The sequence below is a fragment of the Dromiciops gliroides genome, chromosome 3, assembly GCF_019393635.1.
Source record: "Dromiciops gliroides isolate mDroGli1 chromosome 3, mDroGli1.pri, whole genome shotgun sequence".
NCBI lineage: Eukaryota > Metazoa > Chordata > Mammalia > Microbiotheria > Microbiotheriidae > Dromiciops > Dromiciops gliroides.
The window spans coordinates 430,879,853-431,024,031 of record NC_057863.1 but is presented as its reverse complement, the minus strand read 5'-3'; the positions used below and the strand labels follow the sequence as shown (position 1 = coordinate 431,024,031).

The 144,179-nt window shown below is 37.7% G+C and overlaps 2 protein-coding genes across 7 annotated transcripts; both read left to right on the top strand.

The window, feature by feature from the left end:
- Nucleotides 1–39,182: 39,182 nt before the first annotated feature.
- UBE2E3 (ubiquitin conjugating enzyme E2 E3) lies at nt 39,183–140,764 on the top strand. Of its 6 annotated transcripts, none has more exons than XM_043994283.1 (7): nt 39,231–39,324; nt 40,386–40,417; nt 41,645–41,863; nt 43,789–43,839; nt 135,313–135,445; nt 138,841–138,988; nt 140,121–140,764. In XM_043994283.1, the coding sequence occupies exons 3-7, from the start codon at nt 41,670–41,672 to the stop codon at nt 140,216–140,218; spliced, it is 624 nt and encodes a 207-aa protein (XP_043850218.1). In that variant the 5' UTR covers nt 39,231–39,324; nt 40,386–40,417; nt 41,645–41,669; the 3' UTR covers nt 140,219–140,764. The 6 variants fall into 6 exon arrangements, with proteins under 6 accessions (XP_043850221.1, XP_043850218.1, XP_043850220.1 ...); XM_043994282.1 differs by lacking the exon at nt 39,231–39,324 and adding an exon at nt 39,775–39,891; XM_043994286.1 differs by lacking the exon at nt 40,386–40,417 and having other exon boundaries at nt 39,183–39,324.
- On the top strand, nt 81,474–81,810 carry LOC122748582 (NADH dehydrogenase [ubiquinone] 1 alpha subcomplex subunit 3-like). Its single transcript, XM_043994287.1, has one exon. The coding sequence runs from the start codon at nt 81,474–81,476 to the stop codon at nt 81,684–81,686; it is 213 nt and encodes a 70-aa protein (XP_043850222.1). The 3' UTR covers nt 81,687–81,810.
- Nucleotides 140,765–144,179: the final 3,415 nt, after the last annotated feature.

The following is a 144,179-nucleotide window of genomic DNA, read 5'->3' as shown; positions in this document are numbered from 1 at the left end:
GATTGTGAATTGTTTGGGAGGAATAGGAATTCTGCATAGAATCTGTGTATAAACATTCTTCTCAAATGCCTCCATGCTTCCCGAAATGTAATGTACACTACATAATTCCTAATGTCCTCGGTATAAGAAATATGGAGTTCATATCAATATATCATCTTGAAACTCATGGTACTGTAACTGCTCTGAATACTACCATTTTACAGCCTTACTCTTAATTAATGATTTTGCTGGTTTTTACACTTAAGTTTGCATCCAGTTCTCCATAGTCTTTTCAGTTGTATATTGTCACTATTTATGAATGTGAACATAATGGCAAACATTACAGTAAGTAGATAATGGGCAGATCAGTTTTCTTTCCTTCCTGGAGTCACTGTACTATCTAGCCATTGACACAAAGTTTTAGCGGCTATGAGAAAAAAGCTGCTTTCTATGTAGTCTTCTGGGAGAATCTATTTACTCTTACTATACTTCAGAGATGGATCCTGTCCTCAGCCTTAGTAGCCTCTGATGCCCCCTTGTGCTGGATGTGATGTGGGTAAATTTGTATCTCTTGGGAGGCTGGTAAAATTTCTGTTCATTCTCAAGATCCTACCATTTAAAAAGATGTTACAAAAATGTGTTTTATGATTCTGACTAGGATGATGAACCATGTTACTAATCCCCAAAGTGAGGTGTGTTTTTTTTTTTAACCAAATGCTGCCCTATGAACTTCCCATAAATTTGAAAATGCCATATAATTTGTCCTTTGACCATAATTGTTGGTTTTTATGCTTAACAGTGAAATGCTTTTTGAGGTAAATTTTCAAAGCTTCTACAACTGGACAATTTTAGTTAAAGAATCCTTATTGATTTAGCACTTTGGTATAGGACTACTGGGAGAGGAGTTGCTTAATATTTGGCGCATTTATATTATTTATTAGATGTGACTCATACAAGAAAGAAGATCTTGGGGGGCAGCTAGATGGTGCAGTGGTTAAAAGCACCGGCCCTGGATTCAGGAGTACCTGAGTTCAAATCTGGCCTCAGACACTTGACACTTACTAGCTGTGTGACCCTGGGCAAGTCACTTAACCCCCTATTGCCTGCAAAAAAAGAAGAAAAAAAAAGAAAGATCTTTCTTATCAAGTTATTCAGGGCTGAAGACATATGGATTCCAGACCCAATTCTGTCGCTGAATGGCTACATTGCCTTGGGAAAGTAAATTAAACACATTGGGCCTCAGTTTCTTCATTTATACAATGTTCATGAACTCTCTAAGGCTTCTGTTTACATTAAAATGCTATTATAGTCCTGTGGCAAGTTCAATTCTCTAAGCATATAAATCCTTTTTCCCAAAGACCTTTCTTTGAAAGAATGAGGTATTAGGGGATTTATTCTGCTAATTTTTATTAATGTAATCATAAGAGTCAAGTTTTATATGTTGCAAATATCTGACAGAGATAGATATAGGTGCAGAATAGGATTGAAGTGAGACTCCAGAACAAGTTAATGCAATTAGAAAATAATGAGGGGCAGCTAGGGTGGTGCAGTGGATAAAGCACTGGCCCTGGAGTCAGGAGTTCCCGAGTTCAAATCCGGCCTCAGACACTTGACACTTACTAGCTGTGTGACCCTGGGCAAATCACTTGACCCCCATTGCCCCGCAAAAAACAAAACAAAACAAAACAAAAAGAAAATAATGGTTGAGTTGGAGACTTAACCAGTGATTTAATTGGTATAGGGAATTCCCTCTACCACTCTACCAATTCAGGTTGTCATTGTGGGGGCAAATGCTATTATTATCCATATTTTGAAGATAAAGAAACTAAGGGTGAGAGAAGTTAAGGGACTACCTAGGGTCATAAATCTGATAAGCAACTGAGTCTGAACTCATGTCTTTTTGATAAACTATTTTTTTTTTTTTGCAGGGCAATGAGGGTTAAGTGACTTGCCCAGGGTCACACAGCTAGTTATGTGTCAAGTGTCTGAGGTCGGATTTGAACTCAGGGAGTCCTAAATCCAGGGCCAGTGCTTTATCCACTGCGCCACCTAGCTGCCCCCAGAACTCATGTCTTTTTAATTCCAACTTCAGCACTCTATCCACTATGCCATCTAGCTGAAAGAAGGCTTTCTGGAACAATTGGCAACTGATGGGGACCTTGAAGGAAGAAAAGGATTTCAACAGGCAGAAATAAGGAAAGACTAGATCCCAGAGGTCAAAAGATCATAGCACCATAAATTTAGAGCAAGGCAAGACATTAGAGGCCAGCTAGTTCAACTCCCTAATTTTACAAATAACTAAAATGAAGATTAGAAATGTTGACTGGCTTATCCACAGTCACCTAAGGACTAAGAAACAGACAGGATTAGAACCTAAGGCCTTTGACTCCAAATCAACTGCTTTTTCCATTATATTCTGCTGCTTGAAAGAACATACCATGAGGGGAGACAGCAGGATGAGATTAAGAAGCAGAAAACTGGAATTTAGCATGAGAGAGATATGTTCAATAAAGATTTACAAAAAGATTGTTAGTCTTCTTTTCAAATGCAGATGTATTTCACATATAAATGTTTCCGTAGCCTCTAAATTGGAGTACTGCAAGGTACTCCTTTTAAGACCACTGTAAACTTCATTTGAGGAAGAATTGTTGCCTGGGCGTATTAACCTTGAGAAATTATAGAATTTTGAAACGTGTATCACTTATAAATGTATTCCTAGGTTTAAAATTTAGTTAGGCTCTAGGTAAATAAGCCCTTTAGAAAATGGTCTGTTTCTATAAATCATTTTAAGTTTGAAATCAGATATCCTACAGCTGATACTGATGTCCAGATTTATAGCTCAGGGCATCTTCCACCACCAACAATACCAGCACCAACAGGGGGAAAATTTTCAGAATGGATAGGTGAGCCAGCCTAGGAGGGCATTCTGAGGAAGAGATAGGAGGTAGCATGACCAAATGGGTCAAACCACCATAATCTCTATCTCCCCTCAAATTCTAATGGAGACAGCCCAGGATTCTGAACCCAAGAGTCCTAGGGATGACAACTTAAGCTCTGCTTCCAGATTGTCCCTGTAGCATGAGGGAAGCAACCCTTGTGAGAAGTTAAGACATTCCTGATACCACCAACACCAACAATGGGCCAGCAGCTACTTTTGAATACATAAGCCCAAGTGCCCTGGGAACAGCAGACCATCTGCTCTTCTTCCAGTCTGACCCCCATAGCCACAGTCCAGGGAAGCAATCCTTGTGGAAATGAGACCTGACGACTTCCTCTCCAAGTGCTGCAGCTCCCATGCCCTTAGCAGACACAGCTACTGAAGGAAAGAAGTTCCCAACACAAAAGTCATTCACACATGTTTTAATGCCAGAAATTTATATGGTTTTATGAATAGAAATAACATTAAATGAGATGCATTACTTTCTGTTTTGCCACTGTTCCTTAAGGTTGATGAAGCCTTTTGACCTCACTTGCAGCTTAAACCTCTTTGTCTCCTCTATTAGAATGTGAACTATGTGATAGGAGTGAGTGCTCTATTTGTATCCAAACTCTTAGCACCAAGCTTTCCGTGTGGTAAATGCTTAATAAATGCATTTCATTCATTCATTTAATAGAAGAACATGCCTTTCTGAACTCCCTGCCAACTCATCCCAGAGTCATTTTAATTACCATATTCCTAGAAGATAGTGGTCCCGGAGGTCCTTTCTCTGCCTATATCTTCTCATGTAGTGGAGAGAAGGCTAGCCTTAAAGTCAGGAAAACCTATGTGTTAGTGATGCTTCTGATACATACCAGATATGTGGCTGACCAACTTTCTAAGACTATAAGTTTCAGATGAGTTGCAAATCTGAAAGATGAAGGAAGATTGCACACCAGAAACTGATAAGCCCAGTGTTTTCACATCATTATTTAATTTGTCCTTCCTTCCTACTCGGTGAAAAGGGTAGCATATATATTATTATTCCCATAAATTGAAGAAATGTAGGCAATATTGCAATATACTTTTTTGTTTTGTTTTGTTTTGTTTTGTTTTGCAGGGCAATTGGGGTTAAGTGACTTGCCCAGGGTCACACAGCCAGTAAGTGTTAAGTGTCTGAGGCCGGATTTGAACTCAGGTACTCCTGAATCCAAGGCCAGTGCTCTATCCACTGCGCCACCTAGCTGCCCCGCAATATACTTTTAAAATACATTTATAATAAACTTAACAATTATTAATTTAAAAATCATCAGATAAACCTGCAAAACATTGGGAGTAAAATTTTAACCCCAAAGCCCTATTAGCTCTTAACAAGGCATGACCAAACAAATGAACGAATTGCAAACAAGACAATGTTTTTGTTCTGTATCCCCTTCCAAAATTTTGCTCTTTGTCTTTTTCTCCCCATCTTACACAGTTCTGTTTCCTCTAATTTGGTTCTTCTCACTTCATATAAGCCTTCTCCCATTTCTTCATGGACTCCAAATTTATTGTTTTATGGCATTATAATACTCCATTACATTAATATTTATACAGCTATCTTCTAACTGTTGCACATATAGGTGCTAATGGTGTTTTAATTGTATTTTCTTTATTGTACTAACATATATATTTGTGTTTTGAGACTTCCTAGCTTAGGGAGCAGTTTTAAAATTATCATATGGAAACAGATGGGAAAATAGTGCTTTTGACACATAATTCATTCAGGAGAGAAAAATTTTAAAGTACATTTCTTTATTTTCAGCAGATTTATCAGATTGTCTTACCATGGAGACAGTTACACTTCAGTGTTCTCCAGGGAAAGACAATTAGAGACTGTCCTTGTGAAACTTTATGGAGCTACAAAGGAGGATTTTTCTAGAAATAATAAATACACATTTAAGCTAGGTAATATCTGATTGTCCAATATATTCAATGCAAGTTCAAGTAAAGTTTGTGGGGGATATCTACAAGTACTCAGTAATAATTCGAATTTAGTAATTTTCTATAATTGATAGGCAAGCACTAACTAGGATAACCAATCAGTTGTAGTTGTGCTAAAATGATATTATATATATGATGAAATCACACTCTCCTCGCACTATCTAAACAAATATATAGATATATACATATGTGTATATATCTATTCCACAGAAGATATGTATTTATTATATATGTGAAAATATTATTTCATCATATATGTAATATCATCTTAGTACAATTACAACTGATTGGTTATCCTCATCAGTAATAGCAATTGTGTGTATATATGCAATATGTATATTATATACATATGTGTATTGTGTTGTATATACAGACACACATGTGCACACACAAACACATAATTGTTATGAATCAGCCCCATCACCTACCCTGATGAAATTGAACTCAACCAAACTGGTGGGAAGAGACTGTTTTCAGCAGTGTAGACAGCTCAACTGATGAAGATTAGCAATTCTTCTTTAATACATAATCTTAGGGAATTGCCTTGGACACAAAGCAATTTGGCCCCTTGCACATGACCACACAGCTGGTCTATATGAAATGTAGGATTTAAACCCAGGTTTTCTTGACACCAAGGCTGGCCTTCTCTCTACTATACCAGGCTGCTTCTCATTATATTATCTAAAATATATCTTTCTAAAAATTACCAGCCAAACTATAACATAAAAATAAAGTTTTCTCTTGGTAAATTAAGGCAACTTAAAATAATTTAGAATTTGTAGAGCAGGGGTGTTTTTTCTTTTTAAAAAAGATTTCTTTTTTAAAAAGAAATTTTATAAATATAAATACATTTTGTTTTGTTTTGGTTTTGTGGGGCAATGGGGATTAAGTGATTTACCCAGGGTCACACAGCTAGTAAGTATCAAGTGTCTGAGGTCGGATTTGAACTCAGGTCCTCATGAAATCCAGGGCCGGTGCTTTATCCACTGCGCCACCTAGCTGCCCCAATATGAATACATTTTTTAGGTATGGGTAAGTAGCTTACAACTCCATTTTCATATCTAATGACTCATATAAGTTAATTTTATTTTTTAATGTAACATATTTTTAAACTATATGCAATGATTTAAATTTTTTATATTGTTTAAAAATAAAACAACACAGGTATCCTCTACTAAATATAAACTATCCTGATTTTTATAAACTAGGAAATGTCATATTTTATCAGTTACAATTTGTATAGATACAAACTATTAACAAAATAATTTGTATAATGTTGAATTACACAATGAATTATAAAAATGTATACACTAGTGGTCCCATCATTGAGTCTATAGCTAAAAAAGATTATTCAAAAGAAGAAAGATCCTATCTGCATAGGAAAAATTCCTGATGATACTATTTCTCATAGCAAAAAACTGGAAACAAACTAGGGAGACATTAATAGGACAATAGCTGAATGAATGTTAGTACATTAATGAAATGCAATAATATTGTAACATAAGAAACAATGATAATGAAAAATTTTTAAATATATGGAAATAAAAAGAAATTTAATTGGGGTCTAGGTAAAAATAGCTTAGCCAAAGGGGTCCCTTAGTTAAAGGGGCATGTGGAGGAGACCAACCTCGATATTGGCCCCCTCCTTGAAGCCTAACTTGCCACTGCACAGGTACTCTATATCTAGAAAGATCTAACATTTATATAATGCTATGTGTTAAGCACAACAACCCTGTAAGGTAGATGCTATTGTTATCCCTATTTTACAGATGAAGAAATTGAGGCAAATAGAAATTAAGTGACTTGCCCAGGATCACACAGCTAATAAGTTTCTGAGGTTGAATTTGAACTTAGTTCTTTTTGACTCCATGCAGGGCACTCGATCCACTTCAGCACCTAGCTACCTGATATTTCCTATTTGACTTTATGGTGAAGGAAAGATTTGTGACTAGTTGATTAGCTGGGACTAGGTATGAATACAAAATACATTCACTGGCCAAAATGAGCTGTCTCCAATCCTTCTTCATTTAATAAAAAGAAAGAATAAAGACAACAGTGACAAAAGCAACAGCAAGATTATATGTTCATGAGCTACATATAGACACAGGGAGATTAGACCACTGGCTCTACCTTTCTCCCCACCAGGAGTCTTACAGCAATCTTTGCCTCAATTGTTCCCAAGAAAAATCAAACAGAATATGACTGGTTAATGCCTTTTGTCTAGCCCCTGAGCCAAACAAAAGATTTTCTTTCCATTCAGGAAGTCAGGAAATGATCACAGATAACCTATCCATACTATAACATAGAAAGCTGAGTCATTCCATTCTGCAACATCACACTTCCAGAAGTAGGTTTACCAAACATCTATGTGTGTCTCTTCTGCCTGCCCCAGGATCAGGCCCTTATTGGCTAGTTCTCCCTTACACACAAACAATTTGTACACATTGACTATAGCCATAGGGATAAAGATAAAAAGAGCAAAGAATTTGTGTTATAAACAGCCAAGGAGGTCAAAAGAGTAAGCAAAGCAATGTAACTGTGGGTACTGATATGTAAAACACAATAGGCATCTTTCGTGGTGGGGGTTAATGATAAATACAACGTAGTCATTTATAATTTTTTTGTTTGTTTTGGCTGCTATATCTACTTATTATCTTTCCTTGTGCGTGTGCATACCTGTATTTTCAATGGAAATTAACTAAAATTTATATTTTTAAAAATTGTCATTTTCTTAAGTGCACAGGGGAGTCACTACCTTACTCTGCCCATCATCACAATTCATCCATGTTCATAGCAACCACAATTAGCTTTTGCTATGGGGTCAAACAGGAATTCTTGACCTTTTGCGTCATGGAGCCTTTAAGAGTATGGTGAAGTCTATGGGGTCCTTCTCTGAATAAAACTTTTAAATGTGTAAAATTAAATACATAAGATTACAAAGGAAATTAATTCTCTTGAAATACAGTTATCAGGGGCAGCCAGGTGGCACAGTGGATAAAGCACTGGCCATGGATTCAAGAGGACCCGAGTTCAAATCCCACCTCTGACACTTGACACTTACTAGCTGTGTGACCCTGGGCAAGTCACTTAACCCTCATTGCCCCAGGGGAAAAAAAGAAATACCGTTATCCAAAAAAATTTGTTTTTAAGTTCACAGACCCTAGATTGAGAACCCTTAATGTAGAAGTATTGTTTACTTTTGTTTTTGTTTTAAGATTGAAAGATGAAGAGGAAAGAGTGAGAGGGATGGAAGGAAGGAAGCTGAGGAAAAAGAGAGATGAAGAAAGAAAGGGCAGAGAGGGAAAGAAGGTTAAGAGGGAGAATAAAGTGGAAAGTGGAATAAGAAAAGGAACGGAAATAAGGCAAAAGAGAGGAGAAAGAAATAGCTTTATTGAGATGTCCCAAATTTAAAAGCTGATTAGAACTATAAAAAGCACTAACTAGAGTTAGAGAACTTAGGGGACCTGGGTTTGGAGCTCCATTCAAATACAGATTACCTGTTACCTGTGTAACATTGAGTAAGTCACTTAACTTACCTAAAATTTCCTCATCTGTGGAATGACAAAGCTGGATGGGACAATTCCTAAAGTTTTCCCCAACTCTAAATCCTATAAACCTGAGACAATATTTTTGTATGGATGATACAGCTAAAATATTCAATATCCAATTTCAACAATCTATTTGGGGACTTTCTCACAGAAAGGCTATTTAAGGAATTTTTCTAGAAAATCATAATAGTTCTAGAGGAGGTAGGATTTACTAGTTGTGTGACCCTAAGTGGAGGGAGTACCCAGGAAGTAAAAATCATGATTCCTTTAATTCAACAAACGTTTATTAAGCACTTGCTCTGTTCCAGAAACTGTGAAAAGTGTTGAGGATACCAAGAAGGTCAAAAACATGTTATCTGATTTCAAGGAGCTTATACTTTAATGAGGACTGTTAATATAATGTAATGGGGTGATACAATTCAATATGGATAGCATGGGTAGCTTTGCTTTACTGACTTTTCAGGAATACTCATCTTAGCTGCATTGTGCATATATCTGCAGGGAGATAACAGGGAGGGAAAGGAATCTGAAATTTACAAAGATCATTTCCTTGCTTAAACTATTCCAAAAATATACCCCAAGGGGATTGAGGATATAAAGCTTGTATATATACCAATATATTTGCAGCAGTACCTTTAAGATACTAAAAATCTAAATGAAGAGGGGTCTTCATCATTTGAAAAATGGCTAAACAAATTGTGGTCTATGACTATCCTGTCTGCCATTAGAAATGACAAATGAGGAATTCAGAGAAAGATGGGAAAACTGAAACAAAAAAATGTAAGCTACATGAAATCAGGTACTTCATATTTCAGGTCCTTAGCACAATGCCTTAGTATATAGGAGGTATTTAATAAATACTTACTGAGTCACTGGGGGGGGGGTGGAGACAGCTAGGTGGCGAGGTAGAGTACTGGCCTTGAAGTTGGGAGGACCTGAGTTCAAGTTTGACCTCAGACACTTACTAGCTGTGTGACCTTGGGCAAGTCACTTAACTCCAATTTCCTTAAACATCCAGAGCCATCCCCAGTCTTCTTGACCTTTGTTTGGCCACTGAACCCAGATGGCTCTGGAGGAGAGAGTGAGACTAGTAACTTTGCGTATCCCTGCCTCACTTAAATCTAATTCACTTCAAGTCATGACATAACCTCCTGATGTCATAGTCCATTTTGAAAATGAAGGACAAACAACAACTAAATCGCTAAAAATAAGCAGAAGCAGGAAAAAATATGTCCAATGATTAAAATTAGATATTATAAATAAAAACAATTCTAAAACGAACCCAGATTCTGACTAATTGCAAGATGTATGTATATATGTGTGTATGTGTGTGTATGTATATATATACATATACATGTGTATATACATACATACATATATATATATATATATAAAATGTTTCAGAGGACAAATGATGAAAAATCTATTCCTTCTCTCAGTAGAGAACCTAGGAGTACTCCTGAAATGGATTGTTACAGATGTGGTCATTTGATTTTGTTTTCTTTGTTTTTATTTTGTTACAAGAGAGGATTCAGTGGGAACAAGGGTGAGAAACGATTGAAAATAAGTGTGGTGTGAAAATTCACCCTAAATGTGGGGTTTAGGTTTGTTTTTTGTTTTTTTAAGTGAGGCAATTGGGGTTAAGTGACTTGCCCAGGGTCACACAGCTAGTAAGTGTTAAGTGTCTGATGCCAGACTTGAACTCAGGTCCTCCTGACTCAAGGGCCGGTGCTCTATCCACTAGGGTTTAGGTTTTTATAGACCTATAAATAGGTTTACATGTGCCAGATCAAAATGATACCTATACAATTTAGAGCAGGCCAAATTTAATTAATTATTAATTAATTATTGTTAATATGATTGTGATCACACATGGAATAGAATTAATTATTGTATATGGGTATGGGCCACCACTCAAGCCCTACACAAAGCCTCTAGGATCAGCCTAGCTTATCATCAAGTGGTGAATATTCTTGACCACAGCTATTCACAAAGATTCAGTAAAAAGTTGTGGACAGACTCTGATGAGTACTGATGGAGAGCAAACACCAACATTAATAAAATCATTGATTCTTTATAATATGGAAGCAGAGGCATTTCAAGAAACATTTCCTTAAAAAGTTTATTTCATCTAGGTGTAATCTGCCTTGTGGTATTCAAAATATTGTTAAAAATTCCAAATAAAACTCTAATAGAAAAAAAGGAAATAATTGTGGTGTAAAAAATAAAAGAAATTATAAAACATTTTAGAAAAATGAAAAACCATTATGGCATATAGCTAGGTATTTAACCATTATATTATCAACTAGCATTTACTGAGTCATATGCTCCCTAGTGCCCAAATCAGTCCCTGATGGTAAGTTTCGTGCTTTTGAAAGAACAGTAACTGTTCCATAGGTACCTAGGGTGTCATCTACAGAAGTAATTGATTAACTATCATCCCTCAGGATTTTGTTCCCCTCCTTGACTTCCCCCCAAAACGAGTGTTCCTGCAATGGAGAAACATCTATTCAATAATAATAATAATAATAACAATAATAGCTAGAATTTATATAACACTTTATCCTTTCAACAACCCTGTAGAGTAGGTGCTATTATTATCCCCATTTTGCAGATGAAGCCACTGGGTCTGAGACAGTTTAAGTGACCTGCCCATGGTCATATAGTGTAACGATTGGAATGACTGCACCTGTTGGAGACTTACTGTAGAAGAGTTCCGCCCATGAAGCGAAGGTCTTTGAGGGCAAGACCAGGAGTCTTTTCTTTGGCATCAGGAAGTGACGCGGGCTAGTGGGAGGAGGAAGGAAGAGACTGGTGCAAGGTCTCACGCTCTTTACTGGGGACTCTGGCAGAGAAGGGAGCTAAAAATGTGCTTTCCCTTTAATAGATAGGAATCTAGGCCTTTCTCTCTCTCTTTATCAAATTCTTACTCTCCTTAATAAACGCTTAAAAGTCTAACTCTTGCTAAAGCTTATAATTTATTGGCGACCACTCATTAGATATTTTAGACAGACTAGCTAGAATTTTAGCCCTTAACAATAGCTAGACAGGATTCAAACTCTGGTATTCCTCACTCCAAGTCTAGCACTCTAGCCACCTCATAAGAAGCAAGACAACCCCACAAGCTTCCCTTAAATCATATCTGTGTCAGGAATAAGCTTCTGGAAAGAGAAGTAGAGTCAAACTGTTAGGAAACCTTCTAGGGGCTCTAATGTTATTCTGTGCTAACAATTTGGGGCTTTTTTTCCCACGAGAACTTGATAAATTGAATGTAAAAGTCATAGGTAACATATTTTGTTTTGTTTTTCCCCATGAAGAAGAGTAAAGGAGAATGATTCTTAGAAGAGCATTCTGCAAAAGTGACAGACTAACATTTTTATCATCAAAAGCATTGAATTTAAGTTCATGTGGTGTTGTCCTTGGTGAAGTGATAAGCATAGTACAGAGTGATCTTTGTACTATGTAGATCTGTTCTTTGCCCTCTAGGAGGATGACTCCCAGCTTAGAGCTTGTGCACCCCTCTTAAAAAGTATATAAGAATCCTCAGAAGAACAAATTATTTTTAAATTTTAAGACAGGTGTCTTCATTTTCCTCAAGGAGCACATCTAGTCTAGTGCTGTCAGAATCCAAAGCAGTGGCTTCTTGAGGAAAAACAAGATGGGCAAAAGCACTTAGACTAAGCCCAGGAATATACAGAAGAGTTCTGTACTGGAGGTGATACATTTGAAAGCACTGGGGAATCAATCCTCAAGGTATCTGAAAGAAGGCAAGATACCAAAGCTTCAAAAACAAACAAAAACCCCTCTGATATTATTACCAAAGGAAGTCACTGAGAAAACATCACTTACTACCAATTCTTATGCTAACTTTTCCATCCACATGCTTTTGTTTCTGTGTGAGAGAGAATGAGTTACACATCCATTGAGAGCCAATCCTCATTTGGAAGGGAACGAGCTTTTTGCACATGATACCTCAGATCAGGCCAGATCTTTGCCATCACAAATTGACTGAAAGATGAAGAGAATACAAGATCCCACCATGCTTATTGTTTGTTAACTATTTTTTAGTTTATGCTTATTGTTTGTTAACTATTTTTTTAGATTTAATAGAGCAAAACAGCCTCAAAATTTCTCCTCAGAGATGTACCTCAGATGAATATGTAAAAGCTATATAAGATTCAGTGCATTGTTGGTGGAGTTGTGAAATGATCCAACCATTCTGGAGAGCAATTTGGAACTATGCCCAAAGGGCTATGGGACTGTTCATACCCATTGACCCAGTAATACCACCACTATCCCAAAGAAATCATAGAAGAGGGGAAAGCACCAGCATGTACAAAAATACTTATAGCAGTTCTCTTTGTGGTTGCAAAAATTGGAAATGGAGGGAATGCCCATCAATTGGGGAATGGCTAAACAAGTTGTGGTATGTTAATATAACAGAATACTATTGTGCTGTAAGAAATGATGAGCAGTAGGATTTCAGAGAAACCTGGAAGGACTTACATGAACTGATGCTGAGTGAAAGGAGGAGAACTAGGAGAACATTGTACACAGTAACAGCAACATTGTGTGATGAACAATGGGGAAAGACTTGGCTCTTCTCAGCAGTACAATGATCCAAAACAATTTCAAAGAACTCATGATAGAAAATGTTCTCTACATCTAGAAAAAAGAACTGTGGATTCTGAATGCAGATTGAACCATACTGTTTCTACTTTTGGGCTGTTTTTATTTTTCTTTCTTTTTTGAGGTTTTTCCCTTGTGCTCTGATTCTTCTTTCACAATGTGACTAATGCAGAAATACATTTAATGTGATTGTACACTTATAACCTATATCAGATTGCTTTCTGTATTAGGGACGAGGGAAGGAAGGGAGGGTGGGAGAAAAATTTGGAACTAAAGATTCTATGAAAACAAATGTTGAAAACTATCCTTACATGTAACTGGAAAATAATAAAATACTTTTATAAAAAAATGTTATATGATTCTTTAAAAGAGGTAAGGAGATAATCTTGTTTGATGAGATTAGCATCAATTGAGGCATAAAACAGGGAGATGCAGCCTCCCCATGGGTGTTTGCCACTGTCATAGAGGATATAACAGAGAATGCAAGTCAAAGAGGAAATTTCCTATTGATTTTAGATACTAGATACTACTGTTTGTGGGTGACATTGTACAGATTGCCTTAAGTCCTGGAACACTGTAAAGCCTCCCAAATGAGATTCATAATTACTCAAAAGAGTTTGGCCTATTTATTCACACATGAAAAATTTAGTGGACAAAGAAAGCTTATTGTCTAGACTATGATGTTGAGAGAATAACTTATAGAATTTATTTATACACATACCCCCTATGAATATATGTACATATGTAGATGTATGTATTATGTATGTATGTATGAGGGTGTGTCCTGAATGGGCATTGCAAATAAACATCAAGGTGAGCCCAGAATTCAATATGGAGAAAGCAAACTAACTTGCCTTTGTGAAACTGCAAAGTTCTCTTAATGGCCTGAAGCTTCGCTTTGAAACAAAGGTCAATCATCTCTTTTAATAACAATATTCTTTTGGTGATGATGTCATACAACATAAGTCTTTGAAAAACTGAAGTTAAGAATAACATAAAGGACAATGAAGAAGAGCAAAGTGGGCATATGATAAGGTGGTAACAAATTATGAACAAGGAATTACATGAACTAAGTAAAGTAAATGATGTCATTAAAGAAAAGTATGATAAAAAAATATGAATTAGTGATATAGCAAAAATGAGGGATAATTGGAAACCCCATGGAGATAATTCTCCCTTGGCTATCTCAGGCCCATGGGTTCAATTATCATCTCTTTGCATATGATTATCAAATCTATAAATCTAGTCCTAATCTCTCTCTTGGACCCCAGTGGCATATTCCCTTGTTTCCAGGTGTCTGCTAGACATCTGAATGCCCGTCAGGCTTTTCAAACTCAACATGTCCAAAATAGAACTCATTTCCCCCAAAATGTATTCTTCCCCCAATCTTCCCCATTTCTGTTGATGGCAACTCTTGATTCAGTCACCTAGGTTTGCAAAATGGGAATCATCCTTGACTCTTCATTCTCCTCAACCTTCATATTCAGACAGTTACAAAGTTTTATCTATTCTACTTCCAAAATCTCCTACATTTACCCCCTTCTCTCTACTCTGACAACTACTAGCATAGTTCAGGTCCTTGTTGCCTCTTCTGTGGGCGATGGCAATAGCTTTCTAATTGTTCTCTTTCCCGCTAGTCTATCCCCTGTCCTATTCATCCTTTACCCAGTCACCAAATAGATATTCCTAAAAACAGATCTGATCATGTCATTGTTCCTGCCTCCTTCTCAAAAAATTTCAATAGTTTCCTATGGTCTCTAGGATAAATTACAGGCCCTTTAGCCTGGTATTTAAAGCCCATCCCCCTTGCCACCCCCCAGTCTAGTTCCCACCTACAATTTCATACCTCTGTGCCTTTGTACATAGTGTTCCTCATGTCCAGAATATACACTGTCCTCACTCTAATTCCTAGACTGACTAAGCTTCCTTACAGGCATAGCTAAGGTGCTACTTCCTGCTTGAGGCATTTCTGGATTCCAAGCATCCCTGTCTCCCATTCCAGTTATTCGCAATGTCTTCCTCTTGAAATTTCTTTGCATTAGATCAGTGCATATATAAAGTGGTGAGTAACACCTGGGTTCCAGTTCCACTTACTTAACACACTATAAAACCCTGGACAAGCCATTCAATCTTTCAATCTCTCAGGGCCCTCAAGCAAAGCTCTAAGATTATAATTTGTAGAATAGATGCCTGTGTTCTTAGATGGAGCTTCCTCTATGCAGGTTTTTTATATTCAAAACCAAACCAAACAAAAACGAGTACTGTATCTGCATTCTTTTATATACAAGTTGAACCTAAGCTCAAAGACAGGGATTGTTTGACCCTATCTTTGAATCTCCAGCATCTAGCACAGTGCACTATACATAGTCTTTGCTGAATAAATGTTGGCTGAATTGATCTGACAGCTCCCTATGCCCCACTGCTATTCTCATGATGTCCAAAGAATGTGAGGAAGACCCCCGATGAGCTGGGTGGGCTCCCAGTGGTAAACTTCCCAGGATGCGTCAAAAAATCAGATGGGACTGTGATTTGTATCTTGACATTAAAGAGAACACAGATGTATCACTGGCAGTATTGGATTCTTCATTTTAGGAATTAGCCCTTGCAATTCACTTTTTCAATCTCCCATTACATTTGACATATGTGAGTGGGATTCAGAGAGTAGCAGGAAGGGAAGGTGTCAAAAAAAAAATCACACAAGAAATAATAGAGTGTTATAACTCCAAAAGGCTTGGGAATTACTGCTCTCTTAGCTTACTCTTAACCCCTTTCAATGCAAAGTACATCATTACAAGTCATAAAATGTACCAATTCATACTCTCAATTCTGTAAATAAGGTAAAATGACCTCTCTAATTGACAAGCTATAGAGAGTGGTACAGTCCTGGCAGAGAAAGTAGATTATGACTGGTGTCTAGTGTCAGTGTCAATGAAATACGGTGTCATACTGATGCATGGCAAATAGTCACCTTCGGGGAGGATAGCAACAACCTTCAGTGCCTTGAGTCAGGAGTTTTTAGGACAACACAATGAGCAGTACAACCGAACATGAGATGTGCACTGTAAGGGCTAATTCCTCCTATAAAGACACCTGATAACTGTACCAATAATGCTACCACCTGTGGAGAAATGTCTGGACTTAAGATCACTTAAATGATGACTGAAACTGCATAATTCCTATCCTTAAACAAGGCTTTGCTTTCAGAATTAATACTTTTGGTTTTAATGAGGAGAAAATGAAATATTTTCAAGTAATCAGTAACAAAAAAATTCTTCAATATATACTTGTTTACTACACTTTTTAAAATGAAGTTTTAATTTAAGATATCTGGCTTTCTTGCCCTTTCACATTCACATGTACTATAAGTCTTGTTCATATAAAGATTAAAAGGGGGGTTGTGGATTCTTGTATCAATAGTGTACAGATTAAATGATCATGTCATACTAACTCTCAATCCTTTTATTCCCAGATTACAATCTTTTTTTTTTTTTGGTGAGGCAACTGGGGTTAAGTGACTTGCCTAGGGTCACACAGCTAGTACGTGTTAAGTGTCTCGGGCCGGACTTGAACTCAGGTCCTCCTGACTCCAGGGCCGGTTAGATTACAATCTTTAATTTCCAGAATTAGTATAAATTAAAAGATCTATTGATTTTGAAAGTCTAAGTGTTTAATGATAGCATATACTATGCTGTTACCAAGTATACTTTCTTTTAAAACTTGCTTCATATACCATTCACCATCCAAATGAAATGATCTCCTGTTGATACAGCTTAAGACACCAAAAAGCACATACTAATGGTTATATAAATTAAATCAGATCTTTAGAAGGATTTCTTTGCCTCTGGCACAACTTATACCACAATGCTTATTCATAAAAATAAATAAATAAATACTATGAAACAATCCAAAATATCTATTTGAAGCTTTTTTTCCTCCCTAAGGCCCAAACTGTCTAAACTTTTCTTCCAAAGGACATTTTCCCAAACTCTTGCCATTTGAAAGTTACCCATTCTGAATGATAGCCACACCTTTATCTATGGGTATTATCACATCCTGAAACACTATACTAAATCTTTTGTAATGATCAATTCAAAGCATGAATTTTTTTTTTTTAGTGAGGCAATTGGGGTTAAGTGACTTGCCCAGGGTCACACAGCTAGTAAGTGTCAAGTGTCTGAGGCCGGATTTGAACTCAGGTACTCTTGAATCCAGGGCCGGTGCTCTATCCACTGCACTACCTAGCTGCCCCCAAAGTATGAATTTTTAAAAATTCTCTTTAAAAAAATCCCACCCAATCAAAAGTAATCTGTGTTAAAATGATATTGTGATTGGGGATTAAGTATATCACTATGCAATAAATGAAACCAAAGTGATAGTTGAAATAGCAAGTATTTAAAAGGGACACTTTATACACACACACACACACACACACATATGTATGTATGTATGTATTTTTTTTGCTTCCTCCTTCCTACTCTTCTCTCATTTTGCTGCCTTTTGGCATCCCCACCAGAGGGTGAGTAGGAAGAGAGAATGGGAAAAATTCAAAGCAGTGAGTTTGATGGATGCTGAAACAAATGGCTGAACACTAAGATTTTTGGATTAGCTACAGATTCCAATGTATATGTCATTTCTGCCTTGTTACTCATCCTCACCCCAATACCATAGAAAATCAAGACATGGCTATGTTGTTATATGATAATTCTCCTGACTCATTATGGAGCATGACCTGTAATCAGATTACTGTCCCATTGTAGCAATGCTCATAATATTATCTTGCTTGCTTCTGGAGCTCTGTAACAAAGTGCATTTGGAGTCACCACACTAGAAACAATTTCAGTGATTCTACCTTTGAGAATAAATTTAGTGTGGGGAATGTGTCTACTTTTGTTCTAAAGATGAGGTTTACAATTTATAATATTGGACAGTAATCCCAGCCAAGTTGCTTCAAAGACAATCTGACCTGCTGATAACACTCCTGCCAAAATAACTTTCTGCATATTCAAAGTAACTTTAGGTAGGCTGTGTAATCCAAAGAGAATGAATTTATGAAAAAGATAACTGCAACAGGCTATCTCCTTCTGATACTGCTGTATTTCTGTGAAAATAGATCTGGAGGAGAGCAGGATTCAGTAAACTAAATGATAGAAATGGAAACAGTTCCCACACCAGGGCAGCATAATACAGTGAGAAGCATCCTCAATTCAGAATCAGAGAACCAGTGTTCAAATTCTGTATCTTTCATTTACTGCCCGAGTATCCTTAGGCTAATCACTTAACTACTCTGTAAATCACTTAACCTCATCTGTAAAATGAAGGGGATGGACTCGATTCTTAGCTTCCTTCATCTCTAAATCAATGATCCTATGATTCTTTCATCTGGGTCCTCTAGGAATCTGGTCAACACATTTCTTAAAAAATGTTCTCTCAAATAAATATTTTTAAGACAAAAGCAATGTGGTAATGAGGTCATTGAAAAGAAAATACATAATTGGCTAATGAACAGCTATTAAGATACTCTCAAGAAGGATAAATTATGTCTCTATAATAGTTATATCTAGTGTTCTTGATGTTTCTAATTAGCATTTTTACCTTCTGTTCAGACTCTATGTCATTATATATCAATACTTTATATATCTCTTTTATGTCATATCTTTGAAACACACAATTGGCAGAGCAATAAAATACAATATATAAGAGAAAAACATGACCTCTTATGAGGAACGTGTCATCTATTGGGACTTCAGGTTAATGAAAGGATATTCATTTAAACAAACATCTGTTGCAAGGGCAAATTCCTGAATTAAGTTTGCTTTAAGAAGATACTGAGAGAGCTGAATATCATCTTATCTTTCACCCTAAAACTCTTTTAAACACATATATTTTTTGGTTTGGATTTCACATCAGAATTGTCACACAGATATCAAAGAATAGATATTGAGTTTGGACACCAAAGTTCTTATGAATGTATTCCTTCCTGGCCTGTTCAGATTTTTACTGATCTTTTTATTCCTGCCTATTCAAAATATCTGTTATATGTTATTTATAATTTTTGAAAGATACTGCATGTCTAATCTTCATTTTTTAAAAGTCTTCACACTAATGAGAACAGACACACTGAGACCTGGGAAAAACCTTAGCTTAAAAAATGCAATTGCCAGTCTTCTTGACCTATGTCTTGCCACTGGATTCCAATGACTCTGGAGGAGAGTGAGGCTGAGGACTTTGCTCATCCCTGCCTCACTTAAATCCAATTCACTTTCAAGTCAAGACATCACCCTCCTGGTGTCATTGGTCCTCTTCAAGAATGAAGGACAAACAACTAACCACACTAATAAGCATTATTTTCTATGTTTTAGGGAAATGGTTTACTTGTACAATGAAGAGTGATTATTCTAAAATTTCCTTGTTTTTTTGTTTGTTTTGTTTTGGTTTTTTATGAATTAGAAGTGGACTCAAATAACTCTATTGATTATTTATACTAAGCAGATTGGCCTCAAATGGTAGGAATTGGTCTCAGACTGCTTTTGAAAATAGCTCTCTAGTGTCTTTACTTTCTATGTGGCTTGACTCATAGGGTACTTTCAATACAGTTATCTAAGCCAGGGCTTCTTAAACTTTTCCCACTAGGGATCCCTTTTCATCTGAGAAATTTTTACATGACCTTGTGTATATAGGTAGATAAAATAGGTATACATAACCTTTTATTGTTGCCAAATTTTTTTACACCATATGGGGTTGAGACCCACAGTTTATTATTTTAATTTGATTTGATTTGATTTGATTTTTTTTTCCAATTTCATGTAAAGATTTTTTTTGAGTTCCAGATTTTTCTCCCCGCCCTTCCTTCTCTCCCCTTTCCTAAAGCCAGCAAGCAATTTGATATAGGTTATACATTACTATTATGTTAAACATGTTTCCACATTAGTCATGTTGTAAAAGAAGAATCAGAACAAAAAGAAAAAAGATGCAAGAAAAAATAAACAACCAAAAAGCAACAACAAAAGCAAAAATAGTATGCTTCAATCTGCATTCATACTCCATAGTTTGCTTTCTGAATATGGAGAGCATTTTCCACCCTAAGTCTTTTGGCATTGTCTTGTGTCATTGTATTGCTGAGAAGAGTCAAGTCTATCATAGTTGATCATCACACAATGTTGTTGATACTGTGTATAATGTTCTCTTGGTTCTGCTCATTTCACTCAGCATCAATTCATGTAAGTCTTTCCAGGTTTTTCTTGAATCTATCTGCTTATCATTTCTTACAGCACAATATTATTCTATTACATTCATATACCACAACTTGTTTAGCCATTCCTCAACTGATGAGCATCTCCTCAATTTCCAATTCTTTGCCACCACAAAAAGAACAGCTATAAATATTTTTTACATGTGGGCCCTTTTACCTTTTGGAGATTCAGAGTTTAAGAAGCTTTCATTAAGTATAACCCTCCTCCCATTCTCTGAGTGACATTGTGATACTGCTCCCTCCTAGAACTTCTATCTACCGGAACAATGCTTGCCAAGCTCTTTGGTTGGATCATCATCCATCACCTACCCTACCCAGACAGTGTGGATGTTTCTCAGGGTTCTGTCTTGAGTCTTATTCTCTCTAAATACTATCTTAGCAATGTCATCAGCTCTTATGGATTCATATATTATCTCTATGCAGATGATTGCAAAAGCTATCCAAACCTAAACTCTCTTCTAAACCTGTTTTTCATCATTAATTGGCTTTCAAAAAATCTGTTTCTATATATGCTTTAGGATATCTCAAACTCAACAGGGCCAGAATGGATATATTTTTCCCCTTACCCGACCCAACTCCCAATCTTCTATTTCTGTGGACAGTACCACCACCCTCCCAGTTACAATTACCTAGTTTTGCAACCTCAAAGACATCCTTTACTTTTCCTTTCTATTGTTGTTCCCATATCCAATCAAAATTTAATTGATTGTATCTCCAAAAAAAGTTCATCTATCCCCTTTCCACCATTCATCCAGATACCATTCTAATTCAAGCTGGCTCTCAATCACCTTTCACTTGGACTATAAGAACCCCTTAATTGGTCTCCCCACTTCCAGTCTCTGTACTTTATAATACATAACTGCCCAAATAATTTTACCGAGACACAAATATGATCATATCATTCCTAAGCTAAAAAATCTCAAGTGGTTCCCCATTACCTATAGGGTAAAATAGGATTTCCTCAGTCTGGAACTTAAGGTCCTCTACAATCAAGTTCCCACCTACCCTTTCAGACTTTTGTCATAATATTCCCCTTGACTCAGTGTACTTTCCAGCCAAATTGGACTGCTTGAATAACTATTCCTCAAATTCTGTATTCCATATCTTTATGTATCGTCACAAGCCATTTACATGTCCAGAATGTGGTGCTTCCATACCCTTCTTTTTGAGAATCCTTGTTTTCTTTTTATTCTCCATTTAAGTACCACCTCCCTTATGAAGACTTCCTTTATTTTTTTTAAAAGTCACTCTCCTCAATTTTCTGTGTATTCTACTTATTTATTTTTGTGCATTTTGTGAACCCCTCTTCTCTCTCTTAAACTTCCAGATTTCTAGCCTATTATAAAGTAAGCTCCTTCAGAGCAGAGGCTATTTTTCATCTTTGCTTTTTATCCCCAGCATCCAGCATCATACCATATGTAATTACTTAAATGAAGATGATTCCTACAAAGAACTCTATATTTGATTCTGGAGGTAACTGGGAACCAGTGGAGTTTTTTGAGTAGAGGGTGGCAGGGAGTTGATGTGGTCAGACCTGGTTTTAGAAGAATCATTTTGGCAGCTGAATGGAGGATGGATTGGAGTGGGGAGATACTTGGCATTTAAAAATCTTCTCAACCCCAATCCCCACATGCCTTTCCAATCTTAAATACTACTCCCTCCAACTATTACAATCCATATATATTGGCCTGCTTGCTGTTCCTGGCACATGATACTTCATTTCCCAACCTCCAACTTTAGAATCCCTGGTTTACTTTAAGATTCAACTCAAGGACCATTTCCTGCTCCCTTCCCAGCAACCCGTGCCAACCTTTCTAAGGTTACCTTCCATCTACTTTGCATTTATCTTGTATGTTCTCATTTAATTTCTTGCCCTCCCCACTAGAAATAAGCTTCTTGAACACTATACACAGTAATAGGAACACCATTTGATGATCAACTATGATTTACTTAGTCTTCTCAACAATACAATGATCCAAAACAATTTCAAAGGACTCATGATGGAAAATGCTCTCCAAATCCAAAGAACTAATGGAGTCTGAATACAGATGGAAGCATGCTATTTTCATTTTAATTTTTTTGTGTGTTTTTTTTTCCTTTTGAAAACTGTAATTATTTTGCAAACTGTTTCTTCTTTCACAACATGACTACTATGGAAATAGGTTTTACATGATTGCACATATAATCTATATCAAATTGCTTACAGTCTTAGGAAGAGGGAGAGTAAAGAGAGAAAATTTGGAATTAAAAATTTTATTTAAAATTAATGTTAAAATTATCTTTATATGTAATTTGAAAAAAAATACTATTTTTAAAAGAAAGATAAATAAATGGAAACTATTTCACAATGGAAAAACAAGAATTAAGTTTCTTGAGAATTAGGATTGTCTTTCTACTTCTATTTGTATTTCTACACTTAGCACCATGCCTGGTACATAATAAATACTTAATAAAATTGTTGACTTGACTACTGTGCCACCTAGGTTCCTCAAAAAAAGTATAATTACTACCAAATGTTTTAAAATGTTAAGACAGTAATTTTTAATAAATAATTTAAATGCAAGAATTTATTAACTCTCTCCAAAATATTTTAGTGGTATTCTCAAGATTTATACTTATGTAAATCTTTAAAGCACCTCTGGGTGGAGGTGCCTTTTAAAGGCTACCAAGTTACAAGAAAATAAAATTAAAGGCCACACTCAAGTGAAAATCAGTTGATGTATTTTAAGAAAGCTTCACACAGGGGCAGCTGGGTGGTGCAGTGGATAGAGTACCAGCCCTGGATTCAGGAGGACCTGAGTTCATATCCAGCTTCAGACACTTAACACTTACTAGCTGTGTGACCCTGGGCAAGTCACTTAACCCCAGTTGCCTCACCAAAAAAAAGAAAGAAAGGAAGCCTCACACTAGATGACTTAACCCTTTCACTTCTGAAAGTTTTCCTTTTGTAATGTTTGGTGAGTGTCTCAACTGACTCACTAGAAACTCCCACCCATCTTTCACTTTACTCCAACACATACCATTTTAGAAGACCCCTCCCCATCCAGTATCAGAAGCATAATCAAATAAATTCTGCCATTGCTTCTGGAAAGAGACGGCAAACTACTTACCACTCTCCTTTACTCAATTTTTCAATTTTAGAATATAGGCTCTTTAAAGACTGGGATTACCTTAGCTAAAATCAACAAACACTGATTTAACACATACTAAGTACTAGATACTGTGTTAAATGCTTTTTCATTAGCTTTTTTATTTATATCCCTTTGGCTTAACACACTGTACATATTGTAAACACAATAAAAGCTTTTTTTCTTTTTTTTTTTTTTTAGTGAGGCAATTGGGGTTAAGTGACTTGCCCAGGGTCACACAGCTAATAAGTGTTAAGTGTCTGAGGTCGGATTTGAACTCAGGTAGTCCTGAATCCAGGGCCGGTGCTCTATCCACTGTGCCACCTAGCTGCCCCAATAAAGGTTTTTTTCATTCATTCTTCTTTTAAAATTCAGGAAAGGTAATATTTTTTAAAAACTTATTTTGGGGTCAGCTAGGCGGTGCAGTGGATAAAGCACTGGCCCTGGATTCAGGAGGGCCTGAGTTCAAATCCAGCCTCAAACACTTGACACTTGACACTTACTAGCTGTGTGACCCAGGGCAAGTCACTTAACCCTCACTATCCAGCAAAAAAAAGAAAAATAAAGAAAAAATTAACAATAAAAACTTGTTTCAAAAAATATAACAAACAATTTTCTGTATATCAAGTTCATATTATAGCCAGGTAAGCCCCAATAACAAAGAAAAAAAAAAGAAAAAGGGACAGAAAAAGAATGGGAAGTGCACAAGGAGCTGAAGTAGAGATAGAGGGATACTGAGCAACATTTTCCAACTCCTCCTTCCTCTCCCCAATTCTCACTTCCTCCCAAGTAATGTCTAGCCAATATGAAACCTTCTGAAACTTACTATTAGTATTGCAGTCCTCACCTATCCCTTCAACTCTTCCACTGGAAGTAGAATTCCTCAGGGACACCCAGTTCTTGCTTTCTACTAAACTACATTCCTGTTATACCTCCCTCCTACACTGACCAAAATCTCAGTCTTGGGAGGCCTGTGCTCAGCTAGGATGGGTTTTGAATCCACACCCATTTTCAGAGTCTTTCCCCCAACCTCAGGCAGGTTGAGCACAATTACCACCAGTTTCAATTGGTTTTAGAGCTGACATTTCCCTCTCTGCAACCTTCCTAGTAATACAGTAATGATGTTAATATTTCCCCCAAAATTTTTGTACCAGTAATACTATATGGCAAATTTGATTTGATAGACTGATATATTTACTTTATGTATGAAGAGCTCCTACAAGGAGGCAGAACTATCTTAACTCTATTTTTTGCAGGGCAATGAGGGTTAAGTGACTTGCCCAGGGTCACACAGCTAGTAAGTGTCAAGTGTCTGAGGCCTGATTTGAACTCAGGTCCTCCTGAATCCAAGGCCAGTGCTCTATCTACCACGCTACCTAGCTGCCCCATCTTAACTCTTAAAGTTGAGAGTTGTGGGTATTTTCAGGTCTGAAACAAAAGGATTGTTATATTTTTGTTTTGCTTTGTTTTGTTGTACCATGTAATCAGACTTCTTTCCCCTCCTTCCAAACAATGTCCTTTCCACTGAGCTAGCCCCTCTTTTATGGGGGGATGCCATCTAAGATGGACTTGGAGTCAGAAAAAAACAAATCCTGTCTCAGGGGACTTACTATGCATTCCTGGGCAAGAGTCTTTTTATAATAACAAATAAATAACAAAATAATTTATTTTAAACTTTAAAAACTTTTTTTGAGTTCTGAGTTCTTGTTTTCCTTCCCTCCCACTTCTTTCCTACCCATTCAGTAGACAAGAAATGTTATATCAATTATACATGTGAAATCATGCAAAACATTTCCATATTAGCTAAGTAGCAAAGAAAAAAATGGTGAAAAATATGACGCTTCTGTCTGTACTCTGATTCCATTGGTTCACTCACTGGAAGTAGATAGAATTTTTCATAAGTCCTTTGGAATTGTCTTGGATCACTGAATTGTTCAGAACAGCCATATCACCCACGAGTGATCTTCATACTATAATACTGCTGTTACTATGTTTTTCTCCAGGTTCTGCTTACCTCATTATGCATAAGTTCATATAAGTCTCCCCGGGTTTTTCCGAAACCATTCTTCTCTACAATACATGGATACAATAGTATTCCATCAAAATCATATACCACAATTTGTTCTGCCATTCCCCAGATGATGGACATCCCCTCAATTTCTAATTCTTTGCCACAACATTTTTGTACATGTAGGTCCTTTTCCTTTTTCTTTGATCCCTTTGGAATAGAGACCTAGTAGTGGTATTGCTGGGTCAAAGGGAATATACAGTTTTATAGTCCTTTGGTCATAGTACAAAATTGCTCTCCAGAATGGTTGGACTAGTTCACAACTCCACCAACAGTGCATTAGTATCCCAGATTTTACACATCCCCTCTATCATTTGTCATTTTCCTTTTGTCATCTTAGCCAATTTGATAAGTGAGATGTGATATCTCAGAGTTCTTTTAATTTGCATTTCTCTAATCAATGGTAATTTAGAGCATTTTTATATGTCTATTGATAGCTTTAATCTCTTCTGAAAACTGCCTGGGCAAGTCTTAACCTCTCAGTTTCTTTAACTTGAAAATTGAGATATACAAAGCACTTACTTTACAGGGTTGTGGTAAGAATCAAATAAGAGAATATATTAAAAACACTTTATAAACCTTAAAGAGTTATAAAATGTTAGCTATTATACTACTATAATTTTTATTATTTCACCTGTGAGGAGCCCCTGCTTTGGTCCACATTAACTTCTTCCTCAAAAGCAGAGGACTACAACTCTTATAGAGAGTATGAATGTTCTTTCTCCTTAATTAATACAAATAGCAAACATTTACAAACTAGCACTTTTAAGTTTGCTAAGAATTTTACATATAATATCTCATTTGATGCTCAGTACATTCTGAAATAGGTACAAATAGTAATATCCTAACTTTACAAATGAGGAAAATGAGTCTTAGACATTTAGTAACTGTAGTACCTAGGGCAAGTCACTTAACCTCATCTTTAAAATGGGCATAATAATGAGCACCCATATCCCACGGCTATTGTGAGAATAAAATAATATAATATTTGTAAGTATTTTGCAAACCTTAAAGAGCTATATAAATTCTAGTTAGTTATGGAAGTTAAGTGACTTGTCCATGATTACTTAACAGTCTCAGTGGTAGAATCTGAAACCTAAGTCTTCCTCACTGCAAGTGTAGCACTCCATTACCCCATATTTGATTCACAATTTAATTCAATTCAATTTATTAAGGAATCACTGACTGTAATGTGAAAAAAAATGATACTAGGTGATGGAAATACAAAGGAAAAATGTCCCCAAAATCCTTATGTTCAAGATATTGCTGTGAAATACAAACTAGAGTTGAGAAATCAAGAAGCATTTGCTAATGTTACTATGCACTAGACACTGTGCTAAAAGCCTAGGAAAACAGATCCAAGCAGAAAGTCCTTGCCTTCAAGGAGCTTTCATTCTAATAGGGGAAGACAACACATAAAAGGAAGTTTTAAAAAAGAGGCAGGGTGGGGGAAAAGGGTGGGGAGAAATGAAGTTACCTAGCAATGGATATTAATCTATGGTACCTAAGGGAAATTAAAGAATTCTAAGAGACCATGGTGAAGAGGATTTGTTCTCATGCCACTGGATGCTGGCCACCAGAAGCAAGAGCTCTTTGGGGCTCATCTCCCCACTTCATCAGGTAGGAGGAAATAAATGATAAGATAGAGGAGAAAAAAAGTGAAGATGTAAACATTGATAAGACACACAATAGAATACTCTAATTTACTAACTCTTTTCTATTACACTATAAGCTCCTAAGAAGAAAGTACAATATTTCAATTCAATGTATTTAATAGTCACTATGTATTTAATTGGGCAGCTGGTGGCACAGTGGATAGAATGCTGGGCCAGAAGTCTGGAAGTTTCATTTTCCTGAGTTCAAATCTAGCCTCAGACATTTCTTAGCTGTTTGGCCCTGAACAAGTCACTTAGTCCTATTTGCCTCAGTTTCCTCATCTGTAAAATGAAATGGGGAAGAATATGCCAAACCACTTCAGTATCTCTGCCAAGAAAGCCCCAAATGGGGTCATTATATACTATAGAAAAGTAGAACATAACTGAAAACAACTCAATGACATGTATTAAATGAATGATTCTTAGTGATAACTATTATTTATATACCACTAAAATTTTTGAAAGACTTTATACATGTTATTTCATTTGATCCTCCCAACAACCCTGGGACGTAGGTGCTTATCCCTATTTTTAAAATGGGGAAACTGAAGCTGAGAGGTTAACTGACCTGCCCGGGGTTATACAGTTGATAAATGTTTAGGGTCAAGGACAGGTTGTGGTCCCATTAGTTTACTGATAGAACTTCCCAGTGAGGAAGCTACCTCTTACTCACTTGGTCTGGCTCCTTCTCCACAACTTAAAGCCTTAGAAAGTTGCCTAGAACACTGAGAGAGGGAATAACCTATGAGCCCAAGGTCACCCAGCCAGAATGTTTCAGAGGAGGGACTCCAGTTATCTTGGAGGCTGCTCTCCATCCACTACTTTAGGATGTCTCCTTTCTTAGTCATATGGTAATGTTAATATTTCCCCCAAAATTTCTGTATCAGTAATACCATAGTGCAAACTTGATTATATATACTGATATAATCTGCTTTATTCTATTACACACATAATTGATGTAAAGGACCAATATCACGCCAAAGGCTTTGGAGCAGACCCATGTTTAGGTTGACAAAGACAAAAAGGAACCGGGCTTAAAGTGATGACATTTGTGGGGAGAACTTTTGAAAGGAATTCTGTGTAGAAGAGAAAGGGATGGAGAACAATGAACTGAGGAGCAAAAATAGCTGTAGTGATGCACTGCTGTAAGCTTTTCATTAGCCTGCTAGAAGGGGTGTGGCAATAATGTGCTGGAAAATGTATAACAACCAGCTCTCCAGAGCCTCAGGACTCACTCTTACGTTTAATCTGCATTATTAGCATTTTCCACTATCATTTTCTTAAAGCTACACAATCAACAAAACAATGAATCAAGCCCGGATTTGAAGCATTTGCAGATTTCCAAGGTATAAATGTGCACACTAAAAAGTTAACAGTTATCAGCAGGGAGACAGTACTAAGATGATTCCAGAGTATTCTTGACATCCCAGGTTCCTGAAGCCGACCTCGGCAGAAAGTCCACTTGTTCCAGCTGTCCTGTTTGAGATACTAATGAGAGTCTGAATTTCCTAAAATTCCTTTCAAGGAATGCTGAAACTACAAGCCCACTCAAGGCTTTAATGGAAAAGCAGGACCTTAGGCAGATCTCACCCCACCTGAGAGCTGTGACCAGATTTCCTTTGGTGATTGGCAAGTTGTTTTCCCAATGTTTAAAGCTTCCTTAAATTGACCTCGGGACTGGGGCTGAGAACAGGATGGACTTAGAATCTTCCATGTTTGGCATGGGGAAAGAGATAAGGTTGTTAACTTGGGGAAAGAGGAGTAGAGAGTGCCAGCTGAAGATGTGCTTTCTTGGTAACACTCCTTTAATGCTGATGTGCAGGCTAAGTGATTTATTCACAATAGCTGGATCAAAAAAGGATAAGGAGTTGCCTGTGAGTGGGAGCTGACAAGAAAGTGAGAATTATCTAAAGCTCAAGAAGGAAAAAGGGAAAGCAGATCTTTTTGAAAGGGACTCTGACACTGCTCCTTTCTCCTACCCTTACATTGATACAGCTGAAACCATTATATACTATAGTTGTTTTCTTTTCAGCTAGTACCTATAAACTTACTCTGCCTGGAGTTTTGGGGGTTTCCGTTGATTGAGGTTGGTTAATTTTAAATCAGGTAGCCTCAGAGCACTTGCTTTCACAGAAGATGAGAATTAGCCACGGTTTGACTTAGCCTGTTAATAGCTAGAATTGCATTGATTGTTGTTGTTGAGTGAAAAGCCCATTTGGGATTTTCTTGGTAAAGATATTGGAGTGGTTTGTCATTTCCTTCTCCAAATTATTGTATAGACAAGAAAAGAGGGTTAAGTGACTTGCCCAGGGTCACACAGCTAGTAAGTGTCAGACCAGATTTGAACTCAGATCTGGGCAGCTAAGTGGTATAGTGGGTAGAGTGCCAGCTCTGGAGTTAGGAGGGCCTAAGTTCAAATCCAGCCTCAGACACTTGACATTTACTAGCTGTGTGACCCTGGGCAAGTCACTTAATCCTGTTTGCCTCAGCTATGTCATGAACAGTTGGACACAACTAAATAGTCAATTTCCTGATTATAGACCACCTGCTCTATCTGCCACCTAGCTTCCAAACTAGCATTTACTGGCAAAATTTATGAACTAGCATTTATAACACGATAACTAATATTCTGGTTCTGGGTCAGTTTGCCTTACTTCTTTCCTCAAATTGGAGTTCTCTTTTTTCTGTCAAGACACAGGTCGGGGGTCTGGATAGATGTAGGTTGGGAACCTGTTGCCTTGTCTTAATTCTCATTATCCCCATGTTCCCTAGAGGTAGGTTAGCAGTAAGGGTCAACCTGAAATCCTCCAGGAATCACACCCAATGGCCCAAAACATAATCTCGAAATGCCCAGGGTTTGTACTAGACCTCCCATTCACTTACTCATAACATGCTCTATTTTCTTATACCCTCTACCTCATACCCCTCTTTTTAGCAGTATCTCATCCAACCAAACCAAACCAAACCAAAAATAATGAACACCAAATCTTCATGTTCTGCATGCTCAAACTCTATTTTACATTTTATCACAGACTACCAGGGTCAAGTTTCCTGACATGACTACTCCACTGATTGCTAGCATCAGGAGAATATCTTGATGCTTTTTTTATAGCAAGGTGGGGAGCTGTGGTAATTAATGTTTGAGGACAGCTGTGTGAATTGTAGACAATATCGTTCTTGCCTAGCTAATCTTCCCTCCCCTAGGGTTCTTAACCCTAACTCTCTTTCATTTGACTTTACCAATTTATAACATGATCATTTTTAATGTAGACTTTAAAAAATAACCATATGAAGAAATGTCTCTTTTCCTAAAGTTACAACTTTTAGTATAAATAAGAAACATTAGGAAGGAAACAAGTGTTTATTAAACACCTACTATGTGCCAGGCACTGTGTACTTTATAAATATTACCTCATTTGATCCTCACAACAACCCTGAGAGATAGGTGCTATATTATTCCCATTTTGCAATTGAGAAATCTGAGACTGTAAGAGGTGGTTTGCCTAGGGTAACATGCCTACTCAGTGTCTGAGGTCAAATTTGAGCTCAGGTCTTTCTAACTCCTGGCCTAGAACTCTATCCACTGTGCCCCCTAGCTACCCATAAGAAATGACAACCTAGATCAGACCAAAATTGTATCAGTTCGATATGCTCTGACAGTGAGCTACTCAAAGATGTTGTGGAAGAGATTAGCTATCCTCTAAGACTCATTCTTTAAGGTATGTTATTTTGTTACTGTAGATACTTTCACCACTGTCTCTGACTGTAACTTGTCTATTACTTAGTAAATACTCTTTTTTTCTATTATAAGCTTAGATCATAAATCAGAACTGATATGTAACTTTGTGTGTGTGTTTCTGAGGCAATTGGGGTTAAGTGACTTGCCCAGGGTCACACAGCTAGTAAGTGTTAAGTGTCCGAGGTCAGATTTGAACTCAGATCTTCCTGACTCCAGGGCCGGTGCTCTATCCACTGCGCCACCTAGCTGCCTGGTAAATACTCTTAAGGCATGCTTTGGCTAAAAAATAAATCACTGATAATGAGTCTCTTTGAACTTAGATTGGTCCTTAGACAACAGACATAGACTCCATCCCTGGCCTAATATCTCAAGCTCTTCCAGTTTGGTTAAGTGCTTCCTTGGCAGAGAGTTCAGAGACCCAGGATTACCTTCAGAACAGGAGGCAATGGAGGAGGTCTTTAGCAATGGCTCCTTCAACGACATTAACTCAAAAAGATGAAGAAAGTCAGGATTCCAACACCATCCATTTCACTTAGGTATACAGGTGTTATAGGTCTATCATCTGGGATTTTGCTTACACACTTAATCTATTTTAACTTTCATTATCTTATGATACTATACCACTTCTTAGGACACTTGGAGAGATTTGCTGTCTAGTGTGTAAAGTGTCACAAAACTACCTTCTTCAAGCTTCAAGGGGCTGATGCTAGCAGGAGCATTTCAAGTGCTCAGTGAACAAATTATGTTTATCCTTTACATTGGAGAGTCCTAAATATTTTAGTCTACACTTAACCATAATTCCATCTACCCCCAGATCATTTTAGTTGCCCTTAAGTTCATCTTAAATTGTAACCACTGAAGTGCTTGAAGCACTCCAGGTAAGAATGCACTATACTTTCACACAAGAATGAGCATGTTTTCCTTTTTGTTTCCAAGAATTTTCTGATGATACCCAGCATTTTGTTAGTCATATTGATACTATAGCCTAATCTGAAATCTACACAGAACAAGTACAAGGGCTAGGAGGCAGTGTAGTATAATGGAAAGAACAAGGTCCTGGAAATCAGGGGGTGTGGGTTCTGGATTATGGTACCAAGGTATATGACCTTGGTTGAATCACTTATGTCTTCTAAGGTTTCAGCCTCCTTATCTCCATGTATGGCATATGTTTCTAGGCATTATTGTCCTAGCTACTCTTGGCTACTTACTGATGTGGTTAGTTCTGGAATTGAAGAGATTCCCCATTTAAGGTGCAAACATCCACATTAATACTATAGAGGGAAAAAAAAGAAATTTAGTTTAAAAAATACTATAGAGGATGATTGATTAAGTCAGGGTTAGTCATGCTGCTGAGCTATACTTTTTGACTTGTCATTCAATAAGAAAGGTAAATAATAATAATAGCTCACATTCATATAGTCTTTGCAATTTGAAAAGTGCTTTACACATGTTAACTTATCAAAACCTTTGGAGGTAAGTGCTACTATCATCTTTGTTTCCCATATGAGGAAACTAAGGCACAGATTGGTTAAGGTACTTGCCCAGGGAAGGAGGAAGGGAAGGAGAGGGACAGAGAGAGAGAAAGAGAGACAGAGACAGAGACAGAGACACAGAGAGACAGAGAAAACAGAAACAGAGAGAGAAGACAGTGAGAGAGACAGACAAACAGATGGAGACAGAGAGAAAGAGAAAGAAGTGGAGAGATACCCAGGTTATGAAGGGTTTTGAATGTCAGACTGAGGATTTTTATTTGATTTTAGAGGGTGATAGGGGAGCCACTGGAGGTTACAGAGAAACTCGTAGACAACACTGACTTTTTACACCAAACAGAGGAGTTCTGGATTATGTAGGAGTTGGAGCTAAGAAGCAAATGGAATAGACTGACTAGTCCAAAAGTACAAACCCAGATTTTGTCCATTGCTAGTACTATAAATTGTATGGGCTATGAAGGTCTTGGAGACTTTCTATTGACCTTGAATTCTTTCCTCCTTTGGGGTAAGCCCCAAACAGGTTAAGTTTGAAGAACTGGATAGATCCCTAGAAAGGTGTGTTTATGTTGGTGGGGGAAGGACTCAATGGAAGGAAGCATAAAAAAGTATTTGACATTCAAAGCCCTTTATAACCTGTTCTGTCCCCAATTTTCTTGGTCTCTCTTAGAAACAGTTGGTGGCAGTGTAGATAGAGTATGGAACTTGAAAGTAGGAAAACTTGAGTTTGAATCCTACCTCAGATATTTACTAACTTTGTAACCTTGGGCAAATCACTTAACCATTCTGTGCCTCAGTTTCCTCATTTGGAAAATGGAGGTTATAATAGCACTCTAGCAATCCTTCATGCTTTCCCCTACTGGGGGGAGTGGAACTTCATTATAGGGAAACTACAGTTACTGAGGAAGGTGAAACTTACTAGAGAGAGTTTGATTTTATAGTCCACTAAGTGCTTTTTATTCTTATTTTTTCCTGGAAGATCCCACTCAGAGGAATAATACAAGTTTGTAGGACTAGTTAGAGCCCTAGAAAGGTAAAAGATTCACTGGAGAGGGAAGGAGAGTTTTTATGACTGTTCATGGACTTGGGTGGATTTTCCATTAAGTAAAATAAAGCCTGTCCTACATTCAAGGTATTGTTAGCCTGAGTCCTTGCAGGGAAGCTGAAAACCTTTTAATTTCTCTGTAGAGACTTAGACAGGAGCCATGTTCTTATATTTTCAGGGAAACTCTTGGTTGGGGGCATGAGCCCAAGAGAAATTCCTGGGGAAGTCTCCAAGATTCAACCCAGTCCATGTAAACCCAAGGCTGGGATTCTGAGCTATAAATTATTGGTCCCATGCAACAAAGTGAAAAGAAGACACATATGACTTTTAAGAATCTTTTTCTAGATCGTAAATGTTTAAACAAATAAAGTTTACATTTATATAACACTTTAAAATACTTAATGTATATATTTTTATCCACAGATAAGAAAACTATGGCTCAGATTAGTTTAGTTGTCTTAAATTATACAGCTGTAGTTACTGGCTAAGCTGGAAAGTTAAATTCAGTTCTGAATTTAAGTTACACCACACAGCCACAAGGCTATCACTTAAATGCAGGTTAGATTTATTTTTCTGTATACATTTACCTACAATGAAGCTCATTTGCCATTTTTCCACTGTCTTGCATAGGTTGGTGATCTCTTTACTTTATCCCAGTACACCTGGGATTTTACTACCTGGAAGGGCTAATATAATTTGTACTTTGAAATTTTACTGTATCTGCCCTCTTCTAGAATACTTATGAAAAGGTTAAAAAAGACTGTTCCTAGTGGGGATCCCTTAAGGACCCACATTTAACACTTGTCTATCCAAGAAGGATCTATTTATTTTTAACCTTTGTTTTCTATCAGCTAGTTTTTTAGCCATAATAAAAACTCTCCAACCCATCTTGTGGTAACTCGGTTTCTTTCTTTTTATTTAATGTTTCCAGTCTGTAATCTTTTCCATAAGACTGAATGCTAATCACATTAATTCAAAACTCTGAATGCACATCTATTATTTCTTATTGGGTAGCCTCAATTTAGGCAAATTGTGAAGGAATCTAGAAGAAAAAAATAATAATGTCCAAAACGTATATGTGCACAGCTATTTGGTTGGTAAAAGTCTCACTTTTCTTGTATGTTTGCGGGGAAAGCTGTAAGTGCAATCCTCTGGAGAATTTTGTTCCTTTGTTATTCTTTTTTTTTCTTTCTTTCTTTTTTTTCCCCTGGCCTCAAACAGAGGACTGCTTGGGAGGGCCAGCAACTGAATAAGAATGCAACTGTTTGTCTTTTTGATGTGGAAAATGCAGATCTTTACTACTCAAACAAATGTTATATCTAGGCTACATAATTGAATCTACCAGTACTCAAGTAAGTTAGGGGTTGGGTGGTGGAAGGAGGGGACGAGAGAGAGAGAGAGAGAGAGAGAGAGAACAACGTGGTTCCGTTTTCAAGTAGAAAAAGACAAATGTCATGTGTACCGGGGTTGGAATCTTTATCAGGGAACAGTTGGTATTCTCAACTGTTTTATATTATCTCTCCCTTCATTGAAAACCAGTTTACAGAATTACAGTTTCAGAGTTGGAAGGGACTCTAATGGATGTCTATACCTGAAAAAAAGATTCCTCAACATAACACACCTGATAATCCAAAGCAGCCCATTCTTTTGTACAGCTCTGATGGTTAATTTTTCCCCCCTCCCATCAAGATTAAATTGACCTCCTTGCAACTTCCATCCAGTGCTCTAGATTCTGCCTCTAGGGCCAAAGAGAAAGTCTAGTCCCCTTTCATATATTTGAAGTCAGCAACTGTGTTTCTTTACCAATCCCACCTGAACTCTGAGGGTTCTGTTTTCTAGGCTGAACATCCCCAGTTCCTTCAACTGTTCCTCATATGACATGAATTTTAGGTCCTTTGCCATTCTGATTGATATTAGAAAATACCATAAACAACAGCACAGATGAGAAGAGCAGGGTATGTTTTCAGGAAATGGTGAATAATCACATTAAGCTGGAGGAGAAATATGTGAAGAACTAATGTGAGACAAACTTGGAGGGGTAGGTTAGAGCCAGATTATGGAAGACTAAGTGCCAAGAAGACTGTATTCAGTTGGCAGCGACATGATCAAAATTGCGTATTAAAATGTTTAATCTGGAACTATACCTCCAACAACTTCAATAAAACTGTTTATTAGCACCACTGGAGAAAGAAAAAAAGGAAAGGGACTTCATTTTTGTATCAAAATCCTCTAAGACAGAAGGCATGCCAGGACCTAGAAGGAGGGAAATAGAGACTTTGTCTACTTCATCCACTCATTTTCAAAACTATCTTAGAAAAGGAGAGGAAAAATATCCTTAAGTTCCTTGTTTTGGGGAAAAACTGAAATGAGGGGTTCACTACTTTGAGTAAAAATGATTTTTTTAAAAATCTGAAGCAGAACCCCAAAAAAATGCCTTCCTAGTGAACCAGTCCAATTCTAACGATGGATGAAATTTCTCTATTTCCAAATTTTACTGGTAAAGCCTTGATGGCATAGAGAAGGGTAGTTATAGGTAAATGGATACCTACATCACGATATTTTGGAGCTGACAAGGACTTTAGTTAATTAGTCAGTCCAATGTTCTTATTCTGCAAACAAGAAAATTGAGGCCCAGAGAAATGAAGTAACTTGTCCAAGATCACACAGTCCCAGCTTTGCTACTAACCAGATTTCAGGTAACCTAATTTCTAGTCTAGTAGTTTTTGTACTGTATGATATAGTACCTGTATAAACAGGCAGGAACCAAGGAAGGAAGAAGGGAGGAAGGGAGGAAGGGAGGAAGGAAGGAAGGAAGGAAGGAAGGAAGGAAGGAAGGAAGGAAGGAAGGAAGGAAGGAAGGAAGGAAGGAAGGAAGGAAGGAAGGAAGGAAGGAAGGAAGGAAGAAAGGAAGGAAGGAAGGAAGGAAGGAAGGAAGGAAGGAAGGAAGGAAGGAAGGAAGGAAGGAAGGAAGGAAGGAAGGAAGGAAGGAAGGAAGGAAGGAAAGGGAGGAAAGGGAGGAAAGGGAGGAAAGGGAGGAAAGGGAGGAAAGGAAGGAGGGAGGGAGAAAGGAAGGAAGGGAAGTACAGAGGGGGGAAGGGGAGAATAAAGGAAGGAAAGGGAGGGAATTAAGAAGTAAGAAAGAAGGGAGGTAGAAAGGAAAGACAGGGGGAAAGAGAAAGAAAGAGCAAGCAAGGAGTTGAAGGAACACTGAGAGAGCTCAAGGGGGCACCAGAAAAGAAAGAAAACAGCTCCACTAAACAAAAGAGATCAATCAACAAAAATTTATTCGGCACTATGCTAACCCTTCTTGGGGATATCAAGCATAATAAGATCCTTGCTCTCCAAAAGTTAACAGTCTGGTTGGGGATATAAGGTACAGATATTTGAAATGTTAGAAGGCCAGCAGGGGAGTGGGGGTGGGGAACAGTTCCACATTAAAAAATATAACAAAAAAACCATCAAAAGGCACTACATGACTAATTTCTGGATGAACCGGATAGGGATTAAGTGCTCTAGGGATTCAGAGAAGAACATCAGGGATCTGTTTTGTTTCTTTTAAAAGAAGGGATTTTGACAGGGTCTTGAAGAATGAGTGAAATCTGAAAAAAGGATCACATTTCATGCTACAGGCAGAGTAGAAACAAAAAGTATGACTAGAGACTTTCACTTATTAAATGTCTGCTACATTCAAGGCCTTGGTAGATTAGGGATAGGGACTGGATATGTGAATTCATTGATAAAGGTGGCTACAAAGATAAAAATAAAAGTCCCTGCCCTCAAGGAGCTTGCATTCTAAGGGAAGAGAAGAAAGTTCAAGACTTAACCTATTTTGGGTACACAACACAGACACAAAGTTTAGAGTTGAATCATAGATTTAGAGCTGGAAGTGACTTTAGATGTCAGTCCAACCCTTTGATTTTACAGACCAAGAAAGCTGAGACTCTGGAAGAATGATTTGCTTGTCATTTACTTTTATTTAGTTAGTGGCAAAGAGATCGAGGACAAGAATTTGGGTCACCTAACTTAGTGGTTTACTGTTCTTTTCACTTTATCATTGGCTAGAATTTTGGGTCCAAATCTGTAGAATGAGGGAGATGATAATCATACCACCTTATAGTATGTTGTATATTGATTTAGAATTTATAAAGTGTTTTCATATTCATAAACTAATTCTCATAACTCTTTTAAGGTAAACAGAACAGGAATTATTGATTTAAAGTGCATTCATATTTAAGTGAATTCACAGATAGAGAAGAAAACGAAGGCTCACAAGTTAAATGACTTGCCTAAGGTCACAGAGCTAGTGCAGTAAATGGCAAAATTGGCTGGGCCTTGAGTCCAAATCTTAATAGCTCTAAATTATGTCCTTTCCAGACCTCTAATTCTCTTTGTGCTATAAAATTCTGTCTCCATGAATTTATCTTTTCCCCTCAAACCAAGTCCTTTACCTAATTGCCTTATTTCTAACTCTCAGGTACAAACCCAGCATCATCCTTCATTCTTCTCTTTCCCTAATCCTCCCTATAACAACCAGTCACCAAGTCCTATTGAATCTTCACAACTTTCTGAATCTTTCCATTTTGACTACTACCACCTAACTCCAGGGCCTTAACAATTCACAGCCCAATAACCCCCAACTGATCTCCTTGCCAGTGGTTTTTCCCCCACTCGGTCTCCCATTCGTCTTGTTAAAAAGTGTGTGCTTTAGCACACTTTGATCACCCCATTCCCTTGCACAAAAACCTTCCATGGCTCCCCACTGCTGACAGAACGAAGTCCAAACTCCTAGCTAGGGTCAAATTCTATTTTCCCAGCAATACCTTTTTTCCTCAATTCGTGCCCTTGAGTAAATATATGAATGCTATTTACTGATGGGAGCGGCAACCTTTCACAAAAAAACCTTTCTTTCTGGGGAGAAAAATCAGCCCAGTGTGGGGGCTCATTTCCCTTTTTCATGTTCTTTCTGTTGAACTTCCCATACTGCCAGTACTCTGATCTCTCATTTTTTTCTTTTGCCAACATCTGTATGAGTGGAATCCACAAATTCCTCTTGGGCTCCATCACTGGAACCAGGGCTGCTCAGTAGCAGGGGAAGGTCTGGGCTGTAAACAGGAAGTTTTTGTATTTCTGGCCACCTTGTGATTGGCCTGGGGCCGACTGCCAGGAGACCAAAAATGAACAGTTAATCAAAACTAGGTGGGGGGGGGGGGGAGAAGGAAGAGAAAAGAGTTTATCTTAAGTTTGGACAATATACCTAAACTAATGCTGCTAGCAAGGTGTATCTGTCCAGGGCTAGGGTCTTATATGCATGTCAGGAGCGCACTGCAGAAAATGTGCTATGGTCGCGCCCCTTTCCAGCGTGAGCGGGACATTTAAAAATTTTTATTCCCCCTTTTAAGTTTCCAAGGCATCCGAAATCCCATCCCGGGGGGGGGGGGAAGCGATGTTAAGGGGGACGGCAGAAAAGGCAATGAGGTCACCAAACCCCCTTGAATCCTTTCTCGACCCCAGTTCCCAGGACCCTTTTTCCCAATCCCCCACCCCCCTCATCCCCTCCTGCTCGGATTGCAGAGAAGAGAAGATGGCTCTTCCAGTCCCTGGACTCTTCAGTAAATATCAATCAATCTTCCCGAGTAGGAGGGAGGCGGCGGGGTGGCTTCCGACAGCAACTAAAGGTCTGGGGTGGCAGGGCCGAGATCCTGGGCCCTGAGGATCCACCCTCCCCCAATACCCAACCCTTTAGTATCCAGAGCCACTGCCGCCGCCTCCTGCACTGGGGGAAGGGTGCCAGGCGAGGGGAGGAGAGCCTTTGGGGGTGACCCTCCCTGCCGGCACTGCCGAGGTGCACCAGTCGTGGAGCTCTCTCCTCCTCCTCCTCCCCCGCGGAGACCCGAGGGGTGGGTAGTCCAGTGGGTAGCTCAAGGAAGGGAGGGGGGGAACGGGGGGGGGGTAAGGAGAGTTGAATGGTGCAGGCCGGAAACCACCCTGCTGCAAAATCGGCCTTCTGGCCCCTCGGGCTGGTGCCCCCGCCCTCCCCGGGGCTGGCTGGCTGGCCTGCCCGGCGCATTCCTTCGGGCCAGTCCGCCCCTGTCCCCGGCGGGCGGCGCACTCTTTGTCCTTGGCCGGCCCAGGCGGGCGGACGCGTGCGCCCCCCGGGTGAAGGGAAGCGTGGGGGGGCGGGGAGAGAGAGCGAGCAAGAGAAAGAGAGAGAGAGCGAACGAGAGAGACAGCGACAGCGACAGCGAGAGAGAGAGAGAGATAGAGAGAGAGAGAGAGAGAGAGAGAGCGAGAAAGAGAGAGAGCGAGAGAGAGAGAGAGCGAGAGAGCGAGAGCGAGAGCGAGAGCGAGAGCGAGAGAGAGAGAGAGAGAGAGAGAGAGAGAGAGAGAGAGAGAGAGAGAGAGAGAGAGAGAGCAAACGACAAGAGGGAGCCAGCCCGGGCCGCCGGCGCGCGCCCCACATCCAGGCAAGCGAGCACGCGCGCCACCTCCTCCTCCCCCTCCCCCTCCCCTTCCCTCTCGCACCCCTCCCCTTCCCTCCCAGCTCGCAGGGAACTTGCTGACTGCACCGATCGGGAGGCGAGCGGGGACAGGGGAGGCCGTAGAACTCTCGGATCTCCCCCTTTCCATCTGGGCTCCCGGGGAGCTCGCGCCCTCGCTCAGCAGCGGCGCCTCCTCCTCCCCCTCTTCCCCCCCTTCGCCCCCCACCCCCACCCCCACCCCCGTTTGCTTTTCTCTCCCTCTCTCTTTTTTTTTTTTTGCAAAGGCGCTGGGCGGCGCCACCCTCCGGCCAGAGAGCCGCACTACACAACCCCCTCCGACTTTCAATGTTCCACACTCCCCGGCCAGAGCCTCCTCTGCTTCTTTTTTTTCCTCCCCCCCCCCTTCCCCCCTCCCGGCTGCTTCCATTTCCTTAAGGAAGGGTTTTTTTTTTTTTCTCTCTCCCTCCCCCACATCTTAGCTGCGTGTAAGCGGGACAGGACGGCGGTGAAGGTAAAGCTGGAAGGGTTTTGGGGGGGGGGGAGCGGTGAGAGATGGGGGGGGGGTTTGCAGCAGCGGCGGCGGCGGCGGCGGCGGCGGCAGGAGCAGCAGCAGCAGCAGCGGCAGCAGCAGCCGCCGCCGGGGCGAGCTGGGGTTGGTTGGTAGGGGTAGGAGGGGGGAGGGGGGGGCAGAGGGAGCTTTGTTCTTGTTTTCAGCGCTCGCCCTGTCGGTCTCCGGGAGCCCGAGGAGCCAGGACTGACTTCACGCATCACTTGGTGCACACACCATGCTGATATTGGAGAGCTGCCTCCTACCATAACAAACCCTCTCCCTGTCCCTCCCCACAAAGGGGGCTGCAAAGCTGCATTTCCACCGCCGCCGCCGCTGCTGTTGCTGCTGCTGCTGCAATTTCCTATCTAAAGCTTTTCTTTTTTTCTCTTTTGCAAATTCTGTTCAGACTTCTTTGGGGGCGGGGGGCTTTGTTCCTTTTTTTTTTTTTTGGCCAAAATGTCGGTCTGTAATATAAAAACTGAGCAAGGAACGGTGGCATTGGGAGCTTTGCAGAAGGTGCAGTTTGAATTTTGCTTTTCACTGTGGAGCAGCCCTGTGGTGGCCAAATGAATCCTTTGCTGCTGGCCCTGTAAACGAAGGAAGCTGCTTATTAGTGTTTTTTTTTTCCCTCCCCCCCCCTTTTTTCCTTGGGGAGGAGGGGGGAGGTATAGTGCTTAAAGGCTTAAATGCAAAGAGAAAGGGGTTGTTGCCACGTTAAGGAAGCATATGGGTGATTAACAGGACATGTTTTTCCTTCAGAGAGGGAATTTGGTAGCTCTGACCAACGTAAATGTGTAAATATTTAGACGTTATTAGTGACTTTTTAACATTTTTCAGCGAGGTCTGTTATTTACAATGTGTCATATGTTATTAATGTTCATTGCCTAAGTTCCCTGGCAAATCTGTTTCGTGCCTTCTGAGAAAGTAGACAATTGATAGATTGTCCAAGGGAGGAAAAAAAATTGTGAGTGGGTTTTCCAAGTTGAGTTCTGTAAATCTTTAAATATTGGCATTCTGGTATATACATCACCTCCCTCTGTAACCTTGCAGTAACAATGAGATAAGTGTATAGACACTTTTCAAGGCTTTTCTTTTAAAAGACAGATTTTAGGAAACATTTTTGCAGAAGGGAATGATGTGGACTGTGTTTTTAAGGTTTCACCCCTTTTTTCTTTTTTCTTTTAAAAGTTTTCAGAGAAATAACTTGACCAAGATGTCCAGTGATAGGCAAAGGTCAGATGATGAAAGTCCAAGTACCAGCAGTGGTAGTTCAGATGCAGACCAGAGGGATCCAGCAGCACCAGAACCTGAGGAACAAGAAGAAAGAAAACCATCTGCCACCCAGCAGAAGAAAAACACCAAACTCTCTAGCAAAACCACTGCTAAGTTATCCACTAGTGCTAAAAGGTAATACCTATGAGAGGTGATTTTTTTTAAGCATAGTCTGTAAACTGCATTTTAAGTGGCTTAGGATTTCAGTTATATTATTTCTTAAGATAGAAACCAAAGTACTAAACTACAAACTTTTTTTTGTTTAAATGAAAAGTTGTCGTTCCCTAGGTTGTATATAAGATACCTTTTAAAAATGACACCTTAAAACAAACTTTGCTAATGTATGTGTTGGCTAGAGTAAAAGAGTCTTTATGTAGAGATGTAATGTCACAAACTCTGACCTATGTTGTTATTTTAATAAATAGTTCATGAAGGAAAACTAAGTATTCTCAAATTAGATGATGCTTTGGGGTGCCTTTCCCCCTGTACACTGCCTTCTCATATATATGTGTGTGTGTGTACATATATATACATAATAGACTCAGGTTCGAAGTAACTCTTAAGTTTTAGAACTCTTGGAATTTTGTGTTCTGTTGTGTTCTGTTTGGTACGTAGAATATAGTAGTTTGCTCCAAAAAACTGTAAAGTCCTAAAAAATATTAGGCATCATTATAGCTAATCTAGTCATCACCTTCAGCCTTGAAAAAGATAGTCTTTAAAATGCTTTGTAGTTCTTTTTTGCATTTAAGTAGAATCAAGCTGCAAGTTGTTATGCAAGAGCAAATATATCTGGAAAGAGTTTTCCAGCTAAGAAGGCAGTCTTATTTCAGAACTTATATTGCCCTTTTGCCTGTTCAGTAGGAAAGTTGTGGGTACACTTGTCCACATTCACGTGGATCAGCAGTAGGAAAAAAAAATCCCTATTTTCACATGTTGGGTGGAAAAAATCATTTCTGCAGATTTAGATACACTTTCATGGGCATGAAAAACAGAGTCTACCAATGGAAATCCATCAATGTTGGTGATGAAGTTGTAGAAGAGAGTCATTAATCCATATGATTATTCCTTGTCTCTGAAGACTTACACAGTCATATCATTAAGCAAAATTAGAGTTATTTGTGGGCAGTGCTTTTTAAATCTTTATAAAAGTTTGTAAAAAAAATGGAAAAAATAATTATTCAACTTGACCAGTTTTACAGAGCTTTAGGGATGTTGTCTATATAGTTTCACACTTTGGTTTGGAGATCACTCTCGTTAAACGTGTGCCATGCTTGAAATGGTTAAATTTGTTGACATAAATGATTCATTTTGTTGTAGCCCATTGTCAGAGAACTTATCAAACAAGTCTAAATTCATCAAAGCATCTAAAATTTTTAAAAGACAAAGATGGAAAACAAAAGTCAAGTTTCTGAAGTTGACAGAAACTGCAACACATGCTTAGTTTGTAAGCTGAAAATAAATACACTTTTCAATTTGAGTACTGTATTTAGGATGTGGAAGAAATTCAGTCAAATGCTAAAAGTAAAAATCCTTCAGTGTTCTTGTGATAATGTTTGTAAATTTCCACCAATTGATTTGTAAACGTTTTTTAGGTACAAAGAAACAGATAAAATATTGTCAAAACTATTTGTGTGCTCCCTGCTGTAGCTTGTTAATTCTGCCTCAGTAAAACTCGTTTAAAGTCATTGTCAAATATTCTAGTGCATTCCCTCCTCCCTTCTTGTCTCATTTGCATATAAGCTTGAAAAGAGAATCTCTTAAGTAAAAAGTGTTCTAAAATGGATTTTATTCACTTTACTTAGTGCTAGTGGAAGATTACTACCTAAATCAGGTGCCGATGGCTCATTTATTTATAGTAGTAAGTAAGAAAAAAGCTGCAAAGTTTCTGTTATGGGATTTGGGTTATGCCTCTGAGAACAAAGAGGAAGCAGCCATGTTAGCATTACTGAAGGCAAAGCCAGTCTTGCATTTAACTGCATGTTGGTAGAGGGCAGTGTAATTCCCTGATTATTCTATAGACTATCTCCAATGCTTTGTGTCTGTTCTCATTTCACCAACAGAATTCAGAAAGAGCTAGCTGAGATAACCCTTGATCCACCTCCGAACTGCAGGTATGTAACCGGGATTTTTGTTTGTTTGTTTTTTAAATTAAGAACAATGTGGAGAAATTAATAAATATGCCTGAATATTTGTTGAGCAAAATAGGCAAGCCATTTCTTTTTTTGGCTTTTGCATGTGGATTACTATAAAATAAAGATTGTCTAAGGCAAATTAAATAACTGAGAAAAAAAATGTTTGATGGAGGGTCATGCAGTTTTGATTTGTGAATACATTGATTTTATGCTTCTTAAGGGAGATCATTATGAATGGTACTATTTTTTATGGTGGTATTTGTGCTGTTGAGTGTGTCAAATTCAAAAGTATATTGTGAAAACTTCAAAAAAAAATTTCTAAGCTTTAAAGTTTACTGCTTTTGTGAAATCTTAACCTACTTGACCTAAGTGCAGAAAATGTGACTATAAAGTTTGGAAAATGTGAAGTACAGAGTGTAGCTGTTCCTATTTGATTTATTCAGGGAAATGGGCTTGAAGGACACATTTTATGTGCTAGAATAATGAGTTTAGTTGTTACTAGAGCTTGTATTGTTTGGTTTATTCACATTTTAGCCAATGTCTCCATTACTTGGGAGAATTCTTGGTGATCTAGGTTATTTAAATATGTGGATTAAAAATAAATGACTGGAATGGGAAGAATTACTTTTTGTGCAACTGAATTGAAGCAAATTAGCAGAATAAGTTAAAAAAAATAAAATTGGCTAATATTTTCCATTTTACTTCATAATACTTCAGAGTATTATGTTTGGTTTTTAGAATGTGAGTGATTTCCAACTGATCAAACTTCAGTTTGTATTTAAGAAAGAGATGATGGCTTGCTGGGGAGAAATTTTTATAGTTTTGACATCATGATGTTGGTGTTTTTAGCTGTATCTTTGCTACATCTAAAGATTTCTAGTATTAAAGATGAAACACTTTTTTGAAATCTGTGGATCATACTCTTCAGAGCAGTACGGTTACTTTTGTATTTTATGTGTTAACTGGATCTTAAGATCATTGTGATCTGATCCCAGCTTATCTGGTGATGACTTTGTATGTATTATCTATTTTCAGCACATAAGCTTTACATTTCAGGTGAACTAAAATGAAAAGAAAAGGCTTTTTGGGGGGGTGGGGAGCAAAGTAAGTACACAGACTAATTTTGAATAGGCAGCCTTATGTCCAAATTCAAAATGTGAATTTATAGTACAAATTGTAGCCATGGTATTGACATTTTTACCTAACCGTCTATGGTATCTGTAGATGATTTGTTAGAAGAGTTATAATTTCTAGAACTGTTTTTTTCTTTTTTTTTCTTTTTATTAAGAAAAAAAGATATTCTCTCTCTCCTCCCCCCCTCCTCCCCCAATATAAAGAAAGATCTATTGGTTCAAATCATTTAAGGAGTTCAAAATGCCATGGGAAGTCAGAAATCTTCCCCCCCTCAAAAAAAAAGTCTTACCATCTGCTAATGAGCTAAACTAATTTGTGTATTTTCTTTGTATAATATAGAAGTGTGACCTAAATGTGTGACATGCCCTTCAGCAATAGTTGGGTGTTAAAATAGTTAAGAAGTATAGACTTGATAAGCTCAGAAATATGTCCAAAAGTCCATTGAGAGTTATTTTAGAGAGAGCAGGAGCAGGGTTCATTGATCTCTTTTGACTGTCTCTCAAAAGATCAGGGCCCATTCAAGACAATAAAATTACTCCTTCAAGTTTAATTATTTGAGTAGCAAAATGGTGAAATGAACCCATAATGGCTTTCTTGTGAAAAGGAGCACAGTTCCTAAACTGCTTTCATATCACAATGTCTAGCATGTGTTTTAATAATGCAAACAATGAACTATTTCCATGTTCTCCCCCCAACCCCCATTCTTTTAATGGGTAAGTCTCTGGGTAACACATAGACAAGTATGTCTATCACACATTTATATATTTGGGTTTGTATTTGTTTAAATGTCCACGTACCCTCTCCCTACTCAGATACCTCACTGAAACATAGAGGTGTGATCCTGGGTTTTTGGAAGTTTTTTCAACAGAACCGAAGCTCTGGTAGGGTTCTGTCAAGCTGAAAAGTCTTTGATTGTGGGCCAGGCATTGGTCTGTGTCTTTTATCTGAGGGCCAAGTTCAGAGAGGTTCATTTACCAGAAAGTTTGTTACTGGGTGATGACTTTTTTTGGCCATAGAAACTCACAATCAGTCATCAGGTATGAAAGGACTGCAGACTGCTTCCATCCATTGCCCAAACTATCACTTGATGGTTCTTATGAATCTTAATGTGTTTCTGGGGGAAATTGAAGAGCATACCTATGCCTATGGGATCATCATTTTCAGAATGTGACCATTTGGGGAAGAGAACACATTTTTTTAAGGTCCTGTCTAACAGGTGAATGTTCAAATAAATATTAAACTCCTGGGCTCTTCTTCACTTTCAGTGCAGTAACTCTCATTTGTAGAATTCCAGTTTGTCAGTCCATGACTTTTTGATACCTTGATCCCAGCCGTAGACTTAGATGCTTGTTGGTTTCATTGGAATATTCAGAGGAGAGATTTGGAGACTGGCAGATATTCTTGAATCGTCTGACCTTGTTGCATCTCATTGTGGGGAGACAGCTTGGTACAATGGAGAGAGTACTGGATATGGAATTGGAGATTTGCCATTTACTACCTATGTGAACCCTGGACAAGAGACTTAATTCCTCTGCATCAGTGTCTTTCTATATAAAATAAGGGGTTTGTGCTCAGTGACTTCAAAAGTGCCTTCCTCTAAATCGGTGATTCTCTGTGTCACATTTTGGTGTGTTGAGTTAATCCAAAGGTATCTTGCCAATGCAGTGTCATTTGTTTTCGTCCAGGCTTGTGATTTCATCAGTTCGGAAAAGTTGGGTATGGGAACTCCAGCCACTGATACAGATTTGTAACTTACAGGTTTAGAGAGTTTTCTCTAAGTAGTTACTGAGAAGTTAGGACTTGGCTGTGGCCTCATGTCTAACGTAAGCCAAGCAAGGTCTTCCTGACTCTAAGACAGACCCCTCTACCCATTGTATTATCTTGTTTGTAACTTAGTAATTTAAATAAGTTTCAAGAAATGAGAATTTGAATCTATGTGTTCTACACACCCTTGAATCAAATGAGAAAATTAAATACATTTTTTAAAAAATAATCCAGCTAAACAAAGTGACTGCTCAAAAAAAGGGGTCTGTGTTTTGCAACTTTTGTGTAATCCCTTCATTTGGGGTCATTCTAGAATAGATTTGCTATGAATCAAGTGATATTTTGAATTATTTTCATGTATGAAAATTATTTTTCTTTCCCTGAATATGAAGATAAGATAAAGAGGTTTTTTCTATACTCCAAATGTTTCTGTCCGTTTCATAATTATAGTTATTGAGTGATGGAAGAATGCAGGCCAAAATTACAATAATTCAGTGCCTAATGTCTTAATAATTATTCTCAGTGAGACGTTCTCTCTAATATACATATCACATTTGAACCTATAGTATAGATAACCTAATAAATCTAGGGGCAGAAGGAGAATTTAGGTGTGTTCTTGATAGTAATGATTCTATCATTTTTTTAAGATAAGGTTGTATTATGCTGCCTAAGTTACTTATAAAAATAATTCCATTCATATACACATTGATGACTATTTTAGAAAGAGTCTAACCTGTGAATATCCAATTATGATATTAAATTCTTTTACTTGTCAGGCTCAAAGGACAAATATAATGGTGTTTGTGGCATAGCGATGTGGACAGCTGGTATTTGATGAGTGCCTAGTATGGATTCAGTAGTATTCGACATGGCCTGTGCATTATAAGACCATACTTAACCTTGAACACTTACAATATATTTAGAACATTCAGTTTTCAGAATAGACACTTCTGGACTCTGGCAGATAACCTTGAATTAATGTGGTATTTGACCTTGATGCCATAGAGTCAAGAAGATAAGGGTTCAGATCCTGTTTCTGCCATATATTGGCTGTGTGACCCTGAGGAAATCACTTGACCTCTCAGTGCTCCAGGACACTAAGATTCTTAAATTGCTGAGAGGGAGCCAGCCTTACATTGATTGAATTCCCTACCATTGAAATCACAGGGCCAGTCTGGGAGGGAGAAGGTGGATAAAAGTGTGCCCCACCCCTGGCAGCCTTGTAACATGGCAGACATTTGGGATGTTGCTGATAATTAAACCCTAAATTAAGCTGGTTCCCAAAGTAGAAAAGTGACAGGAATATACCTTTAAACTTATTAATATATGACTTAGTGAAACTTTTCACACCATGAAATCTGTACAGATTCAGACGTTTTAATGAACATGGATATTCACAAGTAGCCAGTTACTTGACATCAGAATGACACAGCTGATTCACAGCATCGGATTATAATGTTAAGAATGGGTATACTTGAAAGATCTGAAAGCAGTTACTGTAATAGATGATTTGCAAATGGTGCTGGTCCTTCTGAGTAAGAAACAATTAAAGCGCCAATGGACTTGCCAAGCTCTGACTTGCTCCCCCTGTCTATCAGTCAGAGATTGATTTAATTTCCTATTAAGTCCTTATGCTAGCTAAAGACTGTCTTGACTGAAGCACTTTAGTCCAGGTCAGCTGTTTCTCAGTGATTTAAGGATGAACTTCAGAAAAGGGGTTTCTACATGGGATCTGAAAGGAAATGTCTTTTTGGTGATTGTGTATAATTAATTTTCTTTACTTCTTTCCCCCTCTGCTGCAATATTATACAATTTGGTTCGGACAGACCGCTTATTTTTTTCTTTTTTCCTAATTAGTTCCTATTATATTTATTCACATGGCTGTTGTTTACATGGATTTGAATCAGGTTCAAATTGTGTGGCCTTTTCATTGAATTGTGGAATCTTGGTTATGGTTATGGACACATTACAGTTCAGTCATTTTAGCTATGTCATACTTCTCCAGATGAGAAAACTGAGGCAAACAGGGTTAAGTGACTTGTCCAGGGTCACACAGGGGTAGTAAGTATCTCAGGCTGGATTTTAATGTTTGTTGATTGCTTGATAGAAAGGGATCTTTGTGATCATCAAATGCAATTTCTTATTTTACTCCTGAGAAAATTTAAGACTTTGAGAAGTTAATTCATTTGCTGAAAGTCACAGGGTAGTTCTTTTTATTGGTTCAAAATAGGATATAAATTTGGTTGAAGGGAACTTTTTGACAATCTCATCAGTAGTATAAACTTCAAAAGTTATAATATTGAAATTTTATTTTATTGAAGACTTGGTTGTAGGTTCATCAGACTTAGAGGTGAAAGATAACTTATAAATTGTTCAGTCTGACTTTCTTTTGTAAATGAGGAAACAGGCCATATAGCAGAGCTGGGATTTGAACCCAGACCCAGACCCTTTGACTTCACTCTAGTACCCCTTTCACAATATACCATCTTGCCCCTTATTTTTGAGATTTTTAATAGTATGCGGTTAACGTAAAATAATTTGTTTCTAAAACTAAATAATTGCATTTCTGCAATAGACATGGAAACTGCTTGCAAAGGAGTGAGATTGTACTTGTTGCATGCTCATAATCATGCTGAACATAATGATTTTATTCAGTAATTACTTTTTTTTCTGTAGCATTTTTTACTTTACAGGCTTTCTGGGCCATAAATATTCACTGAAATAGTTATTTAAAATATGATAGTAGTTAGAGAATTTTACCTAGTTGGTAGGATTTGACTAGTAAATTGAGCTTCTCCATTCTAACAAACAGGAAAGTGATGGTCATAAAATTAAGCTTTAAAACTTGTATTTGCCAAATGTGTAAGGATAACAGTAAGAATTAGTGTTGCTTTACAACCGAGAACTACCCCCTCCCTAAATACAACTGAAAAAAGTTACAAAAAATACTTGATACTTTTATTATGAAAAAAAAATTGAATCGAATAAAATTGAGTCAATCAGCAGATGAGACTGTGTTCTCTTTTAGTAATGTTGTTAACCTCACTAATGCATTGCTATTTTAAAAGCCCCAAATTACTTCTAATACCTAACACAGTGAAGGCCATATGTGTATTAGACACTCAATAAATATTTGTTGAATTTTGCCTCCTTCCACTGAATGCTAAATTGGTGGCCTGCCCTAGTTCTGGTTGAAGATTTTCAAGACCTTTTAAGATCTGGAGGAACTCTTCCTGTTATTCTTAGTGAGCAGTGTAGTCCCCTCTCTTTTCCTTGCTCCCTAAGCAAAGACTATGGAAAAATGGACTATGGAAAACTTTCACTTTAGAGTGCTGCTGCTCAGAATAAGGGGACAGTGGGGTCGTGGAATCCTATAAAAGGAATGAAAAGTGGTTGCTTTTTCTTAATTATTTTGATAAAGTATCGTATTCTTGTGTGTGTGTGTGTGTGTGTGTGTGTGTTTAATTCATTAAAATGTGGAAGGAATAGGTTTGATTTCTTCTGCCTTTAAGGGAAAGGGGGCCATTTGCATGAACTTTCTATCTATTAACATCTCTATGTCAGATGGTTACCAGCAGTGAATATACTCCCTTATCCCTTCTTTAGAGATAGTGCACTGTCTTTCTCTTTACCCTTTGCCCACCAGAAAACATTTGTTGTTACCCGAGTTATGTATGTTTCATTTCATATGGAAAGCGTTAGGCGTGACTGTTACATGCACCTGTTGAAGTTTGTCATTGCTAAATTAATGTGACCATTTTAAGGCAACAAGTTTACCACGGATGGGTAACTAATACTGGAATAGTGTATTTTGCTGCTTTATTGTACCCTTTTTTTTTCTTCATTAAGCTTTAATGACTAATTCTAGTTGTTTTTAAATCTCAAGATTATTGTCTTTATTTTTGGATACCATGCTGTTAGTTTAAAATTGTATTTATTAACTTTTGATAGTCTGACCACAGACTTCTTTAGATAATCCTCCCCCCCTTGATAGAACTTTACATAATTCATTTTTCTTTTTGAGTTCATGATCTCTTTTATTAAGGTTTATGATTCTTTTCCATCAAATGGCAAACTTGAGTAGCGTTTTGGGCTTTGTTTTTTAAATCACTACTAACATCTTGTGGTCAAAATGCATGTTGTTGTTTCTTTCCCTGGATGTGGATTAGAACAAAAAGTTCAGATAGCTAAGAAAATGTCCCTTCATGGTCAAGCACAGGGCTTTGGTCTTTATGGACAAAATGCATTCTGTCTGCGTTTCAAAGTATTTTTGATACACTAATAAAATCAAAGGATATTTGTAGGAGTTCATAAAAGTTAATATAACTCCCCCCATAATAACTGATCACTTGTAACCAGGGAAAAGAGAGCTTCTAAAATACACAAAGGGTTAGCCCAGCGTTTCCTCTGTGTTATGGATATATCTCTCTTGGCCATGTGCCTTGTTGGTTTGTAAGAGAAAAGAGAGAGTAATAACATTGACATTTATATAATGCTTTAATGCACATACATTGTCTTACTGGAGCCTCATAGCGCCCCTGTGAAGTAGTACTCATAAATGACAGAGGAAGGGTTTGAATTCAGTTCTTTCCTGACTGAAGTCTTAGTGCTGGAAGTAGAATGTTTTCCCCCTCTATCTCTGGTTTTCATGCACTCTCAGTCCATCAGTCAAATAACATTCATTGAGGGCTTATCTTGTTTGAAGCACTATTGTAAATGCTGCGGACCTGCCTTCTTGGGAGTTCAGTTCTAACAGAAGACAGTATAACAACTATGTACATTCAATAGTTTATACTGAGTAAATGGGAGGGGATGTCTGAGGCTAGGCTTTAGAGCAGTGGAGAAGGGCCGCCCTGGGTCATTGTTAGCTTCATTACCAAAAGCAACTTTTCATTTCAGAATCACCCCTCAAGGTACTCATCAAGCCTAAAGAGAATTTAAAAGGATTGGAGGAAGTAGTAGAGAAGGGGAGACCTATGCATATGGAAGTACTAAATCTAGGCTCTAAAAAGGAATACTGGCAAAACCTAAGCGAAATCTCTATAAAATTATGAGTGTGGTATATTTGGTGAACATCAAATTCAGTCCCTAACAAAACTAGATTATTTGTGGGAGGGCTGGGTAGGGGAGTGACCCTTGAGATTTGGTCAATTTAAGTTTGATACCAATAAAGGAAATGATACTTTCCCTAGTTAGTAATAAACTTAGTGAACTTGTTTTCTCAAAAAGGTGATATTTAAAATATATGAAAAATTATTTGGATACACTTGTGAGTGACAGAATCAAAATTGGTTATAAGCAAGGCTGGGGTAATACCTAGTATGGTACATGTTATTTGGGGACCCCCTTTTGGCAATAGAATACACCAAGGTCTGGCAATATTCTTTGTATCTTTCTGTAAAGTTTTTGGTCATATATGTAAAACTTACCTATCTCATAAGGTGGTTGTGAGTTTCAAATGAAATGATAAATGTAGAAATACTTTTAAAAGTATGCAATAGTATGCAAATCCAATCTCAAATTTGTGAGAGAAATCAGAGACCACAAATAATTCAACTGTCTTATTAGGTACAGATAGAGTACTTTAAAAGCATGGTAAGAGTGGAAATAAGGTTTGCTTTTGGAGTGTGGAACAGAAGAGAATTGTGAAACCTGGGGGACTTTAGATTAGAACATGTCTCCCAAATGGCTCCCTAAGTCTTCCAACCTAGGACCCTGTAACCACTTATCTAGTATATTGAAGAAAGGACTTCAGCTAACATAATGATCTGAAAACTCTTCCAACCCAGAGATTCTGTAACATGTCTTTTATTTGGGGGAGTATTTTGGTGTGTATTAAGGACTTCGGTAGCTTCCATTCATTAGACTTGGCTGACCTGTTTTGAACAAATAATGTCCTAGCAGAATTTTATCTATCTTTACTTTTCACCCTGGGTGTTTTGAAGTTGTTTGTAAATTGCTTTGAGAATGGGAACCTCCTAGAGACTGAGAATCTCTTTTAGGGAAAAACTACTTAATCATCTGGGATTTTCTGGAGTTTTTAAAGATTAATGCCTTGAAACGTGTGTGTGTGTGTGTGTGTGTGTGTGTGTGTGTGTGTGTGCGTGCTTTTCTACTATATCTACCTCTATTTCCTATCTTTCTAACCTGGTGGCAATTCAGTCTCAACATTATTTTTTATAGTCTAGATGTCTCAGAGATACTTATTGTATTGTCAGAGTAATTTCATGCTGATTGAGGAAATTTCTTTTTATTTGAAATGCTAGATTTTCTTCAGATGCTATATAAACATGAGCTATTATTATTGTTAAGGGCTAAAATTCTAGCTAAACTGTCTAAAATATCTAATGAGTGGTCGCCAATAAATTATAAGCTTTAGCAAGAGTTAGACTTTTAAGCATTTATTAAGGAGAATAAGAATTTGGTAAAGAGAGAGAAAGGCCTAGATTTCTATCTATTAAAGGGAGAGCACATTTCTAGCTCCACTCTCCACCAGAGTCCAAAGGAAAGAGAGTGAGACTGAGAGCGAGCGCCAGTCTCTTCCTTCCTCCTCCCACTAGCCCATGTCACTTCCTGACGCCAAAGAAGAGACTCCTGGTCTTGCCCTCAAAGACCTTCGCTTCATGGGTGGAACTCTTCTACAGTAAGTCTCCAGCAGGTGGCGTCATTCCAATCGTTACATTATTCTAATATATGTGAGTTGTTTTCTTTAGTGCATTTGGTACGTTAGCACATTTAGTACATTCGTCCACTTAGCAAAACACTCCTAATATATTCCTGAGTGAACTGTCAGGGTAAAGTAACTTTTATATTAAAAAAAGGTGAACACTCATGAGTTGCTCCTTTTAAGGTCTATTTGTGTCATGATGGTGATGTCTCTGATGGCAGTGAGCATCTGTAGCCTGAAGAATAGTATCTGTGTAAAGTATAATTTGTTTTTGAAGTTATTTTAATCCTGGTCTTGTTTCGACTTGGCCCTTTGTGTGTGTGCCTAGTGTTTTAATTTTATGGTTAGTAGTAAAACCTTTGGATAGGACTGTGATACTCAATTCATTTTCTGGGATTTTGTCTGCTTCTGTGTTTTGGAGGCATTTCAGGCCAGATGTACCAGTAATGCCATTCACAAGTTTCTTTGTTCCTTCACCGTCCCAGAGCAAATATACTTTGTCATCCTGTTTAACTTCTAGTTTGTCTGGGGGAAAATAAAGACATCTCTAGTCCGAAATTACTCTTTGGGAGCCTACCTCCACATCATTTGGTCGAATGAAAGAAAAGCCTAGGGAAACATGAATTTTTTTTACTTCTTGTTTTCCTTTACTTACAAATCATCATCTTGATCCTTCCTTTACCTCTAACATCTCTGACTTTTTATAAATATCATTTATTCATTTTCTGAGAGTGGTAATTGTAGTTAGTTTTACCTTTTACAATCTTCTAGGCCTTTTGTAAATGGATTATTTAATGCATTAAATTTCAGCAGGTCAAGAAATCTATTATTTCAGGAACCCAAGAGAGAAAATCTCAGAAGACTGGTGTGGTACAAGCGTCTCATTTGTTGCATCTTTGATAATTTGTCAAGGAATTACAATTGTGGGAAATTTGGTTATGAACTGAATTGTTTGGGGGAGGCTTTGCTTTACAAACACAGACACAGGTTTCTAGAATTACAAGGATATTCTGTTTTAAGGGAGGTTAATTTTACTCTCCCTCTCCTCCAGTGTACATCTCCAGAAATCTTGGGCTGCTAGGAAATTGGTATGCCAAATATTCTTTTCCCCAACCTAAAAAACAAACAAACAAAATAGTTAAAGGAGAGTGATTTTTATCTTCCTGCCAAGATGTCAGGTATAATGAAAAGAAGTTTGGATTTGGGGACCAAAGGCTTGAGTTGTTATCTAGGCTCTACTACTTATTATATGACCTTAAGTGAGAAGGAAGAAGAAGGGAATAAGCATTTATGTAATACCTGCTATGTGCCAGGAACTGGGCTAAGACCAGATATTTTAAAAATATCTCATTTGATCTTCATCAAGGTAGGTGCTATTGTTATCCCCATTTTGCAATTGAGGAAACTGAGGCAGACCCAAGGTTACACAGCCAGTAAGTGTTGGAAGACTGTATTTGAATTCAGGTCTTTCTGACTGGACTCATTGCCAAGAGCCGCTTCATTTAATTTCCCTCAATTGATGGGAGTTGGTCTGGAGACTGCTAAGGTCCCTTCTAACTAAACCTCATGAAACTTTCACATTTAAGTGATTTGCCTTAGAAAAACATGCACGAAACAAAATACAACAATTGGCAGCAAAATAATGTTACTATGACCTGTTAAATTTTGGATTGCCTCTGGACCTCATGTGAGAGATGAGCACTTTCTGGAGCTGCCATTTACATGCTTTACATTCACCTAGTGTGTTTCTTCATCTTTTGTCAGGGTATTGTCATAAGACTTTTTTTTTTTAATTAATAAAGTATTTTATTTTTTTTTGTTACATGTAAAGATAGTTCTCAACCTTTGTTTATACAAGCTTTACAATGTCAGATTTTTCTCTTTCCCTCCCTTCCCTCCCCCTCCCCTAGACAGCAGGTAATCTGATATAGGTTATATATATATATATATATATATATATATATATATATATATATATATATATATATATATATATATATATATACACATAATAACATTAATCCTATTTCTGCATTAGTCATGTTATAAGAGAAAAAAAATCAGAGCAATGATGGAAAACCTCAAAATAGGAAAAAAACCAACAGCATCAAAAACAAAAGAAATAGTATGGTTCATTCAGCATCTATATTCTGCAGTTGTTCATAAGACTTTAACACTGAATAATTTGAGCATCTTTATTAGAACTACTAGTCTGTTTTATGTTTTAGTTAGGCTACAAATCAAAGGGGAAGGTAAGACCTTTTATTGGAATAAAATTAATTTGTCACCAAAAACGGAGCCCAAATGTCTTGATAGTATGGCTGTCATATTTTCTCAGTTTAATATCAGTTTTCATCTATGTCTAGTACAATATTGCAATACTAGTCATAATTCTGTAATGAAAATAGTTTTTTCCAGGATTGTAACAAGAAACTTGGAAATACTTATTTTATTAATATTAGAATACTGTATGCTTATAAAATACAGTATTGTGCATACTCCAAACTGATAGATTTTGCTTCTTACACAAGTTTTTTTGTATACATAACTTATCTTTTCCTCAAGCTATATGTTTATTTTTCATACCCTCTTAAACTCTGGAATCTTACAGGAAATTAAAAACACATCCAGATGTAGAGGCTTGTGCTTATGTTTAGATTCATTTGATCTTTTCATTAGTGGCTTTTACCTGTAGAAAAAGTTGTATCTTGATGCAAGATTTTTTTCATCTAAGTAGCCTGCATCAGATTTTGAAATGTTTATTCTGTTATCCTTATCTTTTACCTTTTTCTCACTTTATTAACTTCTTCCTTCGTCTTAGACAATTTAAAGACATCTATTAAAATTTTAAATTTAATACTTAATTATAATTTATTAATTTTTTTATCATTGTCAGCTTTTATTATCATCTAATAGCCTCTTCTCTATCTCCAAATGCATTGAGTCTTCTACAACCACTGTCTTTGTTCCTTTTTTTTTCTTTATAGTTATTTCATCTGTTGAAATCTGGATTTTCCACCTCCATTCTCTTATAAAATCTTATTATAAGGGTCACCTTTTGACATGATTTTAAGTCAGGAAGTTGTATTCTTTATTTTAATTTTTTATAGTTTTCCACTTGCTTTAGGATCACCTCTATTATTATGCCTTTACAATTTAGATTTCTTGTGGTTTTCTTTCTCACTTCCTAACCTTTATCCTGTCTCCACTGTTTACTTTTCTTTAATATTTGCTGATTGATGTAATTTCTCTCCCCTCTCTTCCTCCCCTTTTCTTGTTTTGCCAGATTCCTCGATCCATTCTTATTTGCAATTACTCAAAAATGGTTGGCCAGCATTTCCATTGGGCTATTATAAGTTTGGCTTCTTTCCTATTTTATGGGGAGTCACCAAATCATGCTGCATATTCAGGTTTCACTATATTTTTATTTTCTTAAAAATCAGGGTTGGAAATCAATGCGGTTGCAATCATTATAGTAAGATGGAGTTTATTGTAGGTTTTGTCGTTGCGTAAAATCATAAGATTTTTGTCTAGAGGAGAGGCAGCAAAGGTCAGTGAAAAAATTATGTACCATCACATCTTGATTATCAGTATTCATGATGACTTCTAAGTAACATTACTTGTCCCTTCTGGGAACCTGCCCCTTAAAACTGGATTTTCTGAGATTGTATTCCATACCATGGCTGCCTCCAAAGAAGAGAGGCAGAAGGAGGAAAGGGTAGAGAGCTCCCTAAATACATTCATTGTAATCCATTGCAAAGTCAGTCAGGTTCTTCGCCTTACAACTTAGTGTATTAAAATAGTCATTTTACTAGTCTTCCCACTTCTGGTTTGTCCCAGGGCCAATTCTTCCCTTACAGTGCTGCCAGTTTCTTTTTGTTCTAGATCTGTGATTTTTATCAGTGTTGCCGAATTAATCTTCCTCAAAATATAGCTTTGATCGTGTCATTTTCTGCTTCAGAACACTCTGAGGGCTCTTCATCAAGGCCTTCTACCCTCTGGCCCCATCTGTGTTTCTAGCCTTATCTCCCATTTATCCCATTTTATGAGAATCTTCTGTTCCAGCCAAACCAGCCCACTCACTCTGCCTTGAATACACCTTGTGTGCTTTGCTGCTTCTGTGATTTTGTCTTGATCTCTTCCTCCTCTCCCTTTCAATATTTTACCCTCTGTACAAGTGCTGCCCATTCTTCATGGTCCAGCTCATATTCCTTTTCCTGACCACCTCAGATTGAATTGATTTCTCTTACCTCTTTCTTCCTTTAACATTTATTATACATGAAGTCATGGAGTCAGAAAAACTTGAGTTCAAATCCTACTCCTGACACTTAATAGCTAATGGAACCAGGGCCAAGTTAACCTTTCTGAGTGAGTTTCAGCTTCTTCAAAAATTAAGTTAGGAGTAATTATGCCTGCAGTACCTATCTTTGGGCGGGGGGTCATGGGGTTCAATGCCATCTGGATCCTTTGTCATTTGGATTCCCCCTCCCCACAAAATTTGCTGTTTCTTTTCTTTTGATCCCAAAATTTCAGAGCAGCCCTAAGACTTTGGACACACTTGTATAAAGGGTAGTTGATTTTATTTAGAGTTCCATCCTCTGGGACTTGCAGATTGATGGTGAAAATGAGATCAGCAGGGAAAAAGACATCACATTGGGGGAGAGGGGAGAGAATCTAAATTATGAAGGGCATTTTATACCATGTAAATTATATGCCCATAGGTAAGGACTCTTATAGACAGATAACATTGGTCTCCTGACTCTAGAAGAGGGCTCTTTACCCTCAGTTTCTTTGATTACAAGTAATGTGACAAAATTAATGGGTATCTCTAGTAGAAAAAATTGGACGTTTGTTTTTACATATACGCTATAGTGAGATAAAGGGCAAGAGAATGTAATCCAAAGAATGATTGGAGACAGTGGAAACAAAAGGATTTAAATTAGGAAAACATATTAATGTTCTTTCTTGTTGCTGTATTGGGATAGTCTTAACATAAGTGCAAACTCTTACTTCTGAAGTAGCTAATGTCTGTCACTTATAAGCAGAGTGGTGGCAGGCTGCTTTAAACTTTTATTTTTACCCTAATAGTTTATATAGCTTCCCTTGTAGGGCAGGTGGAGGGGAGGGGTGTTCTTAGCCCACCAAAAATTGTGTTAAGTGACATTCACCTTTTGCGCTCAGGGCTTTTGCTAGGTTTAACAGGCTTTGATGAGGACAGTAAAAACTTATTTCTGAGTTTAACTAAATCTAGAGGTGGGAATGTGTGAGAGTTGGTTGGTAGGCTGGCTACCTGACAGAATTCTTTGGCCATGGCAACCCAGACCCTGAAATGAATAATTTACTGATAAACATCATCAAGGACATATTTAAGTGCAAATGTCAAGACATAGCCAGAACATATTAATCCTGCAGCTAGAAAAGCCTTGTTATTTCTAGTTCCCCAACATTTCTTGCAAATGCCCCCTCCTCTCTACTCACACAGCCTTCACCCCATTTTAGGATTGGACTGTTGCACTAGCCTCCTATTAAGTCTTCCTACCTCAAGCCTCTCCCTACTCCAATCCCATCTTGGCATGCCTGGGTATAGACCAGTGATTTCTGTGATTTTCCTGAAGTGGGACTCTGATCATGTCACCTTCCTTACTCAATAAACTTTAGTTCACTGTTACCACTAGAATCAGATACAAAGTACTGTTTGGCATTTAGCTTTTAGCCTCTGTCCAGTCTTTTGAAGATGGGAAAGATGGTTCCCTCTAAGATCAAGCCATACTGCCCGTTTGACACACTGAGCCTAGAGTCAGGAAAACTCATCTTCCTGAGTTCAAATTTGGCCTCAGACATGTATTAACTGTGTGTCCCTGGGCAAGTCACTCAACCCTGTTTGCCTCAGTTTCCTCATCTGTAAAATAAAGTGGAGAAGGAAATAGCAAACCACTCCAGTATCTCTGCCAAAAAAAATCTCCAAATAGGGTCAGGAAGACAACAACAACAAAAAGTAGGTGGATCAAAGCGTGTAAATAGCTTGATAATTTTTCTCACTTAATTCCGAATTATTTTCTACAACATCTCACAATTTGACTAATAATGTATTAATTTGCCTGGCTTCTCATAGTTCTTCCAACATAAACTCTTTTTCTCATCTTTGCCAGTTTGCTTGGGTGCAAGGTGAAACTACAATTATTTTAATTTGAATTTCTCTCCTCGTTAATGATTTGGAGCCTTAAAAAAAACATGCCTAATGATAACTTGCATGTATTCTTTTGAAAACTGTATCTGTTTAGAAAACATGCTTTTTTTAAATGAATAAGCATTTCAGTATGGTATATTATACCTATATATATGGCATTCTCTCTCTCTCCCTCCCCCCCCTTGTATTAATTAATTAATCAGAAAGGGGAGGAGGCGGGGCAGGAAGAAATCACTGCACTCCTCCCAGGAAGTTGGGAAACTGCTGAAGGAGGCATTCAACTTTCTGAATTGCTGAAACAAAAACTTGATGGACTTTATGGATATCTAAGAGGTTGATGTGTCTGTGGGTTACTCTGGGCAAGAAGGCGTAAGGGAAGGCAATGGGATGTTGGAACTTCAGGTGAGTGCGTTTCCGAAAGTGCTGTGGAGTGAAGCAAGAAGGGGGAGTAGAGGAAATGAAGTGGGTTGAGTCTACAATGGCCTGATGAGGGTTCTTGAAACTGAAGGTGAGGATACTGATTCCTAAGGCACTGTGAAAGTCTGAAGAGAGATTGTGACTGGGCCGAAACAGATTAGTTTTCAACTGAGTTCTCTGTGATTAGATTGATTGTAATAACTGCCAGAGGTTGATGATTAGAAAGACTTATCTGGAAGAAATTCAGTCTGTCAAATCTGTTACCTTGCAGCTTTCAATGGGAGGAAGTTTTCAAAAATAATCTGTATTCTGGTTTAGAAAAAGACTATTTTGGTAATAATGCTTATATTTACTATTGTCTCAAAAGTCATCAAAGGAATTTAGGATCTCTTTGGTGCAGAGGTTCTTAATCCTTAAGAGTGAGTGAGTGAGTTGAGTGAGTGAGTGTGTGTGTGTGTGTGTGTGTGTGAGAGAGAGAGAGAGAGAGAGAGAGAGACAGACAGACAGAGTCATAGACCCCTTGGGCAGCATAGTAAAACCTTTTATGAATTATATTTTTAAATGCACAAAAATTCAGGGATATAAAAGAATAAAGGAAAGCAATTATGATGAAATAAAGATGCAATTTGCCCCCCATCCAAGTTCACTGATTGATCCCTTGCAATCTATCCATGTAACCTTGCTTTAGTGTCTTTTTGGTCCCCAAAATATTACTAAGACTTTGCCTCCTTGATCTCTAATAGGTTAAAGTTTACAAGTCTACTATACTTTTTACAGCTGCTCCAGCTGGGGAGACACAGGTGTCCAAACAACAGGAACAGCAGGCCTTTCAATAAAGTCGTCATAAAAGCCCAACTGGCAGACCAGTGGTGGTATCCACAGGAGGCACAGATGGCCTTGCAAACCTAAGGCTAGATGGGTACTGTAATTCTAGGGATTAACTTGACTTCATGCTTGGCCTAAGTTACAGTCCCCAGATCTTTCAATGAGTTTCTATTTTAGCAAGATGAGAACGTGTGTAGCCTTGGATGCCTTTATCATGATATCACCAACACTTGTGTCAGCCAGTCCCCCTTCTCTTTTCTTCTCCGATTTACTCTATAAGTTTATTTAATTATCTGCTATTGGTGTAATGATTGGGAAAAGTGACCTTATGTAGCAGATATCAAAAATAGCAATTTTTTTTTATTCACAAAAACATTTCTCATTCACTACAGAAAGAGAATAGACCCCGTTTTAGAAGAGGAAACATAATAGAAAACCTTTTGGATTCTGCATGAAAAGTTGTGAATGTTTATGTTGTCTCCTGCCAGCCCATTATGGGTTCAGCTGCCTCTAGTTTCCCTAACACTATCCCCCTAGACTTCTTATGTTATTGCTTGCAGGCTGCAGATAGGCAGTTAGCTGAGGCACACCCTCCCTTGTTAAAAGGCAGATTACTAGTTCTACTCAGTTGGAGACCTGTCAGAATCTATGAGGCTTGAAAGATGTGTTAGAGAGCGCTTTTTATCTAAAAGTGGGGTACTCTCACATTAGAAGTACTCTCATATTCTTGAATCAGAAGAATTAAAAGAAAGATGAACCACTGGCAGCTGTAGACACATTTTGTGTTAAGCAAGAAAAAAGATCCCTCTTTACATATGTCTTTATTATGAATAAATTCCTCTTTGCCTATAGCTTGGTACAGGACAGCATATCCCTTGAGAATGGAGAGGGTATCTTTATTACATGACTTTTAACTTTTCTTGTGACAGGAAGTATACTTGAGTGTTTAATTAAGTTTCCCAGAAGTAGTAACTTCCTGAATCTTGTTTTCAGAATAAAATATCTTCTTCAATATTTCAGTAATGAGCCAATAGATTTTCTTTTGGACTGAAATAAAATCCTTGAAAGTCATATATTTACTTGCGTGGGGGCGATAGGTAGTTAGATCAGTGATTTTGCTGGTAGGGGAACCTCCCTGGTAAGGAAATTCACTGTACTAAATCAGATCTCTCCTTAACAACTAAGTCTACTCTATTTGCCTAGAGCCAAGCTTCTCAAACTGTGGGTCAGGGCCCCATGTGGGGTCACATAACTAAATGTGGGGGTTGCGAAAAATTTGGCAACAGTAAAATGGTATGTATACCTATTTTATATACCTATATACCTGGGGTCCTGTAAAAATTTCTCAGGCAAAAAGGGGTCCCAAGTGGAAAAAGTTTAAGAAGCCCCAAGAGCATTGAGAAGTCGTTACTAGCCCAGTCACACAGCTAGGTGTCAGAGGTGTTGGTCTTGGCTTCAAAGCTGGCTAGCTATCTACTTCCCTGGACTGTTTGTTGTCTTACAGCATCAAAATTATTTTATCTTGTTTATTTAATGATGCTGTTATACACTGACCAGTCAGTTAAATAAAGAGGAGGAAATATTCTTAATTATAACCCATTAGATTGTACTGGAATCTATTTTAACCTTATGATAACATCCCTAACACATTTCTAGGGATGCCTTATGAATAATTTGCATCAAATTGTTTGTCCTCTTTTCAATAACTTAATTTCATAAAGAATTGCCCCTTTGTTTCAGCATGTAAACATGTTGTAAATTACCATAGGATTTTATTTAGTATCTTGTAGGTATGTTTATTTGCCAATTTTTTTTGTGCCTGAATTATTTACTAACACCATGTAATTAGTGTTATTTTCAAGCACCAAATTTGAACATAATGATTTATAAAAAATATTTTTCTTAGCATTTACTAGCATGAGTTGAACTATATTTTTCCAGGATTATTTCTAGTGTTACACTTTTCCATAGTCATTTATTTTCAGTTGCAGATTTGTGATGAATTATGCCTACTGTCTCTTACAGGCACATACAGATAAATTGTTTAGCACTGGATGGTTCAGTGGGTAGAGTGCCAGGCCTGGAGTCAAGAAGACTCATCTGAAGTCACTTAACCTGTTTGCCTCAGTTTCCTCAGACACTGACTATCTGTCACCCTGGGCAAGTCACTTAACTCTGTTTGCTTCGGTTCTTGATCTATAAAAATTAGCTGTCGAAGGAAATGACAAACCACACCAGTGGTTTGCCAAGAAAACCCCAAATGCGGTCACAAAAGGTTGGACATGGCTGAGAAAACAACTGAACAACCAGTACGTTTGCTTTTGTACTTGACAGTTGTAAGTGCAAAAAGTCCTGTGCTATAGATTTTAAATGCTCTGCTACCCCTTACCCCTTTTGAAGGTTCACAGATTAAATCTCATTTTACAGATGAGGAAAATGAAGCCCAGAGAGTTGAATTTATATTTCAAAAGTCAAAAAGTAGTTAATAGCTGAGCCAGATCTGAACCCAAGTTCTTTGGCTCCAAATCAGTTGCTTTTCCTGCCAAGATGGAAAGCTTGAATTTAAATTCATGGGTTTTTTTCTTTGAGAACGTCATAAGTTTCTAATGTTTTACACCGATGGTCTTTAGTTTAAAAATGTAGGTTTTGTTTTAGTTAATGAAGTAGGATGCTAATATTTTAAAATAAAATTAAATCACCTAAACAACTTTAAAAGATGTTTTATTTTATTTTTATAGTGTACAGACCCCTTATGTCTTAGTAGCAAGCCAAAACACATTTTTCAAATGTAGATCAACTACTCTTTAATTTATTAATGGCCTGAGGCATTGAGAGTTGGTGACTTGTCCTTAGTCATATTGCTAGTATAATAGCTAATAATAGCCAGCATTAACATAGTGTTAAAGCACTTTTGCATATGTTATCTCGTCTGGTTGGTCTTCCAGCTTTTCTTAAGCACCGACTTTGTGCCCTGCAGGTTCTTAAGCATCTACTATTTGCTAGGCACTATGCAAAATGCTAAGGTTACAAAGAAAGGCAAAAGGGAGAGAGTCCCTTCTCATACAGTGCTCACCTTCTAATGGGGGTGACCACATACATACAAACAATGATGTATGAATGGGATATATTCAGGGGAAATTGGGAGGTAGTCTCAGAGGGAAGGTACTAGCATTATTACACCAGGTAGGTCTTCAGCTGAGACTTGAAAGAATCCTTGGAAACTAGGAGGCAGAGCGTTTTCCAGGCCTGGGGCACAGTCATTAAAAATTCTCAGAGTGGAGGAGTGTAATAATATATGAGGAGCCCTGTGGCACCAGATCAGTGTACATGGGAAGGGAGAGTAAGGTGTAAGTAAGAAAACTGGGAAAGTAGTAAGGGACCAAGTTATAAGAAGGGTTTTAAAAGCCAAGCAGGATTTTGTATCTGATCCTGGAGCTAAGTAAGTAATAGTCACTGGAGCTTATTGAATAGGGGGCTAATGTGGTCAGATCTGTGTTTTAGGAAGGCAGTTTGACAGCTGACAAGAGGAGAGAGACTCGAGGCAGGGAGATCAAGCAGCAGGCTCTTAGCGCAGGCCAGGTGTGAGGTGATGAGTTGGAGTTATGAGAGGAGAAAAGGGAATGGATGTGAGAGATATTATAAAGGTAGAACCAAACAGGCCTTTGCAAATGATTGGGCCTGGTATATGAGAGTGAGGAGTCCAGGGTGTCCCTGAGGTTGTGAGCTCAGGGGACTGGGAGGATGGTGCTACCCTTTATTGAAATAGGGAAGTTAAGAAGAAAGGAGCTTTTGAGGGAAAGATAATGAGCTCAGTTTGGATACATGGACTAGGGGACATTCAGTTCAAGATGTCATTTGATTCTCACAACAACCCTGTGAGGTTGTAGTCCAGGCTAATATGTGTCAGGCACGACTAGAACCAGTTCTTCTTGATTCCAGGGTAGGCTGTGCCCATATTAACTAAAGTACTGTCTTTTAATCTTTCTCTCCAAAAATGAATTTTAATTGATTAGATTTAACTGACTGCCATGCAGCCAGTTGAGGAGAAACAATGTAACACTAGTATTTAACTAAATAAATTATATAATTGGTTCCAAACTCAACTTGGTGCTTTAGGCCTCTTTAAAGCTTTTAGTACTAACAATTCTTTCTGGTGCTTAAGGGAAAAAATAAAACAAAACAAACCACTGTTATTGAATTCAGTTTTGCCTGCCAAAATAACCATCTATATATTCTGTAGCAAGTGACAGCCATGACCTATCTCTTCTTGGCCTTTTGCCAATTATATAATTGAAGGCCAGTGTTGATATGTCATATTTTAAAGCAGACTATAATATCTTACCAAGAAAATGATTTTTTAACTACTTCAAATATAAACTAGGAGTTTATCTTTCCTGTTAACAGATCTGTTTTTAAAAAAAGTTATTTGTATTTTTTTCCTGTTCAGTCTTAAGGTCTGCATTTACTTTTTTTTTTTTTTAACACACCTTTGGGATGTTTCCAAGATATTTTCAGAGTTACAAAGTTATCTTTAGTATATTAAAAGGCCAAGTGATTTTTTTTTAAAGGGATATGTTAAATACATTTTTAAATGGCTCACTAAGATATCTTTCAGTTACAGCATTTGAACCTTTACTGAATTGTCTCTAAATCTTAAATCTAAGATGATCACATTGGGTCAGATTCCCCTTTGGCCTTTACTTCCCATCCATGTACACAAAGTAATACTCCAGTTTGTCTTTGCTAGGCTTACACACAAATTTTAAATCTTTTTGTGAGGCACAGTAATGTGCTCAGAAAGCTTCTATGTTGAAAATGATGAGCCCAATCAAATTTATAAGAATATAAGTCATTCCCAAATTGAGAACTGGTGAATGGAATTTTCAGATGAAGAAATTAAAGCTGTCTATAGTCATATGAAAAAATGTTCTCAATCACTACTGATTAGAGAAATGTAAATTAAAACAACTGAGGTACCACCTTGCACATATTCAATTGAGTATAATGACAAAAAAGGAACACGATAAATGTTGGAGATGTGGGAAAATTGGAACACTAATGTATTGTTGTTGGACTTGTGAACTGATTCAACCATTCTGAAGAGCAGTTTGGAACTATACCCAAAGGGCGATAAAACTGCATACCCAGGGGCAGCTAGGTGGCAGTGGATAGAACACCAGCCCTGAAGTCAGGAGGACCTGAGTTCAAATCCAGCCTCAGACACTTAACACTTACTAGCTGTGTGACTCTAGGCAAGTCACTTAACCCCAATTGCCTCACTCCCCAAAGAAACAAACAAAACTGCCATACCCTTTGACCTAGTAATACCACTACGAGGTCTGTATCTCAAATAGATCATTTAAAAAATGGAAAAGGACCCACATGTACAAAAATATTTATAGCCGGTCTTTTTGTGGTGGCAAAGAATTGGAAATTGAAGGGATGCCCATCTGTTGGGGAATGGCTGGATAAGTTGTGGCATATGAATGTAATGGAATGCTATTGTGCTATAAGAAATGATGAGCAGGAAGATTTCAGAAAAACCTGGAAAGACTTAATTGAAGTGATGCTGAGTTCAGTGAGCAGAACCAGGAAAACATTTAGTAACAACAACATTGTATAGTGATCAACTGTGATTCTTAGCTCTTCTCAGCAATACAATGAACCAAGACATTACCAAAAGACTCATGATGGAAAATGTTCTCTGCATCCAGAAGAAAGAACTATGGAGTCTGAATGTAGAGTGAAACAGACTATTTTCACTTTTTGTTGTTTTTTTTTTTGTTTCTTCTTTCTTGTGATTTTTCTCTTTTGTTCTAATTCTTCTCTCACAACATGACTAATGTGGAAATACATTTAACATGATTGTGCTGTATAACACAGCAGATTACTTAATGTCTGGGGGAGGGAGGGAGAAAAATGTAAAACTCAAAATCTTTTTTTTTTTTTTAATTTTTTTTTTTTAGTGAGGCAATTGGGGTTAAGTGACTTGCCCAGGGTCACACAGCTAGTAAGTGTTAAGTGTCTGAGGCCAGATTTGAACTCAGGTACTCCTGACTCCAGGGCTGGTGCTCTATCCACTGCGCCACCTAGCTGCCCCTAAAACTCAAAATCTTACCAAAATGTTGAAAACTATCTTTACATGTAATTGGAAACATAAAATAGTATTAAAGGGAAAACGATGAGCCTGCTTAATTGTTAATGGGTTCATCGAATTATCAGTTAATGGGTTTATCAACTCATTCTTAGTTGCTCGATCATCAAAATAATGAGAATTGACTTGATTAGCCCAAGGAGGTCCATGTTCAGTGTTTTTACACAGTGGACCTAATGGCCGAACCGAGTACACAAACAAAAACAAAATTAGTCCTACCCTCCAGGAGCTAAGATTGGGCTGGAGGATTCAGAGGGAAGCAATAGGTACATAGATATCTAAATACAAAACAGGTAGAAAGCATTTAGGGGAAGGGAGACTCAAGCTGATTCTTGAAGGAAGCTAGGGAGGCATTCGAAGAAAATCCTAAGAGAATGTTCTTTGCCAGGAACATCCCTGTCACATCCCGGATGCAGCCTGTGCAGAGGCACTGAGATGGGAGATGGAATCATGTATTCAAGTAACTTGGGGCCTCTCTCTGCAGCATTTGGAATGGAGCTTCCTTGAATTGGAAGAGTATAAAAATGAGGACAAGAAGCAGTTTCTCACACTCATTTCAGTTCCCTCATTCATTGTACAACAAATGCCTCTCCAAATGAATGATTGTGTAGTAACCCTGCATCAGCCCTGGGGAGGGGGAAAGGAAACCTTGACACCAGGCTTGTGTGTCTAAAAAGAGATTTATTAAAGGATATTTTATACAGACAGTCAAGGCCACAAGAGAACTGTAGATCGAAACAAGGTACTGTAAGTCTTCCAAATTGGGGTGGTGGTGTGGCAGCTTCATAAATGGTTTCCCAGCTCTCTTTTTCCTGTACGGGGAAGAGGAAAAAGCAAAATAAAACATTTATGAGATGCTAGAGATGTACCCTCTTCTGGGTTTTCCGAGATGGTGGGTCCAAGGTATGTGGACTACCTCTTCTTCCATATGGAGCCTTTGGTAACTCTGAGTATAGTAACTATTTGAATGGAATATTACCTGATTTACCTAAGGGGGAATTAGGGAAGAGTCTTATCTTATCAGGTGCTATGGGGCTGCTTTGGGTCCAGGTGGACTCTTTATCTGTGAAGTTGATAAGAAAAGAGGTGGAGACCTTGGCTGGTTTTAGGGGCAGAAGCAAAAAGCTTGGGACAATTGATATTTAAATGATACATGACAGTTGCCTAGCAAAGCACCTGGAGTTAATCTTTTTGTTTTTTGGTTTTGTTTTGTTTTGTGGGGCAATGAGGGTTAAGTGACTTGCCCAGGGTCACTCAGCTAGTAAGTGTCAAATATCTGAGGCCGGATTTGAATTTAGGTCCTCCTGAATCCAGGGCTGGTGCTTTATCCTCTGTGCCACCTAGCTTCCCCTGAGTTGATCTTTCAAGTGCAAAATGAAGGTCTAGCCCAGAAATGCTTTGGGCCTTTTCCCTCTCGAGTGGGACATGTGAAATGTTGCTTAGATTCTGTGGTAGAAATACAAAAAATCCTAATCATCACCTATTAACATAGCTATGTACAAAAATGTTTGTGCGCATATGTACATATATACATATATTCTGTAGAAAGCATTTTTTTTTTTTGGTGAGGTAATTGGGGTTAAGTGACTTGCCCAGGGTCACACAGCTAGTAATTGTTAAATGTCTGAGGTTGGATTTGAACTCAGGTCCTCCTGAATCCAGGGCCAGTGCTCCATCCACTGCACCAACTAGCTGCCCCTAGAAAGCAATTTTAATTATAAATACTCCTCAAAGTGCAGCTAAAAAAATTCTAAGAAGCAAAACCATATCCTTATGCACATTATTGGAAGGGGACAAAAGAGAATATAGAGACCAGACATTATGGAAAGCTTTGCAGAAGTTAATTTTGTTAGCTCTGCCTCAACAGAAAGTAGGGTGGTTTGGCTGAAATGCTTAATGTTCTATAAACCTGAAAAGATAGATTGGAGCAAGATTGTGAAGAATTTTTAATGCATCTACTCTTTTTAGGCCTCATAACCTAAAAAGAAAAGAAAAAGAAAGCACTTTAATTCTTAGCTCTAATAATGGTTACCTCATGTGAAGCTTGAGCACTTCCACTTTTCCCTTTCTCTAGGGGTATATAACACTTGCAAAGGGCGATTGTGAGGCTTAATTTAACTAGAGAGATTATATTATATGCTGAGGTATATGATGTGATAACATTATGTTCTATTATTGTTTTTATAGCTGCTTTTGAAATGAATTAAATATTTATTAAGTGCCAGTCATGAAAGGCACTGTTCTAGGCTCCAGAGATACAAAGATAGATATAACATAGACCCTTGGCTCAAATTAAAAATGAATGAAAGAGTCATGTTATTTTTCTTCTCTAATGGCTTTTAGGAAAAGCAAGCGGTGAGGAGTGAAAATTTTTCTTAACATTTATTCTAGTGATTTGATTTTTTGTTTTATGGATACATGGTTTTTATTTGCTTTCTAATTTTTTATTTCATGGATCTCCATGAGCCTTCCTCCCTGCCTCCCAGATTATCACCAGATGGCCACCCTTAAGGTCAAGTCAGTTAATAAACTTAGTAAGCACTAGTCTCTGCCCTCAAAGAATTTGCAGTCTAATGGGGGGTGGGGTAGGGAGACAACATAAAAAGACCAGCTGGGGATTATGAAGTTCAAGTTGCCAGGTGGGAAATGGTGATATGCATGCTCAGGAAGCCCCCTTTAAGTGAAGGATTTGGGAAGAGCTCTTCAGTCACTGGGAAGGCTAGTCCCTAGCAGCAAGGTGCAGGGGAGGTGAGTTTCAAGGAAGGATTTTCCTGTAGTTAGCTAGATTGTACCTCAGAAGAAAAATTTATGTTATAAGGGCCATACTCAAAAGACTTTCCAGCATGGTGGAACCTATCAAAACTTCTACTTCTACTGGTGTAGTTCAGTGGGGAGGGTTTTAATCTTTTTTGTATTTGTGCTTCTTTGGCAGTCTGTTGAAACCCCAATTATATTCAAATAGTTCACAGAATTAAAAAAAAAATTTCACAGATGCCTGTTTTTAAGAACCTAGGGTTGGGGGGCAGCTAGGTGGCGCAGTGGATAGAGCACTGGCCTTGGATTCAGGAGTACCTGAGTTCAAATCCGACCTCAGACACTTAACACTAGCTGTGTGACCCTGGGCAAGTCACTTAACCCCAATTGCCTCACTTTAAAAAAAAAAAAAGAGAACCTAGGGTCATGAAGCATCCACAGTTTTTGAATGCCTCTTGTTCTTGAATTGCACACTCTGAGACCAAATGGGTGACAGGAAAATGTCATTTCCTGCCTTTTCATTTGCTATCTCCAGTATGGAGATAGCAATTTGGCCTACAGGGCTTCAGCTGTAGGTTTGCTCATTTGATTGGGGGGGGGGGGGGATTGTTATTGGTCCCTTTTACAAAGAGCCTTTTACAGTAAATGATAGTATAACTTAAATATTCCTTTTTCCGGTGACAAAACTGATAGGGGTTCTTTTTACCCGTGCAGTGTTTTGACAGATCTAATAAAATGTCCAGCACACATTTCAATTCCAACTTATGTAAATGTTCTTTTATTTTCATATGCAGTTGTCTTGGAATCATTTGCTAGTTAGTTATTTCCAGCTGTCAATGACAAAAGTTACTGTTGTAACTGTACTTAGGGTATTTCCAAGTTATTTGCCATATGTGTTAGATATTTTAATAACCCTTGCCTCTAAATGAGATCAGTTTTTTCTTTAGTGCAAATGAACTTAAGCAATTCATATGACAACTATAGATAAGTATGTAATGAAGCATAGTTAGAGGAAAGAGTGGAGAATTTAGCAATTAGAGACCTGAGTTTTTGCCCTGTCTTGAAGAATTTGGGCAGGTCACTTTAATCTGTGAATCCAGGTTTCCTCATCTGTAACATAAAAATAAAAATACTTCTACTACTTACCTCACAGAACCATTGTGAGGAAAGCACTTCATAAACTATTAAGGACTGTATAAATGTAAGCTGTTTTACATGTAATGTTCACAAAGTAATTATGTTTTATTATTAGCCAGTATCCGGTGTGGAAGATTTGGCTTTTCAAATGAATTTAATATATGAGCAATAATGTGTGCTTATTTATTTGAGAGCTAGGTAATAGATTAATAAATTAAATCTTTCTCTAGTCACTAGGTGGCATTGCATATTAGCATAAAAGTGAAATGTTATCATGGGCAGTGTTTTTAATCAGAGTATACTTAGAGCTGATAATGAGAATTGTTAAAGTGCACATTCACTTTATATGTTTCTGTACCTATGGTTAAGAGAGTGCCTGGGTCAGGGTCCTAGGGATGCTGTGCAAATGCGTACATAGCTAAGGAGGCCTTGTGGAATACATGGAAACTGCCACACATCCAAACGTTTATGGCATAGCAAGCAAATAGTGTGACCCCAATGTGCAGTCTCATTAAGGGGTGGGGGGCCTCACAGTCTGGGTGGCTTTGTATCACTTAGCTTTTGTATGTACCTTTTAAACAGAATTGACGACTTGGTAATTACTTTGGTAATTGTTTTTAAAGGTTGCCTGTAAATTCAGAATTTATTGGGGCAAAATGTGTAGATAAAGAGCCTGACAGTTAATACTGATGCTATTGCACTTCAGTATTTTAAGTTCTGCATTAAATTTAAATCTGAGTCCCAGGTAGAGTAAAACATAGGCTTTTATTTGGGGGAAAAAAGGAAAATCACAGAAACTAAAATAAATGATACTCCTGGAAGACCCAGGAAGGAACAATGGAGAGACATTGAAAACTTATAGTGGTGATAAATACGGATTTGGAGTTGCCAGAAAAAAATGAGAGTTGGGGTTATAAAACAAGGAGTTAGGGCCAACCTTTCCCCCAAACTTCAATCTCTATGGATGAGGAAATATCTAAAGCATAATAAGTAGGAAGAGAGATACTTCTACAGTCCATAAGAAATGGCACGTATTTAAATTTTGAACAGAATTGCAAGAAATAAGATGGATGCTAGCATTTCAGACGGTATTGATGGATAGTAACCTTAGAAACAATAATAAAGTTGTAGGAGCTTTGTAGTGGTCTGTATGAAGTTGGTTGGAGCGTGCTGCTGGGTTCACTGACTAAAAAGGGGCTGGAATTTAAATCCAGCCAAGTTTGTGGGTGCATCAGTTTCACTAATTAAGGATGAGGCAACATAGTATGATGGAAATTTCTGGACTGGGGACAGAGAATTGGGGTTCAGGTTCTGGTTTAGTTCCTTTACCTTTTAGAATTTCATCTTCTTCATTCATAAAGTATTGAACTGCCTTCTTGATAAGGAGATAAGATGATGTATGTGAAGACCTTTGTAAAGTACTATGTGCATGGCAGCTATTTTTATCTTTTTTTTTTTTAAGTGAGGCAATTGGGGTTAAGTGACTTGCCCAGGGTCACACAGCTAGTAAGTGTTAAGTGTCTGAAGCCGGATTTGAACTCAGGTACTCCTGACTCCAGGGCCAGTGCTCTATCCACTGTGCCATCTAGCTGCCATGTCGGCTATTTTTAACCTGCTTTTACCTCTCTGACTTTGGGCAAAGTCATTTAACCTCATTCTTTTCTCATCTGTCTCATACACAGTAGGTGCTTAATAAATGTTTATGGATTAATTGATTTAGCTGTAAAGTGAAGGACTAGGACCAGATGACCTTAGGTTTCTTCTGATGAGAGCTCAAGTATCCTGTGTTCTCCAGTATGTTCAATTTTTTTTCTTTTTCCAGTCAATCAGGAAGCATTTATTAAATATTTTTTATGTGCCAGGAAATCTGCTAAGTTTAGGAATACAAAGAAAATAAAGACTATGCCTGCCTTCAAAGAGAAAACAGTATAGTAGAGGAAAGAAAGCCCTAAGTATACTTTTCCTGGTCCTTCTGAAGAAGGTGGGATTTGAGCAGAGTCTTGAAGGAGACCAGGATTGCTAAGATCTTCTGTGGTGAGGTGGGAAAGCACCCTAGGTGTGTGGGAGTCAGATGATGTAGTGTCCTTTGTGAGGAACACCGGTGCAGCTGAATCACAGAGTTCATGAAAGGGTCAGACTGGTGCTTTAGCAGGTAAGCAGAAGTTGGGTTGGAGTAGGGTGGGTGTTGAGACAAAGAGACCACTTAGAAGGCTATTTGTAATAGTTCAGGAAAGAGCTGATGTAGGCTTCCAAGTGAGTGGACAGAAGGGGAATGTCCATGAGAGATGTATGAAGGTAGAAACACATTTAAAAGAAGATTTGGCAAAGGATTAATGAGGACTCTCATGACAATGAGGTTTGTCAATGGTGGTGACTAGAAGGACAGTGGTGAACTGGACCATAATAGGACATTTGGGAAGAGGTTTAGGGGAGAAAAATGAGTTCTCCTTTGTATATATTGAACTGGAGATGCCTCTATGACATCCAGTTCCAGATGTCTAAAAGGCAGCTGGTGATGTGGAACTAGAGTGCAAGAGAAAGACATCTGGACTGTGTAAACTGGTAGTCATAAGGATAGCTGCTATTATTTCTTGGAATATGCCCCCTTCCCTACTTTTTGTCAGTTCCTTGGCATTTTGGCCAGTCAGAATCTGAATCCTTTCCACATTTTAGGGCTTCCTGCCAGCACCCCTTTGGACTATCTACTGAGTTCTTGTTTCTGAGGGATTACCTCAAGTTCATAGGATCATAAAGAGGTTAAGTGACTGTGTCCAAGTGGAAAGCCCGGGATTCAAATCCAAGTCCTATAACTGCAAACTCAGCATTTTTTCCTGAATTAATTACCCTTGTAAAAGTGGTGGGTGGAGTGCTGAGTGTTCATTCCTGGTACTGTAGGAAGTGCTGCTGTCCGAGGGCACTTGGCATCATGAGACCTGATTTGAGTTCTAGCCTTGAGGCTGGTCATGTGACACCAACTCTGGGAAATTCACCTCTGAGATTTTGTTTACCCACCTTTAAAAATGATGATTCTATTTATACCTGGTTCCTCACAGGGTTGTTATGTGGAAAGTGCTTTGTAAACCTGAAAGCACCTTACGAATGTGAACAGTTGGGGATCCTTACATTACTCATCCCTCAGAAACATTCCAAGGGTGCCCTGGTCTTTTTCTATCACTGTAGGCTTGCAATAGAAACATACCTTACTTATGTAATAGGTCTTCTTGGTGGTAGTGGTGTTTTTATTCATTCATTCATTTATTGTCCAAGTCTGATTTCATCAGAATAGTGAATTCCCAATAGAGAAAACAGTGCAAAAAGATAATTTATGGATTTACGGTTAGTGGCACTAAGAGATTGTGACTTAGCCATGGCTACAGAGCTAATACTAACTAGAGGTTTATTTGAACCTAGTTCTTCCATAGTAACAGTCTGACTAGTAATCCACTGAGCCATAATAACAGATAATTACTCGCAAGGGTTTTTTTTATGATAGGCTTTCAGACAGCAATAGAAAATAGGAACTGCTCCCATGGTAACTCTTTTTTTAACCCATACAGGTTTGCACCTTTTCTTCCTTGAGCACTGAGAAATAAATTTGCCCAGGGTCACAGAGCCAGTATTCGTCAGAGGGGGATTTCAACTCAGGTCTTCCTGACTCCAAGGCCACCTTTCCATCCACACTACATCAGGTTGCTTCTCATCAGACATTAGTGATGAATCATGAAAATGTCTAGTTTACTTGAGTGAAATTGGGCTTATAGGGCTATAAGAATTTTAAAGGGGGAGAGGAAAATTATATTTCTTTTCTTATTCTTTTCTTTTTTTTTTGCGGGGCATTGGGGGTTAAGTGACTTGCCCAGGGTCACACAGCCAGTAAGTGTCAAGTGTCTGAGGTCGGATTTGAACTCAGGAACTCCTGAATCCAGGGCTGGTGCTTTATCCACTGCGCTATCTAGCTGCCCCTATATATTTATTTTCTCTAACACTTTGAAACATTTATAGAAAGACTTTTCTTTTTACCTTGGTACAGTTCCTTTTAAGGCAGCATGAAAGGCTCTGAAAACCAGTTTTTGCAGGCCTGATCTGGGATTTTTGAAGTTACTGTGTTCTCCATAGAATAAGGGGAAAATATTTTCTTCTCCTCATTCACCTGAGTGCCCAGATACTAATACCACCTGGGCTGCTGTATCATACCCAAGCAGAAGCTAGTTGTCACAAAATGTATACAAAACCAAGTAGAGCAGAGCTTCTCCCATCTGTTCCCCATCTCAATGAATCCCACTTCAATGAATCTTTACTCAATGGGGTGATGCAACTTTCATATTAAATGAGATGAGCGACTATTGTTCAACTGGAGCTGTTTCCACAATTCTCTGTTGTAATCGCTGGACAGCACACTTCACAAGTACAATGTTTGCACGGGGACACTCTTGCCCATAAGCTTTTGTTATAAATCACATTGAGGGAGAGTGGAGAGAAGAAAATATTTACATGTCCAATCTCTCTACCCTAAATAGGAGGAGGAATGTGGAAGATGAAAAGGTAAGCCACATAGATAGATGGGACCTCAGGGGTTGTCTAGGTGGCACTATGGATAGAGTGCAAAGTGTGGAGTCAGGGAGACCTAAGTTCAAATTTGGCTTCAAAGTATTATTAGCTCTGTGACCCTGGGTAGGTCATTTAACCTCTGTTTGCCTTAGTTCCCTCAATTATAAAATGGGAGTGATAATAATAGCACCTACCTTCCAGGGCCATTGTGAGGATCATATGAGATAACAATTGTAAAGAGCTTAGCACAGTACCTGGAAGGGAGTAAGCACTATATAAATGTTAGCTATTATTGTTGTTGCTATTCAGCCCTACCTCACAATCCAATTCAGCACAAGTCATGATGTCATGGCCTTTTTCCTGAATGAAGGACAAACAACAACATCCATTGTTGTTATTATTTTTATTAATCAAGTCCAGTCCTCTAAATTTATACATGAGGAAACTGAGGTCTAGACAGGTAGAGTGACTTGCCTCACCTTTTACATGGGGCCTTCCTTTTTTTGTTGGCTTTATATTGAGTGTCTGGCTCATAGTGGCAGTTAATAAATGCTTTTTCTTTTTTATTGTGACCTTTGCCATTAATGAACATAAACATTTCAGTTTACAAAGAACAAGAAGGAGACCTGTATACGAAACTGAACTTCTGGTATACATATTGTGGCTGGTATACATATTGTGGTATAATGAAATGATTGATCAACAAAAGGATTCACTTTCAGTTCCTGGTCTGCTTTCTGCCTGTGTGACTGTAGGCAAGTCACTTACTCTATTTGGGGCTCATTTTCTTCATTTATAAAAGAAGAAGGTTGGAGTAGATAGCCTCTAAAGTCACTTACGTTCAAAAGTTTTTTAAAAAGCAAATATGTGTGTGTGTGTGTGTATTATATATAATTACATATTATATATGTGATTTAGCAAAAAAGTAACAAAAGTGCTGTGTCTCCTGCATTCTTTATTTTGAAGGAGGAGAGCAATCTAGAAGGCTCTTTGTACTCACACTGTAACCCTTTGATCTCCAGTAGTCTTTATTATCTCCCTCTGCTAGACTGAAGGGTTTAATTATTCTCTTTAGATCTGATTTTTAACTTTCTCTTTTATAAAAAGATCACTTGATCTTTGGCTTTCTTTAGTATTTGCTCTCGGTCCCATCTGAGTCCTCTTTTGTGTTTGAAAACATTTAAAATTTAAATTGTATTTAAATTCAAAATACCTTTCTGGCTAGGTGCCTACTTTTGTCTGTTTAGTGCTTTGTAAAGTGCTGTAATGATTTGAGGATTATTCAGCTCTCAAACCTAGGCTGAGGTGGGCTGGTGGTAGCCAGGAATTTGGGGAGTGGGGAATGGTATTACTGCAGGTTTTTTGTTTTGTTTTGTTTTGTAAATCCCATGCTGGATTTGAGTTGTGGGGGGTTGAATGGGGTAGAGGTATGTATAGAAACAATTAACCCTTCAATTTACACACACACCTCTCTATAGCTCCGTTCCCCTCCTTGCAATGAGATTATGTCTCCATTTAATGGTTTGGTTCACAGTGGCTGCCTGGAGAATTAAATGTTCAGTGATATTTTTTCCTCTTACTAATTATTATGCTCTCCTTCCTGTGCCCAACCCCTGTCTATCCTGTTTCTTTTACTGTATCTTTTACTGTGCCTTTGCAGTGAGTGATGAGCTGGTAAATGTTTGACAACCACCCTAAGAAATGTAGGCACTATACACTTTAATTTTAATCTGCATTTATTAACATTTTCTCTATCACTTTCTTGAGTCTAGACAGTTAACAAAACAATAAATCAAGCTCTTATTTGGTAGCCTTTTCCAATCTCTGAGGTGTAAATGTTCACATTGAAAATTTAACAGTTTGTCCTCAGCACATGCCTTGCCTTTGTTCAGAGCAGGTAGTTAAGCATTTATTTACATACTTCTCAGTTGCTGTTGGTCACAGATACTGTTTAAATTTATGATGCATGCTGTTTTCCAATAGTCATTTACTTAACAAAAGGAAGTTATGGGTGTGAAGAAGGCCATGGCATTTGTGATCTTTCTACCAGAGGGAGAAATTTCTTTTTGTAAGACATCTTCTGCACAGATCCAACACCAAATGGAAAATTGCTGATAATAATATTGTAAAGAGAGGCTGTGTATATCTAAGTGAATAAAGAGCTGCACTCAAAAGTCTGCAAGACCTAGGTTCAAGGTCAGATTTTGACACGAACTGACTATGTGACTTTGAACAAGCCTCTTAATTTCTCAGTACCCCAGGCAACTCTAAAACTAAATTGCAGATTGAGTGCTAATTTGCCTTAGTAGAGGAATTTATTAATCTGTAGATTTGTACCCTAATCTCAAGTGCAGTGCCTTTCCCCTTTTGTATTTCCTCCCTACTCCCCCCCCCAAAAAAAAGCTCTAAATATTGGACTAATACTGATATAGAAGCCTGATGTCTGACTTATTTCTTAAAGAAAGTGAGGACCAGAAATGATTTCTCTCCATAAAGAACTGTGTCGTCTTGCTAGAAGATGAGCTGGGCCATGAGGTTTATAATTGAGCTAAAACAAATTGCTGCAGTATGTCATTGATCAACAGTGAGTGAATCAAAGGAAAATGCCCCAGAGAAGTACAGGGCAGCCAAATTGTGCAGAGTTGACTTTGGGGTACTCATTTACATTTATACAACATGTTGAGTTTTAAAAGTTGAGCATAGACTTGTGGATAAAGAACGGCGTAGTTTTACCCCTTCCCATGTTGGAGTGATTCCAGTGCATGGATCTTATTTCTAATAATAATATTAACCAAGAGTATTTATAATAACACATTAAAGTTTGTAAAGTGCTTACATATTATCTCATTTGATTTGTACACTGAGTTTTAGAGGAATCATGGCAATTGAGGACCACTCGGAAATTGAGACTTCCATGGTAATTCTATCAACACTATGTATACAGAGTGGGTGGGAGACAGGGACAAAGGGAAAGTGAAGAGGGATTATGTATTAGTTTTTTTAAAAAATATTTTCGCTATTTTAGATTTGGGGGGGCGGGGAGGGCGGAGAATTGAGGAGAGGCTTACTGTTAAATTATCCATAGTATTTTGGAACTTGGATTGCTGTCACTTGGTCCTTGATTTCGTAGTATTGCTACACTCCCTATTCATCTGTTTGCCAGATGTATTAAACACCCCTTGTCTCTGAGAGAAGTCAATTGAGAATGTGGTCAAAAGGACAATATGTAGGTTATAAGAGTTCTGAAAGAAGCCTAGGATGTGTAAGTGAGACGAAGGTTAAGAGCTCACTGTGAAATGTAAAAGACTGGCATGCACGATAAGAATTAGAAAACCCTAAAGTCCAATAAAAATGTCATGATTTTCCATAGTGTGGATTTAAAATCCAAAGATATAGTAGTAGCTGACAATACAGCTTAAAATCTTTATTAAGTTTTCTGATTCAGGGAAATGTGGAGGATGGTAAAGAAAGGGGAATTTTTACCCTTCCTGTCTCATAAGACTTTATTTGGAAATGTTTCAATATTTTGAATGCATTTGCATCTGAAACTAATGAAAGGGTTATTGGAGGCCTCTTGAACTGTTTTATAGCCTGCTATATCTGAAAAGCTGTGCTTATTTCTGGAAAGGTGGTTTTACTGGGGAAGAAATGTGTGTGAGATCATTGCTAAAGCAATATGCCAGCCCTTGTGGACTTGCATATGTTACATTGGAGTGGAATCTATTATCTATTTATGGAGGTCATTCAAGATTGTGGTTTTCTTATAGATAAATAGCAGATTAATCAAGTGGAATTTTTTCCCCTAGAAGTAATATATTTTAGAATTGTTAGATTTATGTTATTTTTTATAATTTGAAGTTAGAACAAACTTTGGGACCTTTTCATCCAAATCATGAATTCATTTTTCTTGGGGAGGGTGGTTATTGTTTTTGTTTACAAATAACTATTGATTCATAATTAGTGGAGGATGTTGGGGCAGCTTGGTGGATAGAGCACTGGGCCAGAAGTCAGGAGGACCTGGGTTCAAATCTCACCTCAGACACTACCTGTGTGACCCTGGGCAAGTCACTTAAACCCCCATTACCTTAAACATCGGGGGCCATATCTCCAGTCTTCCTGATTGATATCTTGCCACTGGTCCCAGATGGCTTTGGAGGAAAGAGTGAGACTGGTGACTTTGCACAGCTCTCCCTCACTTCAATCCAATTCAGTGCAAGTCATAATATCACCCCAATATGTTGGTCCTCTTTGAGAGAGAATGAAGGACAAACAACAACAGTAGAGGATGCTTTATTAAAAAAAAAAAAAAAACAACCCAACAAAGATGCAGTTATACAAAATCAGTATACTTTGATGTCCTGATCCCCTTTAACCAATAATATCTTGGTACACAGTTGACTGGGGTCAAGTGTGTGGACATGGAATAAAGTGGTTTCAAATCCATTTCTGTGGAAGCTCTTTAAGCAAAGGCTGCTTTGTTTTTGTGCTTGTATCACCAGCTTGTAGCACAGTGCTTGGCACATAGTTTGTGCTTAATAAATACATGCTTCTTGGTTGATTCCAGCAAATAAGTGCTTCCCCAAAACAATAATTCTAACTTCCTTATCAAGAGAATTAAGTTTGGCTTTTCTGTGTAGCCTAGTGGTCTCTAGAGTACCCTGACTTCAGAGGATATGTGATTTAATCAGTTGCCAAATCCTGAGATTTCTACTTTACAAATTCTCTCACATATGACCCTTGCTGTCCCCTCACAAAGCCAGAGCCCTATTTCACTCAACACCTTTCATGTGTGATTTTTTTTTCCATGAGCTTCCTATTTCTCTCTCTGTCTTAAATCTTTCCTCCTTCTCAATCCATTCTCCATAGGATGGCCAAAATGATATTTCTGAAGCATGAATCTAACCTTGTAACTCCTTCTAGTTATCTGGACTCAAATGTGTAATTTCATTTCTCTCTTTCTTTTGGAATGTCTATTTTATGTTTTATAATACACGTAATTAGCATAGTAGCACATACAAATAAGTAAATATGACTTCAGGGATTCACACTTAAAATTTTTACCATAAAGGTACATAATAAAGAATTTTGCTGCTCTAGCCAAATGAATTAAGTAATTGCTTCTGTCTACTCGAGTTTGTTAGAAAACAACACCTTGGAAAATGGCAAAGTTGACAATAGGAATAGTCAGTGTTAGATTGGTTGTGGGAAGATAGACACACTAATTCATTCTTGGTTGGAGCTAATAATGAATGCATTCATTTTAGAAAGCAATTTGGAATTAGCAAATAAAGAACTAAAATTACCTTCCTTAGACATACCATTTCCACGTTTATACTTTGTCGACCACTGAAGGAAGAAAGTCCCCATATGTACCAAAATATAACATGATAGATAGCAAAGACTTGAAAACAAAATAGTAGCTGCTTACTGATTAGGGATTAACTAAACTACTTATGTACACAAATTGAATGTTACTATATTGTAAAAAAAGGTGAATATGATGAATAAAGAGAAACATGGAAATAACTACATGAACTGATGCACAGTGAAGTGAATAGAACCAAGAAAACAATGTACGAAATTATGACAATGTAAACAGAACACCCCCCACAAATTGAAATTGAATATCATAAAATTATATAGAACAAGCATAGTCCAAAAGAGGTGGGAAGTCCACAACTCTTTTACATTGTACACTTTTTAGACTTCATCAATGTATCGATCTATTATGATGATTTCCCCGCTCTTCTTTTTGTCTTTAACAATACTATAATATGAAATATTTCTTGGATAGGAAGGAGGAGGGATACTGGGGAAATTATGATGATGGGTTTTTTTTTTTAAGACCAGTAAAAGCTCCCCTCTCCCCCCCCCCCAGCATAGAAATATTGGACAATTCAGAATTCATGGCAAGGTTATAACTTAAATGTGGAGCTTCTGATTTTACTATTCATGTGATTTATGATTTTGCTTTCACTGAAATAGAAGTCTTCCCAGCTGCCCTTGTGACGGGGAAAGAGGCCAACATGGCGGGCAAACTAAGCCAGTTCCTGAAGGAGACCTGGTCCAAGGAGCTGGTGCTGATGGTGTCCTTTGCCATCGGAACTGTGGCTCTGTTCTTACCTCCGTTAAGCCCCTATACCAAGTATGCAACCATGATCAAACAAGCTACACCTTACAACTACCCTGTTCCTGTTCAAGATGATGGCAACATGCCTGACATCCCCATCTATCCTTAGGATCCTCAGGGTCCTTCCCTCCAGTGGTTGAAGAATCTGTGAATCTTCCATCTGTTTTCCCCTTTCCCCCCAAATAAATGTCATTATCTTATTTCCCCCCCCCCCCAAAAAGAAAAGTCTTAATCTGAACAAGTAAAAGGGAAATCTATAATTCTAACACTTAAGTCTAAAGAGTCTTATTTTGAAGGGTCCTGGCTTAGATAACTAGAAGATTTTTTGAATATGCATAGTCTCCCATTTTAAAAATAAAATTAACACTTAAGTCAACAGAGGTGACTTTTTATTGAGGGCATTTAATGACTCTCTCATCCAGAGTCATTTCTGTCCAGTAGCAAGACATTTATATCAGGACAACTAGAAATGGCCCTGGATATTTAAATCAGTTGGAGGTAAATGACTTGCCTGGGGTCACACAGGTAGTAAGCGTCTGAGGTGAGATTTGAACTCAGGTCCTCCGAACTTGAGTGTAACGATTGGAATGATGCCACCTGCTGGAGACTTACTGTAGAAGAGTTCCACCCATGAAGCGAAGGTCTTTGAGGGCAAGACCAGGAGTCTTTTCTTTGGCATCAGGAAGTGACGTTGGGTAGTGGGAGGAAGAAGGAAGAGACTGGCGCTCTGTCTCGGGCTCTCTTTCCTGAGGACGCTGGTGGAGAGTGGAGCTAGAAATGTGCTCTCCCTTTAATAGATAGAAATCTAGGCCTTTCTCTCTCTTTACCAAATTCTTATTCTCCTTAATAAATGCTTAAAAGTCTAACTCTTGCTAAAGCTTATAATTTATTGGCGATCACTCATTAGATATTTTAGACAGTTTAGCTAGAATTTTAGCCCTTAACAAGAGCCTGTGTTGTATTCACTGCACAATCAATAAGACAAGCAATGTAGCACAGTGGAAAGACTCTGGATTTAAGTTACCTCTGGCAATTACTAGGTTTAGGACCATAAGTATCTAGAAAATGGGAATAATTATACCTGTAATACCTACAGAAAAAGTAGTTTAAATGGGAATGCTTTAAAACTGTAAAAAGTGCTACAGTCATTAAATGTACTGTGTTCTGGGGATACAAAAACAGGCAAAAAGACAATCTGCCCTTAAGGAGCTCACAGTCTAATAAGGAAGAAAACAAATGTGCACAACCAAGCTGTGTGTAGGATAAATAGGAAATAAACAGAGGGCAGATACTAGAATTAAGACTGTTTGGATAAGACTTCCTATAGAAGATGGGATTTCAGTTGAGATTTAAGGGAGGCCAGTAGGTAGAGATGAGGCATCAAGACAGCCAGAGAAAATGCCTGAGTCAGGAGACGGAGTGTCTTGTTCATGGAATAACCAAGAAGCCAGTATCATTGGATTGAAGAGTGTGTTAGAGGAGGCGGTGCTGCAGAGGTGAAATTGACAATCATTGGCAACAGATGGTGAGGAATCAAGGATGACACTTAGGTTGTGAGCCTGAGGGACTGGGAGGATGGCTTTGCTTGTTCTCTATAATAATAGGAAAAGGTGGGGGTGGGGAGTTGAGGGTTTAGGGGAAAAGTCTATAAATTCTCTTTGGACATGGTCACTTTTTTAGACATCTAGTTTGAGATGTCTGAAAGGCATTTGGAGATGTGAAGATTAGAGGTCAGCAAACAAGTTGGGGCAGGAAAGGTAGATTTTAGAAGCCTCAGCATAGAGATGGTAATTAAGTCCATGGAAGCTAATGAGATCACCAAGTGAAGTGATATAGAGAGAGAAGAGAGGAGGGACCCAGGACAGAGCCCTGGGGAACACCTAAGGTTAGAGAGTGTGATCTGGACCAGGATCTGTTCTAAATTTTGACAGGTGCATATAACTTACTATCTTAATATGGAAATTGGTTGTCTTCCAGTGAATAGAATGGAAATAGACATCATCAGTCTTTCTTTTTTCTCTCCGTATTCCTGTGGATGCATATTTATGCTATTAAATCTCTGCATTATCCACTTAGCTCCTTTGGTGCTTTGGTCTTATTTGTTCTGGTAGGAGAATGTGTTCCAGGGCATGGTATGGTAGCTCTGAGTCAACTGGGGGAAAGGAGCCTCTAGCAATTTGGGTGTTCTTATCCAGAGCTTGCGGGGGGGGGGGGTACCCCTTTACCCTCCCTTATTAAAAAATACCATAACTGTTTATGTCACTTTACATACAATTTTTTTTTTTGGTGAGGCAGTTGGGGTTAAGTGACTTGCCCAGGGTCACACAGCTAGTAAGTTGTCAAGTGTCTGAGGTTGGATTTGAACTCAGGTCCTCCTAACTCCAGGGCCGGTGCTCTATCCACTGCGCCACCTAGCTGCCCCTACATACAATTTAAAAAAAAAAATACTTTCACATTTCATTTTCATTCAACCCTCACTCAGCGAGAGAGGTTTCCATCTGGATTGTGGTTGCTCACAATACTGGAAAGTTTCATACAGAAGGGAATCTACCAAACTCTCTTAGCAACAAGCCTCAATGGAAACTGCATGATATTCGCTTGCTCTTACCATTCTTAAGTATCTGTACTGTATGAAGGTTAAAGAGGGTAAGTATTTGGAGTCAGAGCTGAATTTTCCCCTTTCCTTAAATTAACTTGTTTTAGAGTATATCTGCTAGGCAAAGCACCAGCTTCAGGACCAGAAAGCCCAGTGTATGTATTGTTTGATATAGGAGCCTTATGATTCTTAAGGACTTAACTGACCTTTTCATTCTTGTTTAACCTCTCTTATAGATAAAGAGTAGTTAGGTTGTCTTGGGGAAGTCTTGTTGCTTCTGAAGTCGTGAGATATCTTTTTTTTTTTTTTTTTTTTGGTGGGGCAGTGAGATGAGGGTTAAATGTCAAGTGTTTTGAGGCCAAATTTGAACTTAGGTCCTGCTGAATCCAGGGCTGGTGCTTTATCCACTGCACCACCTAGCTGCCCCATTTGTGAGATATCTAAGCTAATGTCACTTAAGCTCTGTCTTCAAGAGATTTTGATGGTGTGCCTCTTACTTCTGTGCTAACCACCATGCAGATAGCTGTTGGCCACCTTCTAGAGAAGGAAGATAATAGGAAGGGGGATCTATAATGGGGCTCTATTGGTCAGTGCCCCATATTAGACTATAGCTAGATCAGACCTGCTGAAACTGAGAGGATAAAGTTGGTCTCTGGGAAGGAAGAACAACAGTCCTCAATTTGATTCACCAGTTTAGTACAACAGACATTTATGAAGTCCTTACCATGCTCAAGGTAATGCCAGGGGCAAGGAATACAAAGATGAAAATGAGTGTTCCTGTTCCCAAAGAGCTTATATTCTGCTCCAGAGGTAATGGTAAGGGAAAGGTTTCCTGATCTGTAATCATCAACCAATTCAATTCAGTGAGCATTCCTCAGTTGAAAGGCTGGCATCTTTCCCAAGGTACACATATAATTCACAATTCTGATCATCAGGAGCTGTTGAATGTGAAATTAGCAGATACATGATTTTTATATATGCCAGGTGTTTTAAAGCTCGCTTGTATGCCTAACCCAGAAGCTACATTGAGGTAGTAATCAGAAAACTGCTTTGTGGACTTTACTCATTGATATGTTATATTCTCTTATACTAAGATTGACTTTTTAAAAATTGATACCGTTATTTGAGTATTAGTTTTTCAGTGTAGACAGGGCTTTTCTGTAAATTTTATGGGGGGAAAATAAAGCTTTTCATGAAGTTACTTATTTCATAGGTTTTAGAGCTGGAAAGGACCTTAGATGGCCCAACCTCATCATTTTACAGATAAGGAAACTGAGACCTAGAAAATGACCTGCCCAGTGCAACAGAGGTACTAAATAGTAGAGCTGGGCTTCTGACTTAGCTTTCTTGATCTTTCCACTAAACCAAAGTTAGTGTTTTTACCCCAAAGGAAATTATTTCTACTTCATTACTTAATGGCATCAGTCTGTCCTGTGAAGTAAACTGTTACACTTCCGTGTTTTCTCATTATGTGTGACTGTCATCTCTGTCCTCCCCCACTGTATTTTAAGAGGGTCTGTCCAACAAATAAGGGTGGGGAACAGCACCCTTTATAGGTCTCTGACTAAGCCATAGCAGTCAACTAGAGATCTTTGGACAAGGATCTCATACTCATGTATCAATAAAAGATATATTAAAGCTAAATGAGTCTTAGCATCCCCTACTCCCTTTTCTTTGTTCACTGTCAACTGCAGAAGCAGAAAGGGAACCCTGGGAACTGAGAGCATTGAATATTTTTCTTTGTTTAGTGGGTTTATCATGTCTAAAGACAGAAAAATCATTTAGTGTCTTCTCCAGCCATTTAGTACTACTCTAACTAAAGAGAATTGTAAGAATATAAATTGTCTTGAAATTCCTTTCTAACTTTATTTTTCAATGTAATATTGATTGTGTAATGTATGTAATATTATAAAGATGAAATGATAGGGATATTCTGCTTTATAGAGATGAATCAATCTTTCTGAGATTTAGTTTTGTGAAAGCATTTTGATAACAGTTTTACAAATGTGAAATCATATATTCTGAAAAGAAATGTAAGCTCAATTTTTGATAAAAATAAAGCTCTTAAATTTTGTTCTCATATAGGTATCATCAGTAGTAGTGTGTGCAAATCAGATAATGTAGGGAGTTACAGTTATCATTAGCATATCTCCTAAGAACAGTTAAGTTTCTTGGTATAGAATTTTCAAATGAAAATCCTATTAATACAAAATAGAAGAGCAACAAATTTTAAATTAATATTTAATTACCTACTATGTGCATACTACCAGATACATCGCAGTGCTTAACCCTCACTAAGCTTACAGTCTAGATTGGAATAAGATACAAACTTGGATAGCTGTAATACATCTTATTACAGAATTGCTTGAAGGGGGATGCAAAACCAAGTTTTATGTAAGGTCTAAAGGGGAAGGTTATTGTTAAGTGAAAAGGGGGGGGTCACAGAAGACTTCATCAAATAAGTGACATTCAGATTTGAACTTTAAAGGATGAATAAGAAATCGATGGTGAAATCAAAAGGTGAAGAAGAAAGGGGAATACATCCCCAACGCAGGGTATATGACAAGTATGAGTCAAAATCGAGGCAGGAACACAGGTCATGTACAGAAAGCAGAGAAAAGTCCAGTTTGCCTGAAGCACAAAGTGCTTGGAAAGCAAAATGAGATAAGACTACAAAGTGAGTGTGGCACCAGACTGTAGCCTGCCTTAAATGTCAGGAATGATTGTTTTGGAAGTCCTGAGAAAAAGAGAGTTAGAGGTAGGAGACTATTTATTTATTTGAGTAGTCCAATAAGGAATAATAAGGGCCTGCCTCTGATACAGGGTGGTGGCAGTGGAACTAAAGAGGAGGGGGCTGATGTAAGATGTCATAGAAATGGAATCAACAAGACTCTGTGACTCCGTGACTAGATAAGAGAGGTAAGGTAGCAGAGGGGAAAAAAAAAAAATCAAAGCTAATACTGAAGTTTCAGATGTGGAAAGCATAATAAATGGTGCTGCTATAGACAGAAACAGTCGATTCAGACAGAAGGAAAAGGTGTTTTAGGGGATGAGATGCTATCCTGGGCCAGGCCATACTTGGGCCAATCTGGCCATTCAGGTTTGGGATTAGAACATGTGATGTTTAAAATCTAAATTGTGGTCGCCTTAAATCAGTAGCTTCAGCATCAGTCTTTAGGCATTAAACATTTATTAGAGCATACAGATTTTTACAAAGAGTTCAGAAGGTTATGAAAAAGAAGTCCTACCTAGCCTAGAGTTCCAGCTTGGTTGGGTTCTTCCTGAAGTCCTCCTCCACAAGCCTGCTTTAATCAGGAACTCCTCCACGAGCCTGTCTTAATCAGGAACTCTCTGGCAAGCTGTTTGTGGAAGCTTTTTTATAGATCTGGAACAGAGGCGGTCCTTACACACTGCTTCAAGGTGATTGGTTGGCGTCATCCAAATCCATTGTCTTTGAAGGTGTTCTCAAGTTGAGTTCACAGTCTAGTTTCTGAGAACGATACCTTCTTAAGGGATAGCCAGGTGTGATTACGATCCAATTAACTTGAAGTAGGCTTAATCAGCAGTCAATTACTCTCACTTGATTCAATCAGTCTTGATTAATCTCCAGGTGGGCCTTTGAGTATCTGCTAAATCCCATTATTTCATCACAAACAAAGACACTCTTAGATAACATTTAACCAAAAGAAATTGACTAGGGGCAGCTAGGTGGCACAGTGGATAAAGCACTGGCCCTGGATTCAGGAGGACCTGAGTTCAAATGTGAACTCAGACACTTGACATTTACTAGCTCTGTGACCCTGGGCAAGTCACTTAACCCTCATTGCCCCGCCAAAAAAAAACAATCCCAAAAACAAATTTGACTTAACAATCATTGATTCAATAGGGCATTGATATTCTACTTTTGTTTTTGCCATGGTGGTATCCTTGGTCAGAAACCTGAGGCACCTCCCACTCCTGAGTCAGGATTTTGTACCTAGGTGATGGTCATGCAGCTACCTCAGCAGTTTTGGACCACTTAAGTCAGGAAGATTATTTTGTTACCTTTTAGGGAAAAAACTAGGCTAGCCTTCAGTTCAAGCACATAAGTCAGTATGTCGCTCCAGTTACTCTATGGGCAACTGTAGAGCTACACCTATGAATGAAGAGCCCACAGTTAAGGTGCTGTTAGGGAAGTCATTTGCATGGATAGAGCTGGTCTTTCAAGTCCTGGGAACATGCTTATCTTTCCCTTTCTTCAGAAATCCCCATTTTGAGGAGGATATTACTGTGCTCCTAGTTGGTGTCCTACTTGACTCTTACCTTTGTCTCACCCCCATATCCAGTTGGTTGCCATGTCTTGTTGCCACAGCTGGCAATAATCCAGAGAGCGTGCCTTGTTGATTCTATGGCCCTAACATACCAACACACCATATACCTGCTTGTATAATTAAATCCACTCCTTTCTAATAACACAACTACCCTTATCTCTCACCTGAACTACTATAATAGCTCCCTAATTCATCTCCTTCTCTAGTTAGTAATAGGTATGATTGCCAGAGGCACAAACCTTATATAGTAATCATCTGTGTTAATGCCTCTGATCAAAACTCTTCAGCAACTCCTTTTAGCTTGTAGTATAAAATACAAATTCCCCACCTTGACCTCAGATGGAAGAACCTCCACAGTCTGACTCCAGCCTACTTTTTGCAGCCTTATTTGTTTCATACTGTTTTTCATTTACTCCATATTCTAGCCAAGCTGTACTAGTAGCTGTTTCTGAACTCAGCACTGAATGGCGTCCACTCAAGTATACTTCTCATCCCTGCCTCTCAGAATCCTCATCTTCCTTCAAAACAGATAGAGAAAGCATTTACTGATCACTTACTGTGTGCTGGGCACACGACTTGTCAAGAATCAGAATGGCTTTGATTTTGTCTTTTTTATTCTCCACTGGAAGTACAGTACCTTGCAAATCATGGTAATAACTGATATTTATATAGCACTTTCAGTTTTATAAAACACTACACTATCATCTCACTTGAGCCTCACAGTAACCATATGAAGTAGGCACTTCTGGGATGGTTCTCCCACTTTGCAGATGATGGAACTGAGGCTTAGACAGTATGGTCACACAATTAGTAGCTTTTAGAGGGGGGAGATTTGAACTTAGGTCAATGTCCAGCACACATAGCCCAATAGATGATGATAATGATTATAGTGGTGACCCATAAGAGAGCACTTTCATTGTTCTGGGGGCAGAACTAAATTTTCAGGATTTATAGTCATGATAACAGGTAGTGAGGAAATGAAGGCATTTGTTATAGAAAACTTTTTTTAGAGAGTTGAGCTGTGATGTCAGGGAGAAGAGAGATGGGGATGGTAGCTGGTTGGAGAGGATCAAGAGAAAATTGATTGTTTCTTCTTAAGTTTAATCAGTCCAGTGAGAGAAAATCAATGGTACGTGGCATGAAATGAATAATATCCTCTTTCTATAACCCAGGAGACAGGTTCTTCTCTGCTCTGGCGCAGAGATTTACCTATAGTGTATTGTAGCTTCAGTTGGTTAGCTGAGGTCCTTTCAGTACCGCTCTTGAGGGTGGACCTGCATATCTAGCACTGTAGCAAGCCAAGTGGAATTGAAGTCCTTCAGACATCTTTCTCAGAACCCACCCTGGTTTCCATAAGGTTCCTTGATTATGAAGAACCCAAGTCATCTTACTTACCTCTTTAAAATCATCTTGTAGTTTTGGGGCTTTTTGTTTGCTTGTTTCCCTGAAATGTTTTATAGTATCACGATGGATCTTGTGGTAAATACCTCTTAAATATCATTGGTAGTTATTTTTTTCTTTTTGAGAATTGATGTGAGTGACTTAAATGTATGAATTTTGTTTTAGAACCAACACTTTGTGGGATTTTTATGAGAGGAGGAGCAGTTTAAGAAAACAAACCTTTTCAAAGAGATGATATCCTATGTCTTTATTTTATTTATTTATTTTTTTTGGCTTTCCTTTGGTTTTTGTTTGGTTGGTTTTTGTGTTTGTAGGGCAATGAGGGTTAAGTGACTTGCCCAGGGTCACACAGCTAGTAAGTGTCAAGTGTCTGAGGCTAGATTTGAACTCAGGTTCTCCTGAATCCAGAGCCACTGCTTTATCCACTGCGCCATCTAGCTGCCCCTTTCCTATGTCTTTAACACAAAATCCTACTTGCTAAATGGCATGTCTTTTTGTCCACAATTTAAGTTGCTGCTGTCCTGTGTTATTGAACTTGTCATTGGGATGGTTGAAATATGAAGTCATTATACTAAATTAAAGCAGTATTTGAATCACATTATCACCTATTAATAATCTGGTTGAAACAATCCTAAATTTATGAGCAATAATCAATCATTTTAGTGAGATTCTATTGGATTTCATTAAGTGAAAAACAGAATTTGACTAGCTTCTTTTTTGATCAATTCTGATATACTACTGTTTCATTTTTTATTTCAGAAAGTAAGTGGTAGTCTCTCAGGACTGATAAAATTGATTATGCAAGTAATTTTCAGAACAGAGAAGGGCACTTTTGCAAAATGTTAGTTTTACCTGGGATTATGGTTTTTCCTAAAAGGTATATGAATGGTATTTCTTTGAACAGTGTCTTCAAGAAATGATGCTAAAATTTAAATAGCACCAAAGGAGTTTCAGCTTTTTCTTCATACAAATAGTAAGAATAAACTGACTGTAGAAGTAAAAAGAATTTTCATTGAGAAATGTGTCAAATATTTTCACTGGATTTTAGGCAGCAAAAAAATCTAAACCAGCTTTTGGAAGATTTGGGTTAAATGTTGTGAGAGAGTTATTAGTGCTAAGAGTTCGGTTTTTATAGTCAGAAAAACCTAGTAACTTTTATGTATAGGAAAGGAGTGATTCACATAGTTGATAAGATATTTTAATAAGAGTAATAATAATAATAATAATCAATAGCATGTACAGAGTGCTTTAAGGTTTAAAAGAGCTTTACAAACATTATCTCATTGGATCCTTAACAACACTAGGATATAGGTGATATTATTATCCTCTTTTTCAGATGAGGAAACTGAAATTGTTTAAGTGAATTCTCCAGGGTCACACAGCTACACTCCAAATCTCCCTAACTACTGGCTGCAATCTATAGTAATTCCTAGAAGAAATTGCTAGAATCACCATTCAGTGTCTATTTTGTATAACTGTTCTATCCAAAAGCAGTGTGACAATGTGTAAGACACTTAAATATTTGGAACCTTACATTACACTTTACGGAATTTTCAGAACACTGTATATTTTATCTCATTTAATCATCTTAACAACTGGGTGAAATGAGCACAGTGGTATTGACTTATTTATGGTCACACAGCTAGCTTGTGTTTCTCCTGTCCAAACTTTGACTTAAGACAGAGTTGTCAAACACAGAGCATGAGTCAGCATGCCCCTGTGTGAATCAGATTAAAATGTAATTGAGAAATATTTAACAAAATAAATAAAAATACAGTAGAACATAGATGTTAACATGTTAATATTACCATGTTAATATGTGGTTTTCTAAGTCAATATGTAGCCTGTGGGGATCCTTATGTTTGGCTTAGTGGTCCCTGTTTCTATTTGAGTTTGTTACCACTGCCTTAAGATATCAAATATTTCAACCGATGTTAATGATTGTGGAATTAATTTAAAAAGGGAAAGGTGGTGGAGGTGTTGTTGTTTTTTTTGAGGGGGGTATTGGGGTGGATGGGAGGAGAAGAAAGAAAGGTATATCTAATGAACAGTAATAGAGTATCTTCAACAAACCATAATTTAGTAGGGATGGCTGTAATAATGTGAACTTAATGATTCCTAAAGTGCCCTTTTTTGGCCAGTCACAAGGCCTTTAATTTTCAAATAGCATCATCTAGTTTTAGTGTGCTTGTATGTGTAGTAAACCTGTAGTAGATTGACATTAGGCTGTGCTTTGAATTAATTTGAAGTGTTGCTAAATAAGTTGTATGATTCATGCAAATATGATCAATCTAAAATTTACAAGGGAAAATTTCCTGCATACAATGTGGTGCCTTCAAAAAGTGATCTGGTTTCCTAATCAGTCAAAAATATCTTATATGTATAGATCCAATTATTGGTAATCAAAATAACCAATGCTGCTGGGGCAGCTAGGTGGTACAGTAGATAAAGATGGGTTCAAATCCAGCCTCAGACCCTTACTAGCTGTGTGACCTTGGGCAAGTTGCTTCAACTTGTTTGCCTCGGTTTTCCCATCTGTAAAATGAGCTGGTTGGTAAACCACTCCAGATCTTTGTCAAGAAAACAACAACTAGGGTTATAAAGAGTTGAACATGACTGAGCAACGAATGAAAATGAGGGAAATGAGGAATTGTCATTGAAAATATCCAACAGGGGGCAGCTAGGTCGCACAGTAGATAAAGTACTGGCCCTGGATTCAGGAGGACCTGAGTTGAAATTCAGCCTCAGACACTTGACACCTACTTGATGTGTGACCCTGGGCAAGTCACTTAACCCTCTTTGCCCTGCAAGAAAGAAAGAAAGGAAAATAACCAACAAGCATAGACTCTACAAAGTTCTGTGACTTTTTCTTTATCTTCACCTTGGTTTGCAAATATAATTCTTAATAGCTTTATTTAAAACTATTTAAGACTTGTAGGCACTCTGAACTTAATGGGAGATTGGATAGTTCAAACCTTTTTTTAATTGTTCCCTTTCATAACATGTGAATTTTAAATTAATACTTTATCATTATAATAAATACATCCATACATACCCAGTAAAGAATTTTAAAACATTTAATATCACTTGAGAAAAATAAAACTGAATTCAAATTAGTGTGGTAAAATACTATGTGGCTTCACCCCCACCCCCACCCCCCAAGTATAACAAAATTTCACTATCACAAAAACCCTGCCTTGCTTTTTTGCCTGGGATCTACTTACTGCTTAGTGGTAAACCAAACCTTTCATTTGAAGTGAGTGGAATGGTTAATGGGAACCAAAACTCTTATTAAATTTGAAGGTACTCTTCTGGGAGAGCTCTTTGGCCCATTAAATGGAAGGATTTTGCCAGAAATTCCTACATGTAAAAACATTTAAGATTTTTTTTTAAACTTGCAATTTCTTGATAGTGGGATAGGAAATGTATAGAGAATTTTTTTCATCCTATTTTTTGTTTAAGTTTATAATAGCTGTTTTTGTGAAAGTAAAAGTGCGGAAACACATTTTACTTCCTTTAAAGTTCTCTCTTTAATATCTCAAAGCTAAAATTTGCTTCTCCTATACTTAATTTAAAAAATGCATTCATTCCCACTGAGTTTTACTGTCTCTCTTAACCATTACTGCTAATCCTGTTCCCTGGGTTTGACTGCCCCCCACCCCACCTCCCATCTCACCTCCCCCACAAAAAAATTCCTTTCTGATCTTTCAAGATCTTTCCTCATAGAGGGGATGTTTGGAAGCATTCTAAAGTTGATCAAGTAGGATTTCATCTTGGTAAAAAATGAAGAATGAGAATTAACCTTTCTATAACTTGCAGTTCACCTGTTCATCACCCTTCAGAAGTTGCAGTTTTAGGATTTACTGATAAGATAACACAAACCAAAATTTTTTCTCTTTGTTTCTTCTTTCTTTCCTTCTCTCTCTCCCTCTCTCCCCCTCCCTCCCTCCCTTTCTCTCTTTCCTTTTTTCTTTTTTTGTCACATTGACTTGCCTATTTTCCTGGTGTCCTGATCTTCATCTTTCAGATCATTTTATTTCCCTACCTTGAAAAGAGCAGTAACTTGTTCCTGTATTAGCTCAAAGAATTTGTTTTTCCCCCTCAAAGGAAAAAAAAGGCCCTCTCAATATAGTCTATCAGCATACCTGCTCCTATTAGCCTTGACTGGTTTGCAACTCTGCATCCAGGACTTCTCTTCTCAGAACTGGAACCATCCTTATAAAATAGCTTGGATAGCGGAAACCACTTAATAGGAGAGGAAAGAGAGAAAAAGAGAAAGCCAGACCCAGAGGAGGTCAGGTAACAGTCTTCTAGCCACTGATCTAGATAGGACTTGATTTGACTGTGGCCAGTTCAAAAGTGTTTTTTTCTTCAAGAATTAACAGCTTTTTTTTGTAATGTATTATATTGTGCATTATCAACAGGGACCACTGGAAATGACACTAGCTTCTCTCTGCACTCAAATTAATACTAGGCTTGCAAGTGCCTAACTGGAAATACTCATTTTTGTTGTTAAAGGATGATTTCCTGAAATGGGAAACTTTACTACTGCAAAATTGGTAAACAAGCCCTCCAAAAAATTGGCCAATCTCTCTTATGTTCTCTCTCTCTCTTTTTTTTGGTGAGGCAATTGGGGTTAAGTGACTTGCCCAGGGTCACACAGCTAGTAAATGTTAAGTGTCTGAGGCCAAATTTGAACTCAGATCCTCCTGAATCTAGGGCCAGTGCTCCATCCACTGTACCACCTAGCTGCCCCCTGCTAATCTCTCTTAAGGGAGTATTCCAGTATGTCCCTAAGGATTCCTCAGTTACTTTAGGAAGCTTGTTTTGGGGAAACCTCTCTATAAAAGAAACTTCCTTAATCCATGAAATCATCTAAGAAGATTGAAGGGGAATTCTACTTTGTCTAAGGAATGAAAAGCAAAGACAGATGAATCTGCTGTCTGGTTGCTGTGGCATGAAATAACACATGACTAGAACCAAATTGTAATTTGCTCTGTATCTTCCCCTTTGAAGAACCAGCTTCTGCCATTCAATAAAATAAAGGTAGATTGTTTTCTGTTTTGAATGGACTTCGTTTAAATCTTTTGCTTCTGCCACTCAGCTGGCTCCTAATCAAAGGAGCCTCTTCCAGGAGTATGAAGATAGATGAGGTTTAGGAGAAATATTTTCAATGACTCATCATTTCTGTGCCTAGCGGTGTTGGGGGAGTGTTCTTGTAATTCTGTTGAAAAGGTTGGAACCTGATAGATTTTTGTGTTCATCTCTTTATTGTTAACCTTTTAGTTACCTTAAACCCCACTGAAACATCTTTGCAAGGAAAGGGACAAGCATCCTTTAAGTTCCTACTATGAATTTGGTTCCTTACTAAGTGCTTTGCACATAATATCTCATTTGATCCTGAAAACAGTCCTGGGAGGTAGGTGCTATTATGTTCTCCATTTTACAGTTGAGGAAACAAAGGAAGTTGTAAGGTTATGTGACTTTACCGTGGGGCACATAGCTGGTGTCTGCTGCCATATTTGAATTCAGGTCTTCATGACTTCAGGTTCAGCCTTCTATATGCTCTTGCCATCTATCTTCCTCTAAGGAAGAGTGGGTTATTTTCTGCATTGCTTTTTCAAAGACAGTTAAGGAGATGTTATGGTAACATGACCATTGTGTAAAGAAAATTAAGGTTTGGTTTTTTTGGTTTTTGTGGAGCAATGAGGGTTAGACTTGCCCAGGGTCATACAGCTAGTAAGTATCAAGTGTCTGAGGCTGAATTTGAACTCTGGTCCTTCTGAATCCAGGGCTGGTGCTTTATCCACTGTACCACCTAGCTGCCCCGAAAATTAAGTTTTTAGAAAATTAGTAATAGATCTCACAGTTGTCTTTCTTATTCTACTCTCAAGAGGGTTGATTTTAATAGTCCTTCAATCTTGTCTTTAGAAGACACATAGCAAATTAATTCTAATTAGACTTTAGGAATATTGAACACTATTTTATCTCTAAAGTTTCTCTTTGTATAGTTGTAAAGCCAACATGTCTTGACATCATTAAGGGACTAACTTAGAACGAAGGTACAAATCAAGTTTATGTAGTATTCATTCATAATTATTTTATGGCTTCAAAGATGTATTGAGAATGGAGAAATCTTCCTCTCCATGGTTATTAGATTGTGCTTAGTATATAAACATTTTCAAATTGTGATAATTTCTTTAACAATAGTTAGGAAATTTTTCTGAATTTAGCATACTTAGAGTGAGTGGGTTCAGGGAAACAACCAAATGTTGATGGTAAGTACCATCAACTTATTTGAGGTTTATTTCCCCATGGGAGAGTTCTTCTAGGAGAAAAATACCTGGGAGAGCCGTCACAGATAAAGCTTCTCTACTTTAATTAAAATTGAGGTATATTTTTATTAGAAATGTGTATAATGTATAAGTTTTTTTGTGACCTGTTAATGTTAAATTTACAAATATTCATTTGGAAATGATACATAGGGGGCAGCTAGGTGGCACAGTGGATAAAGCACTGGCCCTAGATTCAGGAGGACCTGTGTTCAAATGTGACCTCAGACACTTGACACTTACTAGCTGTGTGACCCTGGGCAAGTCACATTGGCCCGAAAAAAAGAAAAGAAAATTATACATATCCTGTTTTCGTCATTCAAGGGTGAAATTTCAGGCTTAATAGTCTACTTTTTTTTTAACTTTCATATCAAACAGATGAAACTATTGTTTCATTTTTTCTGTACATCATGTTTAATATTCAGTAGTATTTTCATTTAAGAAAAAGTTAAAACTAAGATATCAGAAATTTCCATCATAGCTTTAGCCATTTGAATTTTAGAATACTGGAAAATTAGTCCTTTTCCTTAAGGGGTTCCCTTAAGCACTAATTTTTCCTTTTTTTGTTTCTGTGGGGAAGATTTAAAGTGGTCACATTGCTCAGTTGTGTTATAAATATGATGTCCTGTAGAATCCATGTTATGAAACTTCCAACTTACTATGACTTCCCCCAAAATTTCTTTAGGCGGAGGGATTCAAGACATGTTTTATCCACAATTTTTATACTATGGAGGGTGGAAGAGTATTTAGACTCCAGTTCAGTGAATGATATAAATAATAAAGAAATAAAATGCTGTATGCCATGCTCTTCAATTTATTCTTTTAGCGTATTGATAGTACTGGGAAGATATTCATTTTTTGAATTGTAGAAAGCTTTGGGAATAAAATATGAGTGATAGAAGATATTTTTGAAATGCCAAAATTTTAGGTGCTGTTCTTTACTTGTTGTTATATCATATTTTTCTCACAACCTCGTGATAGTACAAATATGATTACCCTTATTTTGTGGGTGAGAAAACTAATGGTCTGAGAGATTGAGTTCCCCAGAATCTTGCAGCTTGTGGTTGAGGTTGGATTGAATCTAGGTCTTGCAGCTCCAAGTCCAGACTTCTTCCCTCTTCACTGTGCCACCGCTTCCCAATGCTCTTTGCCAGGTTTGGGGGCCATTGGTAAGAGGATGCAGAGGAGGGAGGAAAAGCTGCAGCTCGAGTGTTGTCACATCCATTATTTGTATTCCATTGAGAAGAGTCAGGGTAAGGTCACTTGAAATGTCAAGTATTAGAAGGCGCTGTGAAGAATAATCTTTGTGTTTTGTTTCATTTTTTTTTTTGACTGGACAAGCATGCCATCTTCTGGTTGCAGTGATTCCACTTCTATTTTTATCAATTGAAATCTTTATGAATGGCAGAAGCCATAAAAATAACTAACTTGTTATTGATCTCTTCCTCCCTTTTAAAATGTCTTTGCCTTTTCTTTTTTTCATTTCCACTTCGGTGAGGCAAGACCTGCCTCTCCAAATTCCTGTATAGCTGTAAAAAGTTTTTGATTTGTCAAAGAGGATATTTGTACAAATTAAAGAAAAGGGATGCAGGAAAACCATAGCAGTCCTGTGTGTGTGTGTGTGTGTGTGTGTGTGTGTGTGTGTGTGTGTGTGTGTGTGTGTGTGTGTGTAATTTTTCATAGCTGACACCATTTTTCTGATTAAAAAAAAGTTTGGTCAGATCAGTAGGCAATAATTAAGAATTTCCTGTATGCCAGTTTGGAGGGCAGCTTGGTGGCACAGTGGATAGAATGCTGGGTCTGGACTCGGGAAGGTTCTCCTCTTCATGTGTTCAAATCTGGCACTGACTAACTTTGTGACCCTGGTCAAGTCACTTAACCCGGTTTGCCTCAGTTTCCTCATAGGTAAAATGAGCTGGACAAGATAAATTGAGCATTATCAATAGAGGGAAGGCATTAGAATTAAAATAGGGAAAGGATCAGACAAGGCTTTTCTCATAGAAGATCAGGTTTTAGCTGGTACTTGAAAAAAGCAAGGAGGCAGAGCTGAGGAGGGAGAATATTCCAGGCAGTAACACAGGACGGAAAATGCCTGCAGATGGAGTATATTGTTTGAGCAACAGTAAGGAGATTGGTAGCAGTGGATCATCAGGAGGAGGAAGAAGGAAAGAGAATAGGGTAGAAGACTGGAAATGTGGAGCTGGGGTCGGGGAAAGGATGTAGATCACAAAGGGCTTTGAATGCCAAACAGAAGATTTTATAATATTTCCTCCCAGGGGTGATAAGGAACCACTGGAGTTAATTGAATAGTGAGAGTGTGACATGGTAAAATCTATATTTTTGAAGTGAATTCAAAGCTGAGTGGAGTGAGATGGATTGAAGTGGGGAAAAGAGACTTGCAGCAGAGTGTGATCAACCAACAGGCTATTGCAATCGTCTAGACATGTTATGGATAGGACTTGGCAGGAGATTGGAGAGGGTGGAGAGAAGAGTTGAGGATGACAGGTTTCAATTTTGACTGGAAAGATGGTAGTGTTTTCCGTAGTAGTAGGAAAGTTAGGAACTATATAATCAGTATTAAAAGGTAGGCCTTTTCTATTAGTGGAGTTTCATTAATCTCTTCAAATACAGTACCCATCATTTCCAAACCCTGAGGTGTTTATTGTTTGGTTTGCTCATGCAATTTAAAACTTTTTTTTTCCTTTAGGAATGGCCAGTCTGCTGAGACAGTACTATAATATATGTTTTTGATTTAAGATATCTTGGAGAAATTGATGGCTTCTTCACTCATTGTCTAAAGTTAGAATATTAGCAAGTATTCAGTAACTCTTGGGCTAAATTTTAGGGTCAGGCAATTTTCAGGTTTGTATTCTCTCAATTCTCCTTCCTCTACCCCACCTCACCTCCTTTTGAGAAAGCAAGAAAAAACCGAAAACATTACAGACATATAACCAAACAGAACAAAATCAGTTCCCACATTGGCCATGTCCTCTACGTATGTATACATACCTTCACACATGGGTGTATTTGTGTGTAATATATATTTCAGTCCTTGATCTTGTGTCCCTCACCTTTTTGTGTGGAGCTGAGTAGTATGTATTTTTAAAAGGTTTCAGTTGGGATGGTTAACTAGGACATAACGATGAACATCTACTCCTTTGTTAGGTTGATGTAAAGACAAATTATTTAATGAGTTGTGTCATCCAGAACAAGAACATTAATTCCAGTGTCATCATTGCACTTTATTTTTTATAACCTGATTCTGTTTTAAATTATAAAATAGATAGGTAACCCTTGGTGAGTCAGTAGATAGGAAGTAAAGGTTTAATTATATAACATATTTAACTGGTATTTGGAAAACTGCTCCATTTGCCAAGATGCCTGGCTTTGCTATCCGTTACTTTTAATATCTACTTGAGAGAATTGCTTACTTGCTATTTTTTTAAGTAGTTTTTTTTTTGGTGGGGGAGGTAATGTGTCTTAGTGGAAGAGCTACATCAGTGAGTTCTTACTGTATTATTGCTTTTATCCAGCAGAAGAATGTCTGGTCATTAGGCCAAAATTGTATTGAATCTATTATCATGCCTCTTACCTAGTACGTACTGTACTAGTTATTTTCTACAATATTCATAATGTTCTATGAAAGTACTTTATGTGTTATTCTTTAACGCAGCATTTGGAGAACAATCACTGGTGCATAGTATCTTAGCCTAGATTCATAGAACATTAATCTTTCCAGTTGGCTAGGTATTCTGTTCTTTTGTTTACCTAGTCAATGTATATATGTTCTGCATCTATCATGAAACAAATATGTCATTCAATTGCCATAATTTTTAGTGGCAATAATCCAGAGAGCATGTCTTGCTTCAGCTACTTATTAGACACAGTTCTCCCTAAATATGTCAATATAAGCCTGGATCAGCTAATGAAATTTAGTTATTAGCATGAGGCACTTTGCTCCCCCTTCTGATTTTCCTATTGAGTACTTTGTAGAAAATCTGAAATAAACTTACTAAAAGAATCACATCAAATACTCAGAATGTTCTACACCAAAAAGGGAAATATGGATAAATCAAGTAGATGGTTTTACACCCACATGAGAATTTTTAAAGAATTCAAGGATAGAATTGGGGAAGGATTGGCCACAATATGTAACTTGTTATAAACACTCACTATACAGAAGATAGGGAAATTATCTGTTAAACACTGGTACATCAAAATGAGATCCAGAGAGAAAACTGAGGAAATAAATAGATAGAGTTGACAGCTGAGTGGAATAGGATGGACTGAAGTGGAGGGAGACTTGTGGCAAGCAGAACAACCAGCAGGCATTTGCAAAAATCTAGACAAGAGGTGATGAGAGCCTGTGCCAGGGTAGTGTCAGTTTCAGAGCAAAGAGGGGGGGATGCATATAAGAGATGTTACAAAAGTAAAATCAATAGGAGTTGGCAGCAGATTGAATATGGGGGATGTGTGAGAGAATGAAAAGTTGAGGATGACACTTAGGTTTTGAGCCTTAGGTTTCTCAAATCCATGTGGAATCACTGATTGAGCCTTGCTTAAAGGTTAGGATGACTACTTATTTAAGCAAAAATAGTCTATTGGGAGAAAGGCAATATTTATCCAAGGGAAAACCATAAAGCCTGATAATTTATTTAAGTATGTTGGGTGGGTGAAAGAGATTAAAATTGGCAAAGATAAAAGAAAGCTGGTGAGATTATTCTAGTTCAGGAGTTTTTAGTCTTTTTTGTGTTATGGACTCCTTTGGCAGTGGCCATTTGGTAAAACATGGAAATTCATGGACCCCAAATTAAAGACCTCTTATCTAGGCCTGTCTCTTAATTTGTCTCAAGTCTCTTCCCCTCCCCACTTTTATCTAATTTATCCTCCACACAGCAGCCAGTATGATTTTCTTCAAGCTCAGGTCATGTTATTACCCAAATCAGTAAACTCCAGTGGCTCCCTACAGTCTCTGGGATCAATTACAAACTCTTGTATTTGCCATTTAAATCCCTTCATAACCTGGACCTAATTTTACCCTTCCAACCTTATTGTATCTTACCCTCCATCTGAACTCTGTGGTAGAGCCAAATTGGCTTTTTTGTTGCATCTCATACCAACCCTCTTCCATATTCGTGTATTTGCCTTGGTTGTCTATTTTCCTTGCCTGGAATGTACACCCACCTCCTCTTCGCTTTTTAGAACTCCTACTAGTTTCCTTCAAAACTCAACTAAAGTAGCCTTCCCTGATTCTGATTCCCTGATACTGCCCTCCCCCCCCCCCCCAAATTGCCTTGAATTTGGTATATTCTCATGTACATATTGTCTTCTCCAATAGAATATAAGCTCTTGGAGAGCAGGAAATGTTTATTAGGTTGTGTAAGGACTGTGTTTTGCCTTTGTTTGGTGCCTAACACATACACTTAATACAATATAGTATAAGTTATCGTATGATTTCTACATAAGTTCAGAGAAGGGAGAGGTCATTTTCACCTGGAATAGTGAGGAAAGGCCTTGAAGGTTGTACTGTTCACAATTACATAGTGCTTTATGCTTTACAAAGCAGAGGTGGGATATGGTTACAGTCTTAGAAACAAAAGAGCTGAATAAAGTTGAGACTGGAAAAGTCAAGGTGTATTTGAGGGATGGTGAACATGCCTAGTACTGAAGAGATCAGTGGGAGGTGAGATTGGATTGTGTCCTTCCTACACCTTCCCTCCCCCTCCACCACCCCACCACCCCATTCCTACCCTTTATTGTGCAAGACTTTGAATGTCAGACAGGATTTTATTCTTCGTTCGGCAAACTATTTATGAATGACCCAGTGAAAATTTAGGAAGATTCAGTTCAAAGCCTACAGAATTGGTGGAGAGACTCAATTCTCAAAGACTGCAGTCTTGGTGAGAGGTAGTGAGGACATTAGTAGGGTCCAGTGTCAGTGAGAGTGGAAGGGGGCAAATGGAAGAGAAATTATGAAAGAAGAATTGTCTGAAAATATTGACTGGATTTAGCAAAGTTAGGAAGGAGTCAAAGGTAACTCCAGAGTGCATTAGTCTGGGGCACTGGGAGAATGGTAGTATCATTAGCAGAAATAGGGAAGCCATTAAAAAGGCCTAGTTTTAAGGGAAGATAATTGATTATATTTTAGACATGTTGTATTTGTGGTACAGTTTTAAAATATAGGTAGAAATGTTCAACAGACATGTAACTTAGCAAGGCCAGGATTAGAAGTAAATATTTTGAATGATTTATTTGCATTTGTACAAGATACTAGGAAGGTGAAGGTGGGAATAGATGAGGTTTCTGGGGGAAAGAGCATAAAGAGAGCTATTGACAGAAGTAGAGGTGGAAAGAGGAAGAAGAGCTGTTGGAGGGGACAGAAGACAAACCTTGGGAGCTAGAGGAGGAGAATGGTTAGTAGTGTCGGTAGAGAGACTGAGGGAAATGTGTGTTGAGAAAAGGCCATTGCTTTTGGTAGTTAGGAAGTCACAGATGATCAGAAGAACTGTTTCAGGAGAGTGGGAGAGGTAGAAGCTAGACCCCAAAGGATAGTAGAAAGGCAGTATGTTTTGTACAGATTCAAGAAATTTCACTGCAGTAGAAAGGAGGCAGATTATGCAAGGTATATTTAGTACTCATTTAGCTATCAGAATCCAAACTTTACTTAGCACCTGAATTATGAGTGCATACCAGTCAAGGGGTCTGTCCCTGCTCCATTTTAACTAATTCACCAATAGGCTAGGGGTAAAAGGCCTAAGGGAGGTCCTATGATGTGGACCTTTAAAGAATGAATTACTCAAAGCCAGATTTATTTATAAAGGCCTTGACCTAAGCTGAGACATGTGTGAAAAGCTAGCATATTTGAAGTATTCTGAGTGAGTCTTCCTATACAGACAGGTCAGTGGTAGATTAGTACATTATAAATAATGGCATCTTTCTGTATCTAGCTTCTTCCATTTATCCTCTACCAGCTTTCAACTTGATTATGAGTAGGGAAGGGGGGGAGGATTAAGCACTTTTTAAGGGCCTACTATGTGCCAGACACCGTTAGACATTCAACAAATATTACCTTATTTGATCTTAACAACTATTAAGATCTCCATTTTACATTTGAGGAAACTGAGGCAAACAGATTAAATGACTTGGCCAGCATATGAACTTGAGTCTTCCTGACTCCAGGCCCATCATTCTATACAGTTAATATTTCTGTGCCCACACTATTCCCCTCTCTTGTGACCTCCAAGGTTGAAAGATGACCTAGAGAAAATCTGTAATGATTTAAGTACTTTACTCAGCCTATGTAACTCAAGCCAGAGATAGCCTTGCTGAACATGTTAGCTCTACTACCCCCTTAAGCATCGGAACATAGAACATTCATTAAGCCTATCTCTTAACTCTCCTCCCCAAATACCACTTAATCTTTAGTCCTGTTGTTTAACCTCATTATATAGTCATTAACATGTAGCTGTATAGCTCCTGCCCAGGTCTCTGGGCCAGTTAGCTTTAGCAAGGTGCTCTTCATCCCTGGGCCTTTTGTCAAGATCCTGCTGCCCTTTTTCTCGTATGGTGGCTATATTCTGATTATCTTTTACCTTATTTTCTTTCTAGTCCCAGACAACCAGTCATCAATTAGTCATTGGGTATAGTACATCTCCTGCCAAGCAAGGGTTTAGAAGGGAACAGAAGGTCCTTCCTCACTCCCCCCCCCTCCCCCCCAAACACATAGTCTTTCTAAAGCTTCCAGATGCATTATTATACTTAGTGGCCTTGGACATGAGTCATTTCTTGCCCCATCTCACAGTCAGCCTTAGCCTTTAGCTACTTTAACCCCCTAGTCTCCATACCATTGATTTGCAGCTCAAATCTCCAAAAAAATGATAGAAGTGGGATTACCTATAAATGCCAAATCCTGACCCCAACAGTATTAAAACTGAGAAGTATGTGACAAGTATGAGGAAAGCTTTAGAGATTACAGAGCTCTTTTCTAAAATAGAAGTTCAGTCCAGGAGGAGTCTGGTATGGCCTCTGATGAGATGAAAGGTTTGGCCTATGAGATTACCCATACAGTATCACCTCTTTGATAATGAATGAGTGATTGTGTCCTAATACCAGATGAACTAAAGCAGAGATGAGTTGTTAATCAAAGTGATTAACACCCCCATGATGAAGACAAGACTAATCAAATACCTGGGCTGTTTACCTTTAGATTTAGCCTTTAAATGGAAGGCTGTTAGGGAAGAATGAGGACTGGAGAGGAGGTCTACATACATATACATTCCCCCTCTGGGGAGCAGTGTGACTACCAGGATAGTAGAAGATTGAGGCAGCAGCAGAATAATGTTGAGATGATGGGGTTCTCAGAATAGTGTAGGAGTTCATGGGCTACGCTATTATTGTAATGACCAAGCTTAATCCTGGAGGGGAAAAAATGTACCTTTTGCTTTTCCTTGCAGAGATGGAGAAAGATAAGTATGAAACTTTACATACAGTATTTGATTCCATTGCTCAAAGAAAGGAGACAGGAAAAGAAGAAGCTTTTCTTTTCTCCTCATTTTTGTAATTGTCTGCCTCTATGCCAGGCACAGCATTAAGTGCTTTATAATAATTATCTTATTTGATTTTCTCAACAACCCTGGAATGTAGGTGCTATTATTCCCATTTTATGGTTGAGGAAACAGACCGACTAAGGTTAAGTGACTTTCCCAAGGTCACACAGCTAGTAAGTATAAAATAAGAGCTGGAAAAGACCTCAGAGGTTATTTAATGCAGCCTCCTCATTTCATTTATAGTTGAAGATGCTCTGTGATAGGGGGGTGGCTAGGTGGCGCAGTGGATAAAGCACCGGCAAAGCACTGGCCCTGGATTCAGGAGTACCTGATTTCAAATCCGGCCTCAGACACTTGACGCTTACTAGCTGTGTGACCCTGGGCAAGTCACTTAACCCCCATTGCCCCGCAAAAACAACAACAACAACAAAAAAAGATGCTCTGTGATGAATTAAGTGATTTTGCCCGGAATAGTGGAAAATTGGGACTGTAAGACTGGAAAGATGATGATCTTCGACTTAAAAACAGAGAAATTGAAAAGAGAGATGTGTTAGGGAAAAGAGAATAGATTCTGTTTTGAATATGCTGAGCTTGAAATGCCTTTGGAACTTTGCCACCCCGTGACACCATTGAGGGGTGGGTGCGGGGGAAAAAAGAAACATTCCGTGTTCGTGCTAATCCCTCCAAACCCCCAGACACTGCCACTGGATCTCCTGCTGATGCCCTGTGCACCTACTGTCCACCCCATTGCACTTCTTTTAGTGTCTTCTAGACTCTGCTGAGAAACTGTCTTTTCTGTGTTAAAAGTGTGAGCCCTTAGTGAGCAGAGATGGTTTAGTTTCTAAACAGTCTAGCTTGTTTTATAGTGTTTTTTTTTTTGTTTCCATAGTGTATGATACATAGTAAGCACTTAATAAATGCTTTTTAATTTATTCATCAGATTTGAGATGTCTTAATAGGTAGTTGGTAATATGTGACCAGGACTTTAGACTCTCTCCCTGGATTGGCAGGTTGGGTTCTGATTGACAAGCTTTTGTCTTATCTTGCCAGGATTCAGGCTTCTGGCTCACCTCCCAGCCAAGTCCACAGTGCTGGTGCTTTTCTCTTTACCCCCAAATTGTGTTGTATTTCCCATTAGAATGTAAGCTCCTTGAGGGCAAGGACTGCTTTGCTGGCTAGCATTTGCATCCCCAGTGCTTAGCACCATGTCTAGTATGTTATTAAAGTCCTATTTATTTGTCTTGGGAGACTGACAGGCTTAGGGTTTGATGTGCAAATAGGGGAGTTTTAGGCATAGAGATGATCATTCAATTCTTGGGAGCTGATGAGGTCCCCCTAGGAAAGAGTATAAAGAAGAAATGGTGGCTGGATATGAAGAAGGATCCTATCAAGGATCATAGAGAAACATGTAGAAAGAACTGGCAGGAAAAAGTGTTACAAAAATCCAGAGAGGAGAGAGTGGTAGTGTCAAATGCTTCAGAGATGACCAGAAGAAGAAAATGCTATCAGATTTAGTAATTAGATGGATAACTATGGCTAAAGTAGTTTAAGCTGAGTGATGAGGTTGGAAGCCAGATTTCAAAGGGTTAAGGGAAATGGACCATCTCTTCAGGTATTAAGGAGGAGAGAATGAGGAATAATGAGATTTGGAGATGGGGAATTGGGGAGAAAGAATTTAGGGAGAGAAGGTTAAGGGGAGAGATCTTTAGCTGAGAGGACAGAGGGAATAGGGGATATAGTGGGGAAGCTTTATATGAGAAAAGAGCATCACAAAAACTCTACAACCTTATTTACCCAGTTCATATCACAATAAATGTTAAATCTTGCCAAAGTAAAATGGGAGAATTACTGAATTGTTATTTCAGCATATCTAATGACAATTTAGCATTTTGTAGCACTAATAGCAACTCCTTAAACCTTCCTGTGGCTGTTTCCTACTCAGTTAATCAATGAGCATACTTATTCTGTATTTTGAAAGTTTAACAATCAAAACTCCTTTTGCCTAGCGCTAAAATTAACTTGCTAATCTTGACATTTGCCAGGTTTTGAGGTTCATTCCTGTTCTGTTTTGAACAATTTATCTTGTGACTTGTGTGTTTAAAATTGAGACAGTCTGTTCTTCAGTGTCTTTTCTTGTAGAGAAGCTACTAATGCTCAATAAATAATTTAAGGGAATTCAGAGTATTCAATGAGAAGAATGGATTTGATGGGGTTAACATTAATTTTTTAGGGTTATTTTTGCAGAACTATGATTTTGGAAGGAACGTTAGTTATGAAGTCATAGTAACCATTTCCTCTAATTTGTGATACTGATAGTAATAAACACTGTTGCAAATGTACTATTTTTCTGGATCAAAGTTATTTGTGGGTTTTATTGTTATATTTGAATGAATTTACAAAGCCTTTAAGATAATGCCTCCAATATGGGTCTAAAATAGTTACCATGGAATAGAAGGGAAAGAGTGTAAGTAAGCATCATAATATTAGGATTTTTTTAAGCCTTTTATTTGTTCCCTCAATTTTCTTTAGTGCTTATTTGACCCCTGTCATTTTCTGAATAGTGTAGAGTCCATTCATATATTTCTTTGTATCTCTCTCCTCCATTATCTCTCTACCCATTGGTACCACATTGGTTCTGTTGGACTAGCTTCCTCTCTGTCTCCCTGCCACCCATCTTGTCTTTCTCCATTTCATCCTACACATCACCATGACATTAGTCTTCTCAATATACAGATATTGTTGTCATTTCCCTGCTCAAAAAAACCCTAAGGGCTCCTCATTTTCTATTTAGACAGGTGGTAGTTCAGTAAATGGATCACTCAGCCTAGAGTCAGGACCTAAGCTCAAATATGACCTCACACATTAGTAGTATGACCCTGCACAAGTCACTTAATCTTTGTCACCCTCAGTTTCCTCACCTGTAAAATGGGATAATGAATACTTCTGTGACGTTTAAATGTTTAGCACAATGCCTGGCACATGGTAGATGTATATACATGTATATCTCTCTCCCCTTTCCCTTCTCCTAGTCTCCCAAATAAGGCATTAAAAGCCCTTCACTATCTGGTGCCAGCTTCCTTTTCTAGGTTTGTCTCATAACAGTCACCTTTATACATTCATTCCATAGTTCATTCAGATTGGACCTTGAATTTTTCTTGCCCTTTCCAATCTCTGTATCCTCCATTCCTGGACTTTCCCACTTTTGAAATCTTTCTCCTTCAAGGCTTGGCTCAACTACCATCTCCTGCATGAAGCTTCCCTCTTTGGAGCATTTATCTCATTCTGATTTGTTTTACAGCTGTTTTGCATATACTTGTCAATTCCTCAACCAGTATAAAAAGACCTAAGGGCTGTTATCATGTCTTAGTCATCTCTGTCTCCCTGTGTCTAGCATATTGATTTTACATAGTAGGGAATTTGATAAATTTTTGGTGAATTGGATTTGTTGACTATATTACAAATGAATTTTTTGTTGTTGAGGTGCTTTTTTAAAAGGGGTTGTAAAGTAAAACATTTAAAAAAACACTGCTTTAATAAGTGAATAATAAAAAAGAATTGCTTCAGGACAATTATAATTTTCTTGAACCCTCCATATTTAGAATAAGGACTTGGGGAAACCCTGAAGCCAAATCTAGTAATAACTTTTATCTATATTAATCTGAAAATGTGTTCCCAACAGCTATAAATTTGATATTTATCTTGTTCAATATAATCTCTTTAAAAGATAACTAACAGCTATATGAAAGATTATTTCACGTCACTAATAATAAAAGCAATTCAAAACAGCTCTAAAGATTTCACTTCACACCGAGGAAATTGGCAAAAAAATTTTAAAATACAGAAAAAGTGCTAGAAGAGTTGTATAAAGATAGGCACCCTAATGCACTGTTGGTGGAACTGTCAGTTGGTCCACTTGTTCTGGAAAGCCATTCAGAATTATGTTGAGAAAGCGACTAAAATTCTATTTTTGACCCAAAGAGCTCACTAGTCAGCAGACATATACCTCAGGGATCAAGTACAGAAGAAGAGTCCATAGACTTCAAAATATTCATATCAACATTTTTGGTAGCAGTAAAAAACATGAAGCAAAATAGGAATGTCCATTGATTAGGGAATAGCAAGCTATATCATGTTTTGTGATTGTATTGATACCAAAATTATTTTGCCTTAAGATATTACACATGAAGAATTCATGGATTCACAGGAAAGTTTACACACTGACCACCACAGTATGTAAACAGAATGAACAAAAAAAAGAAAACTGAATGTTTCATAATTTATAACAACTAGCATATATATATATAATGCCACTTCCAATATTATTTCATTTGTTCCTCATAACCTTCCTGGGAGGTGGGTGGTAGTTGCTATTTTTATCCCCATTTTACAAATGAGGTAACTGAGGCTCAGAAGTTAAGTGTCTTACCCCCAGGGTCACATAGCACATCTGAGCTGAGTTTGAAACAGGTCCTCCTCTGTTCATATCCTTTGACACAGTGGTACCACTGCTAGGTCTGTATCCCAAAGAGACCGTACTATTTTATTTTTATTTTTACAATTTTTTTATTGGGGGGGGGGGCGCAGTGAGGGTTAAATGACTTGTCCAGGGTCACATAGCTACTGTCAAGTGTCTGAGGCAGGATTTGAACTCAGGTACTCCTGAATCCAGGGCTGGTGCTTTATCTATTGCGCCACCTAGTTACCCCTCAAAGAGACCATAGAAAAAGGAAAAGGACCCACATGTACAAAAATATTTATAGCAGCTCTCTTTGTGGTGGCAAAGAATTGGAAATCGAATGAATGCCCATCAATTGGGGAATGACTAAACAAATTGTGGCATGTGAATGTAATGGAATACTATTGTGCTGTAAGAAATGATGAGCAGGAGGAATTCAGAGAAACCTGGAAGGACTTACATGAACTCATGATGACTGAGAGGAGCAGAACCAGGGGAATATTGTACACAGTAACAGCAACATTGTGTGATGAGCAATGGGGAAAGAATTGGCTCTTCTCAGCAGTGCAGTGATCTAAAACAGTTTCAAAGAACTCATGATAGAAAATATTCTCAACATCCAGAAAAAAGAACTGGGAATTATGAATGCAGATTGAACCATACTGTTTCTACTTTTGGACTGTTTTGCTTTTCTTCTTTTTTGAGGTTTTTCCGTTGTGCTCTGATTCTTTCACAAGATGACTAATGTAGAAATATGTTTAATGTGATTGTATATATAAAACCTATATTAGACTGCTTTTCCATCTTGGGGAGGAGGGAGGGAAGGGAGTGTGGGAGAAAAAAAAATTGGAACTAAAAATCCTGTAAAAACAAGTGTTGAAAACTATATGTAACTGGGAAATAATAAAATACTCAAACAAAAATAAATAATTAATTAATTGGAAAGAAAGAAAGAAACAAACAAACAAACAGGTCCTCCTGACTCCAAGGCCAACACTTACCACTTACGTGCATTGTCTTCAAGTTTGGCCCTGGAAAAGAAGTGAAGAAATTCACTTCCTTTCCTTCACTTCTGAGATGTGAGTCAGGTCAACAAGCGTTTCTTAAGCTCCTCCTTCTATATGCCAGGCACTGTGCTTAGCACTAGGAACTCACTGTCTGACGAGGGAAAGAGTCTAGATGAGAGATTTTTCAGGTTCTATCATATTTGGTTGTTTAGGTTTTGCTGAGTGTCCTTTTTTTTTTAAAATTACTTTTTATTGTTACCAGGGATGGCTTTCTGGGTAAAGAAGAAGGGCGAGATCTATTTGGAAATTTAATTTAAAAACAAAACTTATAAATTAAAAACTTTAGGGAAAAAAGTAGGTATTTTAACAAATTATTTTGATGGTGCTTGTCACTTTGTGACCACCATGAATCTTCATTTTTGAAAATAAAATTTGGGTCTAACTGTTTATCAAGTTTTCTTGAGCTTAATCTGGTTTTAAGTTAATGTCTCAGTCTTGATGTCTGAGATCATATTTTGGCTTTTTTTGTATCCTCCACAAGGCATTCATTGAATATTAGATGTTGCTTTTTTCCCTCCTGACTCTTAAAGGTTTTTCAAGTCCCACCCGGAGGTGATAGAGATTTTGGCGGCTGTGACTGGAGCAGCTGACCACTTGAAGATGAAAGTAGAAGAAGTTTTATCTTGCATTAATCCATTCAGAATTGGAGTGGACTGCCTCAAAAGGATCATCCTCACATGTGGGTCTTCAGGGGGAGGCTGAATGAGGCCCACCCGAGGAATTCTTAAATTGTTAAGAAATTCAGGTGGATCTTAGACTAGAGATGGTCTCTGACTTTGAGATTCTGTGATTTCATGAATTCTCTAAACCATATGCACCATAATAGTATAAATTTGAAATAATATTTATAAAGAAGAGACAAACTATTTCTAAATCAGTGACACTAATTACTAAATTAAATACCCAGGGGAACTGATATCACATTTTATTAAAGCTATTATCCAGTAATAACTGTAGTCTTTACTATTTTAAGTCAGTTTTGTTTTGTTTTCCCAAGATGTTTCTTTTAATAGGGACTGCTCTGGCTTGTCTTCTCCAAGGGCTTAGTACAATGCTGGACACAGTAAGCACTTAATAAATGTTTAAATATTATAGTCATATCAACCAGTTTCATTCAGCCATTGATTGACTCCTTAGTTGGTGACCCATGGCCAGGTCTAAGGTGTCCCAACCATTGCCTGTTGCTGGGAAGCAAAAAGGATTAATCTCTACAACTCGGTTTCAAAGTTGTGGCATGAGTCTTTTTTTTCCTCTTAAATGCAGATGAATCTTCTTTCAATCCCTTTGTGTGTCCATCCATTAGCACTTGAATGCAACTTTTCCCAGCTAGATCATAAGTGAAAACATTTGATTTTGGTGTTGGGCAGAAAGTGTGAAGGTCCTTAGGAAAGTGTTTTTTAACTCACTATTTGCTTCCTCTTGTTATGATACAATAAATACAATGAACATTTGTTAATTAATCAACAGGTATACATTAAGCTCCTACTATGTGCCAAGCACTGGGGTTTAGAACTACAAAGAATGGAACAATCGCTCCTGGAAAGGAGCTGTCATTCTAAAGGGGGATGTATTTTAAAATACACATAAAAATATGTGCGATATCAATATTAGGCACCTGCTGTATATAGGTTCTGTGCTAGATGATGGGGAAATATATGAACCCAGAGGCCAAGAACTAAGAATCCAGATGAGGCAGGGGCATAAGATATCGGCATAGATATAATCTACTATTTAAATTATTGTCATTCCTGAATTCATAAGATTTTTTATTTTCCCCTTAAATGGAAAGGATCAGTCTCACCTAGTCATATTCCTACATTTCGTAGCAAATGCCTCTAGGAATGATGGTTTTTGTGGTAAAGCAGTGTGTATTCTAGGAAGAAAAAATAACCCAGGAGCCAGTAAGCTATTAGTCATTCCTTAACCCTTCTTTACCTTCTATAGCATTTGACGCAGTTCACCACTCTCTCCTTCCGAAACCCCCTCCTCAGGATTTTAATGAGGCCATACCCCACATTCTCTCTTCTGCAGTATTTCTGGCCTTAGATCATTGTAACAGCCTTGTAATTGTCCTCCCTTCTTCCATCCCCACACACTGATGCCAAAAGTATTTCCCTTAAGAACAAATATGACCCTCACAGCCTATTAAAAGGACTCCAGTGAATCCCTCCTTTAAAAATTGAACTTCCTCTGCTTGGCTTTTAAAGCCTTCACAACCAGGCCCTGACCTATATATCCAGGCTTATTGGACATTACTCATACTCCCATACGTATTCTGAGATCTAGCCAAACTGGCCTCTCATCCTCACACATGACATTCTACTATCTCCCCGCACAAAACATTACATCATTTCTCATCTAAACAGACATCCACTCAGCTGCTGGTTGTACATGTCAACCTAGGTATCTCAAAATCAGCGAGTTCAAAATGGAATTCTACTTTCTACCAACCTTTAAGCTACCCAAGCTTCTCTTCCTCAAGCCACCTTTATTCTTCACTTTCTCTTTATCACCCATATCCAGCCATTTGTGAAATCTCATTAAGTCTCACACAGCCACCACCCTAGTTAAAGCCTCCCATCACTTCTCACCCAGAGTACTGCAAAAGCCTCTCTCCCCTCTCCAGTATTACCTCCAAATAGTTGCCTAAGTGCTATTATCTTTCTCCATAAAGCCTTCCTCCCTTTCATCTTCCCTTTTGTAGAGAGGAGCAGCAGTCCCTCAGGCTCACAACCTAGAAGTGATCTCAGATACAACCTGTCACCAAGGCATGTCAATTTCAACTTTCCAACATCTCTCAAATAGGCTGCCTTCTCTCCTCTGACACTGCCACTCCCCTGGTGCAGGCCTTGAGTACTGCAGTAGCCTGCTGGTGGGTATGCCTGCCTCAAGTCTCTCCTCACTCCAAGCCATCCTCCGATTTTCCTAAAGTTTAGTTCCAGCTATCACATATTTCCTCCCTTCCCCTTCAAGGAAACACAAAATGCTCTCTTCCATTCAAAGCCCTTCATAACCTATTCTTCCTCCCCCACCTTAAATCTTTTTTTGTTTGTTTGGTTTTTTTGGGTGAGGCAATTGGGGTTAAGTGACTTGCCCAGGGTCACACAGCTAGTAAGTGTCAAGTGACTGAGGCCTGATTTGAACTCAGGTCTTCCTGACTCCAGCCAGTGCTCTATCCACTGCCCCACCTAGCTGCCCCTCCCTCACCTTAAATCTTACAGACCTTCTTCCTGTTCTTCCGTCTCTCAGCTTCAGGCATTTTCACTGACTGTCCCCCATGCCTGCAATGCTCCCCCTCCTCATCAACTTCCTCCTATTTTTCCTGGCTTCTTCAAGACCCCACTAAAAGCCAGCCTGCTGCAAGAAGCCTTTCTCAATCCTTAATTCTAGTGCCCACTTTCTATTGTTATTTCCTATTTAGCCTATGTATAACTTATTTGTATGCATGTTGTCTCCCCCTCTCCATTGTCCCTTTAGATTGTGAGCTCCTTTGTGGGCTGGGACTATTTTTTGCCTTTCTTTGTAATTCCCAGCCCTTAGCAAAGTGTCTAGTACATAATAGGCTCTTACTGCTTTTTGACTGACTCCTAGATGGGGCCTTTCCTCATCCCCCAGCTGCTAGTGACCTACCCCCAAAATTAACTTGTATTTATTGTGTGTATATATTGTTTCCCTGTTATATTTGAGTCAGGGATGGTTTCATTCCGAGTCAGATAGCCCAGAGTTTGGGGTGAGGGCCAGAGGCAGCCAGCAACTCCAAAGATGACATCCTAGTTTTTTCCCCTTTTGTACACATAGTCCCACCTCTGAATTATGTCAGGGCTCTATAGCAAGCTGGGGAGAGCAGTGGAGTGAGAAGCAAATAATCTGTTGTCTCTTGCTCACAAATCTATATTTGAAGGTCTGTGAAATTTGTAATTGGGAATAAATAGGATTTGTAATAAACAGGATTTATAATATGTAATAGGATGAGAAACTTAGACTTCCTAGTCTCATTTCCCTGTGCCTACATTATGGTCTATTCACAAAGGGACCACAAAAATGCTTTTCTGGGGTCTCAGGTGTATACTGTTTATGAAATCCTAATTCTGGAGGGGATTGGGTGGAAAGAAGACTTTCTTTTAGGGAGGAAAGGGCCTAAAAAAGTGTGGAAAGCAATTAAAAGTAGATAGGTATGCAGAATAATCATTAGCCTGGGTCTAAATATCCCCTGGGAGTTCTATCTCTAAGTTCAGTTGTTTGGCTATTTTCTGGAGAATGGCCTGGGGATGTCCTTTAATGTGAGAGGACAAAGGCTCTTTGAAAGAGGGACTTACAGCTTTCCTTTGCGATTCTACATATGAATGTTAGTCTAGATTCTGGAGAGAGGGCTGTGTTTCTGTTATTGAGACAAACTTCTCAAATACACAAGGATCCTAATATTAGGGAAAAGGGGGCTTCAGTTATCAATATAGCTATGTATAAATGAGTGAGATGGAAGATATATGGTAAGTGGGGGGAGCGATTGTTGAAATATATATAGTTCAGGAGGAGGGGAGAGAGAATAAGATTACTGACTGTACTTACCCCAAATGCATGGAAACGCCTTAGAAAATCTCAAAAGGGCCCTGTGATCGATTGATTCAAGGACAGAAGCTTTGAGAGGCTATACGGTATTCTGTTCTGCAGTAAGCCAAAAAAGAGGGAAGCGTTGGTCTTACACTGCAGGTGATAGAAGTGCAATTGTAGACAGGCAAGCCCAATCCTGGGGCCCAAAGAGAAAAGAAAGGGAGTTACTGGGGAGCTGACTGAAGAGTATGGTGTATCTGGGGGTTTATATTGGCCCCGGCCCCACCTCCTACAGCTCCTTAACCCTGGCCTTCAACACAACCCCACCCTCAACACTAACTTCTGGAGTCTCTTTTCCAGATCCCAAGAAAAGCCACTAGCTATTGTTGTCTGTCCCTGGTGGTTCCTCTTTTTTTTTTTTTTTTCCTTTTGGTAAGGCAATTGGGGTTAAGTGACTTGCCCAGGGTCACACAGCTAGTGAGTATTAAGTGTCTGAGGCCGGATTTGAACTCAGGTACTCCTGACTCCAGGGCTGGTGCTCTATCCACTTCGCCACCTAGTTGCCCCTCGGTGGTTCCTCTTAATGCCTTCCGGCACATGACAGATTTCTCTAGGCCAGGGCTTCTTAAAACTTTTTTCCACTTGCGACCCCTTTTTGCCCAGTAAATTTTTATGCAAGCCCGGGGTACACAGGCATATAAAATAGGTATACATAACCTTTTACTGTTGGCAGATTTTTCGTGACCCCCTCATTCAGTTACATGACCACATGGGGTCGCGACCCTCCTTTTAAGAAGCTTCGCTCTAGGCCACGATAAGAATGTAACCAGTATATATAACTTTGTTCCTTTTTAAAATACATCTCTACTTCCACAGAACTTAGAAATGGACTTTGGAACATCACCTATTTGGCAGTGGGAAATAGCCTCTCAGAATGAGGGCCAGTAGTTTCTTGCCTTCATTTCCCTCATTCAGAATACAAAGGGGGGCAGATCCGAAGGTCCCTTAAAATTAAAGAAGGAAATAAGATAACTGCAAGGAAGCTACATCTGCTTATGCTACATAGTTAAAATAGTGTAATGCATACTTACCTTTTCAAATAAAATAAATCAGGCTTTGTCGATGTATATTAAAGGTATTTAAAAGAAAATTGTTAGCTACTTGTGAATTTTAATGCTATTTCCCCTGGGCTTTGCCAAATACTGCTCTGGCCCAGATTTTCTGGATTCCAGATCTCTGCCATATTAGCAGTCAAATAATAGCTATGTTTATTGTAAAAGTTATTTATATTTTTATTTAAACTGTAGTCCAGGGGATAGAGCACTGAACCTGGAATCAGGAATATCTGAGTTCAAATTCAGCTTCATGATTTATTAGTTGGGCAAGTCATTGAACAGTTGTCTGCCTCAGTTTCTTTTTCTGTAAAATGGGGATAGTAATAGCACTTACCTCCCAAGAGTTGTTATGACGATAAACTTAGATAATATTCGTAACATACTTTGTAACTTTTTCAAAAATTTTGCATTATTTATTTATTTTTTACTTTGCAACTCTTAAGGAACTATATACATACTAGCTATTACCATTATTGTTAAAAGCCTTATTTATTTTATGTATCATCAGTTGGGGGTATAAGTAGTCAATAAACATTTATTAAACACCTATTATGCTTGTGCTAAGTTCTGGGGATACAAATAATAAGACAGCCCTTGCTTTCAAAGAGCTTATGGTCAAATGGAGGAAACTAGCACACACAAGGAAAATGAAAAGGGGGTCGGAGCCACAGGGTACCTGTGCAAGGGCATGATGTTTTGTGGAGTTGGGACCAAACAGAGCAACGAACAGGAAATGATAGGCATCCCTATAGATGCTATACCCCAAAGTAAGGCTATCCCAGGATAAAAATCCTTCTCTGCTCTTTCATTATCTTTCCCTGAGACATCCTCTAGTATCTCACCCTTCTAGAAGTAAGTTTAAAAAGACTTCTGAGAAACAGAAATAAAAGGCAACAAGTAGGCTCTTACCAAAGATTATCTTGCATTTTATTCACATGGGATCCCCTCTGGTTTACCCTTCAGCCATTTTTAACAAACTTGTCTGTCTAGTTTCCTGGTCCGTTATAAATTAAAAGCACAAATTAGAGGATGAGTAAGGGAGCTATTAGAAATCAGGCTTTTGGTACAGGAAGGGCAGCTGCTTGGGGGAAAGAGACAAAAATGTTTTTGTTTCATTTAAAGGTAGCCAAAAATTTTAAAAGCACAGCAATCTGGGTTCATGACCCTGGGGGGTCATGGAGTGGGGAGACGTTTTAGGCCCCTTGGAAGCTCCTGCGGTCATCCCCCATACTAGAGCCCAATATGATAATTAATGTCTGTAGTGAGTGATAATCCTGAATTATCAAAATCACGTTCCTTATAAGCTCTTTTGGATCTCTGGAAAAGGTATGCTGTATTTAGAAGGACTAAGCTTGGTAAAATAAACAAAGAGATTTGGTGCTTATGGGGTAAGTGCCTCTGGTTTCAAGAAAATTCACAGTTTTGAGGGATAACTAGTTCATGAAAAAACTCTCTATTTGGGATCTGGACTTGATTTCTGCCTCTGCCACTGACTACCTGAATTTTGACTGTGGTTGATCACTTCACCTCTTTGAAGGTCTCAGGAGTTAACCTTTGAGGTCCCATTCAGCCCTCAGTCTACACTCCTGTGATTCAGTTGTCTTCCTCTTTGACCATCCTAGAAAACTGAAGCATTAATGTGCAAAGTCAACATACCTGATGCATAATATATGTACTTAATAAATGCTTGTTGGGTTGTCAATCAACAAGCATTTACTCTCATTATATTACTATATATAAAGCTCTGTGCTGAGACCTTGAAAAGAGATTACATTCTAGTGGGAAAGATTGTATTTAAAAGAGAGCTTTAAAAAAGTGGTGGATTGGGGGCAGCTAGGTGGCAGTGGATAAAGCACCGGCCCTGGATTCAGGAGGACCTGAGTTCAAATCCAGCCTCAGACACTTGACACTTACTAGCTGTGTGACCCTGGGCAAGTCACTTAACCCTCATTGCCCCCCCCCCACAAACAAACAAACAAACAAACCAACCAACCAACCAAAAACAACAAAAACAAAAAAGTGGTGGATTCTGGAGAAACATAGTCTAGAACAGATGAGTCAGTAGTGTGGCATGGAGAGAGATAGACATGTCTTTGATCTGAGTATCCTTAAATTGAAGGTTTTGGAAGGAACTAGTCATTCAGAACATGAGGCTGCATGGTCCAAGGTTACTCCCAGTGTAAATAGTCCAGTGGTAGAGTAAGCTTTTGGGGTAGCATAGTAGAAAAGTATAGGGGGGCAGCTAGCTAGGTAGTGCAGTGAATAAGGCACTGGCCCTGGATTCAGGAGGACCTGAGTTCATGTCCAGCCTCAGACACTTGACACTTACTAGCTATGTGACCCTGGGGAAGTCACTTATCCCCATTGTCCCACAAAAACAAAACAAATAAAAAAGAAAAGTATAGTAAAGATGATTCCATATGTTTCTGTGTTTTAATCATTCAGTTCCTTTGAATATGAATTTACATTTTAATTACATTTTTACGCTTTTACATGGGAAAAAATGTCCCCAGGCCTTCTTTTCCATCTACCCAGGGGAGGGAAAAAAATGTTCAGAGATTCAGTAGTAGCATTTTCTTATCAGAATATGAAGCCTATTTACTTTGATAGAATCCATTTTAGATAAAAATTAACATTTATGAAGCACTTACAGTGTTCCAACCACACTTTTCAGTGTATGAACTTATGTTTATTTAGACCTCTAGAGGAATCATGGAATATTGAATATAGACAAAGTATTCAACTCAGTATGTAGAAGACCTGAGTTCATAGTTAGCCTTTGACTACTGGTGAGTCTCTGAGATTTTGCTTAGTGTTAAATGGATTGGTAGAAGAAGATCTTAGACCAGTGAAATTATTGATCCTTGAAGTTTTGAATTATTTTATTGTAAATATTCAGTAACAATTGTGTCTTTATGAACTGTCCATCCAAACTTTTTTGGAAAAAAACTGAAATAATTTAAAATCAGTCCATACTAGAAAATATTTTTAAAAGCTAATGTATAATACAATTTTTTTATTGGAAATGTGTTATAGTTTCTTTTTAAATAGACTCATGATTTTTCTTGAAAATTTCCACAACAAATGATATCAACTAGGAAGGTAGGATCATAGTACATGAGTTAGTTGGAAAGGACCTTAGACGTCACTTAGTCCAACCCTGTCATTTTGTAAATGATGACACTGAGGCACGAGAAGGTTGAATCACTTGTTTAAGGCCACACAGCTTAGAAATTGAAAGGGCTGAGATTTGAAATCTGGTCCTGAGACTTCCTAGTTGAGCACCCTTTGCACTGTACCACACTTTTTATTTTGTAAAATAGTTTTTTCATTTTCTCTAAGACAAGAATATATTTACAAGGCTGTCTACTGAACAGAAGGCATGGGGAGCGATGCTGAATTAAGGTAGAGAAAACTCACAAGAGCTTTAAGATGTATAATAAAGTTAAAATATTTGAAAGGTTCTTTATAGTGATGACAGATGAAATCATCCTTCAGCCTTACTCGAATTTGGGAAGTTCATATCTCAAAACAGTAGTTAACAAAATAGTTCTTGGTTCACCCGATTCCTCATTTTTCTTTCCTATTGTAAAGTTGAGTAGAAAGAGTTGAACTAGGTACTATAAGAGATACCTTTTTTTCTGCCATAGGAAACTAAAGAACTTGGATTTTTTTTTAAAGTAGATACTTAAAGGTTCCCCCTCCCCACTAATGCTTCAGCACATTTCCTTTTATCTGCAGTGAAAAGTCATGCTTCAAAGATTCGGCTGGCTTCTTTTCTTCTTAAAGCAGATTTAGGGCTCATAAAGGGTGTCAAACAGACAGTACTTGAGCCGGCGCCCTTTATTTATCCACATAAGAAGCACAATAGTTTAAGCCTTAGAACTGAAAATTTTTCATAGATGATCAATATAACTCAACACTGATGCTTAGAAAGGACTTCAAGGTGTCAGAAAAGATAGTTGTAACAACCTGCCTATTCACCTTGCCTGTCTCTATGGTAACTGGCTGGCACAAAGATTCCCATTAGTAGGAACCCAAATAAGGTTTTGTCAGATACTCACACCTATAGCTAATGCCTTCACTTGCTGTCTGTTCTAAGTCATAACCCAGAGTCTAGATAGGGTAATAGTAGGGAGCTATTGGGAAGAGTATTGGACAGTGAGGCAGAAAATTGCTGATCTTAATCCACCTTTGCTTCCTACAAAGCGGGCAAGTCAGTCATTCTCAGAAGCAACAAACATAAACTAAGGATCAGAATACCAGACCCTCAGTAAGGTGGTGTCACCTCCCACATGAGGCCCTTCCTCACTCTTCTAGGTGCTGATTTCCAGCACTTCCTCTTACCTTAGTCTGGAACTTAACCTGGTACAGGTAGATTCCTCCAAGAGATTCTTAGTTCTTATCTTTTAAATCATCCATCGAAAGAGGTAGGGTCAATATTATGTAAATTGAGGAGTATTTTTTTATCATGGTTTTTCTAAGCAAAGTCAACAGGAACAAGATTTTCGAGTTGGGAATGCAGTGACTTTTTGTGGGAGAGGAAGCATTCATCATACAACTGAGGTTGTATGGAGTAAGTAGCAATTGACAGGAATGTTTATGGAAAATAATAACGTCATGGTTATAAGTTCATTATGTAATGTGTCCAGTAATTTTGATTCTGGAGAGAGCTGGATTTAGACTCGGGGAACTTGGGAAAGAATACTTTGGTATTAGATATTGAGGATAATTAAGCCAGTTCATCTCTCAAGGCCTCAGTTTCTTTATTCACAAAATGAGAAGATTTGACTAAATCAGGAATTTTTTTAAAAATCAGGAATTCTTAACTTGAGATCTGCAAACTTGTGCTTTTTTGAAATTTTGAGAACTTTATTTTGTTATAACTTTTCTTTTGTAAACCTGTGTTTTATGCATTTAAAAATATTCTGCCAAAGGAGCCCCCCCTTACACACACACACACACACACTCTCTCTCTCTCTCTCTCTCTCTCTCTCTCTCTCTCTCTCTCTCTCTCTCAATGACCTTTTAAGGTCCATTCCAGCTCTCAGTCTATGATCTTTGTGCCCCTGTATTTCAAAGACTTAAAGAATGTTAGCGCCAAAAGAGGAGAGACAGGTTGGGAGAAAGGAGGGGGGAAAAAGTACTACTTCTGAGGAAGTTGATAATTGGCTTGTTTCCATGTCAAAGCTATCCACACATAAAAAACATTCCCATGTGAGGGGTGTGTGTGTGTGTAGGATACATCTTCATTATTTTAGTTATAAAAGTTAATAAAATACAGCAGGAAGATCAAATGAGTGCTGTGGTCTCCAGAAGGGCAGTAGTGACCTTGAAATAGGAGGGGCGAGTCTAAGGTTTTCATCCAATCTTGCACATTACAGTGAGCCTAATTGTACAATTAGTATAATGAGTTTTCTCAAGTGCCTCACACTGACACCTTGGAAGACAGAAGAGCCTGACAGACTGAGTAGGAGATGAAATAGAGGGCAATAAGAGGGAGCAAAAGACAAACCTTGGTAGCAGCAAGCCCATGTATGTGTGTGTGGGTGAGTGGATGGGGGTGTTTGGATGTCAAATGGCCGGTGACCAAGGAGTGGAAGGGAAGCGCTACACATAGTACCAAGTGAGGAGTGTGTGCTTGGGGGGGGGGGCAGTAAATATATTTTTAAAATCCTAATTCTATCCTATAACAGGTTAGCTCAGTGGTGTCAGACTGAAATAGAAACAGATCCCTGTGTCCATTTAGAAAACCACAACTTAGCATTATCTAAGTTGTATTTTATTTTTATTATTTTGTTAAACATGTCTCCAGTTACATTTTAATCTGGTTATGCATGTCCTAGAGAGTTGTGCTGAATTTGACATCTCTGAGTTAGATAGATATTCCGTTCGACTTTGTTATCTACTAAGGTAAGAAACATGCTGTTTCTTCATCTAAGTAAGCTATAAGTGGACAGATTCCTTGGGCATTGAATTTTATTCCTCTCTCCAAATTTGACATAAATTCATTTGTGAATATTCTTTGGGGGCATTCAGCCAGTTCTTAATGCCTATTTCTTTATTGCCATCAACTCATATCTCCATCCTTTCCACAATCATATCAGGAAATGCTTTGTCAGATCCTTGCTGAAATCCATATTTAAATATTTTTGTGACAACCCCTTGATCAACCAATCTAGTAACTCTGTCAAAAAAGAATTTAGAGTCTGTATGTATATCTGTCTTGAATTTTAAATGAATACATAACTTAACCATGATAGAAGAATAGCAGGGAAACAACAGTAACCAAAGTAGATGTCTGTGGTCCTATGCCAGAGTTCCTAAAAATCCATGACCTGTCAGTAGCAAGAGACTTCTGTTTGCTATAATATGCCTTGTGGGTAAGAAGAGAATTTGATTAATGCAGTTAACATTTTGGTAGATCTATTGTTTGACTTAGAGTTAGGAAGACGAGTTCAGATTCCATTTTTGTCATTTACTCTATGTGTTACCTTGGATAAGTTACTTTTTGCCTTTCCAGTATCCCAGTGTTTAACATAGTGCTAATCACATATAATAGATGTTTAATGACTGACTGGCTACAATATGAGCTAGTTTCTCCATCTATAAACATAGTAATATCTCTAGTAACTATCGTTAGGGTCTGATAATATTATAGTATCATAAAGCTGACCTTGGAATAAAATGATAAATTGGGATCCAACATGAGACTTCATATGGAAGAAGAGGAAGGGGAAAAATCAGGGTGCTCCACCATCCCCAACCTCCATCCCCTTTTCACTTAGGAATTAGACATCAAATCAGTAAGGATCAAGCAGTCAAGTTTGCTTTTGAAAACTTATTCAAGGAAGTGATGTGTGCATATATTGAGGAAATTTGCTGGTAACGTGCCTAACCTTACCCCCTCGACCCCGCAAAAAACCCATAACTAAGATATTCAAATATCTGACTTTATAAAGCATTTTGTGAGGGGCAGCTAGATGGCACAGTGGATAGAGCACCAGCCCTGGAGTCAGGAGTACCTGAGTTCAAATCCGGCCTCAGATACTTAACACTTACTAGCTGTGTGACCCTGGGCAAGTCACTTAACCCCAATTGCCTCACTAAAAATAATAATAATAATAATAATAATAAAGCATTTTGTGCATTTGCAAAAGGATTCTTTATTTTTTCAGAGGGGTCAATCATATTAAGCTTCCATAAGGCATTTAAAATGAACCAAATTGTAAAAATTCATTTTATACCCTTTCCAGAAACATTCTAGGTCTATAAATCAATTTATTATAGCTCTTCTGACACAAACTTAAGTACTTGATAAATGCTTTTTCATTCATTCATTCTTCCTACAAAGTTGGTGCTCAAGTCCAGGTTGGATACAGCTAGAATTTTTTTCACTGGGTCCTAATAACCTTATCTCTTTTCTGCTTCTTGGTTTTCAAATCACAAGAAAGATAATTTTAAGGGCCTATAATGTATAGAGTATGGAAGAGCTTTAGCACTGACTAGTGAGATTATGTCCTGAGGGTGGGTTAGAGAGTTAATTGGTTTATTGTCTTAGTTATTTCTTATTTTGAAAGATTGTACTTTAATCCTAGGGAAATGCATACTAATCCTTTGGTGAATGGTATGTTAACCAGTTGGGTTTTTTTCCTGTCTTAGAAGACCATCCTTGTGGAAATCCCGCAGATTTACTCTTCCTTTTACACTGGTTAGGGAGGTGCCTGGAGTTTTGAGAGGGTTTGAGTGATTTGTCACGTAGCTGGACTTGAAATCTGGTCTTAAATCTGGTCTTCTTGTCTTCCCAGGCCTAACTAGGGCTTCCCAATCAGTCTGTATACATTTTTAAAGCCCTTATTAAGTGCTTAGTGCTGGGAAAACAAAGAAAGCCTCCCTCTCTCCCTGGAATGAGCTCACATTCTAATGGATATGTGTGTGTTCCCCTGCTTGTTTTCTTGTGGAACAGTTAATAGCACTTACCACCCCCACCCCCACACCCAAAAAACCCTTTTGGAATTAACAACTTCTGGGAGGCTGTAGTTCTCTTCATTCTCCTGGACTACAATAATAGTTTCCATGTGCAATGAGGAGCTCCTTAAAAAGAAGGACATGCATGATCCTGCTGTGCCTTTGCACTTTACCTTAACACTGATTGAACCAGAGGTTATATAGTCTTGAAGGCTGCAAAGCAATGCTGAGGATTCTGGAACCTCAAAACTGCTGGTCTCTAGAACCTAGAAAGGAGTTGAGAACTTCCTAAAGTGGTAAAAATTCAGTTATATTAAAATGCAATCAACATTGTATTAGTCTTCCCATAAACTGCAGGATTGTACTTAATGTAATATGCAGAATGAATTCAAGGAATTCCAAATGGATTTTATAGATTCCAGTGCAAGCAGGTGCCAATTTGTAAATAGTTTGTATTCCCAAAAGTTTTTTTTTTTAATTGGCTAGTCAGCACTCAGAACACATTTTCCCTATAGGAACACTGTTATGAAGTGACATCTGTTACATTAAAATAAGAGGATTGTCCTGGTTATCTTCAGAGATCCCTTCCAGCTCTAAATCTATGATCTCCCCAAAAGTCATTTAAGCCGTATGTAGTGTATTTATTCATAACGGAGTTGACCTATAGTGTTAATAGTTCTTTTTAAAAAGCCCCACCATTCATACCATTCTTTTTTGTCCTTTTAAGTATTTGAATAATTTTCATTAGTATCTTTTGGTTTTCACCACCTGCATTTCTGAATGTATCCCTCCAACCTTGCAAACCCAGCAAGCCTCATCCCTTGTAACAAAAATTTTTGAAAGGCAGGGAGGGCCGTTGGGGGGGGGGGGGTAGGAGAGGAGGGAGCAGTTCATTAACACTGTGTACTGTCAACATTCCACACCCGTCATAGCCCATCAGTGCAAAGAAGGGAAGGGGGTTTATTTTCTCATCTTGGTCATTATAATTGCAATGTTCAGTGTAACTTCGTTTTGGGAGGAAAATCTATTTCCAGTTTTAGTTGGAGACTTCTTTTGGGTACCCAGAGTTACATCTTAGTCCAATGATCATGGGGCTCCCCTCATCTCTCCTTATATATATTAGGCCACAGCTATGGGAGTGAGATTCCTAGGCTAACTGGGAAGAGGGATAAGGAGGACTAAGTTTAGGGAATACCTGTATTGCTACTGTGAAAAATAGCTCTTTATTCTTTTTTTTTAATTAATAAAGTATTTTATTTTTTTTTCCATTACATGTAAAGATAGTTCTCAACCTTTGTTTACACAAGCTTTACAATTTCAGATTTTTCTCCCTCCCTCCCCCCTCCCCTAGACAGCAGATAATCTGATATAGGTGTTTTATATATATATATATATATATGTATATATATATATATATATATACACATAATAATATTAATCCTATTTCTGCATTAGTCATGTTATAAGAGAAAAAAAAATCAGAGCAATGATGGAAAACCTCAAAATAGAAAAAAAAACAACAGCATCAAAAACAAAAGAAATAGTATGGTTCATTTAGCATCTATACTCCGCAGTTCTTTTTTTTTTTTTCCCCTGGATTTGGAGATCCTCTTCTATCATGAGTTCCCTGGAACTCTTCTGTATCATTGCATTGGTGAGAAGAATATAGTCCATCACAGTAGATCAACACTCAATGTTGATGTTACTGTGTACAATGTTCTTCTAGTTCTGCTCATCTCACTCATCATCAGCCCATGCAAGACCCTCCAGGTTTCTCTGAACTCCTCCTGCTCATCGTTTCTTACAGCACAATAGTATTCCATTATATTCATATACCACAACTTGTCCAGCCATTCCCCAATTGATGGGCACCCCCTCAACTTCCAATTCTTTGCCACCACATAAAGATAGCTCTTTATTCTTAAAGGCAGATTTTTGTAAAGACTGTATTTAAGTGGAAGCGTTTATATATTTTAGTTTGAGTGCTGTATGTGGATGTACCCATAAATAATAAGGTACTGCAACTTTAGTCTTAAAAATAGTCTAATTGGATTGTGTCTACAGCTTTGAATGTCAAAACTCGAAAGAATTGTGAGCATTCTTGGACTTCATTGTTGTTTATCATGTCAGCTCATGTCAGATAATGTTATTACAAAAATTTCCCACCTGTATTTACGAAACTGCAGTTTGCAATTATGAATTTTCTCTCCAACTGTGTGTTATCCTATGAATTTATACAATAGGTTTAGCTGCATTTCAGCAAATGTCATAACATGCCTTAAGACAGACAAAACACAAGTTATATAGTAATTACAATTAAGACCTGATTCCTGGATAAAGAAAGCATTAAAAATAATGCATATTTAGATAGAAAAACATTTTAGGTAGACAACCAACTATATGAATTAGTCAATTTACATGTCCCTTGGACATGTAATAAATCTGTATAATAACTATTAAACCACAGTAGGTCACTAGGCACTTTATAATAAATAATAAAATTTGTAGGGCAAGTGGTGGGATTCCCCAGTCTTTATCAGACAAAACATTATTTTCTCTGGGGTAGTGTGTTAGACTCATCTATAATGTTTCAGCTGGTACTTTCCTTTCTAAATATGATAATATTTTGTTAGCAATGTAGTATGTGCCATCTTCAAATAGATTACAAAAGGGCAGAATGTCATCATGGGCTCGTATATCACTTAACCTCAGTGCCCCAGGCAGTTGTCTAAGATTATAAATTACTGGTAACTTGTAAATAGAATGGACATGGAAGTGGTTTCCACCTTGGGAGTTCCCTACACTAATGAAATCACAGCTAATAATGCTGCTTTATATTTTGCTTCTTTATATTTCTTTTTTATGTTAATAGAGTATTTTTGAATTGAGAAAATAAAAGGTTTTTGAGTGGTTTGCTATAAACTAAATCTTTATAATTATTTTTAAAACACACACACACACACACACACACGTTGCTCTCCTTGTGGGAGTACTCAGTCCTTGAATAAAACTGGTCCCTGACCTTTATGTATATCACTGACCAGAGAGAGATAATACTATCAATTTTCTAAATGTCTAATTCACTCCCAGGAAGTAGCAGAATCTATTTGCTGGGTTAAAAAAAAATAATAATAATCCATGGCAGCCATTTCCAGATATCCTGAGATACAATGTATAAAAAAGATCATGTTTCAACAACCATTTTTTAAAAATCATTATCACTGAGTAAGAAGCTTTCTTAATTTTTATTTTAAGCATTTATATTAAAAATTGGAGTGCTATCATCTCCCTATAATAAAGTGAATGTCGATTATCAGTAAGATTTAGTTTCTCATAAAAATGCTAGAGAAATCAAATACAATGGAGTTTTAACTTTCATAGTAGTTAGTCTTGATAGGGTTCTATAGCTGCTATCTGACCAAAGTTGTTTATTTTAGCTGTTTCTGTGAAAAGCTTTTAGGTCCCTGAATTATGATATCTTTTATTTGCCTGTATTTTGTTCTTGTTGTTTTAACATGAGATTCATTCCGTTTTTATAGTTTGTTTAGTTATGTCCAAAAAAAAATGGATATGACATTTATTTCATTTCCCAGAGGGATACCCATACTGGTAAACTTGTCAAAAGGTTAATGGTTTGAAGTGCATTGTATGTTAAATCTTAGTCTTAGTCTGGGAGTAAGTCATATGTTCATGTCCTTACAAAATGTTCCTTTCACACTCCCTTCTCCCAGTCATCAGTTCTTCGTTGAGGAGGTGCCAGTAACTGGATGATAGCAGAGGAGGCATTATGCATTGTGGACCTATGCTTAATTCTTTTTTATTTTTACCTAGTTAACCATTATGAGTTGTAAAAAAAATACATTTTTGGTTATCTTCTCCAGTGGCAGTTTAAAGATAAACTTAAATAATAAAAAATTACCAAATTATTTATGGAAAAAATTCTGGTACAGTTTTGATAATTCATTCTACAAACTAGAACAGGCTACTAGGTTTTTCAGTGGATAAGTATTGGACTTGGAGTCAGGGAGATCTGGAATTGAATCCTGTCTGAGACATAAATTTTGTGGCTCTAGGCAAGTTACTAAACCTCACCAAAAGTTAGAGCTGAGTCCATTCACAATATGAATTCTTACTGAGTTTTTGGACATTAGAAATTCTATTCAAAATAATTAAATACCAAATATATACAGAGAGTCAAAACTATAAGTATTGTCCAAAAATTGAGAAGACTTGTGGGGTGGGTGGGTGGGGACAACGACACACAATGGGTTGTTCCCTAGAGGTTATTTGATATTCCTTTGGCTGGATAATAGTAGGCTGCATTTAGAGTCAGAAAAACCTGAGTTTGAATCCTACCTTAAGAGCAGAAGTCACTTCATTTCTTTCAGACTCATTTTCTCCCTAGTCTATCAAATAGGGTGTAAAGAATTGTTATTTGAGGTTTTTATGCCTCGGGGCGCACTGGCCTGGGGCTCTGCAAACTGCATGGTGCTCCACCCACTGGTTATAGCCATTGCCATGGCACTAGCACCTCACGTCATCACCACTCACCAACATGGGCCTGGCAAAATTATAATGATTGGAAGCCTAGTGAGGGCAGTCATGTGATTGTCAGAGCGGCCATCCCATTGGCTGGGGCTGTGTGGGGTTTTTCTGGGATTGGGGGAGGAGAATTGGGCATTCTAGTGGGAAGCTGGAAGGAGACAGGCTTTTGGCTGCTGCATTCTCAGCTGATTCCTGGGCGGTGGTATCTTTTCAGGTTGTATAATTTCCCTTTCCCCATTTTATTTCCTTTCCCTTGATCCTAATGATCCTCTTTGTGTGTGTGTGTGTGTGTGTGTGTGTGTGTGTGTGTGTTTTAAAGTTCTTTCTTGTTAAAATAAATCCTGTTCTGTTTTGAGGGAGGCTGCCGGTCTCCTTCCTTGCCCCAATATTGTGGCGAGCCGCTTAGCTAACACTCCCCAATTAAAAATTGGTCCCCACAAGGAATAACAATAGAACCCACTTCACACAATTTCTGTGAGGATCAAATGAGATAACAGTTAAAGAAGCCTTTAGTGAACCTTAAGGTGTATATGGGTGTGTGCACATATATATACATGCATGAGTGCATACATACATATACATGGAGATGCATTTATCTTTATACACATTAGAATTATTATTCGGCTGCCTTGTGGTGAAGCACTATTCAGAGCAAAGAATCAGGAAGAATCTAGTTCAAATTTGACCTCAGACATTTACTAGCTGGTTGACCCTAGGCAAGTCACTTAAACTATGTTTTCCTCAGTTTGGGGGCGGTAAAAGCTCCTAACCTCCCAGGGTCATTGTGAGGATCAAAGAGATCATAATTGTAAAAGCTCTTAACAGAGTGCCTAGCAGAGAGTGGTGCTATATAAATGTTACCTATCATCATCATCAAATATATTTCTTAAGTGAAATACCCTTTTGAATATAATTGTTACAATATTATTAAACAAAACTCAGGTTAGGAGATTAGCCTGGTTATATAAAATTTCCTTGATACCAAGGACTCTAATTTTTTGTCTCTCTATCCCCAGTGCTTAGAACAATGCCTTGAGCAGAGTAGATAATTACTAAATGTTGATTAAATTAAATGTTTTAGCTGAATTTAATTTTTTTTTGCTATTCCATCATAGTCCAATGTTGAAAATGTATTATTAATGTGCATAAAACCCATTTTGAACAGAGACTACCTACTCACTAGATTTATTTTAATCAGTGCTTTCTTCTTCTGGGTCACTGAAAGGTTTCTGTACATTTTGGCAAAGACAAAATCATGTAACCTGACTTAATTGTGACTGATTCATAGTACTGAAAATTTTTTTGTTTCAAACAGTTATTTCATTAATCAGATTGAATCTTATCCACCTGTTTGGGAAAAGGTAGTTGATAAAACCACATGGATGTAAGAAAATGAACGTAGTCTTTAAATGACAAAAATAACCATTAGTATAAGTAATTCTCAAATTGAATTGCTGTGTAGAAATTTGGGTCGCAGTGTAATACTAATTAGTTAGACTCTTTGTTAAGAATTTAATTAAAGCATTTCAGAACCTGTGCGGGTTTTAACTTTTCTTGTTTATCCAAATGTTTTGGTTCTTAAGTACATTTCTTCTTAGAAACTGACAGGCTACTAAGGTGCACTGGGATGTTTATCCTTATGAATAGTGGCACCTAATTGCTGTTTTAAAATAGGTAGTTGCTTTTCCCTTCCCCTCCCTGTCAGCTATCATTTCTACTTGTTGAAGTCCCTATGTTGATGTTCCTAAATTTACATATATTTTTGTCTGTGACTTGAGGATAGTTTCACCTTTTCTAACCCTCCCAGGAGGGGAGTATGTATGGGAGCAGCAGCAGAGAGATCTCTGGAGAGATACGAGCAACAAATTATCTGGACCTGTTGGTATTGTTGGGTGTAAACTTCAAAGGGAGCCATTGCTTTAGAGGTGGTGATAAAGGAGGGTTTAGAAGTGGCAGTGGAGAGGACAACAAGGAGACTGTGTTTGGGAGTATAATGGAAAGAGTGCCAAATATGGCATCACAGTACCTAGATCCAAATGTCAGTTCAACTACTTTCTGTGTTTCTGTGATCTTGGGCAATCACTTCAACTCTCTGCATCCCAAGTGAACTTCTCAAAGTCCTTCCAGTTCTAAATGAATACTCCTATACAGTATATATTCTCTGTATCTATATATCTCCCAGCACAGCTCTTTGAGTTGACAAAACTCCCTCTCCCTCTCCATTCTCCCTTTCCCCCTCCCCCTCTCTCTCTTCTGCCATGCCACTTAACTTTGGCTCAGGTGGTTGGCAAGCCATTCTATAGAAATTTCTCAGGATACCAGAAAGGGCAAGAAACAGTCTCTGGCCTTGTGATGGTCATAGTCTAATGGAGGAGACAACATGCAAACAACTGTATGTATACAAACTATATGCAGGATAAATAGAAAATAAGCAACAAAGGGAAGGCACCATAGAATTTAGAGGGATTTGTAATGGCTTTCTATCGAAGATGGGATTTTTAGCTGGTACTTGGAAGAAGGCAGGGTGATGAAGGCCAGAACTAGGGTATAGAGGATGCTTCACTGGAGAGAAGAGGTGAGCTGAGAGAGGTAATAAGGAGGCAGAATGATCAAAAAGGGACAACTAATGGGATTTAGAGATAGAAAAAACACGACTCCAGTCTTGTGATGGTAAATTGACTTGGAAAGCTGAAGAAAAACAAAAATGAAGTTTGGAAGAGGGAGCTGGAACAAGGGAATAGAGGTTAGGGCTGACTATTAATTTATGAATCTTCTGCATAATGATAATAATTGAAATTTTGTTTTCAAAAAAGGACATAGTCTAGAAAGAACCTAATTCATTGCTTTCATATAATACCCTCCCATAGTGGGTGGGAGGAGAATAATGAACAATCCAATAAAGAAGATTGAATAGTGATCAGATTGGGCTGTTAGAAAGTAATTTTTATCAAAGTGTTGTGCTAATCCTTACAATTAACTCTAATCTTTAAAATTAAAATCTAACTAAGGTATTTAAGACTTAAGAATCTATGTCAACATAAGATGTCAGTTTGTTCCCTATTAGTAAGTATAAAACTAATGTGGTGAAGTCTTTGTGTTTGCAAAACATTGCCTGTATATACTAGGAAGATGGGAATATTCACTGACTTATAAGGAGAAAAGGAAAAATTCATTATATGAGAGAATTAACTGATTTAAAGATTTTATATCTTACCATTCATTCTCCTGCTCTAATTCAGTCCAACCCATTTATTTTTTTCAATTAGCAAACATTTTCATTCTCTTTTTTCTATTCCTCCTTCCCTATTAAAAACAAAAGGAAAACCCTCTAAAATATGCATAGTCAAACAAAAGAAGATTCATCATTGGTTGTGTCCAAAAAAGCATTTCTTATTCTGCATTGAATCCCATTGCCTCTCTTTCAGTATATCTTTGATCTTCTTGAATTGTGGCCTGTATTGATCAGCGTTTTCAAGGTCTTTCAAATTTGTGGGTTTTCCCCCCAGTATAATGTTGTTACTACTGTATATCAGTGGTTCTCTTGGTTCTCCTTGCTTTATTCATCATTAGTTCATATAGGTTATCCCAGGTCCGTGTCATCAAAACCATTTATTTCATCATTTTTCATGGCACAACAATATTTTATAACATATAACATAAATGTGTTTAGCTGTTTCCTAATAGATGGGCACCCCCTTTGTGTCCAGTTATTTTGCTAGTAACAATGGAGCTGATATATTTTTATACCTATCTCGTTGATAGCTTTGGAGTATATGGCTAGTAATGGGTTGCTGGGTAAATAGAAACGCAGTTTAGTACTATTGGGTGTAGTTCCAAAATGCTTTGCAGAATGGTTAGACCAATTCAGAATCCCATGCATAAATAGTATATTAGTGTATTTGCCCATTTTTTATGAGTTTATTTTTCATACGGAGGAAAATAGTTAATTGGGTAATCTTTACATTTGTCTCAACATCACACTAACAAGTTGGTAAGATATAAAGGCTAGAGAAAGGAAAATGAATTGTCTTTGTAGAAAGAATTAATGATAATGGCTGGTTTTTACATGGCTTGGTGGTGAGTATTTTGCAGCTATTTTCTAATTTATCCTCAAAACAACCTTATTCCCATTTTATAAATAAGAAAAGTGAGCCACAGAAATGTTGTAACTTAACCAAGATCTCATAGTTAGTAAGTGACTTGGCCCAGGCCTTATGAATAGAACAACTAGTCTTTCTACTTCATCACTGCTGCTTCCAATAATTTAATGCTTAAAATTTCTTTGTGGTAGTTGCTGCTGTTAGAAATGAATAGTGTTTATGATCCCTGGCAAAGAGTAATTACCCAATCAGTATTCAAGCAATGAGAAAATGGATTACACTAAGACATTAGTCGTCATGCTGTTAGTGTTTCAAATAATGACACTGTTTCAACAGTAAGAGCAGCTGTTCGCTGAAAATTCTCAAGTTCAAGTTTGTCACTGGTTTTGACAGTGATTGTTTTTACCTGCCTTTTACAGTTTTAAAAAAATTTATTAGTTCCATCAGTATAGAAGATATAAATGGAATTTAAAAGCAGCTTAAGAACTAAATTAGAAAAACTTAAGACTGATAAGCATCACATTTGGCAGAGAGAAGGAAAGAAATGGAAGAATAATGATATTCCAGTCACAAAATAACTTGATTTCAAACAAATAATGGAAATAATAAGGGGGATGCTAATTAATGAATTTTCCTCATTGATTTTTCCCTGCTGTTGGCATTAGCTGATGCTGCTATTTTTGTAAGCAAAGCTAGGTTCCACTATTGTGTGTATAGGAGGGAGTGCTGCTGGATTTCATGCATATGAGTTCAAATCCCAGCCTATTTATTACAGCTTAGACCCTGGACATAACGCTTTACTACCATGGGTATTAGTTTCTTCTATAAAATGAGTGGTTTGGACTAGAGACCCTTGGAGACCCTTGCAGTTAAAAAAAAACCCATAATTGTATGTTCTGAATTAATATGCTTTGCTTTTTCATTGTCAATGAAGAAAGGGTGTACCAAGGAAATTAATATTGTAGTCAAGCTTGAAGGAGGCTTGTTTAATTGCCCAAGAGAGCAAATTATTTTTTAAAACTGCAGTGTGTGTATACATTAAAGAGTGTGTGTGTGTGTGTGTGTGTGTGTGTGTGTGTGTGTGTGTGTGTGTGTATGTGTGTGTGTGTGTTCATTACAGTAGTCCTGGCAGAACTCAGACTTGTCAACAGCTTGCTATACTGTAAGAAGCCACTTTGCTTCTGGCAACCTCAGCGATTCAAACATAACTGTGAACTCAAAAGTGAGCAAAGATGGCCACTGAACAGAAACTATAAAGCTTAGAGACATATTTTGTAGGAAAGGTGAAACCACACTTGGGTCCTTAACCAGACAGTTCTATATAATCAATCAGATTAGTAATACTGACATGCTAACTAATGGTAGCAAATAATTATAGCTCAATAGCAGAGGTAATATACCGTGAGGCAGCATGGTATAATGGAAGGCCAAAAACCTGGGTTCAAATCCATTTCTGACATTTACTTCTTGTGTGGTTTTAAGTAAGTCACTCAGCCTACCTCAGTTCCCTCACTTGTAAAATAAAGAGATTGAATTAGTTGACTTTTAATGTCCCATCTCATCCTGTTCCTATGGTTCTGTGAATTGCCATTACAAAACGTAGCTGTGGGAGGCCAGGATTTTCAAAGGAGAAATCCCTAGACACCTCAAGTCCCTGAGGGCATTACAGCACAATAATAGTAATTTGTGTTCATAATGAAGACTCTCAGTCAAGGGGAAGGAAAAAAAAAACTAATTTGTGTTCATACTATGTTTAAGAAGGCATAGAAGTGTGTGATCTTTTTTTTCCCTTCAAAATTTCAGTCGTTTGATTTTTTTAAAATCTTGAGCCTTAAATAGGTAAGTTTCAGTTATCTGGAAAATTTACTTATTCAGAACACCTAACTTCTAATGGTGCTAGTTTAATATGTAGGCATTGAAATTAAGAAACAAAACATTCTTTCTTAAATATTTACAATTCAAGATGAAGATATGAGTGTCTGTTTACTAGCAGATAATCACAAAAGTTCAACACCCTTCTTTCCTCATCTCATCTCAATATCAGTACTACCCCTTCCCTGCAAACCCACTAGACATAATTTACGTTTTATATTTTTATTAAAAATCAAACAAGATGCAGACATGATTTTAATACTGGACTAATTTTTTTAGATCTTTGGCCTTTGGGTCAGTTATTAATGTGGCTTAATATATCACTCTTGGCATCATCTGTTTTTAAATCAAGTATCCACCTTATACTTACATGAACTTGCACAAATTGCTTTACCTCTCTGAGCCTCAGTTTTCATGTCTTTGAAATAGATGGGGAACGTTGGATAAGCTGATCTCTAAAATCTCTTTCAGTTCTTAAGTGATCCATGATCCTGAAGATCAAGTACAGAGTGCACATACAATATTGACCCACGCTTAGAAGGTCAAAGTAATGAGTGATTTAAAGATCACTCCAAAAATGTGAGTGCTACAGTCAATGATAGCAGTTATATTGATTCCAATATTCTTTAGCAATCAGTATTCATCTATCGAGCATCATAAACAATGTGAAAATATGATTGGAATTTTTGTGCACTCATTTACATTCGTTTTGAATAGAACGATGTTGTAGAGAAACACAGACATCAGAGAATAACATATTTAGTTCTTTTAGAGTGATCTAGGGTTTTTTAATCCTCCAAAATGCCAATTTACCCATGATGTAAGAGTGCATTTAAAATATCGCTTACTGATATACCTTTTTTTTTCTTTTCTTGATAGTGCTGGGCCTAAAGGAGATAACATTTATGAATGGAGATCAACTATACTTGGACCACCAGGTTCTGTATATGAAGGTGGTGTGTTTTTTCTGGATATCACATTTTCATCAGATTATCCATTTAAGCCACCAAAGGTAAGAATCTCCCTCCTCTTTAAAAAAAAAAAAAGGTGAGGCAGCTAGGTGGCACAGTGGATAAAGCACTGGCCCTGGATTCAGGAGGACCTGAGTTCAAATCCGGCCTCACACTTGACACTTAACCCTCATTGCCCTGCAATATCATAGATGGAATAGTTTGAGTAATGTGAGTTTTATATGATGATATTTTAAGGGGGCAATATAGAACCAGAGGAAATCACTCAGGCACCTAGCATTTATTAAGCTTAAAAATGGGTTGGAGGAAGGAAGTGGACATGACTGACAGAAACAAAGGAGTTGGCAAACCTCAGAACTGCATTCTTCATTATTCAGTCATCCAGTAATACAGGATCAAGTCATTCTGCCTGGTGCTGAGAAAGATACAAAGATTAATGAGATATGGTCCCTGCTTTCAAAAATCTTATAATCTAGTAGAGAGAGCACATAATGAGAAGACTCAGAACAAATATATATGTGGAGTCGTAAGCATGTTTTCTATCTTACTTAAGCAAAATATTGCCATAGGAAAAGCTACTGCGCTACCCCATTTTCTTTGAAATCAATTTCCATCTGAATTTTAGGGGTAGAATAGACAAAGGGTGGGGAATGGCTTTGAACCATTTTCATGTAGAAGAAAATCCACATGGAGTTTAGTTTGTATGTAACCAATGTACAAAGCTGTAACACTTCCAGACTCAAAATAGGTGCGTCAAAGAGTAAAAGTTTGCAGAGTGGTGGCTAAATTTGAACAGTCCCTGAGGCTTCAAAGAATAGGAAGGCTGGAGGATATTTAGATCTATGATTTGTAAGCTGTTTTACTCGAGGTGAAGAAGCCTAATTTAAAGTCAGTAGCATTGTTAAGAGGTAATATAAAGGCAGCTGCCTCAACATACATTTCTTTTAAATATTTATTCCTTATCATGCTTCTGTCCTATTTAGCATCTGTATAGAGAGTATGTATTCTTCATTAGTTTTCAAATAAAGTTTATTTTTGCCTATGGTTAAGTTAGTGTAGGAAAGAAATAGGTCTCTGCTATATAAAAACACAATTAACAGCACCGAGAATTGTTCATAAGGTTCCTGGGGTCCTAACAAGCCCGTATCACAGTGTGCCTGGAAGATTCATCCTTATAGAATAAACCTAGTGTCATATGAGTAAAATCTGTAATTGGCTGAAAACCTAAAATGGTAACTGCTTTCATTCTTCTGCCCATTAGCCTTCAAAAGTAGTACAATATAAATGTACTATACTGTATAAAATAAGCCAGACCTTAAGAAAATAAGCCTATGAGTATACTGGATTATTGACATTTATTTCTACATGCTCAGTTTCTTCAAGTAGAAATTGAGTTATTGATGTTGAAAGGTCAATAAACAATTTCTTTCTGAACAAAATCCTACAAGTGAAAAAGAAAAATACTTCGCTGAAAGGAATGATTCTTGCATTCATAGTTTGAAAAATGCTTTGTATTTCATCCCCCTTAGATCCACCCTCCCCTCCAAAAAATTATAATACCAAACCAAGGGACTAAGGATAGCAATATAGTACAATAGATAGAATCTTGACTGCCATTACCAGATATGACTTTTGGCAAGATATTAACCTTCCTAGGCTTCACTTTCATCATCTCCAAAATAAGGAGGTTGAACAAGGTCTGAGGACCTTTCCAGTTCTAAATTCTACAATCCTTTTTGTGTAAGTTCTACCACATGTCATCACTAATTATCACTCTTTATTAAAGGCTCTCTTTTTTTTGTTGTTTAAAGAAGTCACTTTTTTCCTCATACTTTTACTAAATCACTATAATGCTCCTACTAAAATTCCTCATTATTTTAAGTGACAATTTCTGACTCTTTGATCTGGTAGATGAAAGCTTGATGTAATTCTTGCTACTCTCTTGTCCTCTTCTTTATTTGGTGGCATCATTTTCCTCCATTGCTGAATTCAAATAGATATCTAAGTTCAAGCAAGGTATTGGAACTTCCTCAAAAATAACGTCAATGTCGTTCTCTTTTATCACTCAGGACCACTTTTGTTGTTCAGTGGTTCAGTGGTGTCCAACTTTTCATGCCCCCACGGACCATACTGTCCAAGGGGTTTTCTTGTTAAAGATATGGAGTGGTTTGCTATTTCCTCCTCCAGTGGATTATAGCAAACAGAGAGACCTATATCTGAGACCAGAGTTGAACTGAGGTTTTCCTGATTCCAGGCCCAGCACTCTATCCAGTGAGCCATGTAGCTACCTCAAGGAACACTAGTCAATAGTTGGACTCTAGGGCAGCTAGGTGGAGCAGTGGATAAAGCACTGGCCTTCGGAGGACCTGAGTTCAAATCCAGCCTCAGACACTTGACACTAGCTGTGTGACCCTGGACAAGTCACTTAACCCTCATTGCCCCAGCAAAAAAAAGGCAAAAAAAAAAAAAAATTTGAAAAATAGTTGGACTCTAATAAATTACAAAATATATGTTATATTAAAGCCTTGCTTAAACCAAGATTAATGATTGTTTCCTTTTACATCATTATTTGTAGTCAACTTTTAATACTTTACACATGGGTGATCCACATTCTCTGGGGTCTACCTCTCACCCTTCCTACTACCATTTCTTATGGCTTTCCTCTTCTTCCCATACCCTCACTCTCAAAGGATGCTTCTTTATCTTACAGAGGCTGCCTTTGCCTCATTTCTGCAGTGGTATTTGCTCTTCACTGTCTCTCAGTCTGATATGATAGGGAGCCATCTGAGGAAATGCAGATGGGAGATGGAAGTGGAAGAGTAGGCAGAAGTGTCCATTTCTAGGACCATTTCTCCAAACGCCACTATGGTGCTTTTGGATAATTTTTTAATTGTGGCAAGAACTGACACCGTTAATGATGCCTTTTGCTACTGGAACACCTGCTGGCAACAGACTTTTTAGGTAAGCCAGGTGTTGTTAATCAAGAAAATTATGTTTGCCTTTCCAGCACTCTCATTGTGGTCTTTTAGTATAGCATGAGGAAATTTAAAAGGAGGCAGTAAGGGATAGGCATACATGGAGGTAAACATAGTGTCTTGGGTTTCCCCCAGTTGCCTTCCCAACTTCTTACATAAGCTGCTTTAACTCCCTGCCTCTATTTAATCTTTCTCTGTTGTTTAGTTCAAAGTGCTCTCTACAAGGGACTATTTAGATTAATCATGTTGACTGAATTAACCAAATAAACCATGTGTTTCTAGTATAATATAGATCAATTGCTCCATATCAAGAAGGGAATCCCCAGGTAAATTTTCTACTGTTTGGTATTTTATAATCTCTGTGATAACACTTTTCTTCATTACTGCTGATAGTCCAGAATTGGAGGTTTCTATAACAAAGGATGAATTTTTATTCCATTTTCACTGTTGACTACCTTTAGGTTACTTTCCGTACCAGAATTTATCACTGCAACATCAACAGTCAGGGAGTCATCTGTCTGGATATCCTTAAAGACAACTGGAGCCCTGCTCTGACTATTTCAAAGGTTTTGCTGTCTATTTGTTCCCTCTTGACAGATTGCAACCCTGGTAAGCGAATCCTAACAAGCATAAAGTAATACTGTCCAAACCACCAAACTCTGTGTCCTTCTCCAGTCATCTTAGATGTGGAATGAAAATTAAGCAGCTGCTGGTGAATAGGAGAAATAACGAGAAGACATTAGTACAAATTTCATTTTTATTTCGGTTGTTAGTTTGTTAGGATTTTTTTTTTAAAGCATTTCCATTGATATCCTGGAGTGTTGTTCTTTCCCATAATCTCTTGGTCTTTGTTGCCTGTCACTCTCCTCCCTTTTGAGAGGACTAAAGCAGTGTCTCTTTTCTCCTGGTCCCCATGTCCTTAAGTCAACCACTTACTGATAAATGGAGTTTTCCCATAGTTGGTTTCTTGGTAGAAGTAGACAATTGTATATTACACCGAATCAGCACGTAAAAATAATTGTTACTAGTGAGGGAATTGGACTAGAAAGTTTCTAAGGTAAGGCCTTTTGGAGACTTAAAATCAATGATTTGGTCATTCTAATACAGAGCACATTATGTCGAGTTTCTGGATAACACTGTTAAGTTTAAAAGTTTATACATACATAAATGCACATGGCTCTCATACCTGTTTTTTTGTTTTGTTTTTTTAAAGATAGTTATAGTTACATATCTATTGAGGGTAGTCTTTTTTTTCAACTGAGCTACTTGGCATTTGCTTTGTAATTATCAGTCATTAACAAATATGATTGAAATAGAAAACCTAATAAACCGTAGGCCCTTTAAACAAAATGGCAAAAAAAAAATCCCATTCATCTCAGAGAATTCTTTGATTGTAGAAAGTGAATATAAAGTCAAATAATAATACTGTTTGTTAGCATCATCATTATTAATAACATCAGAGGATTAGTCTTTTAAGAAACAAAAACAGGCCTCTTAATGATACCTTTTCCCTGAAACACCTTAATGAAGATTTTTTTTTTTTTGGGCAGACGGTAGGGTGGATTATGGAGCATAATCAGCCAATCATGTAACAATTTTAACCGTCTTTTTTGTCTTTGGGGGAAAAAATTCTTGCCATTGTGTCAAGCAGCTACTGGAAAATACAGCTTTTTCATTTGTGAGAGAATGTTATACTGTAGGTCACAAATATTTTCTAATCTTTATTCTTCCCTTTTTACAGCTGATCCTCTGGTTGGAAGCATAGCCACTCAGTATTTGACCAACAGAGCAGAACATGACAGGATAGCCAGACAGTGGACCAAGAGATATGCAACATAAACGGCGTCTTTTTTGCACAGTGCGAAGAAGCAGGAGGCCTCTTTACACTGTGCAGCAAATCTTTATAGCCTTTACAATACGGACTTCTGTGTATATGTTATACTGATTCTACTCTCTGCTTTTATCCTTTGAAGACTGGGAGACTGCCCAAAAAGGTAAATGCTATCACGAGTAGAACTTTGTAGCTGTAGATTAGTTATGTTTAAAATGCCTACTTGCAAGTCTTGCTTCTTTGGGATATCAAAATGTATTTTGTGATGTACTAAGGATACTGTTCCTGAAGTCTACCAAATATTATAGTGCATTTTAGCCTAATTCATAATCTGTATGAAGTTATTAAAGTAGCTTGTAGATGACTAGAAATTATGTCATTTGTATTAAACCCAGATCGATTTCCAATTATGTGGTACATGCTGTTGTGGAAAATGTTTTACCTTTTACCTTTGTCAGTTTGTAATGAAAGGATTTCCTTTTACCCTTTGTAGCTCAGAGAGCGAGCACCTAATGTATCATCTCAAACACAATAAACATGTTCCCGGAGGTGTAGTTTCCTTGTCGTAATGTTCTAAGTTAATCTTTGAAGGGATTTATATATCAACAGTAGGTATATCTGGTATATTTATGGACAAGATAAAAATGCTGGGCACACTATTAAGTGCTAATTGTGGAACCTTAAATATTTAATTTTTATTAAACCTAATTGAAAGTATAAACTTGCTCCCCTGAGTTATAATGAACTTAACCTGTAATTACTGGAGGTTCTTTGGACCATCCTGGATCATATAAAAAGCCCTAATGCAGGCTAAGAGGAATGAAACCGTTTAGATAACTCGGGTTACTCATGATATAAATTATCTTATTTCAGAGCTGGAAGAGATGTTATGGGATCATTTTGTCCAGTGGTATCAAACTCAGAATAGAAAAGCAGACCACTAAACTGTATATATGGATCCTTGTGGGCTGCATATTGACTTAGAAAACCACAAATTAACATTTTTTATTGTATTTTTATTTAATTTAGCTAAATTCTCCCAATTACATCTTAATCCAGGCATGGCTTTTGGGGAGTATTGTGGGCTGCAGTGAAGCCACAGAGTATGGCAGACACCTAGATCTAGTACAAGCTCTTCATTTTGTAGATGGGAAAACTAAGGTTCTAAGAGTTCAAGTGACTTGCTTAGGTTGTAACAGGTTGTTAGTGGCAGAGCCAGGACTAGAATTGAATGCTTGTTATTCTAAGTCCTAACCCAGAACTCTGCCTTTGGAATTTTTATTGCTTCTGTGTTGATCCTTAGCCTTGGTAGATTCAAGTCAATAATAATAGATTTTACTATCTTATGATAGTAATATCTCATATTTTCTTGTGAATGGGTCTTTTTTTCTTCTAATTTCAATTCTGTTGCTGGACTTAAATATTCATAGAATTCATTTATTCACATTATTAATTTCAGCAGAAATACCTCCTAGGACAAAGTTAAACAAAAAAAGTTTATTAGTTAAGATTTAATGGGTTTGTAGAATTAGTGTGGCTTAATATAGCCACACAGTAGCACTGCTTTTTTTTTTTTAATTAATTCCATTTCAGTGTTTTTAAATGTCACGGTCCTACCTATCCCATGGTTATATTTATTAGCAATCAGTGATCTTTTATTTTTATTGAGATTTTCACAATTGGAAGGCAGAATTTAAAAAGTTCTGTTTTGTATGACTATGGTAACTTTTGAGTCATTATTGTCTGATAACATAGTTGGAATCTCAGAATAATTTTATAAAGGTCTCTTCTCTAGTTACTAAAACCAACCACCAGATTAGAAATCTCTGGCACAAAGTTTATGATATAATATAATTCTTAATAGGAAAATTAGTTCAAGGTCAGAAAACAGTCCCTTCTTTGTTGTGTGCACTATCACTAAGAGTACCTCTGTGTGTACATGGAACATAATTTTGTTAGAACAAAAAAACAAAAAAAAAATCTTGAAGGAATGTGTATAAAGATAAAATTATACTTTTGTGTCTAGCTTTCATCAAAACCCTCTTTACTAAGAAACGGGTTAAAAAATAAATACATTTGTGTTTCATTTGATTACTCAAAATTGCTTCTCTGAAAATCCTTGAGTATAGCTGGTATGAGGAATTAAAAACATGGTTTTGAGGTCCTGCTCACTTTGTACTAGTAGATTTTTTCCCCACTCACCAAACTGAGAAGATGAGGTGTTTAACCATTCTTACCGCCACCCCGTGCCCACTTGCCATGAAATATGGGAACAAATAAACCCTGCATGATTGGGTGTATGCAACTTTCCATACTAAGATGGGACAGAAAGGTAAGTTTTGGGTTAGAGAGAAGGTTGTTGAGATTTTTTTTTTTTCTTAAAACTTAGTTTAAGCAGAAAGGACCTAATCCCTGCTCAATGAGAAAGGATGATTTCAAGATAAGGGTGCTTACAAATCATATGTAGGTAACTACTTCACTTCAGCTTTCTAAAATTTCAGATTCTTCCTTCATCCTATATTCTGGCCCCTTAAATCAGTGTGCAGTAAACATAGCCAGAGATAAATTGGATCATGTTTTATCATCATGTAAACTTTGCCCACACCTACTAGAAACACAGTTTTGAAAGATGTTTTTGTAAGTTGTCTAGAGTCCCTCAAAATGGTCATAGCATGATGAATTCACATTATACCACAGAAAAACCTGCGCTCATGAGTACAGTGTCCCCTTAGACTCATAGCTTGGTGTATTAGTTAAGATTGGAATCTAGTCCTGGTTCTACCATTAGTTAGCTTTGTAACTTTAAGCAAATGACTTAATCTCTCTGTTCCTCAGTTTCTTCCTCTTTTAAATGAATGTTGAACCAAGTCAGTCTCTAAGCTCCGTCTGTGATTTCATTAGTTACAGCAAAAGCAAAACCTCAATGAAATCACATTATTACTATATTTATTCTGTGCTCAAGAGGTTTTCCATCTTAGTAAAACTTTGAAAGAGGTGTCATCAGACAGGTGGTTGGCTGTTGTAAAGCTTTTCTGTTAATAATCATCACTTACAGTTGGATTAAGCAAAAGGTATAATTAGTACCATATATTCGTTGCTTTTATAGCATTATCAACTAATTTTTTTTAACAAGCTCTTTGAAGCTTTGTTCCCAACTTGTCTCTTTTCTGTATAAACTTAATTGGTATTATAATATTAATTTGTATCTTGACAACTTTTCAGGCAAAAATTAGTTTTTCTTTTAATAAATCCATTTTATTTTTAATGTTCTATTTTAATATCTAACAAAGAAACTTTTTTTAAAATGACAAGCTCACTTATTTCTAGTGGCTATAAAGAATCTTCACTTTTCCCCCATGAAAAGCAGAAAACTGCATCACAGTTATCAGGTATCAAAGGTTTTCTTAAATTTTTTTTTAATTTGGGAAATTATTTCAGAACTCGGTGGGTTTATCATGTAGCTATAAATTTCCTTAATTTTAATCTTTTTAACTTTGTGCCTTTTAATAGAGTTTATATGGTAATTAATGTTGGTTTGAGTAAAGATTGTTATAAATTTTTGAAAATGACACTAGTTTGTTTACCCAACTGCTAAATATTCATCCACAGACTTTCGTATTTTGGACCGTCAGATATTCAATAACATACATCATTTTTTCCCCATAGAATTATCAGGGTATTCTAGTGTTATATTATCACTGATATTTACAAAATACATCAGTGTGTTAAAATTTAAGTGAGTTTAACATTTACAATAGGATATAAATGTGTTTTCCTTTGTAATAAGGAACTTTGAAGTTTTATTTATTTTCTGATATTAAAAGTGTTTATAGGGCCTTGAGGTAATATTCTAATTTTGTCAATGTTTGGTTTCCTTAACTACAGATTTTGAGTATGAGTTCTGCTGTTAACAGATTTCCAACTAAATTACTGTGCTGTTGGCATGTGATACAGACTTACTTAATCTAT

What these genes read in the sequence shown, in the direction of transcription:
- UBE2E3 (XM_043994286.1), top strand. Translation starts at nt 41,670, where the DNA reads ATGTCCAGTGATAGGCAAAGGTCAGATGATGAAAGTCCAAGTACCAGC. An exon ending in ATCCATTTAAGCCACCAAAG is followed by an intron (nt 135,446 to 138,840) that starts GTAAGAATCTCC and finishes GACTACCTTTAG; the next exon opens with GTTACTTTCCGTACCAGAAT. An exon ending in CTTGACAGATTGCAACCCTG is followed by an intron (nt 138,989 to 140,120) that starts GTAAGCGAATCC and finishes CCCTTTTTACAG; the next exon opens with CTGATCCTCTGGTTGGAAGC.
- LOC122748582 (XM_043994287.1), top strand. Translation starts at nt 81,474, where the DNA reads ATGGCGGGCAAACTAAGCCAGTTCCTGAAGGAGACCTGGTCCAAGGAG.